Here is a 143,052-nt window from a genome sequence, read left to right on the forward strand (position 1 = left end):
TTTCCCACTGTACTATGGAAGTTCACTGAGGGCCAAGCTAGAAGTGACGAATTACACTTGAATGGCAAGTGAACAGACTCACGTGTAGGGGTCATTTCGTAGAAAAAGAGCTGGAGGAATTCATTAGCCTAACTCATTAGCATATGTCACGCCCCTTGACATCACCGGAAGTGTGTCATTAGCATGAGTGATTTGCATATGCCACACACCCTGACATCACCTATCCTGACTGTTTTGGCCCCAATCCTGACCATTCAGGGCCAAAATTGGGGCCAAAATGGCAAAAAGGGGCCCAAAATGGTCAAGATTGGGGTGCTGCAGAGTGGGAGAATGATCCACCACCCATCAGAGGCCCGATCCGGGCCATTTCAGCCCCAATCCAGGCTGAAATGGGCACAAAATGGCTGAGTCAGGTGGGCAGGGCCACCTGACATGTAACCTCTTTGGGGAACTGCCGGAACTGTGTTCCTGCACATTCCCCCTCGAAATGAGCCCTGCTCACATGTATTCCTCCCTGTTCACGGGCACTCCACTTGCGCTCCACTCAATCACATGGTCGATCGTGATCAAGTGGAGCACAAGTGGAGCACCCGTGAACAGGGAGGAATACACGTGAGTCTGTTCACTTGCCATTCAAGTGTAATTCGTCACTTCTGGCTTGGCCCTTAGTGACCTTAGGTTGGTGCCTCTCTCTCTTAGGCTAACCAGCCTCACAGAGTTATTGTGAAAATAAAAGGGAGGAGAATGATGTTGTCAGCTACTTTGGTGAGAAAAGCAGGGAGTAAATAGCGGGATAAATAAAACAATAAATATTAGCGGTTCCAGTAGCTGTTATACTGCTTCTGAGCCATGTGACTTCTTAATCTCAGGTATACGGTGTGGGGGGGGGCGTTGTCAGGGCTCATCTAGTACAAGGAAGGGGGTTACACCATCACAGCAGGGAACTTTGCACTCTAAAGCCACACTGTTTCAGGGAAAACACTTTTCGCTGACATCTGTTGTCCTCTGTTCCTTTGGGACCAAACCTGACATATGCTATTTATTGAACTGTTTTGTGTAAAACAGCACAGTTTATTCAAGGGGAACAACAATATTCTGTTTTTCCTCCTGAAACATCAAGTAATATGATCATTTCAGGTTTTCTAAACATGCTCCACAGAACTGAGGCTTCCCTCCAGAGACAGTAGAAAAACTGCATCAGCTCTTCAGGTGTCTTCAGTCCACTAAGATCCTGCGAAATAGCAGAAAAACATACCATTGAATGAATGAAAGCTCTTTAAGAGAACCAACAAAAAGAGCAAAAATGGCATTGTGCAGCATGGATAGTGACAGAAACCACTGCATCTACTGGATTTCTGCTTGTTCATAGTCACTGAGGACATTTTTAAAAAGAATTTGAAAAGACTCGCGCGTTAGCATGAGGCTTGGGGCTTTGACATTCATCACTCAATAGAACACTGGCGTAAATACTTCCGGTAGCTACACAGCTGCATTCCACATGTCCACAATGCCATACTACTTATTCAACTAACTTCCTCCAAACCACAAAGTGTTGGACACCAAAAGAACTTGATCCAAAAAGCAATCGTTTTTGAAATCAAAGCGTGATCCAGGGTTTTTTTTCCAGCAGGAACGTGGTGGAACGGAGTTCCGGAGCCTCTTGAAAATGGTCACATGGCTGGTGGCCCCGTCCCCTGATCTCTAGACAGAGGGGAGTTTAGATTGCCCTCCACGCCAAGAGGCGCGGAGGGCAATCTAAACTCCCCTCTGTCTGGAGATCGGGGGCGGGGCCACCAGCCATGTGACCATTTTCTCCAAGGGCAACCCACTGAGTTCCACCACCTCTTTTCCCAGAAAAAAAGCCCTGGCGTGTCATCGTACTTTGACAGAAGGGAAGCCTTTTCTGAGCTCTAGGGACAGGGCTCATCCTCACTGTTTGTTAAAGTCCCCCGGCATTTCAAAAACAGCCCAGAAAAGATTTACCCAAACTATGATCCCCTGCCCCAAGGTGCTCCAGGGCCCTCTTTGACCTTGGAGATGGTTTGTTTTGCCGCCATCTTGAAGACTTTGTGGGTTATATTTCAAAATCAACTGGTTCTTATCAGTCCATGCATTCTTCTCTGTCTCTTTAAGGGTAATAATTACCACAAAGACCCTTCAGAGAGACATTTGGCTGATTGTGCCACTGTTCTAATTGAGGAAGGACACGCTGGGGCATGTTGGGACACCTGGATTATTATGTGACAAACAAAGAAGAAACAAGGCCTGCATGGGGACAGTCAAACAAAGTATCAGGAAGACTTATTTCCTACAGGCCTTCTCATTTGGCCTGCTTAAGAGCTGAGTGAAAGGGCCAATTTAAACAGGACAGTGCTTGGGAAGGATGCAGTTAACTCTTCTCCCATGCCAGTTCCCCAATAAAAATGCCCTCCATCACCAGCTGAATTTGGGGTATCTGTCCCTCACACACTGGGATTGAAAGCTGTGCAAATGAGGATGTGAGCAGAAAGAAGTAAAACGTCCTTTCAAGCTCTGACCCTGATGGAGACACCCCCTTTCCACCCCATGGTGTTTTTAAAGGCCACCATCACTGTAGGCGTAGTCTCTTACGTAGGTATCTCCTTAGGTGGCCCTGAGAGTCAGGAAATAGTTTTGCTTAAGTGCCCACCAGGGGATGTTGGGCAAATCCAAAGCATTTTCTCTGATTAAAAAACATGTCCTAGAAATCAAACATAGCAGCCTGATTTCAAGAGCCACAGAGTTTGTTCGCCCCTATCTTTTGGTCTTTCTTTCTTAAAATCAATACCCCTCCCCCTTATCTACTATCTTACCATCCCACAATACTGCAGAGCTTTTTTGTTTGCAAGACTGAATATTATACCCACAGTGGTTTTACAGGGGAGAGTTTTGAATATGGCTCTATTCTGACAATTCATCCTTGTGGCCTTAATAGGGTTGATACATCCCTTCATGCTAGGGTTCCCAGGTGCCTGCTGGTAGTGAGCAAACTCCCAGGGATTTGTCCCCTCGTCCATCGATCGCCTAGTGATTGGCAGGAGGTAGTAAGCCCCCTGGAGGTTGCCCACCACCAGCAGGCACCCACGGAACACATAACATGCATGCACTCCCTGGGAGCACAGCAACGTCACTTCCGGAAGTGACAGCATCTCACTGGTCATGGGAACATCCCCGCACTTCGTTTGGGGCTGATTTGGGCCCCAAACAGGCTGAATTGGCCCCGTGCAAAGTGCAAGAGTGCTCGCATAGCCAACGCAGTGACATCACTTCCAGAAGTGACATCACCGCATCAGCCCCAGGGGCACACGCATGTGTATGCAAGGACTTTGTGCCCAACATGAGGTAAGTGCCAGGCTCCCTACCCTCTCGGTGGGAGGGGAGTGGGACCTGGCAACCCTAATTCATGCTCTGCTTGAATGTAGGTTCTTCGAAAATATAAGGGATTATTTTATTAAGCCCTTAATTAACCATCCGTCCCCCATCCAGAAACCCTGGCTCTTTTGCTTAGCAATAAGGAGTCCAAATTTACCTTAGCAATTGCAAAATATGTTTCAGTCCTTTTAGCCCTTGCATCCAAAAAGAAATAAGTATTCTCCACTGCTCAAGATTTATGACTCAATGAGCTTCTAGGGGAGTAAAAGGAAAGAGGTTGGGTTTCCATCCTCAAAGTGGGGCCTAGAGTTGTTCTCCCCCACTGATCTCCAGACTATAGAAACCAGTTGCCCTGGAGGAAAATGCAGCTTTAGAGAGTAGACTCCATGGTAAACCATAGATTCTGCCTTCGGAAGCTATGGTTATACCCCAGGGTCTATGAGAAATGTAAGTCCTAGAGTGACGACACATTCTCACTGAGCGCCACCTCCTTCCCAAACTCTGCCTCTCCAGGCACTGCCCCCAGATCTCCAGTAATGTCCCAAGGCGGAGTTCGCAACCTTAGAACGAGGTAAGCTTCCTGCTTATCTAGAAAGAGGGAGCAGATGGATGTCTGTGTGGAAAAAAATGCAGTTCTGATGCCAGACAGAGAGAGAAGGAGACCTAGAAAGCTTCCAGGTGGAGGTGCAAAAATGTGCCCTCTATCATTGCAGCAGAAGCAAGTAGTGTGGGAGCAGGTGGGACTGAGTCCCCTACCACCACCATTTCTCACTCTACTTGTTCCTGCTGCTGCCACCCACCTCCAGCTCCTGCCCCTGCTCCCCATTACAACTGCACAAAAGGACAGATGTGACAGCAATGTTGGCCTGAAAGAACACTCCTTTCCCCTCATTTCCCCTACCAAATAGGGTTGCAGCCCTCTAGGTAGGGTCTTGAGATCTCCTAGAATGACAGCTGAGCTCAGACTACTGTCCCACTGGAGAAAATGGTTCCTTTTGGAGGGGGGAGTTTTGAGGTCCCTCCCCAGGATCTACCTCTGTATCTCCGGAATTTCCCAACTGGAATTAGCAATTTTACTGCCAATAAGGATTGTTAGGACTCCTGCTGCCATCCCCTGCTGCCCACTGCCACGCAGTCAGACTGCAGGAGAAAAATATATTTAAATATCGCCAGTGGTGCAACAGTGTCACATCACTTCTGGAGGAAATGACACCACTCTGCTCTAGGCATCACCAGAAATACTATGGTTGGTTTCCAGCAATTCATGGAGTGGACTGACATCACTTCTGGGTTTCTACTGGAAGTGGCATAATGTCGTTGGACTGATGGTGCTCCCCACATCCCTGCCTCCCCACAGATTCCCACCAGTTGCTGCTGGCTGGCAACCTACCAAGCCATGCTGTAAAGCTACAGTGCGCCTCAGCAAGGAAAAAGAAAAAAGTTCCTTGAATAGCGGAAGGGGTGGTGGTGAGTGGCTGTGTGCCATTTTGAAGGTGGAGCTTAGCTCTGCCGCTCCTCCCTGCAATAGCTATGGGGGCGTGTCCAGATGGATTTTCCACCAACAGCCACCCTTCCATTTCCCCTTTAAACCAAAGAAAATAAATTTATAATATATGTGGGGTAAAGGGGAAAATAGAAGCTAGATGAGTTGTGCAAAGATGGGGCATGATGTCGTTTGGCTGCTCCCCTTAACTGCTGGTCCTTCCTGCTGCTCATGCAGGGAAAAATCACTGTCTGAATCTGTCAGACTCAGAGCGGAACCACAAGTGACAAAAGGCACAGGTCGGACACTTGTCAGCTTCCCTCAAGCTTTGATGGGAAATGTAGGCATCCTGCTCTTGCAGCTTGGCTCTCCGACTGCTGTCCAATGGACTTTTCAACTGTTACTTGTCCAACATTCCGCCAAGCTGCCTACATTTCCCAGCAGAACTTGAGGGAAGCTGACAAGTGTCCAACCTGTGCCTTTTGTCACTTGTAGTTCCGCTCTCAGCTCTGAGTTGCTCCTTGAAGCACCATTGGGAGAGCAGGATCTCTCTCCGTGGGGTAGCAGATCTACTGTTCTGTGGTCTTCCTGCATATTTGTAAATTATGCAAATATTACAAAAATTCCATAGATCTTCACTGTTCTCCCCTTCAAAAGGTTAAAGTGCATCCCCTGAGAATTCTCACTGCTCGGGGACTTGCAGCATCATAAAGAAAAGGACCATGTCATCATCATCATCATCATAAAAATGAGTCCAAATATTGGGAACCCAATCAACTCCCTCACCAACTCTTGGCATTAGTTGCCAGCCACACTCAGGGTACTACGGGGTGTGTGTGTGTGTGTTCTGCATGCACTTACGTGGCACAGCAAAGAAGCAGGATGACCCCCACAGCAACAGGGAAAGCATATAGAGCCCCCCTGGGGAAGGAGAGATGGATGTGAGTCCAAAGATCCTCCATGTAATCTGACAGCCAGGACCGGCGGACACCTGCAGTAGCAACAGGAAGGACGCCTCAGCAATTAAAATAGAACTACATGAATGAAAATAATAGGAAGCAGAAGGAACATTATGCAGCAGCATCTGGATATGTTCCTGGCTTGACTGGTTTCTACAGGGCGATGACCAAACCAGACGAGGCACTGGGAGTTCCATGAATGTTGCTCCCAGGGCTTTATTTTCTTCAAATATCAAGCATGCAGGGACCTGATTCCAACTGGGAGCACAAAGTGAAAGGAAGAGAGGTTTAAGTCTTCCCCACACATGTCTTTTCTAGCCTGAAATAGCCAGTACTTGCTGTATTATAGAAAACATATGGGGACTTGTATGTTTGCAGGGCTAATAGTGGCTACATGGGGGGGACTCCTTAAGATGGGGAAAATGGCATGAGGGGGGATTGTAAAGGGATCTATGTGTTATGTTTGGTATTACATCAGTGGCCTCCAACTGCTTTGACCTTGTGGGCACTCCTGGAATTGTGAGAGGGGTGGTGAGCACAGGGTTCCGATTCACCAGATGTGGGCAGGGGAACTCCTACCCTCTTGCTCCAGGGCTGGAACAGCATTCCCTAATGTGATGTTTTATCATAGAGTTCTGAGTGAGTGCTAGAGCAGCTGATGACACAGAGATGTCATTTCCAGTTACGCAACCTGGCATGTTGTCATGATGTCGGGATGCTGTTCCAGAAATGTCTTCCCCAAAAGTCTCCCAGGGGTTTTCAGCCATAAGTGTACACCACCACAAAATGGCTGCCACAGGACAAAAAGATAAGAGAAAGTGGAACCACACAATACTTAAGGAAAGCCTTACTTAACAATCTTCTTGATTCTCCAGTGGCTGCAGCTATTATTGCAGCCTTTGAAAGCCCACTCTTTTGAATGAGGGCAGCCCATAACAAGCCGGGCCTTATAATGGTCCCACCCACTTTCTAAAAAGTTCAATGGAATCAGTGAGTGCAAGGGGAAGTACCGGTGGGCGCTATGGTGCCCACAGACACTTTGCAGGGGACCCCTGTATTAGAGAGAGAGATGGGAATCAACTATTAGTTTTTAAGTTTTCAACTGGAGGTTGCCATTGACTCTTCTTCCAAGAGGCCTGAGGTGCCACCTAATACTAACTCTGCCCATAGGGTTGCCAAAGCATTTTCAGTAAAGCAATATGAGAATTGGGGTGGGGGGGATGTTAGAGTGTGGCCAACTTATATACGTCCAAGTACGTGAATGTCACGACTCTATAAAACCATCTAATCCATTTCCTCTGAAGGCATGATGTAGACACCAAGTGTTGATTGACATATTCTCCAAAAATACTCGACTAAAAATTGTGTTCTGCTCCTTCTAAGATTTAATCCTTTGTTTAGTTTTTTAACATCTAGCCTGATGAAGAGTTCTGGAGATGTCAAAAGTTTGCACTTTCTTTGTGCTCTTTTGGATGGTCTCATGTTACTTTAGTTATTGGGTGGCTGATGATGTGGCTGTTCTCTTAAATACTCACGGTGAACTTTGTGGCCTGGGTCTTCTTTTCCCTTTTGATCCGCCATCTCCTGCAAAGAGCGAACAGGCTTTGGGGGTCTTTTCAGAACTGCAAGCTGATTGAGCCTGGTGAGGGTGAAGGCTTTAGCCCTTGAAATGCTCTGACAGCAGGATGTCGAAATTGCCAGGTACAGCACCTGGAGATGTACTGTTTCTTGACAGGTCAGACCCATGGCTTTCTTGGGCCTCTGCACTTCCAACAAGCTGAAGTCACACCTGCTCCTTTTCCAGAACTGCCTGCTTGTCTCGGGAAAGTCTGTCTTTGAGGGCCAATGATCCTGAGAAGTACAAACACAAAGGGAGGGGGAACCCACCCAACAGTTGGAGGCTATATTTCTCAAAGCAGCTCTTGTACTGCACGAGCAGAGTGCCTTTTTCAAAGAGAGAATCTGAGCCAAGCTACAAGTGACGCCTGACACAGGTTGGACACTCGTCAGCTTACCTCAAGTTTTGATGAGAAATGTAGGCATCCTGGTTTTACAGCTTGGCTCTCCATTACAGCTGCAAGTCCAGGATGCCTACATTTCCCACCAAAACTTGAGGGAAGCTGACAAGTGTCCAACCTGTGTCAGGCGTCACTTGTAGCTTAGCTCTCTGTCTACACTGACATCTACAAAGGAACTCCACATGCTGCAAAAGATTCTGAGGCTTATTATAAGAGGAAAATGTTCTTTCTACACGTTCAGAGGCCTGTTGCCATGGGGTATCTGGGATCTCCAGCCTTCTCCAGCATTCTGGATTTGTCATTGTCCAATTTTTAGATCTCCAGTTTCAAGGGACCGTTTTCGGTGCATCCAGAGGAAATGACGCCTAATCAGCATTTTGAGTCTCCAGCCTCCCTGTGCAGTCACGCTGCAAAGGCACCGTTTGTCACCACGGAGAGGCAGCCACTTCACAGACCATTAATCCTTCAGTAGCACAGAATGAAAATTTCTCCTCCTGCGGCAGGATATCTGGAGCTTTTGTTCTGGGATCTCAGGAGATGTCCTAGAATAAAGTTGCACACTCTGCCCAGAGATGCTGGGCATAATATATATCATTCTATAAAGATTCTGCCTTTGCACAGCTACAGTTACACATCTTACACAGCCCTGAGCAGTATTCTCTGCTGTAATGGCTGGTGTAACATAACTATTGACTGATCTGGCAGATTCCCAGATCACATATCACCTCTGCCTTAGAGTCACTCTACACAAGTGACATCTGACACGTGAAGAATATGTGTCAGGAGATGCAATGTTAGCCAGGAAGGGGAATTTAAAAAGACAGAGCAGGCAGCAGGGCAAAGGCTTTGCTATACACTGGAGCTGTGTGAAGGGGTTGTGAAATGCCAGAACGGAAACTTCAGCCCATTAGAACCTCTCCAGGTCCAAGCCCAGATCTGGAAGGCAGCTCCAGCCCATTTCCATTTCTCGCTGCCCTCTGGTTGTAATACCACACAGTTTTAGACTGGAGAGGTGAAATTGACAGAGCCTTGAGAGAGAAGGAGATGAAATTAACAAACTATCTGAGGAGTGGTTGCTAGTTCTGTCTTTTTAAACTACACTTCCCAGCTAACATTGCGTCTCCCTACACATGATGACCACGCCCTGAGGCATCTCCTGTAGGAAGCTGAGAAGTCAGCATCTCCTCAAAGTAGAGCGCTAAAGGCATTGGCCTGCCTTTTGGAGCTTTGTAAGGCTAAGAACTCAGAAAATGCTACTTAAATGCTAAGTAAGTAAAGGTATCATTTTTCATTTGCTATAGACTTGGACACAAATCAAATTCCCAATGATCAGAGAGAGCAAGCCCATCTCTGGTCAAAGGCCATGAGAAAATCTATATTCTCAGGGCCAAATCATACCAGTCTGTAAAGATGTCAGTGATAAGGAGCCACACACAAAGAACCTCGACTTGCAAGTGCTTAGTGAGAATTCTGTAACTTCCACATGGATCCAGACTGCTTTTATGATGTCATCATTCTCAATTATGTGGTTACAATTGGAATACCAGCCCTTGATCTTGAAAGGCACTCCTGTGTCTTTAATAGCAGGCTTCCTGGGAGAAGGCCATTACAGAGAAAGTGAAAATGAAAACTGAACCGTATGCTGTAATAGTAATAGTAATAATAGAATTGAATCAAATACCTTTATTGGCATAACAGGACATATAGTAATAATAACAACAAACATTTACACTCTGCCTTTCCATCCAGATGGCTCCATGAAGCATCTTAACCTTAATCATACAAAATGAAAGAACTGAAAAAGAAAATACGCAGACCAAATCAGTAGACAAAAACAGGCTTCTAAGGAACAGGAGCAGATCTCAAAAGCCATTTGAAAAAGAACAGGTTTAAGTTTGTGCCAAAAGACTATCAGTGAGGGTACAAGAGGGACTTCCTTAGGCAGGGAGTTCCAAAGGCTTGGTGTATCCAAGTCATTACGCTGTAAGAAGTTTCCATAATATGATTTTGAGATTGCTTTAATGGGACTGTGTGAATGGGTATCCCTGAAGACAGGGTCTATGGCAAAAGGATACTAACAGTCCTTAAGGGCTGCAGAGTTTTCTGTGAGCTCTAATTGTCTGGAGATGATCTTTTAAGAGGTCTGATTTTGAGTGTCCATATCCTTCATCAGAGGACAGGAAGCAACTTTGTGACCCTGTGCAGAGTGCTCAGGTTAGTGGAGAGTATGCAAGAATTATGCTTTTGAAAGTGTTTTCAAGAAAGGCAGCACGTTCCTTGGGGAAAGCTTGGCATTCAGTTCTTGGCTGGGAAACCACTGATAATTTCTGACACTAGTGAAAGGCTTGGAAGGAATAAAGTTTGCTGTCAGGTCACAACCAACTCATGGCAACCCCGTCAAGTTCTACCTGGTGGGGGGCGGTTAATGCAAGCGATGAGCAGATGTGGTTTCTCATTAGAGATGGGCACGAAATGCGAAAAAATGAAATGAGCATTTCGTGTTTTGTCGCATTCCACGAATCATGAACTTTCACGAAATTTCCCATTTCGCGAAACGATTTGTTAGTTTTGTGATTCATCAGAACCCAGGGCACTTCAATGGCTCCCTTCATACCCAGAGATGCCAAACTCGCAGGGAGACTTCAGCAGGCTCTCCTCCACTCCCTCTCACCCAACAAACCAGCAAGAACACATGCTCTCAATAAGAATATAAGCAAAGAAAATTAAAGGGGAAAAAGGCATGCCTCAGTTAAGCTAGGCCCCAGAGCCAGGCAATGCCCTGAGACTGGGGTTGGGTGAGGTGGAGGAAAGAAGGCACCCTCATCCAACGACCTTCCCAGCAAGGCCAAGAGCTGAAAATAAGAAAGAGGCTTTTCAGTCTCTTTTAAAGCAGCAGCAAATCCCACCAAAAGCCCCCAATTCCACTCTCTCACTCCAAATCCCAGCAACAGGTTCTCCCTCTCCCTCTGTCTACTGGAACTGAAAAGCACGAGGCAGAGAGCTGTGCCTTATATAAGAAATGCTCACATAGAGCTGAACAGGAGGTCTCTGGTTTGGAGGGATAAGATTGGTGTTCCCATGGCTACAGAAGGCCCATCTCCTCAGTTGCCTAGGGGATTAACCCCCCTGCTCCTTGCTGTACAGGGCAGAATGGAAGCTCTCTAGTTGGCAAGGAGAGCTGCCTATCAAGGTTATGTGGGCTAAGATTGGGGTTTCCAATGGCAACAAAAGGTCTGCAGACATTCTGGGCCTATGTTGCCTAGGGAATCAATGGATCAGTGCCAGCCTGTCTGGCATCACAAATCATTCACGAATTGAACAAATGGGCCCCAAAAGTCATGAATTTCATGAAAACCGCAGCACCCACAAAACATGTTTCATAAAACACGAATCGGCCAGATTCGTCATGAAATTTGACTCATATTTCAATTTGTGCCCATTTCTATTTGTCATTGCTTGCCTCTGCATAGCAGCCTCCCAGCTACGGTTGTCATCTCCTAGGTTGGAAAATTCTTGGACATTTGGGGGTCATGTCTGGGGGTGGGGGGTGGAGAGGGGACAGAGCTCAGCAGAGAATGACTCCACAGATTCCACTCTCCAAAGCTGCCATTTTCTTCAGAGGAACTGATCTCTGTAGTCTAAGGATCAGTTGTAATTCTGGGTAAACTCTAGGCCTTATCTGGAGGTTAGAAACCCTAGGCCCAACAATGCTCCCATCAGTTATCAAAACCTGTTCACTTACAGTTTTGGTGCTACAGGAAATAGGAGGGTACGCTGTGTGCAATCTTTCCCATACAGTCTCCATTTTGTGTGAATGAGACAACACACATATTTTCAGCTTTGGTACACACAAACATCCCTACAACAAACTTGGGGTTCTGGTCACACATACTGAAGCTGGTCACAAGTACCGAAATATATAGCACGATCTCGACTTGTACGTGTTTGGATCACCCAAATCGTAACTGAATGGATCTTTAAAGATAATGCAAAAAAGGTATATGATAACTCAGTCTGGCAGCTGCAGATCTGAGTTACAGTTTTGTATCAGGGATGCAACTTTGATTTGTGAAGGCTATGTGGCCTTTAAGAGGCAGAAAACAAGAAGTGAAGATTTCCCAACTCCATTCTGTTGCAAGCTGCACTGACGGTTTCTGACTGCTACATAGCACTTGTATAAATTAAAAAATTGCTTTAACTGCAATCCTATGCTGAACTACTCCATCAAACATTGATTTCACTGGGCTTAGAATGGAGTAACTCTGCATAGAATTGCGTTATTACTGATGGACCTGGTGTATTCTAGCATCAATATCTGCCTCCATGCCTAATTTTGGGCCAAGGGCCGTTTCCACACGTCCTAAAAAGAGCACCCCACTCACCAAACGCTGGCAGCTTTTGCATGGGATTTCTGACATCTCCATGCAGGCAGTTTTTGCGGCACTGTGAAAATGGAAACAAAACTGTCTGCATCCATTTTTGGAAACGGAGGCATCAGAAATCCCGCGCAAAAGTCACCAGTGATTGGTGAGTGGAGCGCTCTTTTTAGGATATGTGGAAATAGCCAAGGTTTCCAAGGACTGGGACTGTTTTACCTGACTGATAAGAAGTCTAGAACAAACAACACTATCATATAGAACAGGGTGCTTGAACATGTGCAGAGAACTTTTCTATCACCACTAAATAATTAAAAGCTGGTTTGAAGGGCAGAGCTTTCAAAATAGAAAACATAATTTTACCTCCTGCAGAAATTAATTACCGCTGATGTTTATGGACTGCAGGCACTGAACCTTCTCTGGTGTTTCCTACTGAGAAACCCATAAATGCATGTAATCAATTTTTAAAGTCCTAATTAGGGTGACCAACTTTTAAACTGATCCCTCTAGCTGCCCCCTTCATCAGTTTGATCAGCAAGCAATTATCAGGCAATGTTATTTCACTTCATGCCATGAAAAACTTCAGCTGCTAATTTCTATGCACTAAACCCCTTTTAAAGGAACAGAGCATTTTTGTCTCCATCCAGTTGGCATCATCTTTTTCCTGAACATTATTGCTAGACAATCAAACCATCAACAACAAACCACAGTTTATCCCCTCTGCAGATTAAGGTCAGCCATTTTAAGGGTTTACAAAATATGCTACACAAATGCTCAGTATTATTATTGAATAAGTTAGGAAACAAAGCTATACACACTGGGCCTGCAAGAAAACAATTTAGAAATCCCCCACATACATGTACCACCCACTCCAAATTCTATACATTTTCAGGTGTTTAAGACCACATTTCCCTGCCTCATGCCCTCTTTAACAGATTCTCAATTGCTCCTCAATTAGGGTTGCCAGCTCCGAGTTGGGAAATTCCTGGAGATCTGAAGAAACCTGGAGAAAGAGGGGTTTGGGGAGGGAAAGGACCTTGGCATGGCATAATTCCAGAGAGTCAACCCCCCAAAGTAGCCATTTTCTCCAGGTGAATTGATCTCTGTGGCCTGGAGACCAGTTGTAATTCTGGGAGATCTCCAGCCACTAACTGGAGGCTGGCAACTCTACCCTCAACAGTGTGTGCCTTCTGGTGCATGCTCAGTCTTCATGATGACACCATTTCCCCCCTTTGATTTATTTATGCTTCTTGCCTCCTCGGCAATTGTGAAGCTGTACCTGGAACTCTAAGAGCTTATGGAAAATAATCATGAGCCAGGAGGAGGCCTCACTTGCTAATTAATTATTATCAGCTATTAATGCTGACTTTGTTCACCACAGGGAAGGTAATGCTGAGGAAGCTCAGGAAATCAGTCAAGGGAAGAAAAACAACAGGAGAAAGTACATACCGTGAGGAGACAAAAGCTCTTTAATTACAAAGCACTTTCCTCTGACTGCAGCACATAGATTTAAATCTGCCAGTAGAGAAAGGCCTAGAAAATGTAATATCCTGAGGGCAGGGGTGGACATATCTTCAGTTGGAGGAATTATTTTGGAAAACAATGGCCGTTTCCACACGGCTCCCCGCTGCACGTAACAACCCGGAATATCACGATAAAAACGCGGAAGATCGCGTCACGTGAAGTTGCGCAAATCTCGCGCGAGAAACCATGATCTTCCACGTTTTTTTCACAATATACCGGGTTGTTACGAGCAGTGGGGAGCCGTGTGGAAACGGCCAAGGTTTAAGATGATGGGATCAGCTGTTACAAGGTCACCGAGAGGAAGAGGGAAGAGTTTTTTTCTTGGCCATTCCGTTCACACATTACAGTTCAAGAGATTTCTCCTTGTTTATCAACTCTGACCCTTTGGATTGATGACATGTCTTCTGCCCTACAACTTAATTTGACACATGTATTCTCCAAATGGAAGCCCCATTGAATTCTTAGGGACTACCAACTAAATAAGATTAAGAGTGCAGCAGAAAAATCAGAGAGCAAGGAAGAAAGATAAGGGCTGATTCCGCACTCGTTGGATAATGCACTTTCAATTCACTTTATCAGTCGTTTGAGGTGGATTTTTTGTTCCGCACACAAAAAAATCCGTTCCAAATGATCTATAAAGAGGATTGGAAGTGCATTATCCAGCGTGTGTGGAATCACTCAAGGAAAGATACAGTATCATTAGACGGCACAGAACTGTGGTCGTAAGAAAATCCAGGCTATAAGAATGTCTGGCAAGTGTGTTGTCGTAGTATTTCTTGGTAATTTTATTTCTCTGAAGTTACAAACACAGTTATCAAAAATTTACACGTTTTGTTTGAATGTCAGCAATTTACAAATGTTGCATTTAGCCCCACTTGGGGGCATTCCCAGTCTTGGGGAACTTCACCATCAAGGCAAAGGCAGGTTCATCCTTGCTAAACCATTTGCTGAGTGTCACAGCCCCAAAATTCTGTCCTCAGTGCAATGTGCTTATTCCAGCGGAGTGGGTGTATTCTTAAATACTTAGCAAAGAGCGGGGGATCCAGGAGATTCACTACTGGGCTGAAGTAATCTTGATTTCCTTGGAAAATCTGAAAGGATTGAGACAGGATTGTTCTTTATTTTAACCTCTAAAGCAGCAGGGGAAGAGAGTTAAAGGCATGCAGGGGCTGGAATATTTCTCAGAATCGAAAGGAGCTACAGAGACAACCAGCGGAAGAGAACAGCACATACTTTGCACATAGAAGTTCATGGGTTCACTTCCTAGCATCTTCGGATTAAAGGGTGTCAGGCAGCTTGGCTCCAGAAAACCCTGCCTGACCTTGGAACACTGGGAATGATTTGAGTAGACAGTGCAGAGCTAGGTGGACTATGGCCCCTTTTTAATGATATAATCACCGGGCAGGATCTATGATTGTTCAAGTATAGGATACAGCCTATCGATTAGCATGTCAGACTAGGACTAGAAGAGTCCTAGGTTCAAATCCCTACGCAGCCATGACCTTACTGGGTGATTAGGAGTTCAGTGCTCACTGACTTCCAAGGTACAGGGGCCCATGATTTAGATTGCAGACTTGTTATAACAGGGGAAAAGGATCTGTAGCTTGGTGTGCTGTTTCCAGCCCCTGTTAATCACATTCCTCTGGGAAGCTCACAAGCTGAACAAGATGTAGCCTTTCCCTGGTCCCCAATATCTGGTGGTATTCAGGGCTTCAGAAGAAGCTTCTCTTGAGCTGTTACGGTTAATCATCCTTGACGGACCTACCTTCTGTTTCATCTTCCAAAACCCACCTACATTATCACTGCATTCCAGCAATGAATTCTATGCACTGATTATGCCTGGTGTAAGATGCACGCATCATGTGTGCACGTGCATTTATATATACATAAAATACAGCTTGCTAACTTCAGTCCTTCCCTTACGAAGAATGCACTCCCTGTCTCACCATGCCATCGTAAGCAGAGTTACACTCTTCTAACTCCATGGTGGACTTGGAAGGGCATAACTGTATTTAGGATGGCACTGCTAATCTGTAAATTCTCCCATCTGCTCTGCAGGAAATGGTTGGGGGTGAATGAGGGACTGGCCAGGATCAGACACACGAATTTGGCTTCCCTGCAAAGACACCTGCTTAGAGGTAGATCTCACTGGCCACAGTCAAATCACGAGGTAAGGGGGGTCCTGCAGTGTTTCAAAAGTATAAATCTTTCCCACCAATGGTATTTCACTTGCTCTTTTTCCTTACCTTCTCCTTCCCGCCTTGAAGAACAGGAGTCCAGTTCTTGCCATCCCGGCTGCTTGAGAGAGAAAATTCCCTCACATACATGTAGGTGAAGGCGCTCTTTGCACCTTGAGTCACAATTCCAGTCACTCGCACGGTCTTCTGGAAGTTCACCTGAAGCCATTCCTCTGGGCTATTTGTCTGCGGAAGGGGCAGAAACGCCTTCAACATGAGGCAAGCCTGTCCTGCCTTAAGGACATTTTAAAACTAGTCTCATGTTGTCGTTTAAATGGTTTCTCAAATTTATTTCCATTGCTATGTGGCCCATTGATTGACAGAAAAGTGCATAGATTTCTATGGTTGAACATAGACAAATGAATGGCTGCATTTGGTTTGGGGGGGGGGGACATATGAAGAGCCCAATCAGAGCTTCCCCATTTTTAAGTAAACCTAATATGCATAAAGCTGACAACATTTACAGAATAAAACTATAGCCACAGCTGTGTATATTCTGTGCTATAAGGCTGTATACAAATGTACGTGCAATAGGTGTACCTGGGTTGCCAGCTCTGGGTTGGGAGGTTCCCAGAGAGCCTGGGGAAGGACCTCAGCATTGTATCATGCCATAGAATCTATTTTCCAAAACAGCCATTTCCTCCAGGGTAACTGATCCCTGTGATCTGGGGATCAATTATAATTCCAGGAGAGTTCCTGGAAGCTGGTAACCCTGGCTCTTTCTACTTCCTCCAGCTGTGAGTCCAAAAAGGTTACACACAGTGTCCAAACTGAATCCCCCTACCCATGTTTTGCCCTGACCTGGATAGCCCAGGCAAACCCGTTTTCACCAGATCTCAGCTGCTAAGCAGGGTCAGCCTGTTAGAAATTGAATGGGAGACCAGCAGGGAAGACCAGGGAGGTTATGCAGAGGCAGGCAATGGCAAACCACCTCTGTTAATCTCTTTCCTCTAAAACCCCAGCAGGGATCGCCATAAGTCAGCTATGACTAGACGGTACTTTCCACCACCATGCTTTAGGGCAGGCTGCCCACTTTGCTTTGTTCCCACAGATGCCTCCTCAAAACCTTGCACATTTATCTGATCAAATATTTCTCTCATGCTTTATCTTTAAAAAGTGTTTTAGACTTGAAAAATTGCTCCAAGAAGAAAGCAAAGTAGCTTCATGGTTGACGCAAGAGCATACCAACCAGTGTTGCATGCAGCCAAGCTGGCTGCAAACCAGTGGACCAAATTGCTCCTGGTCTTGATATGGGTGGTGGCAGTTAGGAGGAAGAACAGCTTGGCAGCCATTTGCCTGCCTGCACCCTCTCTCTGTTTGGCTGCTGCTGCTTTTAGTAGCTATCACTGCTTGCTTGCTGACCAAGTGAACAGCAGTGATGCCACCGAACAGCCATAGATGCTGCCACCTTCTTACTGCCTCTGTATGAATGAGGAAAGCGATAGCAACAGCAACACGCAGAGCATGAGGTTTGGAGGATATCTTGCCCAGGATTCCCTCAAACCTGGAGGTGGCTTTGCCAGTATTATTTGAATTGTCATTCTCTATGATATACACAGGCATGCATAGAAATCCCACACTGATTCCATGGAATGGAAAGCCAACCACATTTTTCTCTCCTTCTCACACACGCAGGAGTTACCTTAGGCCTCCAGGCATTATTTCTCCCCTGCATGTTAAGTCGAGCCAGAAAAGGAGGCCAAGAAGAAACCACGTTATCGATGTAGGAGGATGCAGAGATCTGCTGGTTGAAGATAGCTTTGCTTTCCATTCCCAGTGGCATGGAGCAACCTAGGGAAGAGAAGAGAGACAGAGAAGTGACCTTCTGAAGTGAATTCTGGGCTAGTGGTCATCAGTTCGTAATACTTTTCATGCAATGTCGTTTTATGCTCCTTTGGCATTTGTATGTTCTCAGGGCAGCCTTTTTTTTGTATTTGCTTAATGGAGGATTTTTCCAAGAACTTCTCTTCCTGCCTAGAGCTCAAGTGGTTTAGGATTTACCCATTTTGGAAGGAAAGGGGGCAGGGATCTGTGATTCAGCCATAACAACACATCATGACTTCTCATTATGAAAATGAGTTTTGGAAATCTTCATGCTTTTGTACTGCCTGCCTACCCCTCCTCTTCTTTGGGAATTAAAGACTTCCTGGTCTGCAACAACCTATAGTTCGTTGTTGTGCCTGAACCCCACAAATTCTGGTTTAAACCACAGTTTAACCCTAGTTTAAAAAGGTAAAGGTAGTCCCCTGTGCAAGCACTGAGTCATTACTGACCCATGGGTGGATGTCACATCACGACTTTTTCTTGGCAGACATTTAAAGGGGTGGTTTGCCATTGCCTTCCCCATAAACCCTGGTTTATAGGAAAGAAATAATAGTTTGTGGTTCTGATATTAATTAAAAAAACTGTTTCAAACCAGGAAATCCAACTGGAAGCCCAACATGAGGAAAGGGTGCAAGTCCAAGCACTTGCATTCATTCTTGTAAGAGCCAGTTGATGGAGTGGTTAAGAGCGGCAGGACTCTAATCTGGGCCATTTTCACATGCACCTGTAAGCATCCAGAAGATCGCATGAAACTCACAGCATGAAGTGTTTTCCTAGTGCGATTTCCTGGCACGATCCCCTTTAATGGCACGATAATGTCAGAAATCGCGCCATTAAACGGGATTGTGCTGCTTCATGCCGTGAGTTTCGCGTGATCTTCCGGAGGCATTGGGCATGTGAAAACACCCCTGGAGAACCAGGTTTGATTCCCCACTCCTCCAGTTGAAGCCAGCTGGCAACCTTGAGTCAGTCACAGCTCTTTCAGAGCCCTCTCAGCCCCATCCACCTCACAGGGTGATTGTCGTGCATATAATAATAACATACTTTGTAAACCACTCTGAGGGGGTGTTAAGTTGCCCTGAAGGGCAGTGTATAAATCGAATGTTGTTATCATTATTATGGCAAACCATTATGAAAATGGTTTGTTATTGGGCCTGAATGCAGCATTGAAGAGTTGTGAAAATTCTTTGAGCGGGTATTCTCTGCTCTGAAAACATGCCTCAGAACTCAGGGTAGACAGACCCTTGTCACGACCCTGTACAATGTCAGCATGTCTTTGTTCACGCAGTCACGGTATAATGTTCACCACTGATGGGAGAGGATTAGCTTTCGGAAGATGCTGCTTTAAATAGCCAACCTCACGGTAGCTCTGAAGACTAGAAGGGACAAACACTCCAGTTATAGTGAGATCCATCTGAACATCACACTGGAGGGGCTTTCCAACCAGCTCTGTTCTCCTTGTGGCTGGTTACAGTGAAGCGGGAAGATGAAAGACATTGTTGCCTTACCAGGGCTTTTTTTCTGGGAAAAGAGGTGGTGGAACTCAGGACCGCACAATGATGTCACTTTGGGTCAGCTGGAACAAGGGGGGAGTTTTAAAAAGTTTAAATCGCCCTCCTCGAAAATGGTCACATGGCCAGTGGCCCCGCCCCCTGATCTCCAGACAGAGGGGAGTTTAGATTGCCCTCCGCACCGCTGGTGTGGAAGGCGATCTAAACTCCCCTCTGTCTGGAGATCAGGGGGCGGGGCCACCGGCCATGTGACCACTTTCAAGAGGTGCCGGAACTCCGTTCCACCGCATTCCAGCTGAAAAAAATGCCCTGTGCCTTACTGTTCAGGTCACATCCGATGAGCTCCATGCGCAACATAACACGGATGCTGTAGTGCGTTGGGTGGAGGCGGACATAGCGGGCTACGATGGGTGGGTCGAAGAGGTTGTGTTTCACACTTGCTGCATCCACATTCCCAAAGAATACCTGCAGGCAGAAAGAGAAATAGCCCCTTTACTCTCACGCATGGGTAGAGAAAAGGATGATCGGGGAAAGGCAAACCCTGTACAGAATCCATGCTGTAGCAGAGAACATACTCCGAAAATGGTCCCAGAAACTTCCTTTGGTCCAAACGGCAGCAGCCAAGCTATTGTCAGGGGTTGGGTGCAGGGATTGTATCACGCCTCTGCTAAAAGATCTGCCAGCTGGCGGCCCATTGATTTTTGAGCACAGTTCAAAGTTCTGGTTCTTATCTTGGTTTTAATATCAATAATTCATAAGGTTTTTAATGATTCTGTTTTTGCTTTGCAAACTTCCTTGAGCAGGTCTTTGGAGAGGTGGCATATCAGTTTTCTGAATGAAGACAGTTTTAAAAAGTCCTTGACTTTAAGAAGTTTAAAAGCAAACATAAGACTTCTTGCCCTGGCTACAAAGGAAAATGTTCAGGAACCAGAATAGGGAAATAAAGCTTATTGAGTAACTCCAGGTTTCTCGTTATTCCTGGCCAACTTCACAGGGCTGTTGTAACGGAGGGAGAGAAATGCCATGTATGCTGTTCTGCGCTCCTTGCAGGAGCAGCAGGAGGCAAATAAATACATCAGAATTATATGCCCGGGTAACCTACATTATGTGCCAAAAATCCTGAATGCCAGCAGAAGGGTCCGAGCTAAGCAAAAAGGGTAAGTTTGGTAGAAACTCTTATTTCTTATGAAAGGCAAAGAGCTCAGAAGGGCACTGAAGACCAGCCTGGGATCACAGGAAGTCCTGCTCTTCCACTTCATCATGCCCACCCCAGCTTTTTGCATTTCAGTCGTTGTCTGGACGCTTTGAATACCACGTCCTCATCATCCTTAGGTACTAAAACCTTGGTGGAGATTTTTGCTTTAGTCAAAACTGCAATTCTCAGGATGCTGAATTCTGCACCCACTACAGTCTTTGAATGCCCGCCCCCCCAGTACAAATCTGCTTTCATGAAATACACATAGTCCTGAATTTATTGTTGATTGTATAAACTCCCGAACAGAAGTGGAAAACCACCCGGGAATGGTAAGGCAAAGAACAATACTCCAAGTTTTTACAGTGTCAATGCTCAAAAATCTTGTGCATTTATCATAAAGTAAATATTGAATGTTTCAAATATATAGCTTAACAATATTCCTATTGCAGCCGGCTTGGGCTATTTTTGTTGGAGAATCTCTGATTGGAATCACCTGTGGACATAAAAAGAAGAAAAAGACATGTGAACTGTTATATGACAGCAAGGATTGAACATTGGACTTACCTGATTTACTGATTCGGAGAGTATATATCCTGTTACCTTTGAATGTACGGAATGGGAGAGAGTTGTCCTTTGTAATAGGAATATTGTTAAGCTATATATTTGAAACATTCAATATTTACTTTATGATAAATGCACAAGATTTTTGAGCATTGACACGGTAAAAACTTGGAGTATTGTTGTATTGTCGAAGGCTTTCACGGCCGGAGAACAATGGTTGTTGTGGGTTTTCCGGGCTGTATTGCCGTGGTCTTGGCATTGTAGTTCCTGACGTTTCGCCAGCAGCTGTGGCTGGCATCTTCAGAGGTGTAGCACCAAAAGACAGAGATCTCTCAGTGTCCGGGCAATACAGCCCGGAAAACCCACAACAACCACTGGAGTATTGTTCTTTGCCTTATCATTCCCGGGTGGTTTTCCACTTCTGTTCGGTTGTATGTTACCGGGAATTGCTCCATTTGTCTATCATTGATCGTATATACTCCAGCGGAGACCAGTTGCATGGCATTACAAAACTGACGACTGTTTAACATTCTAACATTCATTTTCTGCAAAACAAGAGACAGATGATGACGATACTTAAGAACTGTTTTGGTGTTTAGGACTGGTTCGTACATCTCCATCCTTTGACAACTACGATATCAAGTGATGACATCAATGGATCATCATAGACATAGTCTGTAGCTAGAACTTCCATAACTTTTCGTACCTCTGTGCATGTTTCTTTGCAACAGCCAGTTCTCCCATTCATCTCTCAACAGGCTGAGTAATTAGGTAGGGAAATCTAGGGATGTGTGTGATGTGTGTGAACCTGTCTGAGTTTCAGCAGCTGACCTGTGTCATGAACAGTCACACCTTTCCTTGACATGCATTGGTTGGATTTTCCAAGCTTCTTCTTTTCACCTAGTTCTTCCTTACAAATCCTTGATGGGTACTTTCTGAGGGGCTGTGGCTCAGTGGTAGAGCATCTGCTTCACATGCAGAAGGGCCCGGGGTTCAATCCCCAGCATCTCCAGTAAAATTATCTGTCAGTAGGTGATGTGAAAGACCTCTGCCTGAGATCCTAAAGAGCCACTGCCAGTCATAGTAGTCAATAGTGACCTTGATAGAACTGACTCAGCATAAGGCACCTTTTCGTATTCTATTGTCCCCTCTCAACTCTACCCAATACTTCAGTCCAAAATATGTATGTGCAATACCATTTGTAACATGACTGAAAGCGTATTTTTAAAAATAATCTATTTTCCTTGGTGCCACCTTCCTTTCCCTTCCTCCTCTGGTTAAAGAAAGACAACTCACCATTTTGGAGTTGGTGGAATTGCCCTTGTATATTCTCCATTTCTGTCCATCTAGGCTGTGGAAGATGACAAACTGAGAGACGTAGAGGGTAGAGAGCTTTTGCCGGGCTCCTTGCGTCTTTATCCCATGGAGGATCTTTGGCTGTAGGAGGTCCACCTGGTCAACAGCGCAGGAGATGGAGAACTATAATATGGTGATTGCAGAGACTGCTCTTTAACTTGTGTTAAAATCTGTTCCCAGGATATCACATGCAGAGGGCCCAGTGGCAAGGCACCTGCTTTGCATGTAGGAAGTCCCATGCTCAAAGCATCTCAGAAGAGCCAGTTCGGTGTAGTGGTTAAGAGCAGCAGGACTGTAATCTAGAGAGCCAGATTTGATTCCCCACTCTTCCGCTTGAAGCCAGCTGGGTGACCTTGGGTCTGACACAGCTCTCTCAGAGCTCTCTCAGCCCCACCCACCTCACAAGGTGATTGTTGTGAGGATAATAATAACACACTTTGTAAACCGCTCCGAGTGGGCATTAAGTTGTCCCAAAGGGCAGTATATAAGATGAAAGTTATTATTATGTTACTAGTAACAATGCCCGTTATGGGGAAAAAATACAACAGGCTCTAGAAAGGGCAGGGGGACCAGGCATTGCTCCCGCAGCCCCCTGTGCTGCCTTTTGCCTGCCCTGCAGCGGCAGGCGAATGCCACGGGAAGCCGCACTGCCTTTTGCAAGCCGGCCGCCCTCTGTCCTGCGGGGCAGGCAAAAGGCATCACGGGAGGCCGCGAGGCTGCCCGCGCACTCCCAGCAGCTGGCAGCTGCTCCCGGCGCCCCCTCCCTGGTGGCGCCGGGGGCAGACTACCTCCCCCTGCCTCCCCCTCGATCCGGCCCTGCACACTGGTGAGTTTGTTGAGGGCAACGGCCAGGCACCCTTGCTGGGGTGGGCACCACCCAGGCACCCTGGCCTGGCTCTGCAGGCCTTGCTGGGGGGGGCACAGTGCCAGGCACCCGGGCAGGCTCATGAACCCGGCAGCAGCCTGTTCCGGGCAGGAGCACGGGTGTGCCTCCCAGCCCTTCACAGCAGCCAAGGGCTTGGAGGTGCGCTCGCCTGTCTTGCTGGCTGCCCTCTGTGCTCCAAGAACGGAGACTTGACAGGTGCAGAGGCCCTTCCCTTCGGCAGTGGATCCCTGCAGCAAAGGGAAGGGAGGCTCACTTGCCAGTGGACTCTGGTGGTGAAGGGAACATCTCATCGTTTATCCCCTAGAGGTGCGCTACCACACCTGCACCCTGGGATAACCTGTGAGTAGTCTCAAATACACTTACTCAATTTTTTATATCTATATCTATATCTATATCTATATCTATATCTATATCTATATCTATATCTATATCTATATCTATATCTATATCTATATCTATATCTATATCTATATCTATATCTATATCTATATCTATCTATTCCTGTCTGAGAACTAAGAATTACTGCCAGTCATAATGGACCGTCCTGAGTGGATCTGACATCCCAAGTAACAGAATGTGAGAGTTTGCTTTTACTGGACTATTGAGGGACAGCAAGCAATGCTCACCCATAGCAGGCTTCAAATCCCCTCAGTTTTTGCAGCCTGAAAGATAATTCTTATGTTATGAAGTCCGTGTGGCCAAGGGCTTTGGATCAGACATGTGTCTGAAGTTCTGTGCTGGGAATTCAATTCTCAGGTTCACATAATTGCTATCAATACTTGTAAGCTTCCCCAGTGGGCAAAGAATGATTCCCTGAGGACATTTCTGGCTAGGGAAAATGGTACAGGGAAGAGATGCTGAATCCCTTTTTCCTCACGCTCCACAGTCCTCATCTGACTGTCGATGCACACCTGGAAACTGAGTTCCCAGAGCGGATCTGTATGGCCCACATGGAAGACTTGAGGACTTTATAGCATATGAATTGATCTCTTGGCAGATGTGTAAAAGACACACAGCCAGTGGTTTATCCTGCTTAGGGGTGTGTGTGTGTGTGTGTGTGTGTGTGTGTGTGTGTGTGTGTGTGAGTGAGTGTGTGTGTGTGTGTGTGTCAAAGAACCTATTTGCCCTAGGAAGAGGGATGGTTTGGTTATGGGAATCCAGATTTTTAGCGTTGTACAAATGAAATCTATCCAGCACATCTTATCCCACCGTTCCTCCATGGAATTTTGGATGGCATATATGGGGTACTGTCCTGTAGATCTGTCCTGGTAATGGTGATGCTTCCCCTGATGCTGGGAGCCTTCCTTTCATGTAAGAGCTTCTTATGAGAGGAGAAATTCCTTTTTACGAGAGGAGATTTGCAGGATCCAGCCCACGGCTTTTCCTCTCCTCTAGTTTTTCCTCATAACAGCCCTGCTTGGTAGGTTCATCTGAAAGAGAGTGCTGGTCGGAGGCCTTCCCCCTGAGCTTCATGGCAGAGAGAGAATTTGAACCTATGTCTCCCTAGTCCTTAAACGACTTCTCACACACAATCATGAATCTGCCAGCAGAGTCACCAGCACAAGTACCAGGCCCTGCAACAGACCCAGATGCCAGCTCTGCCCTTATATCTACCCAGGGAATACAATTACAGGACCCAATGGCATCAACTACACTGTCTCTGTCTCTTACAGCTGCTCATCCTCCAATCTGATATATGCCCTCATGTGCCAACAATGTCCTTCTGCTCTGTACATTGGACAAACCAGCCAACCTCTACGCAAAAGAATAAATGGACACAAATCTGACATTAGAAATGGAAACGTCCAAAAACCAGTGGGAGAACACTTCAATCTACCAGGACATTCCACCAAAGACTTAAAGGTCGCTGTGGTTCAACAGAAACCTTTCAAAAACAAAATCCAACGGGAGGCTGCTGAATTGGAATTCATATGCAAATTTGACGCTGTCAAGCTGGGACTGAATAGAGACTATGAATGGTTATCACATTATCACAGGTAACAGATTTCCTTTACAGCAGCGTGGTCTGGGGGAGCCCAGTGACGCCTGGTGTGGGCTTTCGGGGACCACAGTTCTCTTTGTCAGATGCATCTGGCAGGGAGAGCTGTGGTTATCGAGGGCTTATACTACATAGAAATTGGATGCTTTTACTGCTGCAAACTAACACGGCAAACTGACTACACACCAAAAGGAGATGTTTACATTTACTAGCAAAGGAATGTTTTGGTTGCCTCCCCCCTAATTGCATCTTGTCCCTCCTCTCCTTCTCTCCCCTCTCCCCCCTCCTCTTCTGTATTTGACCAGTTTGTACCATGCATCTGACAAAGAGAACTTGATTCTCGAAAGCTTATGCTGCAATAAAATTGGTTGGTCTTAAAGGTGCTACTGGACTCGTTTTGATTTTAGTCCTGCTTTGGAACCACTACACATAATGGCTTGTCCAGCATAGAAACACTCAAGAAACTGACAGACACGAGGCTTCTTGGAGAGCTCCAAGTTCATTATGCCAAGCCCCCAGACAAGGCCTGCATGCCTCCCTGCATTTTAGCCAAGTCAGAGCAATTTTTGGCTGTTCTCTGTATCCTTATTGTCCCCCTCAGGCCAGCACAGAACCTCAGCCGTTTGCCTGGCTGGCTTCCCCATAAGAACATAAGAAGAACCCTGCTAGATCTGAGCGGTGGTCCATATAGTCCAGCATCTAGTCCAGCATTCCAGTTCACTCAGTGAGCAATCTAGAGGGCCAGTGAACAGGGCCTAGAGGCCAAGGCCTACCCCTGATGCCATCTCCCGGCTTTGATATTCAGAGATTTGCAGCCTCTGTAGATGAAGGCTCTGTTTACTCGTCACGGCTAGTAGTCTCTGACGGGCCTCCTCTTCATGAATCTGTCTTGCACCCTTTTAAAGCCATCTATATGCAGAGTCTCTCTACACGAGACATTTTACACGAGGACACTCAAGTGCAGGGAGATGTAATGTTAGCCGGGAAGCTTAGTTTAAAAAGACAGAGGCAAAGTTTCTGTCAATTTCCCCTCTCTACAGATTCGCAAAGATTGCTGCTCAGAGGGTGGCCATGGAACATCGTGCAAAGTTCCCGGAACGACAGCATCTTCTTGTAGCGATTTTGTGCGAGAACCGGAATTATGATGGGAACTTGCAGCAGGAAGACACTGTTGTTCTGGGAGCTTTGCACGATGCTCTGCGGCCAGTAAGAAGTGTGAAAACGGCCAGAGAGAAAACATTCCCTCTATCCACTTTTGCCATCCCATGCATAATTTTCTAAGCCCCCATCATGTCCCCCCACCCTTAGCCATCTTTTTTCTAGACTGAAAAGTCCCAACTCTTCAGCTTTTCCTCCTACAAAAGGTGCTTTTAGTCCTTAACCATCTTGGTTGCCTTCTTCAGTTACTTTTTCTGCTGTGTTCACTTCCTGAATGAACCTACCTGGATCCAGGAATTGCCCCGGTCAGTGCTCCAGGCATTGATTGACCCTGATTTATCCAGCCTGGCCAGACTGGGGACCCAGAGACCTTAGAGAGAAGAATAGGAAGAGTGAGACTGGAAAGGGGTATCATCGGAGAGGACAGCTAATGTCTCTCTTTCTTTGACTTCCACCCAAGAAGTATTGAGAAATGAGACTGCTCAGACCTCCTTCAAAAAACACAGCCATCCTGCCCCCTGACCACTAGAGGATTGATCTTTTCGATCAGGTTCTAAGGGCCAGCCTGCACAATTAGGCATTGTTTTACACAGCGCATCGGCCATTTGCTTCCCATCTGCCAAATAAGCAGATGATTCAGCTCTTTGACAGGTCTACGTGACGCAATGGTGCAGCGGCACAGAAGAATCTGATCAAGAAGGAAGCACCATCCCTGCTTCGACTTCAGTGGGCCGTGAGCCGTTCAAGAACATAAAGTCTCTGGGCTATTTCAAAGGCAACACAAACTGGAACAGCAGCAGGCCATGTGACAAATTGAATGCAACCACTGGAAAAAACACATTAGCGTTGTGTACACCAAAACAGGCATGCTTCTTATGCCCATGTGGAGTGAGGTTGGCTTCCCTTCCCCTTTGCTCTTCAAACAACACACATTTAACTGACTCTAAACAAACACTGATTTCTTTGACAGTTTGGTCCCATGATCCTGGTGGCCCAGCTAGCCTTAAAAAAAATTACATTTAAACAATCATTCAGAGCCTTTTTTTTTTTTACAACCTAGTCATTACTTTGTAAACTGAAAAACAGCACCAGACATGGTAGTGCTTTGTGACTGATCAGTGCTCTTCGAGGCCCCTTCTGGGTCAAACTGGCAGAACCTGTTCCCCCAAAGCTGGATCTTCAAGAAAATTTTTTTGAGTGTGACCCAAATGTGCCAAGTGGCTCCTGTTTTTATGTGCCTTTCGCCTCTCACTAAGTGCTCCATGTACTATTGCTTTTGTACTGCACATGATGGGAGAGAGATGGGGATGGGACAAAACAAGAAGTGACACATGACTACTGCCTGGGGGAAATGAGTGTGCATAGTATGAATAATGAGTAACAGCATCAAAACTAGTGCCAATAATCTGAAATAAGAACTCAGCTGGAATATGTCAGATGCTGAAATGCCCTTGTGGAAACTGCCTATCACACTTTTTTTTTTGAGAAAGCGATGAGAGAAAGAAATCTTAAAAGGGGTCTTGGTTTTTTGGGATCTTTTGCAAATGGTCAGATTCTGTGACATTTTGCAGTGGGTTCTGCCCATTCTTAGAGCATCAGACACCACGGCCCTTTTTGAAATAGGGACTTCAAGTGTTTTCTACTGAGATACGATAAAAACATCTGTCTTACTAAATAAGCATCAGCTACAAACTGCAGCAGAGACCCGGTTTCCACCTTGCCTGAGCCTTACCGTAGTGATCTGAGGCTGTGATCTGAGAGTCAGCAATGGTCCCAGATGCTAGGCCCAGAGGAATTTGACACCCTGAAAGCAAAAGTTGCAGAAATACACATTTTACTGGGGAGGTAAGGAGGTGGGTTTTCAAAGGTTCACTGCACTTCAGGCATTAGTGGAGAAGCCTGCCACAGACTATGCAGTGTGTTCTGAATTCACCATTAGCACTTGGGGTGTCTGATGCAGCTCCAACTGGTTACCTTTCTAGGCCGATGGCAGAGAATAATTTCTCTGGGGGGAAATGAATGCTAGCTTATTGACCCACTTGGAATTTCTTCTCAGACATCACCCTGCTCTTAGTTCCCAGCTCTTCTGGGCTTCCAGACTGTCAAACGGAGATCAGTCCTAGCAACTTCAGGATTCAGAACCTTGAACTTGAGCCTCCCCCAAACACTTAAGTGGCTGGTACTGTCAAGGAATGTTCCATACCAGCATGTTCTGGGAGCAGGGCCACTATTTATATCCAGCTTAGGATCCTCCTGATCACTTTGGATCAATCTGTCTTATCTGATGAAGACCACCTGCTTTTCTGTAAGGGGATAAATAGCTCCTTCCTGAGACTGTTTCTGTTTGGGAAGACCAAAGCTCCTTCTGCCTACACCATGGTTGGATCCAGAGCAAGAACACCACTAGCAGGAAGACAGAACATGCAAATCAGATACGACTATGACTGAGCTTGCAGATAAGGCCCACGATACCCAGCCATGAACTCCATATTGTGGAAATTGGTCCTAAGTTTCCGTTGCTCTCTCATCCATAGGAAGCTAGTGCAGCCTCCAGAACTTCTCCTAGGGACAACATCACAGCTTTATTGTCACCTTTTTTTTTATAGCCAGCTGTGTCTTTATAAGTCGTTTCCCATGTGTAAATCAACAAGCATATCTTCCTGTGTCTGAAGTGCCCCAAAGGAGAAGCTTCACCTGTTTATTTCTGCCAGCTAGGCTCCTGTTAGAGGCACATGGAGCCTCTCTCTAGGAAAAGGCCTCAACCTTTGAAGAATGGCACACCAAGCTACTCACTCTGGTCATAGACCAGGAAGAGGGCGCTCATCCCAGCCTGCTCATGTTCTCCAACCTCACATTCTACCCGCCAAATCCCAGTGTGGGACGGGCGCATTTCCACAGTTGCGAAAGCACCTGCAGCAGGGAACAAAAGAGAGACTGTCCTTAGGGTTGCTGGCAGAGGGGACAAGACAACATTCCTGGAGTTCTGATTAGACATGGGCATGAACTGCATTACGAACTTCAAAAACCCACGAAATTGGCGATTGCGATCCGGCAGTTCGTGATTGTCCACGGCAAACGAACCAGTGTTTGGAAGAAGCCTGGTTCGGTGCGTTTGGCTGCGGTTCGGGAAGCCAGACAGTCAGGCGCCATCAATCAACTCCCCTGGAAACGGAGCAGGGGGAATGCCTGAACTCTGTCTGTACTCCTTCTGTCGCCCTGGAAACCCGAATTGAAGCCCAGCTTACCTTGCTCAGCAGGTCTTCCTTCCAACCATAGAGCTGTAAAGTAGTTACAAGTTGGGAGAAGACACCCGGGGGGAGGGAGGTGGAGGGGGTGTTCTGTAGCCACGGGCACTCCAATCTCATCTCTGCAAACCCTGATAGGCAGCTCTGACAGCCAAACACAGACCTCCTGCATTGCTCTATGGGACCTCAGCTTATAAAAAGCACTGTGCTCCTAGGCTGGCTTTCACTTTCAGCGAGCAGTGGAGTATGAGAGCTGTTGCTTGCTACTTGCTAGCCTTTGGGGAGAGCCAGAGAGAGTATAATTGAGCTTGGATTTTTGTGGGAGTTTCCTGGGGGCCTCAGATTGGAGAGGGTATAACTCCAAGATCCCTATTGCAATCTTGACCAAACCTGGGTGCTGGCTGGAGGAGAGCCTGCTACACACTCCCTGTGAATATGGGCTCTCTAAGTGTTACCAGAACTGCTCTTTATTATAATGGGGAATTAGCTGTAGCAGTCTGTAACTATTAATATTAAGCGAGGATCATAACCTATGTTTACGGAGGTCCCGATCCCAGACACTCTAGTGAAAAAGAGGCAGACAAGGAGTAAGGTCCAAACACGTGTATTGAGTGTAGCGTAAGCCTAGCTTGCACAATCATACAAAGAACATACAAGGTCTAAGAAATACAGAGTAGGAAATACAGAGACGTTCGCATTAGCTGGTTCCCAACGATGATAGGGGGAATACTCACTTATCCTGGAGCGAAGCAGAGACGCAGCAGCGAGGGTGGCCCAATGCCAGCACTGGGACCACAGACGGACAGCAAGGAAGTCTGGATAGGGAATGGCCTGAGCACCGAGTGGTCTGGGAGACCAGCTTAAATACCCCAAAACGTACCCTGGGGCTGGTGCTGTACTTGGTGGTTCTCACAGTTTAAAACAAAGGGTCTAATGGGCTACTGAATGGCTTGGATGGGCCACTTTGGTAATCAGATTGTGATAAGTGACACCTCAGGAAGAGGGGACAAAAGAGGGAGGGGGAAATCCAAGTGGGCTGAATGGATGTTCCAGCGGACAGGGCTTGTCCTGATGTCATCAGCTTTGGAATGCGGAGGTTTCTTTGAGATGCATTCTTTAAGTGCCTGGGATGGTCGGCACTTAGTTCCTTCTCTGGGGCGGCTCCTAAGATATGCAGAGCGGGGCGAGGGGCTCTCGCTGCGGACGTGGTGTGCCCGCTTCGCCGAAATGGCTTCTCAAAGCAGTCTTCTTCCCAGGGTCTTCTGGCTGCCTGAGAACATGGATGCCGGCTGGGCATAGCTGGGGCTGGATAGCAGGCTGCCCGGTAGCGAGGGCAAGCTCGGGGACCGGCCCGTGGGAGGCTCCAGGCGGGAACTGACCAGGGAGCGCCTAGCCAGGCTCGCTGGAGGTTTCCCCAGCAGGCGCCCGGCTGCTAGCAGCGGCTTGGGCCCATATGAGGCAGGCTTCCATGGAGGCAGGGGGAACAACACTTTAAAACACAGTCCAAGGCAGGGAACAGGCACGGTCCGTGGCAGATGGCAATGCAGGCACGGGGCACACTTGTAACAGAGTCCAAACACACACTGGGAATTCCAGATACAGGTCAGGGCAGGGCTGCCCAGAAAGAGAGTCCTTGGTGCAGTTATCCAAACATGGAGTCAGTAAACTACACAGTCTATTACAGCAGCAAGGTAATTGACACGCAGGCAGGAAACTGACACGTGTATCAGAACACACACGTGCAAAGCAGTCTTTGGTGCAGCAGTAAAACAGCAATGCAGGAAACTTTAGCACAGTTCATGGCAGGCTTCAAAGCAGGGGAGGGGGCCTACTTGGCAACATAAGTGCAACGGGGCCATTCTGAGCACCACAAACTGTGAACCGGTTCGGCAATGGGAAATGTCCGTTGCAGTTCGCGACTTCGGGATTGTCATCAGCAGCAGCACTGAACCACGAACCACGGATTCGTTAAATTTTTGTGGTTTGTGCCCATGTCTAGTTCTGATCACCCAGGGTCCCCAATAGCCAGGCAAATCATATGATGCTTGGATTGGATCTGGGTGATACATAGAAGGTCCCAGAGAGAATCTTGTTACCGGGGGGAGGAGGCATGTTAAGTCTTGGTAGCCTTGAGTCTTTCATTTTGAGTCATTTATAAGTTCTAGCATTGAGGTCAGGCATTGGGGGGTAGGGAGACTGAATGGCTCAGCCCACAAAAAGAGCCTGGTTCATATCTCCCATCAGCTGTGAAGATGGTTTTAGGCAAGTCCCTATTCTCTCTGCCTTCCATCTGTAAGAAGTAATAATATTAGCAGAGATCTGCCCATTTGTTTCCATTTCCATTTTTGTGTCAAAACTGTCATTCATTTCTATTATAATTTGCTTTCATTATTACATTCCTTTCAGTGGGAAAGCTGAGGCATCAGTTTCATATCTCTTGTTCTTTTCCTGACTTTGTCTTCCTGCATCTGATCTATTTGAACTCTCTTCACTAGACAGCTATGGATGGAATGGAAGGGGATGCAATTCATTCATTCATATTCCCGTTTGTTTTTGTTACTGTAATAAATATAGTGAATAGGGTTTCTCCAGGTTTTTGTCCCTGATAGGAAACAAATGCATATCTCTTAAGACCAGCCCACCTTACAAGACTGTTTTAAGAATTACTAAGACAAGAGGATATGGGAGTATTCAGGAAAAAGAACTGTATCAGCGATCCTTGATATATGTAGTATTTACTCATGTACAAGATTAATTTTCCCCCAGTATGCCATAAAAAGGGGGGGTCATCTTACATTCACAGACAAGTTACATTTACACCCTATAATAAATTTGTGTGTGTATCTATAACACTTTTAAGGGGGTCATCTTACATTCAGGGTCCTTTTCTTTTCAAGTAAATACAGTAAATGTATGATGTGGTCATAACGGGTTGCTCTTATAGACAGGACTGAGTCCTCAGAAATCATATCTATGGTAATAAAGGATTCTGGTGGTTATTGGCTTCCTTGGATCTGCATTGCATTGACGTGCTTTTCTCCGGCTTCCTAGCTCTCCTGGAGTGGCTTCTTATTAATTTATAAACTGAGATCAGCCCTTGGGTTTTCAGAGAGTTATTATTAGCAAAGTCCTCCTGGTAAACACCTGGCTCAAATTACATTGAGTTTGGATGGCTTCTTCTGGACCTCTTTATGTGTTGTGACTCAGTGGTGTACAGCACATGCTTTGCATGCACAAGGACTTCGCTTCAGTCCCTGGCATCTCAGTGAAACAAGAGTTGCAAATGGCATGAAAGTCCTTCCTATTTCTGAGTCCTTGGAGATCCAATACCTGTCAAAGGAGACAATACGGGGCCAACACTCTGACTTGCATTGCTTCTGCCTGGAAATTCTGCTCAGACTTAGCATCCAAACTAGAGTGTTTTGGTTTTTTTAGCATTCACATGTCATCGTTCTTTAGTTGTTCGCTTTGCATGTCGCCCCCTACTTTGCAGCGATCCTTCCCATATCTGGTTTAATATGATCTTTTTGGAAAGATAAGTGCCTTTGGATGCTGTGGGCATGGGAAGGTGTGCATTTTTAAGATCCTGCCCACAGAAGTTCCATTTTCCTTAAATAACAACAACATTCAATTTATATACTGCCCTTCAGAACAACTTAATGCCACACTCAGAGCAGTTTACAATGTATGTTATTATTATCCCCACCCTGAGAGGTGGGTGGGGTTGAGAGAGCTCTGAGAGAGCTGTGACTGACCCAAGGTAACCCAGCTGGCTTCAAGCGGAGGAATGGGGCATCAAACCCGGTTCTCTAGATTAGAGTCCCGTCACTCTTTCTGTGGGGCTCAGGCAAGGAAAGTGCAGGAGAAATATCTGCATGGGTGCTCCGTTGCCTCTGAAATGCCTCCTGCAAACTGCATGGAGAAACTACACAGGGTCAAATCTACATGGATAAATCATCACTCTGTGGAAGCACTGAAGCAGCCATGGTCTAAGAAAGCTAAGCATGTTCTTCACTCCTATGGAAGGGACAGTGAGTACCTACAGTTTGAAGACATCAAAGGGACAGCAAGAAGGGGCGTGTGTAGCCATCCATTTCCTGCCTTACCAGGATAGAGGTTGTAGACTCCTTGGCGGTACTCCTTGTCCATTCTGACGGTGAAGACCTGCCCCTGGAAGTGGACTGAGTGGATGTCCTCAACCCCGCCCACATTCATTAGATGCCACCGGACCCTCTGGTGCTGACCCATCACCAGCCCTGGCAGAGTATCTCTCACATAGCCATTGATAGCTGGTAAAAAAAAGAAAGAAAAAGGATGCAGAAAGAACACTGGTATATTGAACTACTTGGATTTGGATTTCATTTACGGTCTCCGCTCTGGATATACCATCAAAGCCCTGTTGTGGGTCTCATCAGTAGTGGACGCTCGGCTGCTTTCATAAAGGAGCAGAGCATTCTCTGTGATGGTCCCTCTTGGCACCCTCTTCCTTTGGAGTTTCAGCAATCACTATTTGCTTTTTTGCAGCAGCAGTAGCAGAATGAAAACTTACTTTCAGAGTTATCCTTACTTTCATTTTGCTTTTATAACATTTTTGACTGGCCTGCTGTCGCTGCCATTTGGTTAGATGTGGCATCTCTTAGTTTGCAAATTTGTTTTGTTTTTGGCTCAAATTGTTTAAATTGTTTTTTGTCCTATACCAGCTTGGGAGCTGAAATCCAAACACAGCAGTAGAGACTAAAGTAAAGCATTGCAAACCAGCAAACAAGCTTTCAAGCTCCACAGAACTGTTTTTGCAAGCTAGACATTAAGCAAAACAAAGCACAACAAGCGGGAGAGGGAGAAAAGACACTAAGCACAAGCCAGGCAAACTCAAAGAGTCTTAAGAAGCAGTAGAGGAAGCATCAACCAGACTTACAGTTCAATCCTAAACAGAGTTAACACCCTTCTAAGCCCTGGAATCAGGGCTTTTTTTCAGCTGGAACGCGGTGGAATGGAGTTCCGGCACCCCTTGAAAATGGTCACATGGCCGGTGGCCCCATCCCCTGAGAGGGGAGTTTAGATCACCCTCCACACCGTGGTGAGGAGGGCAATCTAAACGCCCCTCTGTCTGGAGATCAGGGGGCGGGGCCACCGGCCATGTGACCATTTTCACTGAGGGCAACTTAGACTTTAAAAAACTCCCCCCCCTTGTTCCGGCTGACCCAAAGTGATGTCATTGCACAGTTCTGGAAGCATGTGCGCAATTTGCGTGCACGCATGCAGTACCAGGGGCACCACCTCCCGCCAGGAATTGCCCGCTGTGCTGGCAACCCACTGAGTTCCACCACCTCTTTCCCAGAAAAAAAGCCCTGCCAGGAATATAACTGTTTTGGATACCACTGTTAACTAGAATAATCCATGTAATGTGTTGTCAAGTTGCAGCTGACTTATGGCGACTCCATATGGTTTTCAAGGCAAGAGACAAACAGAGATGGTTTGCCATTGCCTGCTTCTTTATAGCAATCCTGGATATCCTTGGTGGCCTCCCATCCAAGAACTAACCAGGGCTGACCCTGCTTAGCTTCCGGGATCTGATGCGATCAGGTTAGTCCGGGTCATTCAAGTCAGGATGTGCAAGTTGCAAAAAAGACTTCAGGTTACACTGGACAGAAGCACAATAGCAATATTTTTGTGTGACTGCTGTCCTGAGTACTGTGCTCAGGTTGATCAAGAGGGATTGATGGGTTTGCCTAAAGTTGCACATGACAGGAACATTTAAATGTTCATGTCCTTTAATGGAGTTTCTTGAATGGGAACTAAATGTTAGGAGAGGCTCTCCTTCAAAAACAGAGCTTCTAGGAGATGACTCTTCTCAGGGCTTTTTTTCTGGGAAAAGAGGTGGTGGAACTCAGTGGTGGAACTCAGGACCGCACAATGATGTCACTTTGGGTCAGCTGGAACAAGGGGGGAGTTTTTTAAAGTTTAAATTGCCCTCGGCAAAAATGGTCACATGGCCAGTGGCCCCGCCCCCTGATCTCCAGACAGAGGGGAGTTTAGATTGCCCTCCCTGCCGCCAAGCGGCACGGAGGGCAATCTAAACTCCCCTCTGTCTGGAGATCAGGGGGCGGGGCCACAGGCCATGTGACCATTTTCAAGAGGTGTTGGCACTCCATTCCACCGTGTTCCAGCTGAAAAAAAGCCCTGACTCTTCTTAAGGGAGGGGGAAGGCAAAGGTGAAGCACTTTGGGTGCAGGATTACTTTCTCTGGGGATCTGAGGTGGGGCTGTGGATCTAGCACTCTGTTTGTAAACACAGCAAATAACTGTGAGGGCATCCTAAGACTGCAGGGTTCCAAAACTACTCCTGGAACTTTACAGCTCTGGGGAATAAGCCAGCAGAAATTCAGATCAGGCACTTGCATAAATATAGCAAACAAACAACCTACAACCTGAAGGGGGTAGCAAGGCCTGCCCTCTAAGTCTGTATCGCAGAAAATAAAAAATCAATCCCCAGGTATTACAATCCCCCAAATCACTTCAATAAAAGCAGTCAATTGAGAAAACAGCAAAAAAAATTGCAAGCTTGGGCAAACAAAATGATTTTCACTTGGCACTGCCAAGTGAAATGCAATGACTGCATCTGGGGAGGGAGTTTCAGGGTTAAAGAACCGCCACAGAAAAGACCCCATCCTTTGTAAATACTCATCTCACTTCTGCAGCTGTGAGCATCTGGAACAAGCTTTTCTGAAAATCACAGGCCTAAATAGGGCAAAATGGGCCACCTCAGGCAGCAGAATTGGAGGTAATAATTTAAGAGGCTGCAAATCACTAATTATTGAGTTTATTCATATTTCTGCCTTGGGCATCAAAATGCCACAGACTGTGTCTGGTCTGAAAACAAAGCCATTGCTCTGTGAGGTGCAGCTTGGTGTTCTCTTCTTCATACCTGCACCAGTCTTTTAGCAGCACGGGAAGAAAAGTTGCTAGAGGTGGAAAGGAAATTCTCACCATAGAAAGAATTGCTTATTTTAAAAGCAGGGTCGTCCATCTGGATGTGGCAGGGGGGTGGACAACTCCTCTCGAGGTTCTCTGCAAAATACCAGCTCTTTGTCTCATCAAAGATGGTGAAGAGTAGAGAGAATTCCTGGATGTTCAGCTGCCTTCCATGTGCAGTGCTCAGTACTCCGGGCTTGCAAATAATCAGAGGCCCGATAAGACCCGAGTGCAGGTCTTTCTCCTGGACAGGGAGAGGCAAGATCAGTCAGAAGAGAGGTGTTCATTCTGGATGCCTTATGCATACTTATTTATACCTTTGCTAGTATAAATACTACCAAGGGATAAGTGTTGCCCCCCCCATGCTGTTGTCATCTGGTAGCTGGCCACCCTGCCCCCCAGATCTGTTTTAATGTTTGGTGGATGTGCAATATGGGTGTGAGTGTCTTATATAGATTTTTATCAAACTGACTGATGTTTTAATTTATGCGACTTTGTTTTTATTGTATTTATTACCGTCTGTGATCTGCTCTGAGCCCGCTTGTAGGGAAAGCAGAATATAAATTGAATAAAATAAATAAATAAAATAAATAGTTCTGAGGAAGAGCATGGTCTTTGCACACAAGTCGCCCCAGGACCAAGCCCTGGCATCTCAAATTGGGAAAGGCAAATCTGCAAACCTCCGCAATCTGACATTAAAAAATCCCAGTGTTTTCAAAAATGAGTGGGAGAACCTTGCAGTCTCCCTTGATACTCTGCTTCTGCCCTGGAAGTCACACCGTCCTTCAATAAAAGATCTTCAAAGCAAAACTATAGTGTGAAATGGTAGGAGTGGGATTTGTTAAAAAGATTTGACGCTGCCATCCCCTGTGCTGAGTCAGGATTTAGGATGTGCACCTAACCCTAACCTTAACAAAACTGGTGGCTCCCTACCCATTACAAGTATTTATCGTAACTGGTGAATGATCTTTGTATTTTCCTTAATCGGATTTGAATTTAACATAATTTGATTTCACTCTGTACTTCCTGCATTTCATGACCCCTGGATCCTTTGTTTTCTTGCTTGCACAAGATAAATGCAAAGTGAACCCACTCATAACATCTGAAGAATCAGGGCTCCAGTCCATTAAAACTTCTGCTGGCATGAAATGTTGTTAGTCTTTAAGGTGCCACAGGACTCCTGTTTCTGGAGGCCTCTAAACAGCAGGGAGTAGTCATAGCAGATAATGCCACGCTAAAGGGACTGGTGCTCTGACCTGCTGTGTGGTAGCATCATAACTTCAAGGTGCCTATTCTCCATTTAAGAGTCTGCCACCCAGGGCTTTTTTTCAGCTGGAATGCGGTGGAACGGAGTTCCGGAACCTCTTGAAAATGGTCACATGGCTGGTGGCCCCGCCCCCTGATCTCCAGACAGAGGGCAGTTTAGATTGCCCTCCGCGCTGCTGGAGCACTGCAGAGGGCATTCTAAACTCCCCTCTGTCTGGAGATCAGGGGGCGGGGCCACCAGCCATGTGACCATTTTTGCCGAGGGCAATTTAAACTTTTAAAAACTCCCCTCTTATTCCAGCTGACCCAAAGTGACATCATTGATCCTGGGAGCATGTGCACACTTTGCTCACTTTGTGTGCGCGCATGTGGTATCAGGGGCACCCCCTCCCGCCAAGAGCTGCCCCCTGTGCTGGCAGTTCACTGAGTTCCATCACCTCTTTTCCCAGAAAAAAAGCCCTGCTGCCACCCCTCTGTAACCTGTAAAGTGGCCCAGTGCAGGCAAACCCATCAAAAGGTAAAGCTTTCCTTGAACTTTGTCATCTTAGGTTCTTGCAAAGTGGTGGCATGTTTTAATGTTCTCTAATAAAAAAAGAAACCTCCAGTACAAAGAAAAATCAAATGCCAGGGAGACGGCCAGGCTGGACCCTTTTCCCTGACAAGCTGGATTTCTGTGTGAAAAGAACTCTCCACAAGGGAGCGCCCAAACACGCACCTATGCAACTGCAATGGCCAGAGGTAGAATTCAAATAGAGTCACTTGATTCTGCTGCTTCTTTAAAATGGGTCACAGGCAGGGCCGGATCTACAGTTGCTGGCGCCTGGGGCCACCGAAGACCGGCCACTCACGCACACGCACAGTGCACGCACGCTCCCAGCACTGCGTGATGACATCACTTCCGTGACATCATCACGCAGGGCAGTGCATGCTGCCCTGTGGCAAGCCGGCTGTCCCGGCGCACCACAGAGCTGGCGGTGGCAGTGCGAGTGGCTGGGAGTGGCCTGCATCATTCGCCTGCCCCGCAGGACAGGGGGCGGCCGGCTTGCCGTGCGCCCGCTGTCCAGCAGAGCAGGCGAATGGTGCAAGCGGCCTCCAAGCCACCCGTGATGCCTTTCACCTGCCCTGCAGAGCAGGGGGTGCGCAGCAAGCATGCCCCCTGTCCTGCTGCGCATGTGCTCTCGGGGCTGGCAGCTGCACCAGGTGCCCCCTCTTTGGCGGTACCAGGGCAGACTACCCCCCCCCCATCGATCCGGCCCTGGTCACAGGCAGCAGCCATCGACCATTATACCTACCAGGCTAATGCTGGAGAAATACAACCAGGCTTTGCAGTCGAACTCATCATCTGTAGGAGCCATTTGCCGCTGCACTTTCAAAGTGTACTTCTGGAGTTGGTTGGGCTGCACTTCTGCCGGGCGGAGCTGTTCCTCTTCATCTCTTTTTCCATTGTATGGCAGCAGGTTGGAATGGAAGTTGTAAGGCCGGGATGCTAAATTTTTAAAAGTCACCTGGACGAGGGGAGGAAGATGCGCAAGGAGGAGAATTGGCATTTGGGGAGGGGAATAAGGCACACACGAAGAGAGATTATCTTTCCACTTTTCCTAAGGCTGCCACCTTTCAACCTGGAAGATTAGGGACAGTGCAACCATTCAACATTGAGGCAGTGCCATGCAGTGATATTTGGGTTCTTTGGGCAGTGAACTGGTCCCTGGATAATAACTGTTTATGGAACTTGTACCCTGGTCCATGTTGTTTCCCTCTTGAGAATGCTTTAAAATATTAATAATAGCAAGAACATTCGATTTATATACTGCCCTTCAGGACAACTTAATGCCCACTCAGAGATGTTTACAAAGCATGTTATTATCCCCACAACAATTACTCTGTGAGGTGGGTGGAGCTGAAAGAGCTCTGAGAAGCTGTGACTGACCCAAGGTCACCCAGCTGGCTTCAAGCAGAGGAGTGGGGAATCGAACCCGGTTCTCCTCATTAGAGTCCTGCTGCTCTTGACCACTACACCAAACTGGCTCTCATGTGTGTTGCTCTGTCTCTTCAGATTTCAGTCCCTTTCTCTACACCTCAAGCATTTAATCTAGACAGGGGTTTTTTTCTGGGAAAAGAGGTGGCGGAACTCTCAAGAGGAAAATGAGGAAGAAACACATGGGATTCTTTGAAATCATATTATTTTCAAGCACTATTGCCAAGTATTTTCAAGAGGTGCCGGAACTCCGTTCCCCAACGTCCCCCCTGAAAAAAAGCCCTGAATCTAGAGCACAAGGTCAGGTTGATGAACTTCAGATGGGACCATTACAACTGACCTCCAGACTAGAGAGATCAGTTCCCTTGGAAAAAATGGCAGCTTTGGAGGGTGAACTGTATGACATCACCCACACCTTGAACTTCCTCTTCTCCCCAGATTCTGCCCTTCCCACTTTTATATCCTGTTTTTTCTCCACTGGGAATCCAAAACGGCTTACAACATCATTTTTCTCTTCTGCATGTTATCTTCATAACAACACACTATGAGGTAGGTTAGACTGAGATCAAGTGACTGGCCCTAAGTCACCCAGCAGACTTCCATGGTAGAGTGGAGATTCATACCCGAGATCCCAAATCCTAGTACAACACTCTAGCCATTACAAAATGTTGCAGGGGCTTGATAATTTTCCATGTTGGGCCAAATGGTTTCTGAAGTTATCCTCGGACATGGGAAGACTTCTTTAGAACTGATTTTGGCGGTCCTTCTACATTGGCTATTATCGATTGATCAGTGCTCATATTTTAATAAAGTTACTCGGTTCTGATAATTTGATGGTAGCTGTATCAGGAGTTTTATGAGTAAGAGGCGAAAAAGAAATTTCTCAAACAAATAAATAAAAACAACGGTGATTTCAAATGGCAAGATACATTTTTAGCCATCCCCTTTTATAAAAAGGCCTTCCTGCATTGTGCATTACAGTCTCACCATGATAACATCATCAGCCTGAGCCCGGATGTACGGTCCCAAGATGCCCAAGTGCTCATCCAACTCTCCACGGACCAGCGGCTGAGTGAAAAAGCTGTCAAGATACTCTCGGAAAACCACTTTCTTGTACTGCCTGAAAGGCTTTGAGCTGTTCTTTGGATTCCTGCAATAAACAAGAGATTCTCGTGTGGGGCAGCCTTCAATAAACAACTCAAAACAATTACACAGGCCAGAATCAGGCTTGATTGGAACTAAGGGCCAAATTACAAATTTATATTGTTAACTAGTAACAGAGCCTGTTGTAAAAATAAATACAATGCTCTAGCAGTGGGGCTTTGGGAGGGCCGTGCCAGCACAACCCTCCCAAGACCCTGCAGCTAGTGCAGCTGTTGGGAAGGCCGTGCGGGGAGGGAGCCGCCCCCACACTGCGCCTTCCTGCTGGCTCCAAAGGCAGGCCTCTCAAGGGCTGCAGAGCCGGCAGGGAAGCACAACGTAGCCCCGCAGCTGCTGCGGAGGCAGCAGAAAGGCCGTGGGGGGACTCCCCCGCACCATGCCTCTCCACGGACCCTCAGAGGCCTGCCACCACCTCCTCAATTCTTATTCTGGTGCAGTGCACCTGTGCCAGGATAAGAAGTGAGTCGTCGGGAACATGCCTCGGCGGATGAGTTGAGTCTGGGTTCCCCGGACCCAGCTCATGTTCCCTGGATCTACACAGCAGCTGCAGGAAAGCAGGGGGAAAGCAGGGGGAAAGCAGGAACCCTACCTCCCCCTGCAGTGGCATTCCAAGTAGGGTTGCCAGCTCTGAATTGGAAAATTCCTGGAGATTTGGGGGTACAGCCTGGGGAGGCGACGTTTGGGAAAGGGAGGGAGCTCAGCAGGGATTGTGATGGCATAGATTCCACTCTCCAAAGCAGCCATTTCTCCAGGGGAACTGATCTCTGTAGTCTGGAGATCAGTTGCAATTCCAGGAGTATGCAAGCTCCCACCTGGAGGTTGGCAAGCCTAGTTCCAAGCTTATATGGGCTCTCTTTTTTTTAAAGAGGCCATTCCCTGCAGCTGCTCTGTGGCTGCAGGGAACACAAGTTGGGTCTGGGGAACTCGTCCCAACTCATTAAAAAACACAAATCTGTAGTTTCACCTTAAGTGGGCTGCATTGTGAAAGCATCACATCACCAGGCCTTGACGTATGAGTTTCAGGGGTTGGGATGCTGGGTATTTGGCAATATTTGGGTCCCAAATGGATTATATGAAGATCACCATCTCGTTCTGTAGATAAAATTATAATTGCAGGACCCTGTGGGCATGCGCAGCCTTAATTTGCCACCAAGTTGTGCAGAGAACCACCTCCATTCTACCTCCATTCAGTTTCACTGTTTGAACCCCAGGTCCCTGTTTTGTGGTTAGCATTTTAAAGTCCCATCTCTTGGGGCACCACTTTATTGGTACCCAGCTGAGTAATGCTAAGCTGGCCCCTGCTCAGAGCTGCAACCAGTCTGGGGCACGGAGCCTAGCAGTACCTGCTAAGTCACCAATGCTAACCTGACCTTTTTCATCTACTCATAAGATCAAGATGGACTATTTGGCCACATCATGAAACAAAATGTACCCATGATACATGCAGAAATAGGCTTGCCAATCTCCAGGTGGTGGCTGGAGATCTCCTGGAATTACAGCTGATCTCCAATCCACAGAGTATAGTTCCTGTGGACAAAATGGCTGCTTTGGAGGGTGGCGTTATACCCTGTTGAAGCCCCTCCCCTCCCCAGAACCCACCCTTTCCTGACTCCACCTCCCACATCTTCAGGAATTTCCCGACCCGTAGCACTGTGTTAATATCAAACCAAGAAACCACCATTGTACATATCTGTCTACATCAGACTCTAAAGCAGCAGATATTAGGAGGGAAGTCTCTCATTCAAATGTTACTCCAGCCATGAACTTACTGGATGAGTTCACCCACCCATGAATTTAGTCAAGGTACTATCCTGTAGCCTGTAAATGAGGAATAATAATTTTTGGCATATCTTTCAGGGCTATTGCTAGGATTTCTGGGTGCCCAGCAAGATGCTGGAGGATCCATGACTGTCCCTTCCCATCATTTTAAAGTCAGAGAGCAGCGGGGTGGACCCTAAATTTGGATCAGGGTTGTGGCAGGTGGTGGGAAAGCGTTTAACCTTTTCACTCCTGGACAGTGTTGCCAAGTCAGCAGCCCTCACCCCTGGGCTGAAAAGCCCTGGATAGGTTTCTTTTAAAAGTCAGGCGCCTTCTCTTTGCCTTTTTTTCTTTTCCAGGGCTAATATGTGGGAGAGTCTCAACTATTTCTATTGGCAAACTGAGTGTATTGGGGCCTTGCCAAGGCACCAATCCACTTTGGAGCTGTGTATGGCTGCTCATGCTGTCTGATTTTTTAAAAAGTGCTAGGAAGAGCAATTCATGGATCTCCCAACATCTTCTATAGTTATGAGATAATGTATAAGAAATGCTTTGAATACTTCCAAAGCGATCAATATTATTGCGAGAAATGGGTATTGCTTAGAACGTTGTAAGATGCTGTCCACCAATCCCATTCCTTCCTCTCTCACTCAGTGCCCTTTGACCTTATGGAAAGATTTGGAGGTAGATATCACTAGCATCTCATGTATGTGCCCTAGGGTTGCCAATTCTGGGTTGTGACATTCCTGGAGTTTTGAGGGTAGATCCTTGAGAAAGGGAAGGATATTAACTAGTTATAATGCCATAGAGGCCACCCTCCAAAGCAGCCATTTTCTTCAGGGGAACTGATTTCTTTAGTCTGAAGATTAATTGTAATTCCAGGAGATACCAGGTCCCACCTGAAGGTTGACATAACTAAGGTGCCCCAATCTAAAAAAGCTGCCAGCAAAGTGGTTGAATTTGCCAGCTATCCTCAGCCAAAGGTCTAGGTCGGACTTAAAAGTAAAGGTACCTTTAAGTCCAACCTAGACCTTTGGCTGAGGATAGCTGGCAAATCCTCAGCCATCCTCAGCCAAAAGTCTAGGTTGGACTTACTTGTCTTTTAAATACGGAGAAGAGATCTGGCTCCCATAATCCCACATCACCTCCTCAGCAGCAATGTAATATTGTCGTACTTTCCCAGCAAAAGTACGTGGATCCTGATCAACTTCCTCGTAGATATCAAATTCCTGTTTCTCCTCAGCCACGCTGTAGTCATCATACTCAGGAAGCCTCAAGGATTCTGTGGCCTCTGATTTGTTAAAGCTAGAGGGTTTCGTAGAGGCCTCCACATGAATGAGGCCTGGGACCCTGCTTTCACCTCTGAGGAATTTCTGCATTGGGGTTCTCGCTGCTTCCTCCTTTTCCTTCCACTTAAATGTTTGCATTTGACTATCTGAGGGAGCAAAGTCGCCTTCACTATCAGACGCCTCAGCCTGCTGCTGCTGCTTTCCTTGAAGGGTCCGATTGATGGTCAGGTTATTGTGAGGGGACAGAGAGTTTTCTGCCGAGGCCTGGTTGGCCTCCATCTCTGATTCCTTCAGCTGCAACTGCAAATGGGTTTCTGGGTCAGCGTGCCTCATAGATGGAGCTTCTGGTGTTTCAGGAACCCCAGCCTCATTCATCTGGCTGGCAGTCTCCTCTGGGATAGAGTCGACTTTTGTGATCTGTCCTCCCACAAAAGTAGTTGGAGGAAGTACTACTTCGGTTTCTGTATCATTGTCCCCAAAGCTTGTATTCGTTTTGGAATAACCAGGAGTAGTGATAGTGTTCCCTACATCCTCCATTTCCTGAGATGTGCTGCCTCGCCTCTGAGCGCTTCCACTCTGAGGGACCCTTTCTGCTTGAGAATCAGGGCTGCTCAAGGAATGCGGAGCTAGGCTGTACCAGACTGAGCTTGATAAAAGAGAAGATGATGTTGGTGGTGGTGAAGCTTCGCCGGGGCTGGTTGCTCCAAGATTTCCTGCAGTCTCATCTCTCGAAGGAGTCTTTGGCACAGAGACCTTGCTTAGCTTGAACAAAGAACCACTGAGCAAAGCTTGAGCCCGCCCTTCCATTTTGCCCATTTCTTTTGCCCCCCCTGCTGTTACACCATGCCCCTCTTCTGATGTGGCTCGACGCAATTTCAGGGACCTCTTTTCCAAGTTGGATTCCTTCTCTAGCTTTACATGCTCTTGAGAGCCAGTATCATTTCCTGAATTAACTCCCTGGGATGGAGGCAAACCCCTATAATGAAAAACTTCATTATTTTCTGATAAGTTAACTTCCGTAGTATCTTTTATCGACCTGTCTTGTACAACATTTTGTTCCCCGTATATATTTAGCACTCCATAGGAATTTGGAATATTCCTCCTGTTGTGTGGGATATCAAATCTGGCCAAAACTCCATTCCCTCTCCCTGGCAGCTCCTTGCCTTCTGGAAAACTTCCTTTGACTATTAAGCTGTCAGTTTCTTGGGCGGTATGGACGGGATACATAGGTAAAATATCATTACTGTCCAGAACATCACTAGTATATACAGCCTTATTTGAAACTCTTGGATTGTCCGACAAACTATTTGCCACATCATTCTGTGCAAACAAGGAACTATATTCATTTAAAACAGCTGGGCTTCTAGTGACTGGGTCCTGTCTGAGTTGCTCAACTGTCTTGTGACTCTGAAAACTCTTTCCTGGAGGCCTTGAGCTACTGTCTTGGTTATGGGAGACCGTGTGAGCAACACGGTTGACAAGGAAGTCTTCAGAAGTCTTTTGATTTCCCATAATTGTGGATTTCTCTCCTTGTGATGCAGTGGCTGTATTTTCTGTCTGCAATCCTTCTCTGCTTATAGACGGTACATTTTCTTGAAGAGTGGCCTTATGGGATGAGTAATGAGAGGTTGCCTTGTATCTTGGCAATGCAAGGTCTTCAGCCCCAGGGCTAGCTTTTAATGTGGATAATTTGGTGCTTTGCATCTCCAGTAACTCATCATGAATAATTGGCTTGCGCATTGAATCTTCTAATGGTGCCGAAGTTGCACTCCTGTTCAGAGAAGTGCTTCCATCCACATACGGCCTCATTTCTGACACAGCTACACCTTCTGGTGTCAATGTTGTCATATTCCATTTCTGAGTGGTGTATAACGATGCCTTTTCAGGAAATCTGGAATCCAGATCCACTGTATGTAGACCGGATAAACTATAGTCAGTTTTAAGAGGGAATTTTTCTCTATTTAGGTTCAGCTGTTCTGCAAAGCCTGTCCCATCAACCTGCATCTTTGGTTGAGCAGTTGTAATGTGGGGTTCAAGTAACTGCTCCATCTTTTCCAGTGGACTGATGTCCTTTGCTTCTTCCTGTGGTGCTGGCTTTGCTCGATCTATTCCAACTTCTTGCGTTGGCTTAGACATTTTGAGGACAGCAGGCTCAGCATCCAGATTAGCCACGGTCTCTATTGAACTCTCATTATGGTGTGCCTTTTCATGGACAAATGAGGTTCCTGAAAGAGAAGCACCTTGGAAACGTTGCAGGGCTGACAGTCCTTCTGTTGGAAGGGCATCACTGGGCAAAGCCTTAAAGAGGGGATCTTGGGGAGGAGGTGAATAAATGTTATCTAAGGACAGGGGTTCTTCTGGAGTCAATATGGGTCTGGTAGAATTCTCTCTGCTGTGCAACATGAGAAGTTGGGAGGGTTCACATGGAGGCCAGTTGTGGTTGGTCTCCTGCGTTTCATTTTCCAAAGAGAAGGTGGTGTTGTTGTCTTGATGCTTCTTTATGCACGGTTTGGGTCGCCTTTTTTTCTTGGAGAAGCCTCTGGGCTGCAGTTCATTGTATTCAACTGTGTTGTAATCGTCTGTCGCATCGTACTCATTGTAATAGTCTCCATGAATATCCATCTCCTCGATGCACTTGGAAATGGTGAATTTTGCTCTCATTCCTCTTTTTCTAAATTCAGGGTTCAGGCATCCCAACATCCAGACACCTGTCAAAGCAGAGAACAAGATAAAAGACTGTACCAGGTGCGCTTTATATGTTTGGGCGCTGCACCCTCTGGTGGAAAGACAGAAAACAAAAACTTGGCTGTCAAATTTCAGCCCATCTGTAACTTTAACTTCAACTGGGACCACGTGTATTAACATCATCACAGCAGAAAACCACTGTCTACAGGACAACCTTAAACAAGTTTAATACTCAGTATTTAATCCTCTTTTCCAACAAAACCCTGGAAATTCATTTTGGTGGAGGATAAGAATCTGCAAAGAATTGATAGTATTCTCATTGAACTACAGGAACCTAAGAACTATCAAACTGGCATAAAACCTGGCGTGTTAGTAGTGTAGATCTGCCTTTGATGTTCATGAGTACCTACCCTCCCTATTCAGAAAGAGAATCATATTTAGTGAAATCATGCAAGGAGAGGTTTACTGACTTTCCTTTCCATGCCCCAAACAGGCTTCATGTGTCTTTAACTGCTACTGCTGAGAGAAATTGAACAGCTGTGTCTTTCCCCTATTACTATGTATTTATATTTGTTGTAGGAACAGCTGCATCTATTTAGCATTTGTCTGATGAACAGCTATTCAAGGCACAGGAGCTTTCTAACGTAAGGGCAACCTACTGTGCTAGACAGACAGGAAGTAATCCTCTTTTTAAAGGATAATTGCATTTTAGGTTGTACTTCTGCTAGGCAGACAGGAAGTACTCTTACTCCTGCTAGACAGTCAGGTAGTACTCAGGAAAGGTTTATACTGTGGCCCTACTTTGGTACTGTATGAATCTGGAGTAAGAATAGCAACAGTTCTTTTAAAAGGAACCCATATGCCTACTTCCTCCCTATAGTACTTCTGCTAAGAAAAACCCAACACAGACATTCAAGTGTCTTAAAGGTTCATGATGCTGAAACCCAGATTCGTGTCAGTTAGAGAAAGTTACAGTGACTGAATTAACGAACCTGGATTCTCCATGACCATGAAGACCGTCTCCCCGGAGTGTGGAAAGAGCGTGAGCGTCTCCTCAAAGACCGTGTTGTACTTAAAAATATTCCCAGAGAAGAAAACAGACAGGAACTCTGTTTGAGCCCCCACGCTCAGCACATACCAATATACCACTTTATTCAAGCAAAGCTCCAGATGGAGGTTATCAAAGACGTAGCCATTAATACCTGAAAGATCCAAGAGATGGGAGAAGTTGTGTCAGTATTCCGGTCAATTCATGTATGGTGGCCCAAACCAGAAAGTCAGGAGGTTCAAAAGAGGTAAAACCAGGAACCTTCTGGCTCAGATACCTGTTCCCTATTACTTTTGCTGATTAGAGGATGGAACTGAAGGTAAATTATGCTGGGACAGAAACACCGCAGACCAGTTTCCTTTTGGTCCTGAGCAATGTTCCTTCTAAGCTTTGCAGTGCTGCAAGCTAAAAATCTACTTTGTGAGCCAAAACAACTTTCATTAAAGTTTTGAGTGCGCCTCCTTTTAAAAAAAAATTACAATCAAATTGTTTTGATTACAAAAACAATTTCACAATAAAAGCCGTTAGGTGAAAAGGCCACAAAAATCAGAGTATACTTCTATATAAAAATGGGTATGTCCATGCTGATTACCAAGAGGTAGTTGTATTAGTTTGTTGCTGCAAAATAAAGCAGACACACAATGGCACCTTAAAGACTAGCACGTTTATTTCAAGATGAGCTTTTGTGTGTCAGTGCTTACTTCTTCAGCCTCCTTCTGTTCCAAGGCCAAGTTAAATGACGCCTTCACCATGGTGGCGGCTGAGGCGCTACCTCCTCTCCTCCACTCTCTGGGGCTGAGGGGATTCAGGCTGCATGTGTCAGGCCAGACCTGATCACTCAGCTCTGCTCTGTTCCCCAGCTAGAGAGCCAGCAGTGGCTGGAGGCACTCTCTGGTACCACCCTGGGGGCCAAACCAGCCACAGCCAGGAAGGGAGGAGAGAAGTGGGATGAGGCTCCATCCCTGCTCCATCCCTATAGGGCCCACCTGCAGATGCTGGCTGAGTGGGAGGGTGGGGCTGCCTGAGGGTTAGTATCTGTGAGCTACATCTGAGAAGCTGTGAGCGGAGGAGTCAGAATCTATGAGTGATTGCTCACGTGCTCACATTAGCGGGAACACTGGGACTCCTGAGAAACCAGTGAGCTCCAAATACCGATCCCATATCCTTGCCTGCAATATAGCTCCAAGATCTGCCGCATTCCCTCAGTCTGGGGCAACTTTGGAGGGAAGCCTGGAACAGTATGAGAGAGTGGCACAAATGGACAGCTATGGGAATCCCAGGCGGGCCCACTGCAGATCTCAGACTGATGGGATACGAGGCCCCAGAACGTCCGCGACTGATACTGGGGTGGGGCATTGTACCAACCCTCTGAAACAGCTGGAGCCAGCCTTAGTCAGCACCCCTGCCTGCCCAGTTGCAGACCCCCACTGCATCAGGTGGTACTTCCTGACTCTCCAGCTGTTCAAGATTAGCTCTTGCACGCCCTTGGTCCCAGGTATACGGTAAATTAGTACTTTTTAAACTAGGGGCCTGAATTTCAAGGGTGCCAAATGGAGCTGGTATAAGAAAAGCAAAAGTTAGGACAAAGTTGAGTTTAAGTGTATGCAGTCTAGTATTACTTGTGGGAATTTGCTTGCTGAATTTATAATCTCCTAAATGGATTCCCCTACCCCCCACCTTCCCAAATGTTCTTAGTTCCAAGTGTTATCGGATTTATGGGTTTTTAAATAGTTGCCTTTTCTATCCTCAGAAAACTAGATTTTTCTTTTTAAGTTCTGGGATTTTAACCAGGCAAATTATGGGTTCTGAAATGATGCCAAATGCTGTGTGGGTGTCCCCACCAAAATAAATTGTGTTGGGTTTGTGGAGAGTTGGTTCACATGACAAAAATTGGCTTTGGCTGCATAGTAACTTTAGTTCCAGCAGCTGTTGGTTGTGTGCTACGGCCGACAACTAGACAAACACTGATGACAAAAATAGAAGGAAAAAATTGTAAATGGGTTTTGCACAATGCTGTCTTATCTGGCCTGTGCCATGTTGGTTGACCCTTCCTTTCCCTGTTCTGCAGTTTAGGTTAGCAGATCTTAGCTAATTCAGACACCTGTGTGATATTGCTGAAACGGACATAATTCTCATTCGAATGGCAAACTAGGGGCTGTATCATTTCATACTGGAGATATGCGGTCTGTGTGATTAAATCCTCATCTATACAAAAAAATTCCCTGCACGTGGAAAACTAGCATGTCAGAGAGAAAATATTGTGTCCTGTCTGTCTGTCTATTTATTTATAGACCGCCTTTCTCACTGAGACTCGAGGCAGATTGCAAAGTGTGAGATTAGCACAATCAGTAACAAAGACATTTCCATACAGTGTCAAGGACATTTCCATAGACAATATCATAGGATAAATAAATACAGTTTACAAAGACACAGCATTAGCAAGGATCCAATACAGAGTTGAAGAATTGCTGAAACAAAGCATAATCAGTTCTAGGACTGACATTAGACAACATGAAGCACAGGTAGTATATAGGAATACAAACTTAAAGCAACGGATAATATGTAAGGCAACATAGTGGTGAAGTCTAAGGTCCCTAACTCATTAGCGAAACATCTGAGACCCCCTTCCTACAATACAGCCCTATCTGAGTAAAAAGCCTTTTTGAATAATTTGGGTTTGCATTAGGGTTGCCAGCTCCAAGTTGGGAAATTCCTGGAGATCTGGGGGGTGAAACCTGGAGGAACCTGGAGAAAGTGGGGTTTGGGGAGGGAAAGGACCTTGGCATGGCATAATTCCATAGAGCCCACCCCTCAAAGTAGCCATTTTCTCCAGGTGAACTGATCTCTGTGGCCTGGAGACCAGTTGTAATTCCGGGAGATCTCCAGCCACTATCTGAAGGCTGGCAAACCTAGTTTGCATCATTTGCAGAAAGCCTGGAGACTGGAAGCTCTCCTGACTTCCTCAGGCAGGCTGTTCCACAGGGTAGGGGCCACCACAGAGAAAGCCCATGTATGGGCTGCTGTTGATTTTGCCTATGTGCAGGCTGGCACCTGCAAGAGATCCTGTTCAGATAAGCAAAGCTGCTGTGGAAGAACGTAGGGAGGGAGGCAGTCCCGTAAGTATGCCGACCCAAGGCCATGAAGAGCTTTGTATGTAATAACCAATACCTTGAATTGAGCACTATAACGGATAGGTAGCCAAAGGAGTGACTGCAGGATAGGGGTGATGCTCCTGCTCCTGCTCACTCCTGCTAACAGTCAAGCTGCAGCATTTTGGACTAATTGGAGCCTTCTAGTTAACTTAGATGGGAGACCTATGTATAGTGCATTACAATAGTCAAGTTTTGATGTTACCATAGCATGGATCCAGGTGGCCAGGTTGGCTATGTCGAGGTAAGAAGCCATCTTCCAGGCTAGAGTGAGATTGTAGTAAGGCAGCTAGGCCTGCACTTGTCATCCTCACAAAAAAAAATCATCCATCTAGAAATGCAAGCCTTGTCATTATGGGAAGAAAGGCAATTTTTTTTTATCTAATCTGGACCAATTTTGGTTGTGTGATTTAATCTTCCAAATGGCCTTAAATCTAAAACTTTTGCTTATCACTACCTGTACAGGCAAGGCTTATCTGAAATATAAATGTCCCTATCTTTCCTTCATTCATATACTTATCTTTCCTTCTTCTGGGCAGGGTCAGTCTTAACTATGGGGCAGCCCAGACCCCACACTAAGGAGAGACCAATGGCCAGTGGGGATGATAGAAAATGGTGGTGGAAAATAAGGTAAAGCCAAAATGCAAGCTGGTGCTTTTTTGAAGGGACAAGTATTGTGAAAATTGAGTTCTTTATTCTTGTTCAGAGTGAGTTAGGTGGGAAGAAAGGGGGTACTGAGGGCCAATTCTTGACTTTTGCCCAGGACCCCAAAATCACAAACGGCGAAACTGCTTGGGGTTTACTCACTGTGCATGACGTTGGAAGCATAGAACTCTGGATCCTTCAGGTTGATATTGGCGGCATCAGTACAGAACTCATTGATATTCTTCTTCAAGTACCAGCTCCGGTTTTCGTCAAAGACCGAAAAGAGCACAAATTTTGCTTCATCTAACATTATCTGGGGAGGGGATCACAAAGATGGGATTTGGGAATGAGTCTGTGCTGGAACGGATCAGCTTCTCCAGGCACTTGAGAAACACAGGTATGTGAGAAGAACGCTCATGCTGCAGGCTGCCCCCTTCGTTATGGCATGGCTCTAGCTTTGGGGTTAACTTCTCTTAAGTTCTCACCCAGTTTTAACTTCTCAAATCTGGCAGCTGCCTCCTGACTGTTCACAACAAAGCTGAGCCGACTATAAATCTCTCAAATAGCCTCCAGTTTTAACTTCTATTTTCTTTTGATGAACCCCTCAGAGTTATGCTGGGACCAGTGTTTCTTTCCCGGGAAATGCCATTTTCCTGGATGACTGATAAACACAAGATACAAAGGCATTTTTAGCCTAACCTGTCTCATGGGGTTGTTGTGAGGATAAAATGGAGGAGAGGGGAATTATGTACACCACCTTCCGTCGCTGGTGGGGAGAAAGATGGGTATAAAAAAGTAAAAAAATTAAAATACCCTACCCTTATTCATTCAGTCTCAGAAAAAAGCACCAAGCAGAATCAAGACCTTTTTTCCAAGGGTAATTTGTCACTTCTAGCTTGGCCCCAAGACAGCCCAGAAAACATTTTGAGAGAGACATAGTGTGTGGCCACTGTGGTGCATGCTTATGAGTACTGATCTGGGAGACTTGGGTGTGAATTCCTCCTCTACCATGAAGCTTGCTGTCTCTCTCATAGTGTTATTATGAGGAAAAAGAAGATGCCCTCTGAGCATCTGGAAGGAAGACTAAGATAAAAATAGTGGAGAATTAAGTAGCACCTTTAAGACTAACCAACTTTATTGTAGCATCAGCTTTTAAGAACCACAGCTCTCTTCATCAGATGCATCTGCCGAAGAGAGCTGTGGTTCTCGAAAGCTTATGCTACAATAAAGTTGGTTAGTCTTAAAGGTTCTACTGAACTCTATTATTTTGCAACTACAGATTAACGTGGCTAAATCCTCTGGACCTGGGATAAAAATGTGTTCTTGTATAATGGTCAGAATACTGGAATAGGAGCTGGGAGGCCCCAGTTCAAATCTCTACTATGCCATGAAGCTCACTGGGTGATGTTGGCCACTTGCCCTCTCTCAGCCTAACATATCTCATAAAGTTGTTGTGAGGATAAAATGGAAGAGAGGAGAATTATGTACATCAGTCTAATCTCCTTGCAGAATAAAAATGTAATAAAATAAATAAACGGTGTAGACAGAATTGTCATAAACGCATGCCTTTTGTGACTGTTTTTCCAAAAGCACACAAAGTTCAAAATACAGGCTGTGGATGTGTCAGTACCTGAGTTTTCTGCTCAATAAACTGTATATGATTTTGTAATTTGGTGACTCTAACTTCTAAATGTGTTAACTGGATTTAAAAAGCAGCCATGTAGGACCCAATATGGGTCACAGCACCAGGGCAGAGGAAAGCAAGATTAACTTTCCTGCCCCATATGGTTTTTCTGGGGGATGGTGAAGGCGCCAGGATTCATATGTGTGCAGTTATCTCCTTGCATTATTAGAAGAACATGTCAAAACTTTCTCCGAAGATGAGTGATGAGCCCACCTGATTTCCCCGTTGGTCCATGGTTTCTTTGGAACAGATCAGCAGGGGTCCAATAAGTCCAGAGGCTAAGTCCCGCGCAGGCTTGAGGGAGCTATAATAGAAACGAGTTAGGCAGCGGGCATCAGATTTGGTTGGGCCGTCTTCAGGCATTATATTCCACCGGTACTCGATCTGCTGGCCAGGTTGAATGGCCAAGCGTTTCATATCTGTAGCTGGTAAGAAATAATCCACAAGACCATCTTGTTACTACATCTGCTTTCAGTCTTTGAAAGTCTTCCCCTTAAAGTGGAAGTCCCACCCCATCACATTCCTGACTTAGGCTCCTCCCCATAGACCAGGAGTCCCCACCCACTTGACTTTCACCACCTTCATAAACATCCTGGAAAATACCCGCTTCTGCCAATTAAGCAGAATGAAATGAGAGGGAGTGACTTGATTTCCAGAATAGAAGGGGACCCTTTCATGAGGACTAGAGTCGACACTGAGGAGTATTCTGAGACTGATCCCCCCTCTCTGTAAAAATTACCGTCAGCATTTTTTTCTATTTCTGTTGAAGCAGAATAATTTCACAGCAACCTTTTAAGTGTGCATGGTAGATAAGGATTGTGGTCTGTAGGCGAATGTGGCATTAGGTATAGCAGATGGGCAGCCCAATCCTAAGAGGGGCGGGGAAAGTGAATAGGAACCGAACTAAGGCTTGCGACAACGTATCTGGGCTTTAAGCTCGCGTAAGTCGCCCTCCACCCGCGCTGGGACGCGGTGCTGGCCCGCCGGCGGGCCGGCACCGGCGCAAGCCACAGGCGCCCGGGCGGCGGCGGAGGAGTGGCATAGAGCCCCACGCCGGCGCAGGGGGGGTGGGGAACAGGGCGAGGGCGGAGTTAGTCTGCTCCCTAAGCCCCTCCAGAAGCGGGAACGCCCACAGCGGCGCAAAAAAGCTATGCCACGGAAAAAGAAGGCGTAGCCCATAGGCGCCCATGGAACGGCGAAAAACCGGCCCCCTCTCCGAGCGCCCAGCCCCACCTCCATGGCCCAAAGGAGCATAGGATGAGAACTATCCCGGGGACCAATCAGTGTGCGCGCCCGGCGTGGACGAGCCCCCCTCTCCGCACCCAATCACCTGCGACCGCGCCCTACAAAACATCCGGCCAGCGCTGGCCAAAACCCTCAGGTAAGTGAGCACGTCGCCGGAGGCTCTGTCCCTCTGTCCATGTGCTGCGTGGCGTTGCCCCTTTGAACACCGAATGGGGGTGAGGGCATTCACGGTGGCAGGCACGGAATGCACTCGGGGGACTTTGTGAAAAAGTGGGGGGACTTCCTGTAAAAGGGAAGAAGTGCAAATGTCTAGCTAACCCCCTTTTTACCCTGACAGGAAGAACAACTCAACATCTAACTGGACTCATGCAAGCTAGTTGCTTCTAACTAAGCACAAACAAATTAACCCTTCCGTGAGAGAAGGGAGTGACACTTGGCGAACTTACAGCAGCCTCTCCCGTTTCCTTGCAGGTACCCTGACTCCGGTATGCCCGCCTGGTGATGACTGACGGAGCGCTGACAGGTGAGGAGGAGGTAGGGGAGGGGGGACCCATTCCGCAGATTAGTGCAAACCACCCATTCACCTGACCCCACCCGCTCACTTGCCGCTTTGGGTGAGGCCCAGCAGGGGTGGGGGGCAACCATGGCTGCCCCTGGCTGCCTCAGAGGCAGGCGCCCCGAAAACCACATGCGACCAGGTGTTTGTTATGACCAGCTCATTCCCTCCTGTAAAGGTAAAGGCTTGCCAAGGCCGAGTGCATCCTCGCAAGACCGTCATGCATCAGCTGGTCGCTGCTGCGCTCGACTATGTGCATCCTCCCGGATGGCGGAGTGTGGGGCTTGCCTCGCCAGTGGAACGAGGCAAAGCCCACATGTGTCTTTTTCCCCCACAGGCACGTCCAGGGCATGGCTGCTCCCCTGCGTCCCGCCCTCCCCAAACATCTCTGACGGACGGTTGGCTGCAGCCCAGGAAGCACTTTCGCGCCGCGGCCTGCATCTCAGCCCCGCCCCGACGAGTGGGAAGGAGGGCTGTGAAGAATTCCCTGGCTCCCTTGCTAGCCTAAAAACAAGCCCACTTGTTCCAGTGCAATAAAACGAGTTGTAAAACAACTACCTTCTGTGTCTGCGAGCCTGACTTCGTCCTCTGCTCCTCCCCCAACACTCCTGTCACATATCTCCACCTGCACATCGCCACAAATGTATGACAGACCCCGTTCTGCCTCCCCGCCCCCCCCCCGCCCCTCACAGTAACGTCAGGTAGAGGGTTGGGGCAGGGCATGTCAGCGGGGAGGGGGGAGCCACCAAGGGCGCTCGATCCCTGGTAGGGCGAGCAGCTGGCACCCGATAAGCCAGGGAGAGGGTGGCTGGGGGTGCTGCTGCAAGAGGGCGGGAGATGGCAGGGGAAACGGTCCACTCACTGGAACCCTAGCCCCATCAGTGAAGAAACTAGGGTAGTGGCAGACGGATGCCGTATCCCAGGCAGGAGGTCTCGCGCGCCTGGGGAGGGTCGCTCCCGTTGCAGCTGCAGCCACAGCAACAAAGTCCCATGAGCGGCCGCCTCCCAAAGTGGGTCCAGCCCCTCGGGTGTCTGCGGCAGCCCCATTGGTCATTCCAACACCCTCCACCCCGCGGCGTCCCGCCTCGCATCCATCCTGCGGGGCAGTTGCAAGGCTCCCGCGCCAACATGGCGCGGTTGTTGGGAGGGGTGGGGTGTGTCTGAGGCTGCGCGTGTCTCCGCCCTGCCCAGCGGCTTCCCCTGACACTGGCCGCAATGTGGGCAGCAATCGAGAAGGAGCGGCTAGAGGTGCATGCCGCATGGGAGGAGGCGAACAACCGCGGCTGGGAGTTCATGGCCGCGGTACTGGAGGTGGGAGAGGGGCTCCATGCCTCTCAAGCCCGTGCCGAAGACCTGCTCGGGCGGCTCGTCGCCATCCTCGACCCGTCGGCCCCACCCGCTGCAGCAGCTCCACCTGCCCCAGAGGCACCCCTCCCTCGGGCCCAGTTGCGTGTGAGAGGCTGGGCCCGTGGACGGCCAAGGGAGTCCGGCCGCCGGCCTCGCCGGTGAGCCCCACTGCTGCCTTGCGGGGTGGGGTGGGGCGTTCTTCTGGACAGGGGGGGCCACGGCCCAGGGTGTTATACAGCTGCTGGAGGCAATGGGGCCGGGTCTAGGGGGGCCAGGGGCAGCGGAGCAGGGCTTGGCCACGTTACCTGGTTGCTGCAGCCGGGAAGGCTGGGTGGAGGGGCAGCTGCTTCTGACCATGCACTCGCACAGGCGCCGGACGGCGCAGGGGGCGAGCATGGAGGGGGCTGGCGAGGCAGCGCCCAGGCTATCGACAGGCCCCTGGCTGCCTGTCCTTCCAAATGGGCTCTCCCCAGCCCTGCCTCCCCATGGTCCCTCAACACCCTACCTCTCCTACACGCCTCCCCTTCCTCACATCTGCTGGGGGAGGTGGGATGGTATAATAATAAAGGCTGATTTCTGTGCAACGGGTGTCTGTGGTCTTTGCCTTGGGATGGGGACGGGGTTGGGCCCGCTGTGTCTGCCTCTTGGTGGCGGCCTCAGGCCAACCCTCCCCTTCGGCGCCACTTGGTGGCTGTTCCCTGCTGCCAGAGACTGGCTGCTGCCCTGGATTCCTCATGGCAGGGCGCCTGCCAGTCCCATGCCAACCTCTCTGGACGCAGCCGCCACGGACTTGGCGCTGCATTGGGCAAACGGGGGAGAGATCCTCAGACCACACCCACCCCTCCCCTTCCTGACTGCGAGCCCCACACAATGCACGAGCCGAGGCGGTCTGCTGGCATGGGTGCAGTTTGCCTGCTGCTCTGGGGCCTGGCCGGGATCACGTGCTGCCCATTGGCTGGCCCCTCCCCCTGCTGCTTGTGGGGAACAGCGCCCTTTGGCTGCACCCAGCGGTGGCCGCGCATCAGGCCCGCCCACAACACTTTCTGGTTCTCCCAATTTGCATCTCTGCGCTGCTGCCAGGGCTGGTGCCACTGCACTTTGCTGGCACTGGATACGGCCTGGCGGCACCACTGCTCCGTCTGTGCAGGCACGCCGGCGTTGGGGCTGGCCATAGGATTGCGCAGTAAGAGTCTCTCTACACAATACTTCTTACACAAGGATGCTCAAGTGAAGGGAGACTCAATGTTAGCCAGGTGGCATACTTGAAAACCCAAAGGCTCTGTCAACTTCCCCTCTGCACAGGAGGGTAGTTCGAAAAGACAGAGCCTGATGGCTCCTCAAAGGGTTTGTTAATTTTATCTAATTAACAAACCCTCTGAGGAGCATCTCTGCTGTTTCTTTTAAACTACCCTTCTGTAGAGAGGGGAAGTGGTTCTGATCCAAGATAAATGGAAAGGCAAAGCTTATGTATAATTATAGAGAGAGAATTCAGCAGGCACAGCTTGTCAAGCAGGAGTGGAAAAAATATACATTTGCCCAAAATTTCCTCTTCTGCATAGTTTTTATTATTTTTCCCTCCTGTTCCTGGATATTTAGGATTAGTTTGCAGGAAAGCACAGCATTTGTTGAGATTATTTCTCATAATAAATATAACCGGAGAGCTCTTAAAAGGGGTTTATGCGTATGTAAATGTTTATTCCCCCTACTCCCTCCAATCAGTTCAGCATGATATTCATAGGACCTCATCTCCCTATTTCATTTGTGCAACAACCCTACCGAGTAGGTCAGGCTGAGAGAAAGTGGCTGACTGAAGAACACCCAGTGAGCTTCGTGGCCAAGCGCTCTTGCTGGACAAAGTTCAGTACTCTGACCGCTAGACAACACTATACTAGTTCTTTACATCTGCTTTGCTTAAGCAGTTTGCAGAACTAGTGAGCTGTCAAAGACCTTGTTGTGAGCAATCGTCACACGTAACCTTCCCTTGCTCTGTTCCCTGGAAGTAGCCAAGACTCTTTCTTGACAGAAGGGGGCAGCATTGGCTTTTCTTTGAAAGGCCAATTGACAGCAACCTAGAGGAAACCAGGAAACAGGAAGATATTACATGGTAAGCTCAGCTGGGGCAGAGGGTGGGAAGCTCTGCCCTCAATAAAGATGCTCAAAAACAATGTGATTATCATGTAAACCCCATGTGTGTGTGTGAAAGAATGTATACTTGAGAGATGTTCCTTTATCTTTAACAGCGTCAAGAAATTGGTTAATTCGTAGCCTTGTCCTAAGATCACACGCCTTTAGCTTGCTCTAGAGCAATGTAAGTTTCAGAACCTATGAGACAAGAAGTTTTAGTTGCTCTTCATATTGAAGTTGTTTTTAGACATTCCTCATTGTGGTAGTTTTTACTCCCAATAGGCCAAAACTAGACACTTCTCTCCCATCCCAAATCTGAGACAGCACAGCCAAGTGACATGCCCGGGGGGTGGGGCAAAGTTCTCATTTTGCCAGTGCCTGGTTTGGCTTGGGACTGCACTGCAGGGCAGGAGGGGCTTCATCCTTCTCTCCTACCATTTTCTGGAGATGAAGAGAGGGGGCTCTTTTTGTTTGCCGGTTACCCACTACATGCAATATCTCAAACCTCCTTTTGTAAGCAAAACACACCTTTTACAACCTCACTGTAGCCTGGAAGATGGCTCCTTACCGCGACATGGCCGATCTGGCCACCTGGATCCATGCTATGGTAACATCAAGACTTGACTATTATAATGCACTATACATAGGTCTCCCATCCAGATTAACTAGGAGACTCCAATTGGTGCAAAACGCTGCAGCGCGAATGCTTGCAGAAGCTAGCAGGAGCAGGAGCATCACCCCCATTCTGCAGTCGCTCCATTGGTTACCTATCAGCTACCATGCTCAGTTCAAGGTATTGGTTATCACATACAAAGCATGGCCTTGGCCTGGCATACTTACTGGACCGCCTCCCTCCCTATGTTCCTCCATGGCAGTTTCGCTCATCTGAACAGGGTCTCCTGCAGGTGCTACCCTGCACGTGGGCAAAATCAACAGCAGCCCGTTCATTGGCTTTCTCTGTGGTGGCCCCCACCCTGTGGAACGGCCTGCCTGCGGAGGTCAGGACAGCCCCCACTCTCCTAGCTTTCTGCAAACGATGCAAAACTGAGTTATTCAAAGAGGCTTTTGTATTGTAGGGAGGGGCTCTCAGATGCTTTGCTAATGAGTTAAGGACCATAGACGTCACCATTATATTGCCTTATGTACTACCTGTTGTCTTAAATACGTGCTCCTATGAGCTACTTGCGCTTTATGTGGTCTAATGTCAGCCCTAAAATTGCTTATGATGTTTCCAGCGTTTCTTTAACTCTGTATTGGATTCTTGCTAATGCTCTGTCTTTGTAAAATTGTGTTTATTTACCTTATGGCATTGATTATGGAAATGTCCTTGAAACTGACTGTACTAATCTCATACTGTGTAATCTGCCTTGAGTTTCAGTGAGAAAGGTGGACTGTAAATGACATAAATAAAATAAAATAATATTAATCTACAGGGACAGCACAGACACTGGTGTTGAATAAGGCTATGCTTATTCTACAATGCTGCTGTTTCTTTTTAGACAGAATTCAGGACTTTTATTTTCATTAAAATAAAATCTAGCCCTCATGACTGCAAAGTAGGGTTGCTAATTCTGTGTTCCACTTTGATAGAGTTTGAGCTTCTTTGGCTCGGAATTCAGATTTTCTTTTTAAAATCTCAGTGTATATACAGAGTCTTGCTCATATCCATCTAGCTCTGCTAGTCCTGTCCCAAGACAACTTCCTACATCAGCCTTACATTTGGTTTTTTGGGAGGAAGAGACACTGGAGAGGCCATGGGGGTAAATGTTGTATATCCGACTGGCTAGATTCTTGAACACGATCTGAAACGACAGTTTGCACATTGCAGTCAGGGTGGGTACAAACTGGCAGAGCCCATAAAACTCACAAAATAACATCTTTAATTAGGAACAAAGCATAGTGCATACTTGCCAACCTCCTCCCCCGCCCAAAGGTATCTCATTGTGCATAAATGCTCACAGCTAAAAAAACCGGATGGATTGTATTAGTCTCTTTTCCAGCCAACAGCAATTAAAGTGCTTATTAAACTACTGCCAGGGTTGAAAGTTTTTCAGCAAGGTCTAGGACAGATCCAGGCACGGTGAAAATGCTTCATTATTGGCTCCTGTCCTGTAATGGCCACAAAATTAGCAGTTGTTCTCTGCGGTGGTTGAATTCCTACACTGCTATGAAGCTCGCTGTCTCTCTCAGTGGTTGATTGACAGCAATGGGAATCTTTTGCACAACCCACTCAGCTTGTGACAACTTAAGTGAAAGTGAGCAAGAGGTTGCCATGAACTGAAACAATTGGGTGAAGGAGCCCTGAGATCCAGTTTGGTGTAGTGGTTAAGAGCGCGGGACTCTAATCTGGAGAACTGGGTTTGATTCCCCACTCCTCCACTTGAAGCCAGCTGGGTGACCTTGGGCTAGTCACAGCTCTCTCAGAGCTCTCTCAGTCCCACCCGCCTCACAGGGTAGTTGGTATGGGGATAATAATGACATAATTTGTAAACCGCTCTGAGTGGGCATTAAGTTGTCCTGAAGGGAGGTATATAAATTGAATGTTGTTGTTGTTGTTGTTGTTATCTTTAGGATCATGTGGCAGGTATCCAGGCTTGGAAGCATGGCCCAAACAAGTAGGAAGTAGAGGGGAGAGGAAGGGCTTGCAGCTTAGCAAGAGTGCATAAACTTTATGTGGAGAAGGACCCAGATCCACTTGTCACATGTAGCCTTTTGGAGGGGGCACAGAAATAAAGGTGACCCCCAGGGCTTTTTTTCTTGGAAAAGAGGTGGTGGGATTCAGTGGGTTGCCCTTGGAGAAAATGGTCACATGCCCGGTGGCCCTGCCCCCTGATCTCCAGACAGAGGGGAGTTTAGATTACCCTCTGCGCTGCCGAGCAGTGCGGAGGTCCATCTAAACTCCCCTCTGTTTGGAGATCAGGGGGCGGGGCCACTGGCCATGTGACCATTTTCAAGAGGTTCTGGAGCTCTGTTCCCCCGCATTCCTGCTGAAAAAAAGCCCTGGTGACCCCCTTCTCTGTCTCCTTCTGACTGGATGGCTGAAGTGGAACAGGAGAGGGAAGGGCACAGATTTTAAAACAGGGAACCCAATGCCATTTTTTCCATTGGCTCAGACTAGAGTAACTCTGCTTAAGATTGCAGTGTAAATGTGCTTCCTTTGATCCCAGATTTTATTTATGTCAGATCAAGCATTCATGACTGAACTGTTCTAGAAGCAGGGTTAGAAGACACTACTTAGATTGCATCCACAAATCACTGGGTATTGCACAATCGTTGTATCAAATTAATTCACAACTGGATTTTCTTGGGCAGATAAGACAATCCAGTTGGCAATTATTCCTCTGGCACAACAATAGTACAATATCTAATATAGTGTGGGTGCAGCTTTAAGTAATTAGATTCTTTCCCAATGAAGCCCTTGGCTGTTTCCACACTACTCACCTTCATCCGGAACAGGGCGCAACATCGCGAAAAAACCGCGGAAAATAGCATCTTCTTGTGCAAGTTTTGTGCGACATTGCACAAAACTCGCGCGAGAAGACGCTATCTTCTGCGTTTTTTTCGTGACGTTGCGCCCCGTTCCGGATGAAGGTGAGTAGTGTGGAAACAGCCCTAGTTTATGGCAGTCTGCGCACCCCAGCAGAACATACTGCCAGGCACGCTGAATGATACTGATCCAGTGCTCTGACTTGGTATAAAGCAGCTTCATAGACCCTCCATTTCCAAGATGAAACCTTTCTTACCTTAAGTTCATCTCCAACTTCTCCCTTGAGGACAGGCCCCAGAATCCCCATCTGAGGATCTCGGGGCGTCTTCCGCTTCTTGAAATGTTGATCCTCATATTCCACATACATCACTTTCTTATACCTGGAGCCGATCCTCTGTGGGCCTCGTTCCAGGAGCTGCCTGCTGTAAGTGCTGTGGAGGGGAAAGGGAAGGAGGGCGAAGTGGTTCCAGGACAAAGGCCATTCCTCCGACCCGCAAGGCCTTTGGTTAACTGTGTGGTACAGTTTGGTGGCCTTCCATTTTATTGGCTGCCCTAATGGGTTTTGCTGCTTTGCTTCAAATCTGTTGCTGCTTTTAAAATTCTGCTCCTCTGATAGTTGTTTATCTTACTTCTACGTGAAATTTTGGAAGCGCTGGCTTGGGTCTTAACTTCCCTTTCCATTTGTGCCACTTGCAGAAAGGGAGGAAGAGGAAAATTTGTGCCAATTCCCCCCTCTCACTCCGGCCTCCAACTTTGACCCATATGGTTTTCCTGAGGGTCCACTGATCCTCAAGAGCACAGTTTCAGGGATCCTAAAAGACGGTAGCAGGAGGCAGGAAAGTTGCCGTTTACACTGCACAGTGCCACTTGGGCTGCATAGATTCTTTACCACTGTTTTTAAGGCTGTGAGCATGTTTTCTCTAAAGACTGCTAATAAATATTTTACCTAGTAAATGTTTGTCCTTCCCTTCCTCAAAGGAGCCGAGGCAGCAGGCATGGTTCTTCCTTCCCCATTTCATCTTCACACAACCTTGTGAGGTAGTTAGGCTAAGAGTCAAGCTACAAGTGACGCCTTACACAGGTTGGACACTTGTCAGCTTCCCTCAAGTTTTGATGGGAAATGTAGCCGTCCTAGTTTTACAGCTTGACTCTCCATTACAGCTGCAAGACCAGGATGCCTACATTTCCCATCAAAACTTGAGGGAAGCTGACAAGTGTCCAACCTGTGTCAGGTGTCACTTGTAGCTTGGCTCTCAGAGTACATGACTGATCACCCAGCAAACTTCACGGCAAAGCGGGGATTTGAATCCAGGTATCGCAGATCCTAGCTTAACACTTTAACCACCAGGGCTTTTTTTCAGCGGGAACATTCCGGAACCTCTTCAAAATGGTCACATGGCTGGTGGCCCTGCCCCATGATCTCCAGGCAGAGGGGGTTTAGATTGCCTTCAGCGCCGCTCGGCGATCTCAACTCCCCTCTGCTTGGAGATCAGGGGGTGGGGCCACCAGCCATGTGACTATTTTCTCCAAGGGCAACCCACTGAGTTCCGCCACCTCTTTTCCCAGAAAAAAGCCCTGTTAACCACTATATTATTCTAGCTGTCATTTTAAATACAAACACATAAATAACTGCTTCTGAAACATCTATCCTGCCTCATGAGAGAGAGAAGCCTTTTTCCAACTTGTTGCCCAAGTTCATTCAACAAGAAATGCCAAGGACAGAATCTATAACATTTCCATTAAAATTTGGGGGTTTCTCTATACATGCTGAAGGTGGCAGTGCTGGACAAATTCTCCCAAAGGATAGAGCATTATTTTTGGGCATCACTCATTATGAGTTTATTTTTGCAAGGGAAAAGAAGACAGGAGTGATAGAATCATGCACCATGGAGGAAGAAAAATCAGATTTCAGCAACAGAGAAACCCCCCATGTCAGAGGAGAAACACATATTTTTCATACTATATCAGTCTTGTTATGGATTTTGCAACATTTTTTAGAAAACTGAAGGTGAGAACGTGCATTCTATAAAAGGGGGCGCTCGTTAAAATCAAGTCTACCATCACTGGTATTTCATAAAAAGAAGGGGAATACCAAATAGTTTGGGGACGATTACCTGTTCAGGTACGTGGGCTGGACCGGGGCATAGTCCCACTCGATCTCCTCGGCTGCAATGAAATGCGTCCAGGTGACAGGCCGCTGCTTGGCAAAGCTCCGGATATTGATCCTGGGGGCAGAATCCTCCACGTCCATGCTGATGACGACACTTTCCGTATCTTCCTCATCATCATAGCTATCATAAACCTCACGGGCAGCATGTTCTGCCAGCCGCATCTTCTTCGCAAGCTCCTCTGGGCAGAATTCCACCTTGACATAAGTCTCCATGCCAGCTGGAATCAAAAGATCTGCACAGTAATATCCAAAAACCAGCAGCGGAGGGGCAACGACAGTGGGTTTGGGTAGCAGAAGAGATGTAACATTTCTACAGATTTTGAAGCAGTGGGAGAGGGGAAGGGGACCGACCTTGCCGTCTGAGAGGTAGGACAAAAATAACAATTGAAAATAGAAAACAACTTCTGTAGTAAACAAATAAAGATTGATTTCCCAGAAGGGGTAGGACTAGCTGCATATTTGGATATCTAGTTCAACACTGAAAACGCCGGACTCGTCAATAGCATATTATCATTGAATAAATTATAGCATACTTATAGGCAGTGCTTTTTTTCTTAAAAAATGTTTAGGTGTACTCTCAGTTTGACTCAAGAAAATCACCATTTTATAGTTCAAATAGGAAAAACAGAAAAATTGCACAAAATGTACACAAATACACAAATTGGTCGCTGCCATCGGGGGTAGCAACAAGACTGACCAATCACCGTGCTAGATTCCAACTACCAGAGCTCCAAGTGGCTTAGAGAAGACTTGTTTGTATTTGTCTGCACCCTAACGATCACCGATTATGCCAGCGATCTCGGTGGTGTGTTCGATGCTCAAAGACATTCCATTTTTTGTAAGACGAACAGCGCTCCTAGTGAGTTTAAATATAACTAAACATCTTTGTTGCCAACGTACGCTACATAAAACTTAACAAATCACATAAATATCCATAATACGTTTGGAGTTGGTTTAGTGGGAATTCCAACATTTTAAAATTTTTACTTTCTCCTGTTAGATTCACAAAATGTTTAGGGGTACGTGTATCCCTGCATCCCCCCCAGAAAAAAAGCACTGCTTATAGGTCTGGAACAGCAGCAGGAAGCGTCAAGGTTAAGGGGTGCATTCCCTGCCTAGAAAACTATCATTCCTTTAAGGGAGCCATGTGGCTCTGAATTTGATTGAAGTAGTGCCACTGGCATAGTGGGTTTCCATCAGAGCCATTTTACCTGTCCAAAGCACTGTTCTTCAGTTGCTATTAATCCCGCAGCAGGAAAAGAGAAGTCCGGTCCCCACTCTGCAGCAAGGTTAATAGTAGTGTCAAAGGAAGCATTTATATGGGGAAAATGGCTTGGGAAGAAACAGCTCCTTCTCGTAGCACTGCTGTTTGATCCGTTGGTAGGGGGCACCCACAGCAGTTGCTTTAAACTAAAATAAAAATTGAGGTGATCCGGCTGTGGATTTCCCAAATCTCATTGGGTTTGACCGAGAGAATTCGGCTGTAGATGCCTGCAGAATGCGGATCATTATTGGTCACCTTGGATCATAGTGTTAGAAGGACTATTTCCCGCTGTTCTTGTGCTCTATTCTATGAAGACAGATCAAGATGGGTAGCTGCGTTATTCTGTCTGTAGCAGTAGCAAGAGTCCAGTAGCACCTATAAGACTGACAAAATTTGTGGTTGCTTTTGTGAATCACAGCTCATTTTTTCAGATACAAGAAGCAGGTAACAACGTTCCAAGTTCACCTGTCTTCCTGTTCTCCCAGCTGCTACTTGTTGATGTGGTTGGACTCACATTCTAACAGTACCCTACTACAAATTCTGTTAGTCTTATAGGTGCTACTGGTCTCCTCTGTTCTATGAAAAACAGCAGAATTCAGAATATCAGGCAGAAGTCATCCCTGCAACACCAGAGTTCAGGATTTGTTTATTTACTTCCAGGGGTGGCACAAGGGTTTACATTGCTCGCGGCCGGCCGGCCGGGCACCCCCACGCGTGCACGAGCGCGCGCATGCGCGCGCACCGGCCTGTGTGATGATGTCACATGTGACATCATCACGGGAGCGCACGCGCCACTGCCTGCCCGATTGCTGCGGTGGGCGGCCTCCGAGCTCTCCCGCTCGGTTGCCTGCGCCGCCCCAGATGCCTGCCCGCGGTGGCTGCGCCTGGCCGGGGGCTTGTGTTGGCGGCGGCAGTGGCGCGGGGTGGGAGGGATAGGAGGCTGGTCCTTTGTGGCACGCACTCCTGCCCACCGCGCCTCCTCCAGCGCTCCCTCCGGCACCCCGCGCCTGTGACCACCGCCTACCTGGCCTCAATAGGCACGCAGGCCCTGTTTACTTCATTTATACCCCACCTTTCTCCCCTTTGAGAACACAAAGTGGCTTATGTTGCTCCCCTTTCCTTCATTTTATCATCTCAACAACCCTGTGAGGTAGGTTAGGCTGAGAGTGTGTGGTGGGCCCAATGTCACCCAGACATCTTCCATGGCAGAGTGGGAATTCGAACCTGGTAGTCTGATGCTCAAGTAGAACACAGGAGGCTTATGCCTGTGTGAGGATGAACCCGTAGAATGCTTAATATTAAACATCTCTGGCAGGAACATGTGGTTCTGAAGGGGGAAAGGACAACTATTACGACAATCTACTTTGGAACTGCTTCTGTGGGCCAAGCTAGAAGTGACGAATTACACTTGAATGGCAAGTGAACAGACTCACATGTATTCTTCCCTGTTCACTTACACTCCACTTGCACTTGATTGAGTGGAGTGCAAGTGGAGTGCAAGTGAACAGGGAGGAATACACATGAGTCTGTTCACTTGCCATTCAAGTGTAATTCATCACTTCTAGCTTAGCCCTGTGACACAACTGTGTTATAACATTGTTTTTATATGAATGTCTGTGACACAACTGTGTTGTAACAGTGTTTTTATATGAATGTTGTTTTCATTTTCTTGTGATGATCATCTTGAGTTCCCTTCATAAAAAAAATGTTAATACAGAGTTAAGTCACCATTACCTTGCTGGTGAGATGGTATCTGACAGAACATTCGAAACGTGCCATTGGTGCTGGGCATCGTCTCTGCAGTGAAGAGAGTGAATGGAGAGATATCCAGAGTGTCGTGTCGGTGATGCCTTACCAAGAAAGTGTGGCTCTCAAAGAAAATGGAGTGGACTTCTGGGCTGGTACCTAGGCCTATGACGTGCCAGAAGACTGGTTTCTTCTGGCATACTTTTAGATCTGCAGAGGAAGAAAGATGATGCTCTAGTGAGAAAATGGCTCAATGACGTTCAGGACTGAGGATGACCGCTGGATAACTTGTATTCTAAATCTGTCCCCCTCAGCAATCGCACCCATTTTTATGTATTTATTTTGGTATCACGTTTTAACAAAAGTATTCCCAAGGTGATTTCCATCTAATTTGATAAATACATCTAAGAATGACAAGACATTTTATAGAATGATCCAGGGGATGTAAAGCAACAATAAAAGAGCATTTCCAGTTTAATCCCAAATGTCCAACAGAACAGAAACATTTTCACTCAGGTCCAAAATAAGGAGGACACAGGAGGGCCTCTTGAGGAAATGTTCTGCAGGCATCTGGAGCCACAAACCACGAGACTTTGCTCTTGGAAATATGGCAGTTGGAACAGAACTTCATTAACTAATCTTAAGACCTTGCTGCGCTCGCCCGAGCAAACTAAAAGTGTACTTAACTAATCTGGTATGATTAAATAAACCCCCAAAGTACATACTCATTTCACTTTTTTAAAAAATCTGTAAAAACAGCAAACTAAAGTAAAACAGCATAAGAACACAGTATAAAACCATTCTGCAAAAGCAGCCAGTACAAAAGTTAAACTATGACAGAATGCACAAGTAACTTCAAAAGCTAAGCACTAGGAAAACTCTGTAAGGTGGATCACAGTTCTCTTCGGCCAAATCCACACTCACCTATTTTCTGTTTTTTTAACGGAAAAAATCCTTGTGTTTCCAACCTGCAAATTTCACCTGTCTGTTCACATTCATGCTGAAACTGCGTATTCCTTGCGTGATCTACTGTTCACATATCTGTTGGCAAAGCCGTCTTAGTGGGCAGGGATCAATCTTCCCGCCCAATTTTTTAAAAAATTTTTAAAACAGATTTCCATTATTTCAAAATCACCATATACTGAAACATCAGCAAAGTGATATATCACGTGCCACTTTTTGTAGTGATTGGTTCACATTTCTGGCGGAGTACTTAAAAATCCTATAAAAAGGATTTTTATAGGATTTTTTATAGGTGCAGCAGCTCCTCAATGCACCTAACTTTCAAGATTGCGTCCGAAAACCAAATTGGGATCTATGCAAAAAGATATCCCATTTAAAATTTCAGTAATTATGAAAATATTTAGGAAGTGGCAGTGGCCGCAGAAAAAAGGGAATCTTTAGTGCCTATGTGTTCCGTTATATTCTGAATTGTGCAAGAATATTTAGCTGAATTTCGATATTACATTAATCAGATTTTTAAAAAAAATTAAAAAGGAAAAAAACGTGTGGTGGTCCGCATCGCGCCACTGAAGATTGAATTCTCCAGACCGCTTTCCCCAGCAACGAGATTTTATTCTGGCAACATCAAAATAATGTTTTCAATAGAACAAAGTAAGCTATGAAATCCCAGCGTTCATGGAGTACGGAGCATTTGTGGGGATAATAAGCCAATCGACGCGTTAGGAACGGGTTTCCTATTCAGGGTAGAGAAACGGAAGTGGGAGTGGTTTCAAGAAAAGGCGCTTGAAAACCGCTTCTGGGCTTTCACGTCCACCGTGCAACTCCCGCAATAGACCAGTAACTGGCGATGAAAACCAAACCGAAAGAGAAGCGAGAGAACTGTGGAATGGAAAACAGGTAGTGTGAACAGCACTGAGATTTGTGCAAAAAAAAGTTTTAAAACTTCGGGAAAATTTATGTAGTGTGGATTCGGCCTTCGTCAGATGCAACCAACTTCATAAGTTGGTTAGTCTTAAAGGTGCTACTGGACTCTTTTTGATTTTGCTACTACAGACTAACACGGCTAACTCCTCTGCATCTGTAAGGAGGGTATTTCACAGCCAGAGTGCCACCACAAGAAAGGACCCTCTCTGGTTGCCACCTTTTAATTACAGAGCACTTTACTTGTGTTTCATCTTTATCATGAAGCCTGGCTGCTGGGGAGCAATTTGGTAGTATGGCAAAATCACTTCTGGCCTACAGACCATTGAATGGAGAACACAGCAGGCCCCAGCAGTTCTTCCATGTTAGAAACTCATGACAGTTCTGTGTTTTCAGGAGCTCAATTGCAGATAGTCAGATTATAGAGTCAAACCATTTTTCTCTTGAGGCTCATAGCTAACTCCATCACCTTCTGTTTACCATGTGTTACCATTTTCCTCCCTCTCTTGAAGGGAAGGAAAATGGTGGCACTCAGGACTTTTTTTCAGTTGGAATGCAGTGGAATGGAGTTCCGGAACCTCTTGAAAATGGTCACATGGCCGGTGGCCCCGCCCCCTGATCTCCAGACAGAGGGGAGTTGAGATTGCCCTCCGCACCGCTAAACTCCCCTCTGTCTGGTGATCAGGGGGCGGGGCCACCAGCCATGTGACCATTTTTGCCGAGGGTGATTTAAACTTTAAAAAGCTCCCCCCATGTTCCAGCTGACCCAAAGTAATGCCATTGTGTAGGCCTGAGTTCCACCACCTCTTTTCCCAGAAAAAAAGCCCTGGTGGCACTTACCAGGCAAGGAGGAATTTATGTATCCGTTGATAGTGTGTAACTGAGTCCGGTTAGTTCTCAGGATGTTGGCTTCAGAGTACCAACTTTTACCTAAGAGGGAAAAAAATATTTTTCAGAAAGAGATCATCGTGACATTATTTTTTCAGAAAGAGAGATCATCAGAAAGAGAGATCATCACTGTGTGGATCCAATCCTTGAAAACTGTATTTTGGGGGGGGGGGAACAGGCCTCCAAATACTGTTTTTATTTTAATGTGGTAACTACTGACTGATATTACTCATGCTTATGTATATCAGAAAGTTTAATTGAATACATACATTAGGTAATTCTCATATTATTTTTGACACATGTACAGCTGAACATGGGGTTTAAACCCTATATTTTCCCAGGCACTGGTTCCTGGCGAACATGTATTGGCTCTTTATTATAAACAGATGCAGGAGGTACATAGATTTATTGTCACCTGTGAACCTGGCTACACTTTTGGCTGGACGTGAGGAGGTTAGGGACGGAGTGAGCCGGTGCAATCCTGCCCCCCCCCCACAAGCATTCATATATGCTGATAGGTTGTGTGAATAACAGGCCTTCTGGTTTCGTACAACAGAGTCTTGCTCTAGTTTGTATGGGTCAGTATCCTGGGTTGATTCAAGATATTCTGTTGCTCCAAACAAGGTCAACCCATTGCCTTTCTCACCTGGCTAAGACCACCAGGCAGTGGTCCTGGTGAAGGAGGCAATGTCCGGCCTCTCATGCTGCTTGATGACCAGAGGCAAGCTAAGTTTTTGCAGTACACAGGCAATCTCTTTGGGTGGCTTGGCTGGAGAATCAGCCTGGCCAGAGTTAGTTATAGGCCTGTGTTGATGCATGAGCAAGAGAGTCGATGGTTTCTCTTTAGCTTCACCGCGTTCGCACTAAATTTTCTCTTTTGCCATACCCAGCCCCCCATCCCATCCCATCCTATTTCACATACATACTTGTAGAAACACCCTCTTTAGTCTTTAGCTGTCTCTCTAAAATGTTTCAGTGGCCCTTATGCTAGCTCTGTTAGGGAAAGAATGATGCCCACTCATTGCCTTAAGTGCAAAATGGGGCAGCGTTTGGTGTCCAGGGGAAGACCTAAGGAGTAATTAAATGTTCTTGGCCTCTTTCTCTCCTGTCCTAGATGCTGCTATGGCTTTTTTAAAAGCAGCATCGATGAGGACTAGAATCTTTTAAGAAAAAATTTAATTGAATTCCTTTGATTATGGATATACTGGATAGCATATGGGAAGCCAAACGCTGGGATCCACAATGTGGTTTAGGCCGTGCAGAAAACTAAGTGGGAGCAAATGAGAAGCAAGTACAAGGGGAGATTTGAAAGGCTAGGGAATGATACCAAAATCAGGGCTTTTTTTCAGCAGGAACGCAGTGGAACGGAGTTCCGGAACATCTTGAAAATGGTCACGTGGTTGGTGGCCCCGCCCCCTGATCTCCAGACAGAGGGGAGTTTAGATTGCTCTCCGTGCCACTCGGTGGCGCAGAGGGCAATCTAAACTCCCCTCTGTCTGGAGATCAGGGGGCGGGGCCACCAACCATGTGACCATTTTCTCCGAGGGCAACCCACTGAGTTCCACCACCTCTTTTCCTGGAAAAAAAGCCCTGCCAATGGTGTTCACATATGCAGAAGATAGGCAACCCTCATATTATCCCCCCCCCCTCCAATGCCTTTACCTTCGTCGAAGACTGAGAAAAGCAGCACAAATTGTTGCAACCGGCTCTGGGTTCCTTCATTCGTCAGGGTCCCTACAGGAAAGACATCAGAACCATTGGAAGAACTTTTGCATATTCCCGGTGTGGTGTAATGATTACAGCATCGATCTGGAAGACCTGGGTTCAAATCTCCACTGTGCCATTAAGCTTGCTGGGTGACCTTGGGCCAGCCTCTCTCTTGGCCTAATCTGCTTCATGGGGTTGTTGTCACAATACGGGGGAGGGGGGGGCTATGCGCAACACCACCATACCTTGGGGAAAGGGTGGGATAAAAGGAAATGCAGTAAATAAGTACTAAATTCCGTCCACCACCACCTGCACAGCTGGCCAATGAAAACAAGCACGTGTCTTGCATTAATCAGAGGAGTAGCTTCCAACAAATTTAGACGAATGCTAGTGTTGGCACACCCATCCATTACCCAGTCACATGTTGCCCGCTGACTGCCTATTCCAAGAAGCAGCTTTCGAGAACCACAGCTCTCTTCATCATGCATCTGATGAAGACAGCTGTGGTTCTTGAAAGCTTATGCTACAATAAAAGTGGTCAGTTTTAAAGGTGCTGCTGGACTTGTTACTGTTTTGCAACTACAGACTAACACAGCTTATTCCTCTGGATCTATTCCAAGAATGTCTGTGTATGTATGGGGGGGGGGGCGGTGAACTTCCATTTTTTGGTATCGTTTGTTTGTAAGGGCAGGACTGACAGTTACTTGCTTCCTAGCTTTGCAGTAGACATGATCAAACCTAGCACCAGAGCAAAGCTTTTTCTACCAGCCCTCAGAGGCCAAATCAAGGCTTAGGACCACTCGTGTTATATTCTAAATTCATTACTATGCTTTTAAAAAGTAAATTTGATTCTTTCTTGCAAGAGTGAATCAATTTCTTTTTTTATATTTGAGGCCGATTCACATATTAGAAAGTCTATATGGCACGCACGTGGTCACAATGAGGACTTAGGATCAGACATACCCCTGCAGTTCCATGCTGGGAATTGAACTCCAACATTCACAGGGACACAATTTGGATCAGAGATCCAGAGGACTTAGCTGTGTTAGTTTTCAGTAGCAAAATAGCAAAGAGTCCAGTAGCACCTTTAAGACTAACCAACTTTATTGTAGCATGAGCTTTTGAGAGCCACAGCTCTTTCCATCAGATGCATCTGACGAAGAGAGCTGTGGCTCTTGAAAGCTTATGCTACAATAAAGTTGGTTAGTCTTAAGGTGCTACTGGACTCTTTGTTAATTTGGATCAGAACTGTGGCAAATGAAGAGAGGGGGTATAAGCGACTCCCCCATCACATTACTGATTGGAAACGGCTCCAAGGAGCTGCTATTTGCTCCACTGGAGACACTTGCATGTAGTCAGTAGCTCCCTGGAGCCATTTCGGGCCCCAAGAATTCCAGGGGAGCACCTTCTCTCTGCATGCTGCGGTCTCAGTCCAAACCTGGGTCTCCATGAACCTGGAGATTAAGTTCCCAATGGAGAACTCCCAGAAAATGTCTATCAAGAGCCCCTATGGGGGACTTGGACTTTGTATTGTGTGAATTTATCCTTAGTGTAAATATCAAACCTGTTGATGATTAAAGTATCTGACAAAGGGAGCTCTGACTCTCAAAAGCTCATACCCTGGAAATCTAGTTGGTTTTTATGGTGCTACTGGACCCAAATCTTGCTCTTCTACTACAGACCAACATGGCTGCCTACCTGAAACTAAAGTATCTTTATTGTCGTTTCAACCAGTTTATGCTTTTAAAAAAAGACTTGACTTGACTTGACTCTCTCTCTCTCTCTCTCTCATAAATTACTTGGGCAGGGCAAATTTTAATCAATAAGCAGAAATAACTGGCCAGGATTACTAATAGGCTGATGGACATTTGCAGAGATCTGAACGTGTGTGGACCTGAAAGTCAGCTCCTTTATGTGGAAGTCCCACCCCCAGCCTTACCTGGCTGGCAAACTAGCAGCGCCCCAATGAGGCCAGAGTTGGTGTCCTTAATGCTGTTGACACGGGAAGAATACGCATAGGTCAAACACTGGGGGTCACTGTCGGTCGGACCATCAGCTTCAAAGATTTCCCACACGTAAGTGTGGGTCTGGCCGGAGCCTACTGCATCATCTTCTTTCTCCATTGAGCTGGTCTGATCATCATAACCTGCCCCTGAAACCCAAGAAGAACTCCTTCATTGTCAGCCATGTTGCTCCCCTTCAGTCCTCGGAAAAGGCCAGCTTTCTCTTCCCTTCCTTTAGAGTTGCCCTTTATTAAGATGTTATTTCCATGTTGCAATTTTTTGCACAGACAAGTCCACAAGGTTAGAGCACAGTGTCAGAATGAGGGAAACCCAGTTTTGAATTCCTGTTCTGATCTCAACTCTCTGCCAGCAGCCTGAGCCAGCTTACCATAAGAAAACTACAAGCTTTGGCAGTGTGTGGGTCAGGCTGCAGCCTGCGTACCTAGAAACCTGGGGGTGGGGGCAGTGAGGGCAGTCTGGCGTGAGTGTTGAATTCTTCTCCCATCCACATTTTCTCTCTTGAAACTGCTTATCCTCAGCTGGTTTTCTCCAAATGAGGGTTACTTCTCAGGGCTGCCAAGAAGGGCGAGGCACAAGAGGACAAAATTCGGAGGGGTTCTGGTCACCAGCAGAGCTCATGGAGCTGGTCAAGTCTTGAGATTTGTTTTTGATGTTTGGGCTGACAGCCAAACTACAAGTGACGCCTGACACTAGTAGGACTCTTGTCAGCTTCCCTCAAGTTTTGATGGGAAATGTAGGCAGCTTGGCAGAATGTTGGACAAGTGACAGTTGAAAAGTCCATTGGACAGCAGTTGGAGAGCCAAGCTGCAAGACCAGGATGCCTACATTTCCCATCAAAACTTGAGGGAAGCTGACAAGTGTCCAACTAGTGCCAGGTGTCACTTGTAGTTTGGCCCTGAGACCCAGAGGGAATCTTGGGGAGGGGCATGGTTGAGAGACAGCAGCCACATAGGAAAGAGTGAAGCCCTCTCTCCAGATGCTTCTCCACCAAGTAGCTGCTAGGGTTGCCAACCTCCAGGTGAGGCCTGGAAATCTCTCAGAATTACAACTGAACTACAGACTACAGATATCAGTTCCCCTGAAGATAATGGCTGCTTTGGAGGGTGGACTCTATGGCTTTGTACCCCACTGTGGCCCCTCCACTCCCCAAACTCCATCCCCATGCTCTGCCCTCATATCACCAGGAATTTTCCAGTCCAGGCTTGCCAGCCCTACCCAGCTGCTTTTCTTCTCTTGAAGAGTTTCAAACAAGCGTTTGTCCTCAGGAATCCTTGGGTGAAGCTTTGCCAGTGATTCTAGCTGCATCCAGATCTCTTCCAGCATCAACTTTTGATTATTCTTTTTGTTAGATCTGTTTTTAAACCAGTCTCTCTTTTTAACGTCTACAACCACCCCCTGGCCACCCCACCCCATACACCTTTCTGTTGGGAATACAAACACATCAGCTTAGTGGACATACTCTCCAATGCATCTGATGAAGAGAACCAGTCATGACAGGTTACGCTGGAATAAACTTGATTAGTCTTTAAAGTGCCACTGGACTCCTGTGTAATTATCTAATAGAAGCATCTCTGTAACCGTCTGCTTCAAGGCCAAACTCACCCTCTGAAGATTTCCAGTAGGACACGCCAATAGCATGAATGCTGAAAGGGTGGGAAGCCAGGTTTTTAAAAGTGACAACTACTGTGTCATGAACTTCTGCTTGGATGGTGGGGCCCAAAAGACCTGCGGGAGAGAGAGAAAGAAACGGGTGGAATACCTCTTCAGAGCAGGAACTTCTCAAAACTAAAAACTGCCGATTTTCCATGTGGCCCCATGCCCTGCTAAGAATGTTGTAGACACCACTCTTCCTTTTATCCTGACAGTTTGGACTCCTGGTCAAGGATGGAGGCTGCTACTTTTTTCTTGACAGAGGCTCTGTGGCTTTTGTTGGAAATACAATGGCCATTTTCACACGTCTTAACCGTCGCGCAAAATTGTGCAAAATTCACGGAATGACAGTATCTTCATGGTGCGATTTTCCATCATCTTGATTCCATTTCATGACATGATTTCTGATGTCATTGCGCCACAAAACAGAATCATGATGGGAAATCGTGCCATAAAGACGCCGTTGTTCTGTGAGTTTCGCGCGATTTTGCATGATGGGTGTAAAAATGGACATAGTCTTGAGTACAAAAGGGCAGAAGACACAGAATACCTGCAGGGGGGCAGCAAATCTGGCAGATAGATAGCAAAATAAGATCCTTCTTTCTGCCTCTGTGATCTATGGAACCCTCCACTCAACTTTTGCCTCTACCATGAACTCACTAGATTGTTTTGGCATATCTGTCAGCCTACAAACTGCAATATGGGTATACTAAACCTAGCCTTCCTTCTCAGGGTTGTGGTAAGGATTACTATTAGATATGCAACATACCTTGAACTCTGAAAGCACTATATAAATGCAAAGTGTTCACAGGATCTGATATTCAAAGGCTAAACTGAAGTTTAACATGTCAAAAGGTACAAGAATTCTGAAGTTTGTATCCATGTTATAATGAACCACCCCACAGCCATTTTGTCATATATATAAATCTAAAACCTTCTTACCCATCCAGGCAGGCTTGGGCTTTGCTTGTGTGAACGTCGAATCTGCATATTCCATAAATATGACCTTCTTGTACCGAGTACTGGTGCTAGAGGAGGGCACCCTGGGGGGAAAATAATTATGAAGGTATTGTGGGTCAAGATTTACATCCTCTGCTTTTGTTCTGAGACCAGTCGGTCAGTGGCATATGCCCTCTATGGTTCAACAACCCCTCAGATATGGAAGTAATGTATGGCGTAGATCTCTAAAGCACACAATAGATTCGAGGGCTGCCCGTGGGGGGGAGGTGCTCCCAGATCTCGTCTATCAAACGTTCATTGGGAGCTCTAAGTTGAATCTTAGATTATGAGGCATGTGGGGGTCAATTCAGATCAGTAACAACAACAACAACATTCGATTTATATACCGCCTTTCAGGATAACTTAACACCCACTCGGAGCGGTGGGGCTCTCCTAGAAGGTGTGACTGACCCAAGGTCACCCAACTGGCTTCAAGTAGAGGAGTGGGGAATCCTGATTAGAGTCCTGCGCTCTTAACCACTATACCAAACTAGCTCATGGGCCTAGGGTTGCCAGCCTCCATGTGGTGGCTGGAGATCTGATCTCCAGGCCGCAGAGATCTGTTCCCCTGGAGAAAATGGCTGCTTTGGAGGGTAGACTCTATGGCATTATGCCCGATTGAGGCCCCTCCCCTCCCCAAACTCCATTCTTTCCAGGCTCTACCTCCAAAATCTCCAGGAATTTCCCAACCTTGACCTGGCAACCCTTCGATGGGCCACAGAGAAAAGAGAATTGAGCCTTCCTCCTTGCATCACTTTCTTGACCTGAAATGGCCCTGAGGAGATGCTCTTTGGCCCATGTTGGGCCCCGTGTGTACCAATGGTTTGGGGCTACACATAAGTTTCCCCCCTGGGGCAAAAAGCAGTTCCCTGGATAGTTTCAGATTGGTAAAATGGCTTCAAACAGTCCCGTGTCTGGCACCTGAAAGCCGCACAGACAAGGTAGGGGCCTCAGACAGGAACTCCCCCTCATGTGCAGGAAAAAAACTTTGTCCATTAACCCAAAAAGGGGGGAGGGGGCTTTTAAAATGGTCTGATGAGGATTGAAAAGACTCCTGAGAAGTGGAATGTGGAGAGAAACCAAATAACGGATAAAAAGGGAAGAGGAGTAGAAATGACTTTGCTCAAGGTCCTGAGAGCTTAAAGAATCCAAGAGAGATTTCTAAACATTGGTGCCCTCCACTGTAATTCTTTGTAGGCATCAGCTTACTCCCTGATGAGCCCACTCGACCACTGCAGTCACCTTCAAAGGCCCTTTTTTGGGTGCCTCAATTTCTGAGACTGGGCGGGTGGCAACCCAGAAGAGGGCCTTCTCAATATGGGCACCAAGACTCTGGCACTCTTATCTCCAGGGAGATTTGCCTGCCCCCTCCTGTTACTGTCTTCCACCAGTGGGTGAAGACTTTTTTCTTTCGCTTGACGTTCCCTCAGCAATCTTTTCTCTCTCCCCAATGTTTTAAACTGTTGTTTTTATCTTTTGTATTTAATTTTTAAAAAATTTAATGATGCATTTATGTGTTGGTTTTAATGGCTTTTAAGATAAGGCTTTAATTTGTGTGTTTTAATTTCTTAGCCACCTTGGTGGCCCTGTAAGGGATAAAAAGGTTGTTAATATATAAACAAATTTCAGGAGGCTTTTAGGGCAGCAGCAGGAGGGGGAAGTTGAGGAATTCTCTGTCTCTCCCTTCTATCCATGTAGATTTACCACAGGATCCGGGGCTTGGTTATGAAAACTCTGCTTAGGATTGCACTGCTGTTTGTTTACTTTTTTTAAAAAAGAGAGGTTTTTTAAAACAATGACACAGGATCGAAGTTAATATTTAGCCTGCGTATCTAATAAGAGAGAAACATTTTCAATAGCATTCATATACATTATCTTGTTGTAAGGTTGGACAGTATTGCTGTAGTGGTTAAGAGCACAGGACTCTAATCTGGAGAACCGGGTTTGATTCCCCACTCCTCCACTTGAAGCCAGCTGCGTGACCTTGGGTCAGTCACAGCTCTCTGGAGCTCTCTCAGCCTTACCCACCTCACAGGATGATTGTTGTGGAGATAAAAACTCACACTTTGTAAACTGCTGAGTCGGCATTAAGACGTCCTCCTGAAGAGAGGTATATAAAATGAATGTTATTGTTGTTGTTATCCCTGGGAGACTGACTAGGGCCACTGAGTGAGTCTATGGGAGAGAGAAGCTTTGAGCCGGAGACTTCCCAGAACACTGCTCACTCCATCAGCCACTGTGCTACTCCAAGTATATGGGAAGAAACTTAGGAAAAGTGGCACACAGCAGAGTGGACATATACTGCCTTATCTCTGCTGGCATGTGGGATCTTTTGGAGAGCGCTGAGCATACAACCGAGGGCATGAATTTTCCACCTTCCATGAATTGATTTGACAGGTGAGATATTAAGGCGCTCTAATCATTTTCCTTTAGCATGACTCGGACTGCCCAAGGAAATCCGGTTACAGATGGAAAAACAAGCAAGCAGAGCTTGATTCTAATTTTGCGTATCTGTGAATCAGCATGCATGCGGTAGTGGTAGCTCCAGGCTGAGAACTTGGCCTTTAAACTGTGGCAAAAGAGCAGGAAATCAAAGATTCCTAGAATACTTAAATGGTTGTTCTGCGGCTGGCTGCCTTCGTCCCATACAGCACTGCAAAGAGAGTGATGTGAGCTTTGGATCCAATGCCCAGGGAAGGTTCGGAGGGAGGAAGGCACATCCCAAAAGTATTGTTAGGAGTACTTTCAGCCTGCCAGAATCAGTGTGAGGGTTCCACCCAAAAAGCCAAGGCAAAAAGATAACATTACAGAAGCCTGGAACATTCTTGTCAAGAGTCATTAGGCACCCTTGCTTGCAAGCTTTTATAGAGAAAGCCAAAGAAAACAGGCCTTGCCATTGTGTTCAAGTTCCTAAACACCCTCTGGCTTCCACTTGGCAAGGAAGCAGAGTTATAACTTGAGGACAGAGCTGCTGCTACTACCCCATCAAAAACTGGGCAACTTTGTTGTGTACGAGGCTTTTGGTCAGCACTAGAATAATGTCATTATTTCAGTAAGAATACTTAGCACTCCTGAAGGGCTTGAGAGTATTCAAAGTATTGTCATTTTCACAAGAACCCTACAAGGTAGGTAAGAATTATTATCTTCCGTATAGCAAATGGATAGCTGAGAAAGGGAAAAGGCCTCCTCCTAGTGAATACACGGCAGAGGAACCAGAGACTTTCTACATCCATACTTCAGTTTCTTAACTATTCCAGTTACAGAGAAGGCTGTACTTTTTTTCAAAAAACCCAAAATTCTGTCATAAGAATGTCAGAATTCTGAGACCTGAATAAATTATGCACATTAAGCCCATGTGCAGTTATTGGTTGGTTTTGTATGGTAGCCTAGAGACCAATCAACAAAGCAGGAAAGCCCCAGTGCAAATTTTACTCTGTTATGAAATCACTAGGTATTCAAGGCTTCAAAATTGCATTCCCCTTTCCTCTGGAAATCTTCCTTTTCTCCTGCTGAAACTTGACCAGCTGTTGCTTCTTTGCCTCTCTTGAGAGCTCAAACTTGCCTTTTAAAAAAATAACTGGGGAGCTCTTCAGAATTCTCATATCTGCTCTTCAGGCCAAATTCCACAATGGGAAAAGGGAATATCCAGCCTTATAGGAGCAGTGAGTTGAACTTGAATCATATAGCAGAACTCTATGTCATTCTCATCCATGGTCCATAGAGGTTGCCAATCTAGATGGCTATGAAGAGACCATTCTTCTGGGGCATCCCTTACTAAATTATAGGATTTGGGTAAGGACTCCTGTAGGGTTTCCATACTACATTTATTTGTACTAGCCTTCCTGCTGTGCCTTTAAAAGGAGCCTTGCAAAGCATTTTCTGACATTGAAATAAATTAAATAACCCTCACCCTTGCCTGTTTAAAATTGTGTGCAAGCCTGATGTTAAAGGCATAAGGGCAGGGCCAGTAAAAAAAAAGTTGGCAATCCCAGATTACTAAAATAATGATGATTGCCTTGACGTAGTGTGTACATCCTAAGCACCATCATTATTATTAATCCGCAGTCAAATGGCCTGAGCGTATACCTAGGTCCTGTTTCATAACAGATTTGTCACAAATCTGCATTTCTGTCTATACAGTGAAATCCTAAGCAGAGTTAACTGGAGTAACTCTGCTTAGGATTTCATTATTAGTCTGGTACAAGACCATGAGAATCCTACCTATTGCAGAGCATGCTCCATTCCTGCAAACATCCCGTACGCTCAAATGGGGACATTCTTGAATGCCAATCTTGAGAGCCAGTGGTCTGTAGTGGTGAAAGTGTCAAGCTAATATCTGAAAGATCCAGATTCAAATTCCCACTCTGTCATAGATCTAGTTAGCCATGTTAGTCTGTAGTTGCAAAATAGTAAAGAGTCCAGTAGCACCTTTAAGACTAACCAACTTTATTGTAGCATAAGCTTTCGAGAACCACAGCTCTCTTCATCAGATGCATCATGCATCTGACAAAAAGAACTGTGGTTCTCAAAAGCTTGTGCTACAATAAAATTGGTTAGTCTTAAAGGTGCTACTGGACTCTTCACTGCTTTGTCATGGAAGCTTGCTGGGTTACCTTGGGCCAGTTGCATACTCTCAGCCTGACCTACCTCACAGGGTTGTTGTAAGAATAAACTGGAGGAGAGGGAAAGGATGTAAGCCACTTTGAGGGCCCACTGGAGAGAAAGGCGGGGTATAAATGAAGTAAATGACTGTCTGAATGATGTATTTTTGTTCCAAGGGTCACTACCGGGGCAGTTCCCATTCCAGGCCTGTAGCCTGGATAGCACCAGCGAGTATATCCCAGCCCCTGCAATGCAGTGATGAATTCCTCCAGCATTTGTGTGTATATGAGTGTGTGTGTTTAAAGCAGTGGTTTTAATTAGTGATGTCGCAGCTTCCATTTACAGATACAGCATTTGTTTCTGGAAACTTGAAAAATGCCTTTTGGGACAACTGTCTTGACCACAGTAGGATGATAGAAGTTTATTTGGATCATTTATAGAATGGGTTAGTTAAAGAAGTTATTTATTTAAGGAAGGAGTTTGGTAGGTGAAAATAAGTTCTTAGTCATTGTAAACGTTCTTGTAGGCACTCATATGGAGGCAGTTGGACTTGGCAACAGGATTATAGAATTTCCTGTTGCTAACAAGAATGACTCCTTTTCTGTTAATTTCTTTGAAGCCCCACCTGGAAATGTGGCAGCCCCAGGGAGCCTGGTTGCTTTCCTGCCCCATATTGCTAGGGACGCTCTCTCACATTCATGCATATCCATTTATAATTGTATTCCGAGTGCGTTTACAAACAAAGAGAGTATTTGTTCTTTTGGTTAAAGGCAGACTGAGAGAATAAGCCTAGGGGAAAAGGTTTATTTTATTTATTTAAACCATTTATTAGCTGCCTTTCTACCTCACTGGAACTCAGGGCGGCTTTCAATATAAATAAAAACCATCATAAAATGAATAAAAATAATAAAATGAATAACACTAATGTGTTTAAAAGCACAATTTAAGACTGCCAGTAACATAAAAGCAAAATAAATTAACAGCAGTCATAAATGAAAATGTCTTCAGCTGCACCCTGAAGAGTGATAGAGAAGGGGCCATGTGTACTTCCCTGGGCATGCTGTTCCATAATTGCGGGGCTGCCACTGAAAAGTCCCTCTCTTGTGTTCCCACTAGGTGATCTTGTGTAGCTGATGGGACAGTCAAAAAGGACTTTCCCTGTGATCTTAATTTTGGGGCAGGAACATAGGGGAGAAGAGATTCTTCAGATATCCCGTTCCCAAGCCATGTAGGTCTTTAGAGGCCAAAACCAACACTTTGAATTGTACTTGTGAGCAGATTGGTAGCCAATGGAATTGCTGTAATATCAAGGTCACATTGTCTCGACAGCTGGACCCAACCAGAAGTCTAGCCACAGCATTCTGCACTAGTTGAAGCTTCTGACCGTTCTTCAAGGGTAGCTCAATGTAGTAAAATCCCATGTAATCAAGGGTGATCCCATGTTATCATGTAATAAAGAATGCAAAATGAGTATCAGAAGCTACATTGTGGGCTTTAGCGGGCTGCGTTTCAAATGAAGGAGACAAGAGATCAGGTATCCAGTTTGGTCCATGAAATTTTGATCTATAAAATGTAACTTGCATGTTTGAGCAGCCCCAGTTTGCTAAGGATCATGGAATAGAGAAGGGGTTCAACCTCTGCTTGGTTCTGCTAATCGAAACTGAGCTCCCCATTTTGTTATTGCTGTTTTTAAAGGGGGTGGGAGATATGTTTTGAAAAAGACTACATTTTCTCCTTTAAAATGCTAGTAGTAAAACATGGAGCTCTGTTTCCAAGAGTGAAACCAAGTAGACATTGAAGGGTTAAATTCCGCTTCCGTTCCTAGCATGACATGAAGCAAATTGAGGCTACCTCAGCCTGCAATGGGCATTTTATGGATGGAACAAGATGTGTAATCATTGTCTCAGCTGTTTGTGTATACTTATATGCCCATGTACATTTGAGTCCATATGCATCAGATGCATCTGACGAAGAGAACTCTCGAAAGCTTATGCCTCAATAAAGTTGGTTAGTCTTAAAGGTCCTAAAGACCTAGAGAGAGATCTGAAAGAACAGCAGCTTGAGAGTATGCAGATGTGAGACCTTTAGCACCTCTAAAAGATAAAACAGGTATGAAATAGAGATAATGATTTTTCAGGGATGCATGCACCAAATCAAGTAAACCTGCAACTGGATTCTGGATCTGTCAGGAATCCCAGAGGTCATCTAGCCTCCCACAACTTGAGTGGTCCAGAGTAAAACACCTTTGTTCGGCTCTGAAGTGACTAGCATTTCCAATTCCATCACTGCTTACTTCCCATAAGCTAGTTTTCCTGGACAAACCAGTAAAAGAATGGCACCATGGGCAAACCTAGACACAAATCCCCCCTACCAAAGCAGCAAAGCCTCTGTGAGTGACAAGCGACCTTCCTTACCCCTTCTGGTTGCCAGCAGCGTAATCCCAGTCTGTCTCCACTGCTCCAATGTAGTACCTCCTGATGATGCCATGGCTCTCTTCCAGGAGCCAGCAAAGAATGAAGCTGCAGAAGAACACCCTCCTCATGGTCCCCCGTAAGTGGAAGAAGCCCGAGAAGCAGATGGCAGCTCTGATAGCAAAAGAAGAAGCCAAGTGAAGACTGCTGGACCTATTCAGCCATCGGTAATAGTAACTACAGGTTTGAGCAAAGTACTGACATGCTTTCGATATGTCACTCGACAGGGAATCATGGTCATGTTATCGGTGAGCTGGGATGTGTGAGTGAGCAACTGGGCGGAGAGCAACAGGATGGAGAGGGGAAAGGGGAAAGGAAGAGAGGCCGAGTTAAGGTTTAACCTCTTCTGTGCTGCCATTCCAAGATTAGGTTAAGAATGTAAGAATTGCTGGATCAGACTAAGAGTCATCTAAGCCAGTATTCTGTCTCCTACAGTTCACAAGCAGGCAGGACGTGATGGCGATGGCCACCTGTTATTGTTTTTTTTAATCCCCTTTCACTGCCTGGAACTTAAGGCACACTGCCTTTGTACAAGGAGGCTCCATTTAGTTATTGGACCAATGTCTTATATATCCTCCAGGATTTCAGTCAACTCTTTCCAAATAAGAACATAAGAATCAAATAAACAGATTTCCCAAAGATATGTATTCTGAGAGGTCCGCACAATCTGTGAGATGAAATGGAGAAAAGTACTGGGGGAGATGAGGTGTCCCAAGCTCCCCTGCTCTGAGAAAGGAGCAAAGAGTACTATTCATAACAAAAGTTTATAATCCGTCTCTTTTGTATTAAAAATAAGATGCCTTGCCACCAGTTCATTCTCTGTCACAGTAAAACGACAACACAAAAACTCCCAAAGAAGCAAATGGAAAGAAATTTTTCTGAATGTATCCAGTTGACAAGATTTAGCTATCCCAGGAGAGGATCTGACTTACCCTGATGCAGATTTCTGATCTGATTAATTGATTGATTGATTTTTTCAAACAGCACTTGCACGGCTTTGATCTATTCTGTACACTAAATCAATAGTCCTCAACACTTCCGGACCCACCTTTCACCCCAAACTATAGCACGGGACCTACTTCCACCTCATCGCTCCATCTCTCCCTGTTTTGCTCCTCCTCTGTTTAGATTAGCCACACGCCAAAGTTCTACCTTTCTAATAGCTGTAGTCAAAAAATAGAATTTGGGCTGGTGCAGGTTCTCGCGCAAGGATGTAAATGCTATGCCTCTTCTTCGAAACCACAGTGAAGCAACCGCATCCACCTTTGCACGTGGCCACTCTCTTCTTTATGATTCTCCCATTCTCTTTAAAATAGAACCCAAACACACACAAAAGGAAACCGGGGTGGTGCCTTTTGTGCAAATCACCTTCGGTGTGGGTGCAGACCATAAGAGCAGAGGAAGGAGCAAAGGAGTCCATGCAGTCCAGCATCCTGTTACCTAGAGTGACTAAACAGGGGGCTTCTCAGAAGCCCCTCAAAAGAGCATAAAAAAAATAACCATCACCCACTTTTCATCTTTATAGCAGCAGGTATTCTGAGACATCCTGCCTCCGGGCATGGGCCTTCTGTTCTTAAGTGACCAATCACTGTTTCTATACAGGTGCATTTCAATCCACACATCACCTGTGGATATTGCACTATTGCACTGGATTGTTTGCAACCAGATTGTTTTGTCTGTACAGCTACAAATGACTGCCATAGCACAATGAAGGCTCAATAGATAATGAATGGATGCAGCTTCATAGTTTATAAGAGCAAAAGAGCTGCCTGGCGGGTTTAGATCTAAAGTCGGTCTAATCCAGCATCTTGTATCCTCACTGGCCAGAGGCTCCCAGAAAACTCATATGCAAGGCATGCAGCCAGCAGCATTTGTCCTCAGCCATTGGCTCAAAGTACAGGATGGGTGGGCAGGGCTTCAGACCCCAACAAAATTTCTAGGCAGGGGGTTATGCCCACTGGGTCACCAGGCAGCACAGGATATATCCTGAAGTTTGGTCTATCTCTGCTTCCTTCTGTGAGCACCACAGGTCTCCCCCGGCCCATGCAGTCACCCCCTCCTGGAATTCTTTTGCAGAGAGAATCATGATTGGTCCTGGATGGCTACCAGTTCCTACCTTCATTCTTGAGCTGTCACGATGGATGGATGGGTTGACTTGGTGACTTAGACCAGCCACAGGCCTATGGCCGTTTCTCTGCTCTATGATATAATCTCTGCAAACTGACCTGTGCTATGAAATGGTGAGTAGTACACACAGTGTGGCAAAATCCACCTTGCGTCCCAGTATCTCTCTACACAAGACATCTTAGATGGGGACGCTCAGGTGAATTACTTTCTGTGTGGTCTTATATTCAAGTGTAATCTGTCTCCCTAGTGGGGTATGTATATCCACAATGGGAGAACAAGTGTAAAATCTTTCACTTGATCCTACTCGTGTAAGATGTCGTGTGTAGAGAGACTCTAAGTGAGAAAGGTGGACTATATTTATATTTATATTTCAATTTATATACCGCCCATCCCCAGGGGCAACTATAAATGACACAGACAGACAAGACAAGACAGACAGACAGATAATAAAAATGCACAGTAGCCCAGTTTTCCATTAATATTATGGGGAATGAGGGAATCAAAGTACCATTTGCTCTTCCTCAGTTCTGACTTATTGAACCAATGGTATATTCCTTAATCAAACTACCAAAATATCTATCATTATCACAAGGGAAGAATGACATTTAGTGGGGGTTCAAGGTCCCCACCCACATAACTTTAAGCTAGAAAGAACAGCCGTTACAAAAAATTACAGTATTCAGACCTCTGACTCTCTTCTTCATCCTTCTTGGAACCAGATTCTAATTTGTCTATATCAGTGCTGTTGCCTCTAGCCTCTGTTGTTTTTAATTAACATGAATTTTTAATTGTATTTTAATTGTATTTTTAATGTGTTGTTATCCGCCCTGAGCCCGCTTGCTGGGAGGGCGGAATACAAATTTGAAATAAATAAATAAATAGCACTGATATTCAGAAGTTTTCTGCTCCTAGATGTGGAGGTTCTCTGTAGTCATCGTGGCTAGTAGCCATGGATGGACTTACTGTCTATGAGTTCTTGATGGATTAAAATTGGCTTCTATTAATTACTGCATTGTTTTGAAGGTGTGTACAGACCAACCACTTAACACGGTAATCTGTTACAGTATTTTCACTGACCCGTCTGTAGCTTCCTGGATCCTCCTTTCACCCTTTTGAAGATCAGGACAATGTTTGCACATCTCTGGTCTTGCGGCAGTTCCTTTAGTACCCAAGAATGGAATTAATTCAGCCCAGAAGACCTGAACTCATTTCAGGTACCTAGCTCATTTCAGGTACCTTGATCAACTCTTTGTCAATCTTGAGCTGCCGTCCTGCCCCCTTACTCTTTTTCTAGGTTACACACAGTTCCACTATCAGGAGAAGACTGAGGCAAAATAGGAGTGAAGCAATTCCGCCTTCTCTGTGTCACCCGTTAACATTTCACCATCCTCTGTGTAGTGAGTCTGTTGTTTCCTTCCTCTTCCTTCAGCCATACCTGACATCCCTGCCAGTCTCAGATGATTTTGTACTTTAGCTATCCTGACACTTCCTCTACATGTTCAGGGTATTTGTCACTCAGCTTTTACTGAGATTTTTTGTGATTGTGTCTTTAACAACACATCTTAGGAATTCTTTAAGTAATAAAGATCTGCTATTCTAGATTATTTTTGAGCTTTGTTGACTCTTAGCCTTTGGTCAAAGGTATGTCCCTGGTTCCTTCTCAGATTTGGCTACACACCTGGGAAGATGCCAAGTCTACCCTCCAAGCAGCTGGTATTCAGAGGCAGGGCTTTTTTTCAGGGGGAACACGGGGGAACGGAGTTCCGGCTCTTCTTGAAAATGGTCACATGGCTGGTGGCCCCGCCCCCCTGATCTCCAGACAGAGGGGAGTTGAGATTGCCCTTTGCGCCGCGGAGAGAGTCTGGAGATCAGGGGGCAGGGCCACCAGCCATGTGATCATTTTCTCCAAGGGCGACCCACTGAGTTCCACCACCTCTTTTCCGAGAAAAAAGGCCCTGTTCAGAGGTATACTACCTCTGAACTTAGAGGTTCTGTTTAGCAGTCATGGCTAACAACCACACATAACTTTATCCTCTGTGAATGGTCTAATTGCAGTTTAAAGTCATCTAAGCCAGTTGTCATCATTGTATCTTGTGGCCTTGAATTCTATTGACTAATTACGTATTATATGAAGAACTACGCCAACTTTGGGATCCTGGGTTATCCGTTTGTTAGTTAGTTTACTTGTTTACTTCATTTATACCCCCCCATTCTCTCCCAGTAGGAGCCCAAAGCAGCTTACATTCTTTTCGTTACCCTCATTTTATCCTCACAACAACCCTGTGAGGTAGGTTGGTCTGGGAGTGTGTGAATGGCCCAAGGTCACCCAGCAAGCTTCCATGGCACAGTGGAAATTTGAACCTGGGTCCTAGTCTTACAACCTAACCACCAGATCACACTGGCCCTTATTAACCACTTGGCCAAAAAAAGAGGCCAAAGTGGTGTCCAGCAAACGATTATAAAAATTAAAATACATTAAAATAATGAACAAGCTTCAATAAAATCATTGCATTAAAGACAACAAATGAAAAAGTAACCTAGTAAAAGATCACCGAAACCAACACTAATTTGAATAAACGAGACTTCAAAGTCCTTTCCAGGAGAAAAATGGGATAAAAGAATTTTAAATAAATACATAAATTACATTAGAGCAACTTAGCAGCGTTAAAAAAAACACCCATTCAAACAAAGTCAGTAGCCATCAATATACCTATCCAAAGGCATAAAGCAAAAACACCATGACACTACCAGCTCAACAGAATCAATCAAAAAGTTGTTCAGATAGAAAAAATGCTCACATGGCACCTAAAACTTAAATGACCAGATGCCAGGTGAACTGCCAAGGGCATTGGCAAGCCAATATCCTAAATGAGCCCCTTCATTTCCTACCAATCTAACATGAGCTGCCTTTTAGTATAGAACCACAGCGGGGAGCTTGGAATTAACAGTCTCTGACTCAAGCTATTGACAGAAAAGAAGAGACCTTAGGAATTTCCCCCACAAGGTCTATTCACTTTTTTCATGGTCAAAACAAGTTTTCTTCCTCCCTCTGGCTCTATAAAGTGCTGATGAGAGATGATTCACCCAAATGTTTCATGCAAATCCCTCTTATATTTTTGTTCAGATATTAAAATGTAAAAAAAAAAAATCCTTGTGTCAAAGTACTTTCTCCGGGGTATTATTAACTTTGCCTGCTTCTGCAAAACAGGGGGCATAACTTTCACTACTTTATATCTTCAAAGGTGTTTTTGGTCTTATTAGCCTGATCATATTCCCAATTTACAGATGGGAAAAGGAAAAGATAGAGTTTAGGTAGCTCTTTTTCACTCCTATACCTTTGGCAGCTCTGGGACAGGCAGAAATCTAGCAGATAATAGAGGTGCAATATACATCTTTACAGACATGGGCATAAGCCTCTACAACCATGGGAGATGATTTGTTTGACTTTAATGAGGACTTTGAGAGGGAAGGCAGCATGGTATAGCTTGATCTCATCAGATCTCAGAAGCTATGCAGAGAGTTTCTATTTGGATGGGGGACCGTAAAGGAAGAGTCTGCAGAGGAAGGCAATGGCGAACCACCTGTGTTTCTCACTTGCCTATAAAATCCCATGCTGGGGTCACCATAAATTGGTTGCAACTTGATGGCATATACATATGTAATGAAGATTTTGATTATTACATACACAATGGTGGTGCAAAGGATTTATCATTTACTGTTCAGTATAAGGGTTCCCAAAATAAGGAACAATAAATAAAATCAGTAAAAAATAATTTTATGAAAATGAATAAAATCAGCACAAAAAGATAAGCCAAACAAAAGGCTGAGCCAAAAGCTAGGACATATACATTCTCTAAATAAAAACCCTAGTTATATGAATTAGGTGTCAGTTATGTAAATTCCCAGATTATTTCTGGATCCCATTTTAAATTCCGGTGTTACACTAGCTATCCTACACCACTTTTATAATGAAGGCATATTTTAACATTCTCACATTTTTTAAAAAATCAACAATTGCAGACTAAGGGCCTCTTGAATTCTCAGGTATACAAACATCCCGATGTGGTCATGTGATCATTTTTAATTTGGCAGTTAGCCATAACTCGTTATCTTATTACCTCTATGTAACTTAGTTCTTCGGGTACCTTCCCCAAGAAAAAGTGCTGCAGCAGATACAGGTTTCTGTCCAGAATCTTCCTCTGAGAATTCATTCCGCTTCTCTGAAATCCCCTTATCCTATTTCAGTAATCTTTCTGTTCACACTTATGTTCTAACAATCTCACTGCCCCCTCTGGCTGATTTCCTGCTGCTTATATTTTAAAAGAAATTTTTAATTATTTGCCTTAGCAATACGCTCCTTCAATTCTTTTAGTTTTGCATTACGTAGCATCATTTGCATTCGTTCTACCAGGACTGGAGCCGCTTTTTATTGTTTCATTGTTCTCGCCCCTGCCAGTCTTTTACTTCTTAAAAGAAACCTTTCTGCCTTTTATAGTTTCCTTCACTTTGCTCAGTAACCACAATGGCATCCTTTGGGACTTATTTTTTACCTTTTAAAATCTTTGGTGTTCCGTATGTCAGTTTTAGAACTGCTTATACCCTCTTTCAGAGTTTCTTCTATTCTTTACTGAACTTCTTTGATTCTTTAAATCTTTGTACATTCGCATTTATGAACTCTACTACATTGTTTATTGAAGTGTCTTTGGAATGAACTGTACTGACTCACACTGCATTAATCCACCTTGAGTCTCAGTGAGAAAGGTGGGCTATAAATAATGTACATAAAATAAAATAAAAATTAGCTTCTATTAAGGTGGTTTCAATAATCTCAAAGCATCCTGGCCCTTCTAACTCTCTTGCAACTTCCTTTGATTGCATCCTCTGATGTTTTGGAAGTTTCCCCTTCGGAAATGAAATGCAACTGAGTCGGACTTTCTGGATAACTGTTCATTGTTCCTGACCAGTTCTGCAACATTTGCATTGGTTTTTAAATTAATCTGAAGCCCCCTTGGAGATTGTCTTGTTGCTAGTCATCCAGGCTCAATCAGGTTGATTTAAATGTGAGGCTCCCTAGAGGAAAACAATTTCCTCATATCAGGGGTCATTTCGTAGAAAAAGAGCTGGAGGAACTCATTAGCATGACTCATTACCATATGCCATGCCTCTTGACATCACCGGAAGTGTGTCGTTAGCATGCCTGCTTTGCATGTGCCACACCCCCTGGCATCACCTATCCTGGCTGTTTTGGACCCAATCCTGGCCATTCAGGACCAAAATTGGGCCCAAAATGGCAAAAAGGGGCTGAAAATGGCTGAAAAGGGGCCCAAAATGGTCAGGATCGAGCTGCTGCTGAGTGGGAAAGTGATCCACCACCCATCAGAGGCCTGATCCAGGCTGTTTTGGCCCCAATCCAGGCTGAAACGGGCTCAAAATGGCCGAGAGTCAGGTGGGCGGGGCCACCTGACATGGGACCTCTTTGGGAAACTGCCAGAACTGCGTTGCTGTGAGTTCCCCCTCGAAATGAGCCCTGCCCCATATGACTCTATGCACACACCATTTCTCAATACATCTAGGCTGGAAGGAAGCTACATACGCTATGGCTTGTTTAGTATCAGGACAGGAGATAACAGGCAGAGTGTAAACATTATGTCTATTCTGCAGCTGCTGTATTGGTTATTGATTAGTTTGGGGGGTCAGTTCAAGGAGCTGATTATCACCTCCAGAGCCCAGGACCAATTTATACCCTGGATGAACTTTCTCACTTGCTCCAAAGAGACAGCCTCACTCATCTGAGCAAGGGTGTCCGAAAGTGCCATCCTGCAAAGGGGTGAAAACAACAGCCGCACATATTTGAGTATTCTGTTTCGGGCCTTCACCTGGGAAATGAGGCCAGGAAGGGTCCAAAACTTTGAGCATTTCACAGAATGTGTGAAATAGAACACTTATGGAGGGTATTATTATAAAGGGAATAGTTGTGGGGAAACAGAATTCTTCAGGAAGGGTACTTTCCAACAAGATAATAGAGTTCTATTTATTTATTCATTTACTTTATTTATAGTCTGTCTTTCTCAGTAAGACTCAAAGCAGTTTATAAGGTGTAAATCAATGCAGTCAAATAGCACGAGACATCCAATAAGCGATGCAATAGGACTAGGATTGCAGAAATTAGAAACAATGTATTTTATTTTAGTTTTTTAGATTTATAGCCCACTCTCTCCACAAGCGGGCTCAGAGTGGATAAAAACATATATAAATATAAAATCATATTAATAAGCATAAAGACAGCCACAATGTCAAGTTCAGTAAAGAAGTAATGCAAAGAAGTAATAAACATTAAGATGTTAAGCAGTTTTCCTTTCTTCGCCCTTCACTCTGCATTATTTATTGGATGTATTATACTTTTGTTATTTCATGGTTCCAGTTGTAAAATCCAGTTTACTGGATCATTGTTCCCTAACTGTGAAATATAGTTTAAGGGAGGTGTTGTGTTGCTTTTATTTCATTGTTCTTTAAATTTGCGATCTAGTTTTAGTGCATTGTTCTTTGTATGTATTATACTGGTCTTCACTACATTGCTTTTATAACTCTGCAATCCACCTTGAGTCTCAACGAGAAAGGCAAGCAATAAATGGAACAAATAAAGGAATAACTAGCATGCCAGAGTACAGTTGAGTATCACGCCGGAGTGCTAACTAAGCAGGTATAGCTGCTTTGCTCAGGTAGTAGCCCGGTTTAAATAAGTAACTGCAAAGTCCCACAGGTGAATTCTTTTGCTTGGTCAGCATGAGGCTTCAGAATTCAGGGTACTAAAACTTGGGAGCTGTCCAGCAATGATGGCAAAGCTGAGAAAGGGTCAGTTGCCTAGAGAGGTCAACTGGAAGTGCTGGTTGGAAAGAGAGCTGTCCAGGTAGTTGCAAATTAGGCAGCTGGAGCTGGTCCCTGTTGCACCCACAACTTGATGGGAATAATGGGGGGGGGAGGTTTACAATCAGCAGGGTTGATTCACCTTTTCTAGAGCATTGGTGGGGTCCTAATCCTGACAAAGAGAAAAGCTTTTTATTTCTGAGTAGGCATGCTTGCTGGCTGTACATTGCATATTCTGGACCAGGTTTCAGTTTGGGCTCATTGCTGTCTCTGTTTCTGAAATCCCAGGATTGATAGTTTGGGGTCTCGAGGTAGATGTTCCAGTTGGGGTTTCCCCAGTTCCCTGATTACACAGGCTCCCTGGGTGGAGTTTTCCTTCTGGGTAGTGGTCCTAGGATGTCCCTTTCAATGTTGTGACTCTGTAAGGTATGTGGTGGGATAAGGGGGCTTCATCCCACTCTGGTATTGGACATAGGCAGGGCTCAACACATCCTTTGGGATAACAAGGGTGGGATATAGGCAATTGAACTGAACAAATTGTACAAAATTGTTCATCACATCCTTGACACGACTCAGAATAAAGTCAAGAGGCATTTTCCTGCCAGTCAGCTCCATGACTAACAATTCTACGAAACAGTCATTTATCATATCTAGAAATGTTGTCTCTTTGTCTTGACTTGAATGTGCATTTACCCAGCATGAGGGGGAAGCTGAAGTCACCCGCCCCCTTTTTTTCTTTGGTTGTCCCCCCACCCCTCTTTCTTTCTCCATCTCAAAATCACCCTCAGAGTTTTGGCTAGGTGGGGAAGAGGAATATTGTATTTCCTCCCATTCTATATTACATTTTGGGCCCGGTATTTCCATTCACACTGATTCTCTAACTTTGTTCCTTTTACATGTTCTAGTTTTCTAGACGCTATGTCCTTTGACATATAGAGCAACCCATTTACTCTTTCCTATCTTTGGACAGATTTTTTAAAAAATCTACAGATAACGGTCAGTACCATCTTAAGCACCATCGGCTTAGAATAGTATAATTCAACTTAGGAGGACACTGAATATCTCATGGATTCTCACAGTTCCAGCGGGATGCTGATAAATGTATTACTCCCATGTTCCCTTTTAGTATGAAGCATTCCAGTTCCTCAAATGTGGCTTGGAGGCTTTTGACATTTGTACGTAATCGCTCTTCCTTTATGTCCCTTGCCAACAGTGCTGTCCTGTGAAGAGTGGCTCTCACTCACTAAATACCTGTGCAGTTTTTGCCAGGGCTCTTTGGTCTTGCTAATTTAAATAGCTGTCACTTGTTGGCTGTCATTGGCCATGTTCTGCCTCGTCCCCACTCTGAAGACTTGAGACATTCATACCTTCATTCCTAAGGGAGGAGTTGTCCTAGATACTCCCCTAGCTCCCCTCTGCAGAGGCCTAGCAGGTATCCCAGCCTGTTCTGCAGCAAGGATGGAGCCAGGACATCACACAAATGCTGTAGTCCAGATCAACTGCAGTGAATAAACTGACTTCAGACAATGGTTTCAGATCCTGGTTTGATGGACTGTAACTAATCATAGTTCGGAGAGTGGTCCACATTCCAAAAATCACACCCATAAGGACATCAGAAGAGCCCAGCTGGATCAGACCAGCGGTCCATCTAGTCCAGCTCTCTCCCTCACACAGTGGCTAACCAGCGGCAGTGGAAGGGCAATGACAGGGCATAAAGGCTGAGGTTGACTGCCTCTGAATGTGGAGGTTCCTTTTAGTCACCATGGCTAGTAACCCCTGACAGGCCTATCCTCCAGGAAATCATAATTAGTTAAATTAAGCCAATACATTCATGTGGCGTCATCTTCTCCCCCCACATTTTGTTTCGTTGGCCCACCAACATCTTCACAGGCAGACACTGCCGTTTTGGGCACATGGTCCAATAAAGTTTGCCTACCCGATTTAATGAGTTGTGTGCTATTTCCTCCTGTGAAACACTGGAGAGTATGCTTTTTGTCTGATATTTATTTCATCCTTCCTCCAGGGAGATGAGTGCCAGCATGGTGGTTAAAGTGTTGAACTAGGAGCTGGGAGATCCAAGTTCAAATTCCCACTCTGCCATGAAGCTCAGTCTATCAGTCTATCAGCCTAACCCAGCTCACAGGGTGGTTGTGAGGAGAAAATGGGGACAACCACCCTGTGAGATAAGTTAGGTTCAGAGAGTTTGTATTCAGATGTTCTATTTATTTATTTATTTACTTCATTTATACCTTACCTTTCTCCCCACTGAGAACCCAAAGCAGCTTACATCCTTATCCTCTTCGCTGTATCCTCACAACAACTCTGTGAGGTAGGTTAGACTGAGTGTAACTGGCCCAAGGTCACCCAGCAAGCTTTGGGGGATTCGAGCGGGGAATCAAACTTGGGATTTTCTGTTCATAACCTAATACTCCAACCACTATTTCACATTGCCTCTATGCTGCGTAGCTTGTCTTTGCTAAACCCAGGTAAGTTACGAAGTTACATGATACATTGTATGATGGGGAAGATGAGGCAGTAACTGTCTGGACGTGACTGGATGTTGCTTGGAAGCCATGGTGGGAATTGCCTGAGGCACTGAGCTCATCTTACGGGGTTCCCAAAAAAAGGGGCAATTTTTTTCTAGGGACTCTCCCATCTGAGTAATCAGAAACCCCAAATCTCTCAGGCCACCTACTCCTTCCTTCTTGTTATCTGGGGAAATGACACTAGTGCCAGTTGTTGGTGACGCGGACTCAGAGAGAGAAGGCTCACATAATGCTATCTCGTCCTGAATGTGACACAAGGACCGGATGAATAAACATGGTGTTTCCTGACAACCTTGTCAAAGAAAAAAAACCTCTTTCCACTCACGCTTTAGGAGATTTAGTTTTTTTTCTTTAAACTGCTTGCAGGAACTCATCAAGATTCGGCAAAGGGGACGTGTTCGCAGGCAACGTAAGGGTAACTTGGAAGTGATGCCAAGGGCCAGAAGATCACCCTTGTTCTTAGCAGATGGCAATGTTTCTATTTCCATATTTTTAAAGGCTTAGTGATATGCAAAATGTGGCAGCCTGCCGACTGACCAGGATTAGCCATTAAGTGCATATTACGCCTATATTAAAACAGCCGACCTGGCTTCTCTTTTGCTTCTGTGCCTGGTTCATGCTTTGGGACACCCCCCCAAAACCTTGCATGGCCTGCTGGCTCCCATTTGTCGGAAGAACCAGCTCTCTCTCCTAATGCGCCTCCGGTGCACCATCTTGGTTCAGCTCAGCAAAACCTTCCCCCATTACATCTGGCTCACTTACATAGCATTCACTCAAGAGTCTTTTCTGTTGCCCCCATCCTATTGGCTAAACTCCTGGAGACAGTGAAGAGCATACCTTCCCCCTCAGCTTTTAGAAAGGCGTGCTGATCAGATCCGTCATTGTTCATTCGGTAGCTCTCAGACCATGGAGGGCTTTATAGGTAATAACCAGCACTTGAATAGAACTGAGAAAATGAAATGGGCAGCTGGTGGAGTGCTTTCAGAGCAAGGGGTATGTGTACATTGTAGTTCACTCCGGACAATAAACAAGCTTCGGGTTTTCACCACCAGCTGAAGCTTCCAAATCGTCTTAGAGGGCAGTCCCATGGAAAGTGCATTGCGGTAGTCCAGCCTCGAGGCAATTGTGATGTAAGTCACTATGGCCAGATTGCCTGAGCCAAGGAAGTGAGCCAACTTGTGTGCTAGATGAAGATGGAAGAAAGCATTCTAGCTGAGCAGAGCTCCGAAAAGTGGCATTTCCCCTGAACATGAGTATGCAGTGAGGGGGGCAGGAGGATTGAGACTTGGAGCCCAGAGTGTGGGAAATAGGAGGCATCACAGCCCAAGCATGGAGCTGAGGGAAAGCCAGGTGTTCTTTCTTTCATGATTCATGAGATTGTATGTATGAAATGGGATCAGGAAGGGGGGGGTCCATATTACAAGTCTGTACCAGACTGGGAGGAATTATCTTTAGACTCTGCTCAGCAGCCCCGATACTTCTAGGAAAGAGCTTCCAGATGTTGTACTCCTGGGAAGAAATCTACAGAAGCCTTCATAAAAATCCTCAGATCATTCTTTTGCTGGGAAAGGATGGCTCCTTGGCAGAAGATGGCCATTCTACTTGTTTCAGAAATGTTACCCATGACTCACTGACAACATACCCAGAGAGGAGTTTAGCTGAGTCTTGTGAATTGACTCACTTCTGCCTTGACACCAGTCTGAGCTGTGGGGAAATGATCTGGCTCAGAGCATACCTCCAGGGATCCTAGCCCCCATCTTGCTGTTGTTTCTGCTCTCTGACAGACAGACGGTGACTCTCTGTACCACTTTTCCAGATGGAACGGAAACCATGACTGCATTTGATTCTATGCCAGGACAAGCTTGAATTCAGCAACAGGGGTGTCATACTCCCGTGTATTATGGGGTAGCTATGCTACAAGTGTCAGGAGGAGGAATAACTGGTTGACCACTTTAAGGGGTAACCAGAGGCAGCTCTACCACAAGTAGGGTGGCCAGCCTCCAAACAGAGTCTGGAATTCTTTCAGAATTACTAATCTCCAGACTTCCGAGATCACTTCCCCAGGAGAAATGGCAGCTCCTGATGGAGGACTCTATGGTAGGGGTCCCCAACCTTTTTGAGCCTACAGTAGGGTTGCCAGGTCGCTATACCCTCCCAGTGGGAGGGGGGACCTGGCACTTACCTCATGCTGATTGCATGCTCTCCATTCGCATGCACATGCTCCAGCACTCTGCATGGGGCTGATTCGGCCCATTTGGGGCCAAAATCAGCCCCAAACAAAGCACGGGAGTGACGTTGTCGTGCTCCCTGGGATCCTGTAATACTCGCCCTTAATTCCTAATTCATGCTCTTAATTCCTAATTCTGAAACAGATGTGAAGGAACACTCTCAGGGAAAACATCCTTGTATCAGATTTTTTGCACAAAGTCAATTTTATATACTCTAGTAATGTTCTTCTTACCCTGACCTAGATAGCCCAGGCAAGCCCAATCTTTCTGGATCTTGGAAGCTAAGCAAGGTCAACCTTTGTTAGTAATTAGATGGGAGATCTCCAAGGAAGACTAGGGTTTCTAAGCAGTGAATGGCAGGCAATGGCAAACTACCTCTGTTAGTCTCTTGCTTTGAAAACCCCAGCAGTGGTCGTCATAAGTTGGCTACAACTTGATGCCCCTTTCCATCACCAATTTTGTTAGTAAATGGATTTAAGATGTTTTTAGCTTTCTCATTGAGACTTGAGGTAGGTTACAAAGTAAAGGCAGGGATGTAATCATACAACATAAGGCATTCAATGAACAATGCAATAGAACTAAGACTACAAAAATCTGTTTAAAAAACAGATATAAATACAAAAACACTGTTTAAAAACAGTGTAATCTTGTTGAATTTGGTAACCTGATATGTAAAATAATGAGGATTTAACCAAAGTCAAAATTTGGAGCTCCAGTTGTGAAATGTTTATGTTCATAAGGGCATTTTATAATCAAAACAGAACCATATTAAGGTGGAAGAGTCCAGACGGACATCTTCATATGGAAACAGATCTGCAATGCACTGCAAATATAATTGTTGGTATAATCTATTGTTGTAGGTATCATCTGGCTTCTACTGTACTCTCTTATACCCTGTAATCACACATTCTACTTTGCTCATGCAATACTTTGCCTTAAGCAGTTTGTTTTTCTCATTGTTGCTTACATTGTCTTTGGATTTTTGTATTCTTCATTCTATTGCATTGTTCATTGGATGCCTTATGTTGTATGATTACATCCCTGCCTTTACTTTGTAACCTACCTCCAGTCTCAATGAGAAAGCTAAATAAATAAATACAATTTTGAATCCCTCCCACAATTTAATTTCTGCTTCTGTGGTATGGTACTTCAGCATTTGATCCAAAAAGCCACTGTGCATGGCTGACTCCACGACAGAAGGAGCAGATGTTGGTGTAGAAATTCAACATATGCTAATATATTTGAGTCAATACAAGGCTTGAAACATCAGAGATGTTGGTGCAATATTTGGGCCCCCTCCTACGTGTTGATTACTTACTTGGCAAGACCAAGTAAGCAAAGGGAAAAGTCTCTAAGCAGCCATTTTGGGTGCGCATCATATGCACTGATTTGGCACAAAGTGCAGGTGAGCAAAGAGAAAAGGCTCTAAATAGGAATTTTTGCACCCCATCCTATGTGCTTATTCGGCAGAAGGTCCAGGTACACAGACAGAAAAGTCTCTATGTAGCACTTGCAATTTCTGCCCAGTGGAAGTCCCTAGGCTATATTTCCAGAAAATGAAAGGAGGGAGGGAAGGGGAGGGGAATTGAACCCAGAGAAGGGAGGAAAACCCCCCAACTGGTTTCTCTTCCTTGGTCTGGTCTGCAAATTTCAATTTCATGTGTCTCAGAAGTGCTCTGCTAGCTGCAGCAAAATAGGGACTGTCCCTCCTGCGGTGACAAGAATAGAAAGGGCCCAACTGAGAAAGGGGAATTCACTAACTGTTGGCGAAGCTACTAATAGGGTGAAAGCAGCATCGAAGTCACAGGGGCCATGTGCCTCCAGAACACTGAGAGGCCAGCCAAGAAGGGATGCATTTCCTTTCGTGGGGTGTCTGCAGAGAGCTCACCTGTGGCTTCTGCTGTGTCCTTTCGGGAAACAACTTAAACCCCTGGGCAAGAACTTAACATGCTCCAAAGATGGCTTTACTTTCTGATTATTTTTTTTCCACCTTCTGGAGACGGAGCACCACTGCTACTGGCAAGAGGTCAGAGAAGAACGTAGGCTGTAACTTTAGCCCATTGTCTGGAAGACTGAAGGCAAACTCGAAGGCACTGTGTAAGCCTTGCTTGATTGCTATACAGCGTCCTAGTTTTCCTCTGTTAGGGGCAGCATTAAAACAGTTGGGGTAGTGTGGCTGCGTGCATATTTTTAGAAAGCCAAACGTTGGCCTCTCTCTTTCCCCAGCAGAAGAAATTCCAGGAAAGTGGTGATCGTACGCCTCTCTCTAGATGCAGCAGGAAGGAAGGCACAACCACACCACTTGAGAGGATCTGCGGCTAGGCATTCGGGCGAACAGGTGCTCCGAAACTTCCGCTCTGCTGTGTCTCTCAGCAGCAGTGCACCAACTGGGGGCTCGGGGCAGAGGGAGCACATGACCTTCAACTGGAAGTTCCTGATGGGGGGTACATCGCAGGACACAGTGCCTTGTACCTTTAGGTGTCCTCTGTGGAGCAGAATAAGAGTAAATGGGATCGTGGCGGAGATAACGGATGGATCTGTCCTGCTGACAGCCGGGACATGGAACTGCAGCATTCAAACTGGCATATTGGGGGAGGCCTGGCTGCATTGCTACAAAAGGCATTCCAGAGCACCTGAGAAATGGTCTCTCTTGCACCTGTCTCTATAAGACAGCTTTCTTAATCGAAGCAGCAGCATGATAAGAGTAGAACAGTTTGAGCAGGGTGAGAATCCAGCACCTGTTTCCTCTTCCCAAGGCAGAATTTCCAGTGCCAGCATAGGTTGCCACTTTTTTTCTGCCATTCATGCAGAAATCTATGTCCTACACACACAGCCCGACGGCAATCAAAATTCAGCTTGAGGAGCTGTTTGCTCCTGTGTGCTACATCTGGGGCTCTGCTTACAATCATAGGGAGATAGATAACTCTTTTCCAAATGCAACCTTTTCTTGTTCTTTTACAAGATGAGGGAATGAGAATCCTATTGATCATGACTTCTCGAAGCCAAGGATGGTTCCTTTACCCTTGAAGAAATGAGAAGAAGCATTCGAGATCTGATGTACATGGGCTGCTCAGTAGTCGGTGTAGGATCTGTCTGACCACACCAACAGCTACATCTGATTACTGGGTCTCCTGTGGCATCACAGCCAGCAGTTCCAGGAGCCGTTTGGACTGAGAAGATTGGAATTGAAGCAGGCCCTACCGGCCGTGACTCTGTACTTATACAGGTGCTGGAACTGGCGATACAGCCAAAAATGATGGGTTCTGGGAGCTTGTTGGAGCCTGAACCTAATGCAAGTTTACTCAGAAGTAAGTCTCCTCTAGTTCAGGTTCCCAAGAACATTGTATATAAGATAACAGCCTTCTGACGTATTTGATAGAGGCAGCTAATTAATACTAATAATTAATATTAATAAATGTTGGTCTACTTGGAGAAGTACTGTATTCATTGCTTTAGCAATATAATTGCAATTCAAGGGAACTAAGCTAAAATAGAGAAGGGAAAGGAGAAACAGCTGGAATATTTTGGGGGACACTTTCCTATTATTTGCAGGGCAAAAGGGATCAGTTTCCTGAGACCGTGGCAAACATGTTTTGTTTTTAAAAATGGAATCTGCCTTCAATCTTTGATAATGGGGGGCAGGGTGTATGCAAATATGAATGAATGAATGAATGAATGAATGAATGAATGAATGGAGCAAGCAGTGAAGCTCCATATGCTGCAGTCTGCTCTGAGAGCAATCTTGTCTGACAAGGAGTGGGCTGTATATGAAACCTAGACATGGACTCAAATCTTGCATGTAATGGAATTGGCTTCATTTTTCTAGCAGGGCTCTTATGCCTTTAACCTCTGTTCAATGTGTAGTATTTTCAAATTCAGGGGGACAAAGCTCTTCCCAGCCTGGAAATGAAGTGATTCAGAAAGCTTTTCCAACTCAATTTCAGCATGGCATGCAGCTACTAAGGGCACAAAGATCCTTCTAGGGAAAAGGTGGTAATATTAAAACATAAAATAGTATTTCAGGGTTCATTTTTGCACCAAAGACTCATACCTAAAAAGGTGTTGTTGGTAATCGTTTTTATGATTTATTGACTGATGTTATTTATAGCCTGCCTTTTATCACTGAAATTACAGAGTGTTGGTTTGAAACCATGTGTGTGCGAGTCCATGTGCAGGTATGCTTCAATGGACTCATAAGTCTAACATAGTAGCCATCAGGTTGTTCCCTAATGGCAATGGGGCTCCCAGATCAATGGCTTTCCCTGCATTTACCCTGCCCACACTGTTGGGGGGGGAGGTTTTTTCTGAGGTTTTTTTAATAGTGGTAATTGACATACTGATATACCATTACAGTGATATGCCAATTGCCAATTTTTCAAATCCCTCAAAAAAGAGCCCCCCTCCAAAAAAAGAGGGGAGATGGTTGCTGCACAACAGGGGTAGGGAAAACGGCTGCTGTGCGAGTGGAACAAGGAAAATTCAGACCTTCAAATGCACATGGCAGCCAGCTCAGCTTTGCTGTAATCCCTCCCAAAACATCACAGCATAGCAGATTTTGGGAAGATTGCAGAAAAATCGAGAGAAATCTATGTTATTCATAGAAGCATCATGGTGCTCTGGGGAAGCAGGAAAAAATCCTGCTCCTCAAAAGCATAGAATCTCAGGAAAAATCACTAGAATGTAACGTGTCACCTGCCCTAGCTATCTGGGCTGTTTCTTAAAACTGTCCAGATTTATCTTCCTAGCTGTTGTCTAGAACAGAAAAATAGTATTCTGATATACTACAGTACAGTACTCCTAGAATGTGAGCAGTAGTTTGGCAGAGCACAGACAGATTAAAAAACTTGAATAATCAGTCCAGAATATTTTTAAAAAATGGCTCTTCTCTAACTGGCCTTTCCATGGCTCTAAGCAAATTTCTTAATTATGTTAGCTCTTCCTCTGTCCTATATTCTTCCTCTGTCCTATATAGAGACCAATTCCCTTAAGAAAGGAAACTTTCCTTTCAGCAAACTGTTCAGGACTCTTCAGCCTTAAGTTAAACTTATTTTAATTCTCTGCTCAGAGGCATTGTGTCTTTGTGGTTTTTAAAACTCTACACATGTTCAGGATGGAATGCTACATCCTTGAGTTTTTAAAACAACACTGCACATGGTCAGAGACACTGTGGTCTTAGAATTTATTTTAAGTGCTGCACTAGAGACATTGTATCTTTTATGATTTTTAATACTCTGTGCTTATGCAATGTCACTGTGATTTAGGGTTCATTTTAAAACTGCTCAAGCTGTGACCATAGCACTTTCAAAACTCTGCACATATTGCTGGTTATATGCTGTAATACTGTCATATTTCCCAACTGACATGGATAGGTCAGGCAAGCCTGATCTTATCTGATCTTGGAAGATAAGCAGGATTGACCTTAACTGGATGGGAGACCTCCAGTGAACACCAGGGTTGTAGAGGCAGGCAATGGCAAACTACCTCTCTTAGACTCTTTCTATGAAAACCCCACCAGGAGGTGCCATGTCAGCTATGACTTGATGGCATTCTCCATCACTATTCTGCCATATATACCAAGCATTTTCCAGATACACAGATTTATTTATTTGCATTATTTATAGGCTGCCTTTCTCACTGAGACTCATGGTGGATTAGTGAGTTAGTACAGTCAATTTCAAGGATATTTCAATCTCTGCAGAGAAGATTAGCACATCAAACACCAATCCATATGCAAAAGAACCTCCTCAGGATACAGTGAAGCCTCCCTCCATTAGCATTCCACACCCTGGGAAACTCCTGCAGGATGACTCAGCTCAGTCCCACCCCTCCTGAGTAGATATAAATGACCTGCCACATCTTTTCCACACTGTGACACTGAGAGATCTCTATCTTTTGGTGCTACACCTCTGAAGATGCCAGCCACAGCTGCTGGCGAAATGTCAGGAACTACAATGCCAAGACCACGGCAATACAGCCCGGAAAACCCACAACAACCATCGTTCTCCGGCCGTGAAAGCCTTCGACAATACATCGATATTTCAATACTCAATTTAAATGAAAATTTGCGAAGATTTAAAACCTGCAGAAATCCAACACAAAGCTGAAGAAATGCTGAAACAGAGCATAAGCAATTCTAAAACTGACCTATGAAAAAACATAGAACTACCCAGTAAGATCATACTTAAACCAACAGATAGTAGTTATAAAATCTATGGTCCTTATCTCTTTACTGATGCATCTCTTTGAGATAATACCATTAAATATTAAAACCTGTTGCTGTTGGACTATACATTCAAACAAATCGACTCAAACCGTGTTTCATGTTTAGAAGTGCTGATTCTTAAAGAGTTTTAACTCGGTGCATGGTCAGAGGCTCTGTGCTCTTAAGAGTTTTGAATTCTAGTCACGTTCAGAGGCTCTGTGCTCTTAGGAGTGTAACACACGGCGCATATTCTGAGCAACCGCATTCGAAGGGGTGTTAAACTCTGATCAGGATCACCACGACCTTTTGGTTTTTTAAACCTTGGTACATGCTCAGAGACACTTTTTCGCCTAGGCCCCGGCTCAACGTCCGCTTCATCAGACTACTACCCGTATGACAACTTTAGTCTTTCAAAGAGCCGCACAGAATCCAGATGACTCATTTCTTGCGCTGGTATTAATAGACTCCCGTCTCGGGGCCTTTCCGCGCCATCCTCCCCCTCAGACGGGGCGGGGATCAGAGCGACCTCTTTCCCCTTCCCACTCGGCCGTTTCCAAGGCAACCAACAATCAAGCGCCGCCGCGCCCTTTGCGTCACGTGGCATCGGGGGCGGGGCTCCGGGCGCCTCGTGCGGCACTTGGCGGGGCGGCGGAGGAGGCGGCTCCCTCCCATCCCCCTCCCTACACCTCTTGGAACACGCATGCACACAGCGGCGAGGGCGGGCTGCTAGCTCCATGGAGGAGGAGCCGCGCGTGCTCGAGGCTCATTCGTGCACCTCCCTCATCCGCCTGGAGCAAGAGGCCAAGCGCGAGCGTCGCGCGCGGGTGCAACAGAAGCAGCGCAAGAGCGACGCCATGCCAGGTGAGGGGCGCGATTCTTTCCCCAAAGGGGGCGGGGCATGAGCCCGCAGGCGGATGACGTCGCCGAGTTCCCTGCGGTGGGCTGGCAGGTGGCCCCGCCCCGAGGCCTGACTCTGTCTCCCCCCTCCACATATTAAAAAGGCCCAATTAGTTGACAGCAGTTTGGTCCATAGTCCTTGCCTACTCGAAAGTAAGCCCCACGGAGGTCACTCGCGATGACTTCCATGCCTAGGAATGTCCCTTTAACCCCATACCCGGGAAGAAAGCCCTATTCAGTGTAATGGGACTTTCTCCTGAGTAGGAAGGAAGGAAGGCTTTCCGTTGACAGTCAACACTATTTTCTTTAAAAAAATCATTAATTTTTCCTTCTTATTGTGAGTGACAGGGCAAGTTATTTACATGCTGAAAATATGAATGTGTGTGTATATATATAAAGAATATCATTGGGTATATAAATGCAAATTTGCAAAGCTTTAAAATGAGCAGGAATCTAATACAGAGTTGAAGAAATGCTAAAACAGACCATAAGCAATTCTAAGACTGACATATTAAACAACATATAAACTATCCTCTAGGATCATACTTATGTCATTACAACAGGTCTTCAAGGTGTCATATGGATATTTTCACTATTTTATTTCTTTATTTACGTTATTTAGAGTCCCAACTTGCTCAATGAGACTCAAGACGGATTATGTAGTATAAGTCAATATGAAGCATGGCTGAAACATCCCATAACCAATGCAGTAGGTGATGCAGGCAGTGAAATCCGAAGCAGAGTTACTCTAGTCTAAGCCCATTGAAATCAGTGGGCTTAGACTGGAGTAACTCTGTTTATGATTTCACTGACAGTAGTATAGGCTGCAGTCCCTGTCTCAAAATATCTCTCTCAACCACTTCAATACAATATAGCCCTCTACCTGCATTTTAAAAAAAGAATTCAGTTTTGCATAGTTTGTGGAAGACCAGGTGAGTGGGAGCCTTCATAATCACATCAGGCAAGCTATTCCATATGGTGGGTGCCACAACAGAGAATGCACACGTATGGGCAGTTGTTGGTTTTGTCCATTTGTCCATATGCAGAAAGCCCAGTTCAGATGAGCAAAGCTGATGTGGTGGAGCATAGGGAGAGAGGCAGACCTGCAGATATGAGAGACTAAGGCCATGAAGGGCTTCATATGTGATAAGTGTTAGGGAATTTTTGGGATACTCTATTGCTTTCTATATGTCTCGTCTAAATTTACTAAAGAACTCTTCTCCCTATGTGCTTATCACCCCTCATTCCATTCTGTATTTTGGTTGTAATAACATGAAGGCCTTGCTGTATAGTCTGCACTCTGAAAACAAATGAAGGCTATCTATGTCTCCTTCCTGCCCTATTCTCAGCCTCTCCCTTAGCAATGTAGAGATAACCACGGAGTCTTTCTGATAGTTTATGTTACATGACCTGAAAGGAAACATAATCTCAACCTGTCAATCTATCATGTTCCGAACATCATGAGACATTCATTTGATTTTTATATATTCTTGTAATAATCCTCTGAACTGTAAGCCATTTTTATTTATTTGCATCATGCCTATGAGATGGTATGTAGGTGCAGCTTGTTTTTTGACATGCACCCAGCTGTAATAGTGTGTGCATCAGGCTTATTTGAGAACTTCTCATAATAAACCTTTTCTGCTTCTAAGCTGACCAAGTTTGAAGCCTTGATTTATTATTCAGACAAGAAGAGAATGGGGACCTTGTAATGGGGAAACAAAAATAATAAAAGTTTCCCCCAACAGATAGCCAAAAGCTTGAACTGAACCTGATTACTGATGGGTAGCCAATGAAGTGACTGCAGAATGGGAGTAATATGCATGATTTGCCTAGCTCCTGATAGTAACCTATCTGCAGCGTTCTGCACCAGCTAGAGTTGACTTGAGGGGAGACTTGTATAGTATGCAGGGCTTTTTTTCAGCGGGAACGCAGTGGAACAGAGTTCCGACACCTCTTAAAAATGGTCACATGGTCGGTGGCCCCACCCCCCCTGATCTCCAGACAGAAGGGAGTTTATGTGGCCATGTGGCCATTTTCGCCGAGGGCAATTTAAACTTTAAGAAACTCCCCCCTTGTTCCAGCTGAACCAAAGTGACGTCATTGTGCAGTCTTGAGTTCCACTACCTTTTTCCCAGAAAAAAAGCCCTGGTAGTATTCATTACAATAGTCTCGTCTTGATGTTAGTGTGTCTTGGATTCAGGTGGCCAGATTGTCTAGGTCAAGATAGGGAGGCACCATCTTCCAGGCTAGACTGAATTGATAGAAGGCCTTTTTTTTGCAGCTGAATTGACTTGCCTTTCTAGCAGCACTGCCAGATCCAGTGTAACCCTATGCTCTTGACCAAGTCAGTGAGGGTCAGTAAGGGAGAACAGTGACTTTCAAGATTTCCATCTTCCCAACTAGCATCGCTTCCATCTTGTCTGGGTTCAGTTTCAGTTTGTTCGTTTTCAGCCATTTGACCTCAGCTCTCAGGCAGCGACTCAGGACTTCTGTTGCATCACCGAGGAATCTGAATAGTTTGATACTGAGCTGGGCATCATCCGCATATTGATGACATTCAGTTCCAAGGCTACAGAAGCACCAAATAAATAACCTGCCCTGAAGGCTTGCTTATGGTTATTCTTATTTCTTTAAGTATCTTGTTTTTCTTCTCTGCTGGCAGCTCAAAGCATCTTACAAAGAAAGAAAAATTATATAATTTGGACCAAAAAAATTCAATTATAATACTGTATAATAAAAGCCAAAGGATAATCCCTAGAACAGGGGCCAGCTGCTAGCAGCCTCTGAGTCAAGCCTGCCTGCTCCATCTCTACAACATTGCTAACATGGCCTTTCATAACAAGGTGAAGCTGAAAGAGGCAGTATGAGGTAGTGGAAAGGATGCTTTGCTGCCAGGCTGGGGGTGGGTGGGTAGATGGGTTGTGCCATAGACCTGCTATCCATCACATCCTTAGCCTGCCTTTCCTGTAAGGAACTCAGGGCTGCCATATGTAATTCTCCCCTATTTATTTTTTCATGTAGATGCAACCTTTTTCCTCAGTGGGGATCGAAAACTGCTTACCTCATCCTCCTCAGTTTTATCCTCACAAAAGCCCTTTGAAATAGCTTAGGTCACCCAGCAAGCTTCCATGGCAGCATGGCGATTCGAATTTGGGTCTCCAGATCCTAGTCTGACACTCTAACCACTACACCACACTGGCGGTTTGTTTTCTTCTCTTCCGTTTTATCTTCAGCAACCACACTGTGATGTACATTAGACTGAGACTATGTGGAGAGAATTGAATCCTCAATCTTAGTCCGGCTCTCCAACCGTTCTTCCCCCCCGAGTACTCTTGTCAAATATTTGTGGTTCACATACATTAGCTTGAGCTGCTTCAGAAAACTTTTTATTGAAAAAGCACAAGATAGAAATAACTTAAACAAATTGGCAGTAAATTTTGGAATTCTCTAACAAAAGGTGCAGTGCTGGCCAATGTCTTGGAAAGCTCACAGAGGATCAGTCTGTCATTGGCCCTGGAAAGCTAAATGGAACTTCTCGGTTTACCGGCAGTGTAACTTGGAATACCAGTTGCTGGTGGGAAAGAGAACACGAGATGAGGGCTATTGTCCTCATGCCCTGCCTGTGGCCTATTTAAAAGGCTCTGGTTAGCATTTGTGGAAAACAGGATGTTGGACTAGATAGTCACTAGGGCTGATCTGGGGGAGAAACTCTTATCTTCTTAACAAGCCCTGTGTGGTAGGTCAATATTATCCCACATCGTTGGGAGTGGCTGACTTGCTTAAGAGCCAATGTGTTATAATGATTAGAGTGTCAAACTAGAATCTGGGAGACCTAGTTTCGAATTGCTACTCTGCCCTGCAATCTCGCTGGCTGACCGTGGGCCAGTCACACTCTCAACCCATATCACATCCCCTGATCCAGGCCTTTCTCTTTTTTTTTGTTTTATACCATTTTGCCAATAATATGCCCCTCAGTGTGAAGATTTGTGATCTACCTCATCACCCACACCCTCCTTTTATTTTATTGTACCAGATCCACTGTCAACTTTAAGTGCGTGAGGTAAAGTGGTTTTCTTTGACCACGTGTCTTCTTTCTTTTATCTACTTACAGGATTCCTTAATCCTGTACCAGACAGCACATCAGCCACAAATCAAGATCCCTTTTCTGTGGATCCTACATCGTGTGTGGTGGGTTATATGGGTGAGATAACATGGGAATCATGTATAACAAAGCACAGACATTTCTTTAGGGCTGTTGTGAGAATAAAATGAAGAAAAGAACAGCGTAAGCTGGTTTGGATCCCCATTGGGCAGAAAGGTGGGGTATAAATGAATTAATTAAGGCCACCTGGTGAGACTATGAGCAGAACCACAAGTGACAAAAGGCACAGGTTGGACACTTGTCCCCTTTCCTCAAGTACTGATGGGGAATGTAGGCGTTCTGGTCTTGCAGCTTGGCTCTCCGACTGCTGTCCAATGGACTTTTCAACTGTCTCTTGTCCAACATTCCGCCAAGCTGCCTACATTTCCCATCAAAACTTGAGGGAAGCTGACAAGTGTCCAACCTGTGCCTTTTGTCACTTGTGGTTCTGCTCTATGGCACTGGAGAGTGCCAGACTAGGGATTAAAATACCCACTTTGCTATGAAGCTTGCTGGATGACCTTGGGCCAGTTGCACGGTCAGCCTAACCTACCTCACAAGTATTTAAAGGATAAAATGGGAAGAGAGAACCATGCAGTATGCTAGCTGTCTGTCTGTCTGTCTTTTCAGACAAAGCCACTTGTGTCCCGTTTGCAATGCAGGGTTCAGCCATTTAAAAAACAACAACAATCCTTTTCTCCATTATCAAGTTTTCAATGCAATCCCATTCACTGTGGAGTATTATTTGAAATGTCTGTAGTGCTTCCGAAAACACCACCTTTTATTTTTCTGCTTAATTCCAGCCCGTTCTTTTTTGAACATATAGAGTAGCACTATAGCATTGTAATGGCAAGTATAGCAGGTTCTCTGAATTGCCAGTTGTCATTTTTTTAAAAAGTCTCTAGCCTCTTCCATTGCAGAGACATGTCTTTTTCCTTGTATCTCTACAATGGAAGGGGCTACAGACTTTTTTTAAAAAAAATGAAAGGTGGGAATTCAGGGAACATGTTGTGACAATGTTAAATTGCTATTTTTGAGCCAACGTTTTTAAAAATGCCGAAGTCCTGGTGGCCCAGGGATGGGGGTAGCCACTTTCAGCACCAGAGAAAGCGGTGGTGTTTGAAATGGCCACAGCAATTTACATATTGTTCATGAATGGATGTAAATGGTTTCTGAAACCGCACCCCCCCCACACACACACACACATTACACACAGTCGGGGCAGCGATGGATAACAACTCAGAGCCAAGCTACAAGTGACGCCTGAGACAGGTTGGACAGTTGTCAGCTTCCCTCAAGTTTTGATGGGAAATGTAGGCGTCCTGGTTTTACAGCTTGGCTCTCCATTACAGCTGCAAGACCAGGATGCCTACATTTCCCATCAAAACTTGAGGGAAGCTGACAAGTGTCCAACCTGTGTCAGGCGTCACTTGTAGCTGAAACGAGCCTAAGTCAGTACAATCAACAAGATGGGATATCCAGTAGACAATGCAATACGATTTGGAGTGTAGGAATCTGGAACCAACTAGAAATATAAACAGAACTGAACTAAAGCATAATATGACATGTTAAACAATGCAAAAATTACATGATCCTATTTACCACAGCAGACAGTACAAACTGTACAGTGTAGTATAGACCACAGTCTCTCATTCTTATCCAAGTATCTTTCTGAATCGTTTTGTTACAGTACAGCTATACCATCATCTGTGTAGAAAAGCCCACTTGAGTAATTCTGTTTTGTACAATTTGTGGTAAAGGTGTGCAATCTCGATCCAGGATTCAGGGGGGAAAGCTGGATTTTTGGTGATCGGGTTAAATCCAGCTTTTCTGTTTCATATCAGAGAATCCGGGATCCGATCCAAGAACCTGGACCCAGACCACTGAGTAAATCCAGGAAATGTGGTTTCAGCCTCTGGCTGGCTTTTTCCTGGACTTCTGCTTTTTTTCCAAGAGGGGAGGGGGAGGGATGCAGGGAGAGGGGAGTGGGTGGCCAGTTCATGCAGAAGCTCTCCTTGTCTGTCTGGCTTCTGTGACTAACCCTGGTTCTGTTGAGCTACGTTGCAACAGTGTCCCTTGCCTCAGTTTGATTTGGGTGGACGTCTCTGTTTTAACATGATTTGATGTTTGATGTTGGCCCCTTTGATTCAGTTTGGTTCTGGGGGAATTCCATTCATCCCCTTGCTTCATTTTGGTTCTGTTGGGCTCCTGCTTGCATTTGGGAGTGTGCCTTTGGCCACTGGCAGCCTTGGCCCTGTGTATTTCTGCTTGAGAGCCTGATTGGAAATGTTTCCCCACAGGAAACAATGGAAAGTGACTGGGCAGCTTGTCTAGGGGGCACTTCGGTTTGGGGAAGTCATCAGTTTCACTCTGTTGGGCGTTCTCTGTGTTGAGGTTGCATTTGGGAATGTACCTTGGCCACTGGCCGTCTTGCTGCTGTGTGTTTCTTCCTGAAGCCTGCTTGGAAATGTTTCCTCTATAAGTTAACAATGAAGAGTGGCTGGGGGCACCCTGTTTAGGGGCCCATAGAATTGGACCCCAGAGTCCAATCTTCCTGAAACTTGGTTGGTCCTTAGAGAGCAGTCAAGAGTCGGTTCCCTGCAAACTTGGTGGAGTTTGCTTGAAAAATGCCACCCTCAACTGCCCAGATAGTTTCCCCCTTAGGGAAGTGGCTGGAAACATCTTCGGGGGCCCATAGAATTGTCTCCTGGGGTCCAATCTTCCTGAAACTTGGGGGGGGGGTCTTTAAAGGCCAGTGAGGAGTAAGTTTCCTGCAAAGTTGGTGGAGTTTGCTTGAAAAATTATCCCTCCAGCCCCAGGTAGCCGCCATAGGGAATAATGGCTGAATAAATCTGGGATTCTCTGATCTGTCTTAAACAGATCAAAGAATCTTTCCTGGATGTCAGGAATCTTGGAATTTTTTTTGAGATCCCTGAAACCTGGATCTGAATTTCCTGATACATTTTTTAATGCATACCCCTAATTTGCTGAAAGCCAGGAGAGTGGGAGCTCGCTTGACCTCATCAGGCAGGCCACTCCTTAACAGCGGAGAATGTGCGTGTATGGGCAGCTGCTGATTTTGCCTGTTTGCAGGTTGGCACTTACAAAAGGCCCTGTTCGGATGAGTGAAGCCTTGAAAGAAGGGCAAGGTAAAAAATGTGCTGGATATTTATTGATTTACTTCAAATATCTTTCATTCATTCATTTGGCAGACGGAAGAGAAAACAGGGAATGATTAATGGAGTGAGTGATTAAAGAGCCCTCACAGATCTTGTAACTCATTTTTTGCATGTATTTAAGTCACAAAAGACTCTTTAGGCATGTTGCACAAGGTATAATGCAAAGCAGTTTAAAGATCTAGGCGAAAGTAGAGGTGTTGTATTGGTCCAACAAAGGACAGGCAAAATGCTTAGCCGGCATTTGAGACTGCTGGGGTAGCTACTTTGTTTCCCCCTCCTCGGAACTCCTGCATTGTTGCTGCATAAACTCCAAGTGTCTTCCCATTTGTATGCGGCAGGCAGCAATTAGCACAGGCAGGCTTGTAGTGGATAAGAATTTCGGCAGCATCCAGTGAGCATGGCTCAACTTCCCTGCTTGCCTGTCTTCATGTATTTGCAGGAAAGAAAATCAGTGATGAGGTGCTGGACCTGGCCGAGTATACGAAGAACCAGCCCTGGTGGCGCAAGCTGTGCGGGCCCAGCTCTGGATCCAGCACGGAAAAGTACAACGTAGCAACCCAACTTGCTATTGGAGGCGTCACAGGATGGTGAGCAGCAGTGGTGCACGCTGGCTTGGTTTGTACGAGAGGGCAGGTGGGAAGTCAGCCCGCACCTCCGAGTGCCATTTAGACCCCAGGCACCGAGATGGGGCTTCCTTTGAGAGTGCCTGGGCAGTAAGCATTGTTGGATTTGCAGGTGCACTGGCTTCATCTTTCAGAAGGTTGGAAAACTGGCTGCAACTGCCGTGGGAGGCGGCTTCTTCCTGCTGCAGGTTAGTATTGCCTCCTTGGGGTTTGGGAGTGAACGGCGGTAGCCAGTGTTCCTGGGCTGTCTGATGGCATCTAGATTGTGTGAGCCGTGTTTGTGCTTTCACTGGAGTGAGTTTAAATGCATCGTTGCTAAGTGGTTTGGGCAGTATCTGCAAGCCAGTTCCAGCCTGGGCCTTGTATTTTGGTGGGGTTGGCTATGGAGCAGATTGAAGCCCGAGTGCTTTTTGTGTTTCTGCCCTGCACAGTGTCTTTGGTAAAAGGGTTGTGGCACATAGTTTGCTTGCAAAAGACAGCTGGCTTCTCCACTTGACTGTATTTACTGATGTATTTATTTACTGGTGATTATTTCTTCAGTTACGACATTCACATTCTGCCTCTCTGAGTAATAAGGCAGCTTACGATCTAAAACAATAAAATAACAAAATAGTAACTATATTTTATTATTATTTTTTATTTTAGTTCAATAATATCCCACCTTCCTCCACAGTGAGTATCCAAGGTGACTTATATCAATCTCCTCTCCTTCATTTTATTCCCACAACAACGCTGTGAAGTAGGCTAAGCTGAGTATATGTAACTGGCCCACATTCTCTACCAGTTTCTGCCAGTTCTGTGGCAGAGCAGGGGCACAAGTCTGATTCTCCTAGATCCTAGTCTAACCTTCCCTCCAAGCTGTCTCTACTGTATAAAGCACATTAGATTACAACTAGCTACGGTCTTGCTGGTTTTTACATATGCATGTAGTGTTTTTAAGAAGTTGGTTTTTAATGTCTTTTAAATTGTTCACCACTTTGAGGGGCCTAATTGGGCAGAAAGGCGGCAGACAGGTATTTCAGATAAATATCCTAGAAACAGCATGAACTGATCCTCTAAATGTATAGCCTGAAAACACCAATAGCAGGTCAGGGGTTGTATTGTCGAAGGCTTTCACGGCTGGAGAACGATGGTTGTTGTGGGTTTTCTGGGCTGTATTGCCGTGGTCTTGGCACTGTAGTTCCTGACGTTTCGCCAGCAGCTGTGGCTGGCATCTTCAGAGGTGTAGCACCAAAAGACAGAGATCTCTCAGTGTCACAGTGTCACACAGTGACACTGAGAGATCTCTGTCTTTTGGTGCTACACCTCTGAAGATGCCAGCCACAGCTGCTGGCGAAACGTCAGGAACTACAATGCCAAGACCACGGCAATACAGCCCGGAAAACCCACAACAACCATAGGTCAGGGGTTGCTGCAAACAAAGTCTGAAAGAATAAAAGCATTTTCTGGCAATGCAAACTTAGCCCCTAGAGAGCTATACTGTGTTTGTGATTGTGTGTGAGTGTGAGTGTGTGTGTAAGTGAGTGAGAGAGAGAGAGGAAGTTCTGCAACATGGGTATCACTTCTGAAAACATCTCGCCTCTGAAGGTCATCCACCTTGCAGTAGAACATTGGGGGCTGCTGGTGTGGCTGGTATAGAGAAAGACCGTTGCAATCCTGGAGAGATGTTATCAGCTGTATTAGAAATTTCTGTGATAGGTAGAGTGCTGGTGGCTTCATATGATCGTCCATCTGTGGAAATGGCAGCATCGAGTTAACTGTTTTTATGAGAACGTGTTTCTGCATCTCATCCTCTGTCGCGCTGTCGGCTGTTGGAATGCTACCTTTTTTACAGACGGAGGCTCTGGGCTTTTAAGGGCTGTCTTTTCCATACTGGGCCAAAACATTTTTTACCCAGTTTTTAAATTAGGGATTGATATCTGTAATTGTTTTTTTACAATCTCCTTCTAGCCAGAGGACTGTTACAAGGATCGTTTCGGTAGTTGAGATCCCGTACAGAGATACTCCGTTGTAAGCTTACCGATTGGGCTTCGACTGGAGTAACTCTGCGTAAGGTTATGTTAGAAATGTGGGGGTTTAATGGATATGTTTTTGTGACATTTTATTTTGTGAGCTGCCCTGAGTAGGTTTCTGAAGAGGTGGCATATAAATAAAGGCTGCCGTTGAAGCCTTCTTCCAGCTTTTGGAGCAGCTGCTGTGGGGGAGGATTTATCTGTTGGCCTTTGCCTTGCATAGACCTGTTAAAGGCATCAAACAGTCACACTTGATCTCTTAGAGCAAAACTAACCTTGATGCTTCTCTTTAGTATCCCTCTCACAAGAACAGCTCCCCTGTTTTAGGTTTGGCCCACAGACATGTGCAAAACTCTCTTCCTCTAAAGGCTCACCATCCTGTTTCTCTCTTGGGGCCTTTTAAATGTTCCTTTGTGTATACAAAGAGACAGAAAATGTCTGCAGTGTAGCCAACCCTTGGCCTGGTTCTTGGACTCTCCTGACTCTAAACAGTACCTTGCATTCACTGGCACTCCTGTAACTGTAGCCTTTCCCCCCTCCCCTTTCATTTAGTACATTTTATCCTGCCCTTCCTTCAAGGAGCTCAGACAAACATACATAGTTTTCCTCTAATTTATCTTCCCAAGAACCTTCTGAAGTCGGTTAGGCAGAGGGTGACTGCCCCACAGTCACCCAGTGAGCTTTATAGCTGAACGGGGATTTGAACCTGAGTTTCCCAGATCCTAGTCCAACACTTTAACCATTACACTACCCTGGTTTTGCGGGAAAAGGATCTCTCTCCCGTGCTTTTTGCATGAGCTGCTGTGGAAATAGTCAGGGAGACATGGAGTCTTGCAGGACTTTTCAGCAACTCTTCTTCTGACCCAGATTGCGAACCACACGGGATACATCAAAGTCGACTGGCAGATGGTGGAGAGGGATGTGAGCAAAGCCAAGGAGCAGCTGAAGTTTCACAGCAGCCCCACTAACCAGCTGGCACCGGAAGTTAAGAGCCAAGTGGATGAGGTGAGACCATTAAAATCCTGACCTTTGACTAGGGGAAACCACCTGGTGTGGACAGCGATAGCTATGCAGAATAGGCGCAAAATCTTCCACAGGTGGCAGAAGCAGGTAGGGCAGAGCGAGCTGACTGGCTGGTCCTGCAAAGTGCAGCTCACACAAAATTGTAATGGTGGATCGAAGGGCCGTGGAGCAGGAAGACAATTGGGGGCTCCTCTTGGGCAGCTTCAGCTTGGAGGGAGCCATGAACCTGTCACGTGGCATAAGGGTTTGGGTTAATGGTTTAGAACTGGTCTGTGTGGCTTCAGGTTGTCAAACTGAATGTGGGCCACCACCAGGGACAGTATAGTTTTCCTGTGTTTGTTGTCTGTTTGGGACTGCAAGAACAAGGAAATTGTCAAATCTAAGGAAAGTCATAGAGCATGACTGTGGCTAGTCTTCCCCTGTCAAGAGACCCGCAGCTCTTTCTCACACACATTTTTTGCCTATCCTTTCTCTACCAAGCTCAGGGCAGCATACACAAATGCCCCTATTTTACCCCTGCAACAGCCCTGTGAGGTAGGTTAGTTTGGGAAAGAACTGGCCCACGGCCATCCATTGAACTTTGTGGCTGAGGGAAGATTTGAACTTGGGTCTTGCTGGTTCTAGTTTGACACTCTTAACCACTACACCACATTGGCTTTCTCACTTTTCCTACTCCAGGTAAGGTGCTGCCAGACGCAGAACTTTCTCCAGTAAGGATGTTAATGTGATTTGTAGTCCACCTTCCCTGCATGTCTTTCTTTGCCCCATGGTGGTGGTGGGGATTAGAGATGGTGTTAAACTATCTCTGGGCATCTGCCCCACTTTGCTGGGTGCCAGCACTATCCATATTTGTCTGGTTCGTCCTCACCCAAATTCTCATGCTGGGGATTATATTTATTTATTGAGGTGTTTATACTCTGCTTTTCTCCCCAATGGGGAGCCCAAGCAGCATACAACATGGTTCTTCCTTCCTCCATCATAGGCTCTCAACAATAGCCAAGAGTGACTGGTCCAAAGTTACCCAGCAAGCTTCCATGGTGCAGCACAGATCTGAGCCCCAGCCTTCCACGTCCTAGCCCAACAGCTGCACCATACTGGTTGCAGGCTGCCTTTCAATGTTTGTTCAAAGGGATGCTGAATTTTGTTGTAGTGAATTCTAACTGAAGAAACTGCAGGAGACTGAGTGTTATTGATACCAGCCTCTCTCTTCTCTCTGCCCAGGTGATCTCCTTTCTGAAAAAGAACGTTCTCCTGACTGGTGGGTTTGTAGGAGGGTTTCTGCTCGGCATGGCCTCTTAGGAGACACCTGTAGTACCTGGAAGCTCCTGTGCTGCCGCCGTCTCCTGCTCAGTATCTGCTGGATTGCTCGATCAGCTGACTTGGAACATTGCCCCTCATGACCAGTTTCTCTGCTTTGTATGTGAATCATGGCCTCCAGAAATGCTGCCTCTAACTCCTCCGCTCCTCCTGTTTTTATTCAGTGTGCTGGAGATTGGCTGATAGGAGGTGGGCTTGGTCCAAAAGCTGACCATTGCCAGGCTGAGATCTGTCCCCCGCTTGAGATCTCGGGTTCTGTAGATTCCCCCTCCCCTATTTATTTATTTTTTCAAGGGGATGACCTAGACAAAGGGCCATGCCAGTCCCATTGCCAGGACAGGAGCTCCTCTCTCTCTTGTTTGCACCATCTTGTCTGTTTCATACTCCGCCTTGTGTAGCTGTGGTATGGCCTGTGCTTCCAGCTGGCACCGCATGCAGAGGCTGTGCCAGGACATGTCCCGAAATAACTGATGCCTAGGATTGGCTTGTTCTTCTCCAGGCATGCGTTTTTTTCAAGCACTGACTTTGCTAGGACACTGTATACAAAAACATCCCTCTGGCATCTCCTGGTCTGTTATTTATATGCTTGAGCCACAGAACTGGAACTTTCTCTGGAAACTCCACCAGCTACGTGAGATGCTTTGCCTCCTTCCTCTTCTGAGGATGTCTAAAAAGACTTCAAAGTTTCATTGTTCCAAGGAAATGTCTCTTGCACACTTAACCACCTCCGCCCTGTACTATGAACGGTTCAAGCTAGACTTGACTTTGAGTGGCTGGAACTGGCAAGCTCTTTGAGAGAGTCTGGGTTCTCTTGCTCGGCAGTGGCTGTTGCAGCAATGGGGAATGGAGGTGTGTGCTTTTCTGCTGGGGCCTCCTGTTGTATGGAGCTCCAGGAGCCTGGGAGGGGTGTTGAGAGGGAGTTGTACAGGTTCTGTTGTGGCTTTAGATGACAATGTATTGGGGGAGGAGGGAAGAGGCGTAAATCTTGTTCAAAACTGAAGTCAAAAGAGCGATCTCTGGGCTACACGGAGGGGAGATGGCCTGCCTCTGCCGTAGTTGCCATCCCTGTAGAAAGCTGATGGGCTTTGCTCCTGTGCTTGCCCTTCCATCTGCGTGAGAAGTCCGCTTCTGCAAAAGCATTTGGCTAAGCCCTGGCTCAGCTTAGTATCTAAGAGATTGAGATACAGAGCTCGAAATCCCCACTGTGAATCTGAGGCCAATCCCCCTGCCCCCAAGCTCACCTGGCAATACAGGGAACAGTAATACTGACGTTAACAGGTAAGGACTGTGAGCAAATAATGTCTTTGAAGGCCTTGGAATTTTTAAAAACTGATATGTCAATGCTGAGTATGATTGATTGATTAAAGAGGGCAGAGACGTGGCTGCATCTGTGCCTTCAAACAGAAGTGGAGGGGTATCCTGGAAAACCGAGCCCACCTGAGTTTAAGCTGTCGTTGTTGAAAAGCCGTCCTGCTCCCAACAACACTGGAGGATTGTTTGGTCCCGATGATGAAAGAATTGGTGTATTCTAGGAGAAACATTCATCAGCTCTTTCCCTGCTGTCTTTGCTTCGCTAACCAACAGCTGGTCAGTGGATTTTAGGGGACTCCTTGTGGCATCTGCAAAGCAGTGGGAAAGCACAGCCTTGGCCTAGAAAGCTGTATCAGCCTATTCTCACAACACGGGAGAGGTCTCACTCTCAGAGCCAAGCTACAAGTGACGAATTACACTTGCCTGTCAAGTGAACAGACTCTCCAGTGGAGCGCAAATGAATGGCAAGTGAACAGGGAGGAATACACATGAGTCTGTTCACTTGCCAGGCAAGTGTAATTCGTCACTTGTAGCTTGGCTCATAGTAGACCCTTCTGTGTTGAATGAATATTTGGCTCACACCCATTGACATTGCCCTGTGAATGAGCAGTCAGAGAGCAAGGATGAGAACTTTTTTTTAAAGAGTTGGGTCTGAGTTCCTCACAGCCCCATGGCTCCAGTGGGGAATGGCTATTAAAAAATAAAGCAGAGCATCATCGGGCTTGGAACACTGCCACAGGGGGAGGAAGAGCTCCTGCCCCCTTCTTTTCTGTGCTGAAGCAGTGCTGGGGTGGAGGGAGTTATTTCCCTGTTTTTGCTGCTCAGCAGAGCAGAGCAGCAAAATCAAGGGAGTAACTCCCTTCTCTAACACTGTTTTTGATGCGAAAGATGGCTTGAGGAGGGGCAGAGGCTCCCAAGCAGGCTCTGCTTTATTTTTAATGCCATTCCCCTTAGCTACTGTGCAGCTGTGAGGAACTCGAGTTCCCTGAACCCAGCTCTTTAAAAAAAGCAAACATCTAGTTTGTCCCTGACAACTGCTTAAATTGAGCTGGGAACCTGGTTAGCCTCATTTGTTGTCCTGAGGTAGGGGGGGGGGGCTTACCTAGCATCACTTGTTTAGAATTCTGCTGCTTGGTTTCTTTCTCTGGGATGCAGTGACAGAGGGCACTTCACTGACAGTATGCCAACCCTGACCTCGCCACAGTCAGCATACCTAAAAACAAGGCCTCTAAAAAGGCGAGCCCCCATCAGTTACTGAAGTTGGTTCACCAGCCATTCAGCTGTGCTACCTACATTACGCTTGGTTGCTTCAGACCTGAGGTGGAAGCCATTTTTATTTTTTGGCAGCTGTCACGATTGCTTCATGAAGTGAAGTCACTTTGACAAAAGTTACATGTAATGCTGAACTAACTCTATGAGGCAGTGTCCTGCAGTGATTAAAGTACTGGACAGGAGAAACCCAGATTCAAATCCCAGTTCAGCATGAAATATTCTTGAGTGATCTTTGGCTTTTAACTGCCTTTCTCTCAGCTTACCCTGAGATAACCGGAGGGATAAAAATGGAATAAACAAACATTAGAAAAAATACCCCCCAAAAGTGCGAGAGGGGAGCATCTTTTGAGGCCCACTGAAATGTCACAAAAGAGTTAGTGAGCATCTTCAGGTTGCCTGTTGCACTATGACGTGATAAAGAAGACTGTTTCACGTGGATAGCCGTGTTGGTCTGTAGTAGAAGAGCAAGATTCAGGTCCAGTAGCACCTTAATTAATTGAAGTTCGGCCTCTACTCCGCTGTTAGCATTTTAAAGAGAAAAAGAAATGCTTTTAAAGAACACACCCTCTCTTTCTCAGATGCTAATAGAGTAGGAGAGTTCCTTAACTGAAACAGATGGAAGTAGATGGATTAAACCGCTTGTGTGTTCCCTGCACAGCCCAGGAAATTGCATTTTGTAGACTCAAGGGGGATGGAGATGGATGCAACTCCAGCCCACCTCTGTTTGAGCCTGGAGATCTTTGTATTTTGTTCCTAGCAGGGTGAGTTTAATTGCTGCCTTCACAGCAGAACAGTGTTTCTCTAGTGAGCCAGGTTAATACATCTTTTTCTCTCTCCTATTCCCTTATTATTTTTCCCTTTAGTCATCCAGCCTGATGAATATCCAGTTCACTCAAACATTTGCAATGGTCTGATTTGCTCCTGATGATTATAAAGGAATGCTTTTTACTTTTGGATTTGACCTTGAGGAAAACTGGCCTGCTTGCATTCCTTGTCAGGTCCCAGCGGAACAAAACCAGCCTGTCACTACGCATTTCGGACATCACTTTTACATGCAGTTAAGGAAAAATATGCACAAGCCTGGCTTGCAGTCGAGCTCACATGCCTCCTTATGCTGAAAGAATTGCGTTTGATCATGATTCTTAGCAGTGTGGCAACGAGCAGCGTTCAGGTGTGTTTTTCTTTCACTTTAAATGTGGTCTGTGATAGCAGCCTTGGGTGCAGCAGAAACAGCATCGTAGGGTTTTGCCCAATCCCAAACCTCACAGACAGTAGTAATTAATTTTGAGATAAGCAAAGCATGTTCTCACCGAGTTATTAAACTTCAGGGGTTATTTCTGTCCCCTGAACGAAGTGTCTCCTCAGCGCATTAGCTAACAAGATTTGCCACAGGAGGTGAGCTCTTCCCCACCCCCACTTTGCTGAATAAAAAGCACGCCCCATTTTTTTACATCACAGAAAGGACTGTGTTATATGTGAATTTATGGAGGGGGCAGCAGAATACGCTTTTGCTTTTCTCTTTCGCCAGTGCTCTGACGAGCTGCTTTGGACAGAAAAACAAGCTACTGGGAGTCCTTGGCCCGGGACATGAGGCAGCTGCCATGGGCCCATCCCAGATTCACTAATCTCATTTGCTCAAAAAAAAATCTTTGTCAGGATTTGGTTATATCAGGAGATGCTGAAAATAGCCACCAGGTAAACTGCTGCAAGCAGGAGCTGAAATAAACTTTCTGGGCTCCCCCTTGGAAACCAGGATAGGTACATGAAGATCTTGGCACTGCGCCCAAACCCCCAAGGCTTTGGAAAGCGTGTTCACTGACGGACCTATGAACCTAGAAACGAAGGATGCTGTTGCAGGTGTGTGCGTGCCAGAGCTCAGCCCCCCCCCCCCTCGGCTTAGAAAAGCATTAAGGGTTTTGTCATGTTTTTATATGGTATTTAAATGGTTTGAAGTGCGAGTTTAAAATAAACTGTCTTTGCAGTATTTCTCATCCTATTGATGTTTATTTCCCGTATTCACTACATGAACAGGAGACGATGCCATGCCATAATGCTGGACCAGTGATTAGTGGCGATTATCAGGTCTGGTGGCTTCGGCCTTGTGGGGAAACGCCATTCTGTTGGTGGAGTTAACTTTCTATGGAGGGGCCAGTTCTGGAGTAGAATGTGATTGAAGGGAGAGCGAGTCAGTTGGTGGAGGGGAGTTGGAAGGTGACGGTGGCTGGAGAGTTGAGGAAGAGATGGCTCTGAGGGGAGAGGGAGATCTCGTGTAACCCCAGGACCTCGGGCCCAGGTATCAAAGGATTGGGCCTGCCCTACACAACATCTAATTAGGGCATGAGGGAGATAGTGTAGGGGTTTCGGTTTTAGTATTCCTTCCGTTCACTGTATATTTGCCTGTGTATAGTCAGAAGTTAAATAAATGAGTTTTGGAATTTATGAAGAAAGTTCTTCTGTTCCACATAGTCCCCCAACCGCTTGGGCCCGCTAGCAGAGGAGGGGGGTTAGGAGGCTGTCCCGCCTAACCAGGACCCCATACAAGGACAGGGGTGGCAGCAACTACCCGGAGACAGGAAAAGGAGACAGCCCCTTCAGGTGCCTGGCCAGAGGCGGAAAGGGAGGGGTAGGCAGAGCGGGGTCTACCAGTGGGAGGAAAGGCCCCGTTTTGCCACAGGTCTGTACGTTGTTTTATTTTCCAGTCTGTTTGCCTAAAGAGGTATTGTTTCTTTGTCTCTTTGTGATGCCTGTCCTTCAGTTTGTACATGGGTTTATCCACTTTTGCACCCAGCATAAAATCTTCCTCCTCACTTTCAGCCACTCAAAGCCTTCTCCCCCCCACATCCCCACCAGCTATCTTTCTGACCTCATAACCCAGTACAGCCTAGCCTGGAGTGGCTTTTACTGTTGCTGCCCCACTGCTCGTGGCTGTCTGAAGTTCTCTTTTCAGGTGTCTTTTTGCCTTGGTGTTGCTAATAACCTGGAACAAAAACAGTGGCCTTCAAACTTTCCAGACCAAGGATTGAGAAGCAAATGTGTATTAGGGAGCCAGAAATATGGCGCGCACACACACACACCCCACACACACACACACACACACACACACACTGGTATCGAGGTCAGCTCACCAAGAGGCCTGAGATCAGAAGACACAAAACCGGATGCCAAATGGTTTAGTGTACTGAGGAATAAACCCAAAAGGTTACACCCAGGGAGGAATCCTTTCCATCAATAAATGATCTCATCTCCCCATTCTTTCTACTCCTCTAAGTGTGCACACGGGGAAGGCAAAGCAGGAGCTGTTGTGCCTTTATTTACTTGCTTCATATATATCCCACCATTCTCCACAATGGAGACCCAAAGCAGCTTACATTGTTCTCCTCTCTCCCATTTTATCCTTGCAAGAGCCCTATGAGGTAGGTTAGGCTGAGAGTGGGTGCCCAGCCCAAAGTCACCCAGCAAGCTTCCATGGCACAGTGGGGTTTCAAAACTGGGTCTGCCAGATCTTATTGACACTCAAACTGTTATGCCATGCTGGCTTTCCACTAGCAGTAAATCCTTCCAATAGGCTGCAAAAAAAAGCAGCCATAGTAGGGGGCTTACGACTCAGCAGGTAAAACACTGCAACCCCTGGGTTTCCCAAACCATGGGTGGAAGACCACTGCACTACAAAACCTACAAGACATTGCTCTGGCTTCTTTCAAATCGCAACTTTTCCAAGTTATTTTGTCACAGCCGCCTATGCAGAAACTAAGCTAGCACATGTGCTCTGTTTATCTCAGCCTCCATCTCTCCTTTTTGTCTTGAACTTTATAAACCTCCACACATACTGATTTTAAATAATAATAGGCACAAGGTACGGAAAACACTCCCAAGTGATAAAATTTAATATGGCTGTTTTAAACTTCTCCGCTTTTTGAGACTTTTTCCTAAACGATGTCAGACCATCAAGCTGAGTGTTTGCTCCTCTTTCTGGCAGTGCTTTCCAGGAAGCTGAGCAGAGATCTTTTCCAGCACTGACAGTATGGGTGTTGGGGATCAAATGTGGGTCCTTCTCCGTCTAAACCATGTCTTCATGTCCCAAAGTGATGTGTCTGTTATTGGCAAGATGCAGAGTGCCTGGATCCAGTCCTTTGGGGCTGGATGGTGTTCAGCCTCAATGCTATGAAAAAGCCGTTTCAATTGCCACTGCTCATAGATTTTCTTAATTGATCTCTTAGAACAATGGTTTTCAAATGTCCTGGCCCCCAAGCCCCCCTTCCATCATGTTAATAGTTTGGCTGGAAGCACTCCCGTGCAGGATCCTGGTGTACATTTGAAGAGGGTGTGTTGTCACATTCTTAGGACCATGTGTTGCAAAGGATTTGCCATAGTAGACCAGGTATTTGCCAAGGAAGTTTGTTTTGGGGTGCAGCTTTCCACTTCGGAGCAGTTAGCACAAGAACTGGGCTTTGAGGAAGGACCCATCGTAGGTTCACTTGGAGGACCGAGTCCCCTGCACATGGTGTATGATACGTGTTCCTCCAAACTTTATTTTGGGGTGCAGAGCTTTTCAATTTCCCTCAATATCTGTGTTTGGATTTGCAAATAAGGAACTAAGTACTGTGAATAAAGAACTGATCATCAGCTTCAGATTCGTTTTCCTCCCATTGTTGAGCAAAATAAACTTGTCTGAGGAAGACTGAAAATTACTTTAGCAGGAGCCCCAAGCTGAGCACGAGCAGCAGCTGCAATGCTTTGGGTAACTTGTATTCTCAGACTGCAACGACTGATAAGTGTTTACTGTTAGCAGGGAGGAGGGGAAGCTTCCGGAAAGTATACAGGAATTCTTCCCTGATAGGTTTTGCAATATCCAACTGTATCCCTTGCTCTTGACAAAAATGACAATCTGCTGTTTGCTGGAGGAGAAACAGTGCAGTATATAGATAGCACGTTAACAGTATTCAAAGCACTTCCTAAGTTCTCAATAAGGCTCCTACAGGGTACTGTGGGAAATGTCTGATTTACACCAGGTTCACATCCCTGTTTAAGCACGATGCTTATTCCAAAAGCAAGCCTTGGAAGTCCCCATGGCTCACATATGGCCACAATTGGTTGAAAGGACAAACCAGGAGCTCTTCAATCTATGAGCAGTACGTGAAGGCGGACCTTACCTTGAAGTTTTGGCAGCTAAATTCAGTCAGTCGGCCTAACCTACCCTGCAGGGTTATTAAAAGTTTGAGGTAGACTACTTATAAAGCAAAGTAGCACCTTAAAGACATTTATTTCAATTATTAGCTTTTGTGAGACACAACTTATCACCTTAAGCTGCTGAAAGGTTAAGATAGAAAGGAAATGTGCAGAAAGAGGATAAGGGGGGTGATAGCCAAGCAAAGAATTCATGGCAAAGATGGGGTTTGGACCAGGACCGTCTGTGACCCTTTAGATCTCCATATAAAATAAGCTGTCCCCTTGTCAAGATTAGCTACATGGGGCAGAGCGGCTGTTTGTGCGCCAAATACCAAATGATCACACACACACAATTTAAAAAAATTGTTCAGATCATGTATTTTTGCAGCATGACATTTAAAGAGACTTAACACAGATTTAATCATTCTACCGCCTTTGGTGATGCTTGTCTACGATGCACACAGAACATTGCAGTGGTCTCAAAGTTACATCAACACTGGGAAGTACTAGAATGAACACACAGTAGTAAAGGATGCTCAAAATCCCCTGCAAGTGGCTGGATGGGGAGCTCAGCAGGGTCCCAGTGGGGAAAAGGGGGATGCTACAGCCACATTCAATTCCCTTCATTGAAATGGGGCTTTGCTCACACAAGTTGCAGAGTGTGGACTTTTTTTAAAAAAAATACTTATCACTCTGGCTTTCTGTAAAGTGACTATTGCTTAAAAAAAAAATCACACCATAAGTATCCCTGAAAATTGCTGCTTCCACAACAGCATTCACATACTCAGTATTGTGCAATTGGATTCAAGTGCTAATAAATCTACAGCTTGGAGGGCAGGCGATCTTCCCATTTTAGAGATGAGGAAACTGAGGCACACAGGTAACTAAGGTGTATTGCCCAGCCGAAAGATGATCAGCCTTCACCTCCTGAGGCTTTAAGTTGCCAGCGTATCTTACATCTGCACCGCAAACAGCAGAGGAGGGTTTCCCAACAGGCTGGGAAGTGCTGACTTGATAGGACTAAGAGTTTCTTCGGCAGCTTGAACAAGAGACTTATTTACATATCACGTCTGACAGATTGTCTTAAAAAATTCAATTTCCAGCAAGTTTGTCCTACCAAAAAAAAAAAAGGCTGCTTGGGTTTCACCTTGCAGTGGAATATTGCTACTCTTGACAATAGATTAGGTTACAGTGAACACGGAACACCAAATTAGTCTACTGGGACGTCGTTCATGATAAGGCTACAGAAGTGACACATTTTGACGGCAGAACTGCTAACAGATGGGCTCTTGTTTTCTGGCTTCCTCCAGCTTCTGGGAGAGAAGCTGCCTGGCGCTTTGTTTCTTGGAGTGGTCTCTGATGCAAACAGCACCACTGAGGTATAGCTCTAAAGGGCCGGTGTAGATATTTTGAATTCGGAGGAAAAGGCCTATGGTGCATCAAAGGAGAGTGCTTCCTTAGGCATGTGGGCCATGAGTTCCTCCGGAAGCCGGTTTCTGCTTTTGCCTTTCTTTCTCCTCTAACTCAAACCCAGAACAGCAGATGGATCTGCCTGGGGGATACCGGCGACAGCATCTTCTCATCTCTTGGAGGACGGCTTCACATCTGGACTCCAAGTAATTGTTGGCTAGGAAAAGCAAAAGTGGAAATAGATGAAACCGTGAACAAAATGTAACAGACTGGCAGGTGCAATCGCTCTGGCTCTGGAGACTGCATTTTAAGTTCTATTTCTTTCTCTTTTTAAATTTGTATCATGCTTTTCTCCCCAATTAGGACTCAAAATGGCTTCTGCATTTTAAGATCGATTTTCTTTCTGTTTTTAAATTTATATCGTTTTTCTCCCATCCTCCATTTTATCCTTACAACTACCACCCTCCATGGTAGGTTGGTCTGAGAGGGAGCGGCTAGCCCAAGATCACTCTGTGATCTTCCATGGAAGAGGGAGGATTTGAACCTGGATCTTCCAGATCTTAGTCTGATACTCTAACCACAGCATTAGAACTTCTCTAGGCCGCTCCCTCAGCCTGCTTTGCCAACCACCCTCTCACATTTCACAATTACAGAAGGAGCTATTCAACCCAGCCACAAACACACACTGCCACCCTGTTGCCTGCTACAAGTGTTCATGCAAATGCAAGTGCTACCCTTCTAGCCAAGCAGAAGCAGGCCAAAGAGCTTTTCTCTGCTCTGTCACTTTGGAACAGCCTGGGCATGTCACCTCAGCTTGTTCTCTAACATCACACTCCCTCCCTGTCAGTCTTTCGGCTAAAGGATTGAGAGATCAGTATCACCTGCTAGTTCAAGCTTTCCATGGACAGGAAGAGCAAATGTATGCAGTAGCTTTTCAGGGCTCCCTCTTCCCTATAATTGCAAGTCATTTGCAAGCAAGGAGTCCTGCTAATAAGAATGTTAACTTTCCATTTGACTCATCATGATGCACTCCTACTCGTTGCCTCTTGGCAACCTGGAGCAGAGAGAGCTGGGCTGTCTGGAGGTTTACCGAATGTCAAAGTTCCGTGTAAACACAGCTAAGGCCTTCAGAAATTTCCTCCGCTATTCTCTGCCTGCAGGGTAACTGAGCTGTCATGATGATTCCCCAAAGGGAGGTGACACCGTTGCTGCACGCCATGAAATGGCTGAAGTTACTTTCTCTGCTACATCTGAGTGGATGTGGGTGGGCTCTAGGTGCTTGCAAACAAAGGCAAGCCCACAATCCTAAATTTGGAAATGAGCCCCATTTGTTTCAACAATGTCTTACTTTGAAGTGGACACTTTTTTTTGCAATAATGGTAAAAGAGCAATGTTCACTCTTGCTATTCCAAAGGCCAAAAAAAAAAATCCTTGCCTTTACCACTTGATATAGAGGGGTAAACTAAAATAAAACAAAGCAACAACAGGGCATACCTTGCAAGCATTTCTGGATTTCGCAGGCTTGTTTCTGGCAGGGGTCTTTTTGAGGCATGTTCAGAGAACTGAAAAAAACAGGAAAATATCACTGTGGTAAGAAAACATCACTGTGGTAGGAAAAAATCACTGTGATGAATGGAGAGCAAGCTGGCCTAATTTAAACCTTATTAAGTCACCGAAGTTTTATCCCCCAGATTTGGGCACTGGGATAAAGCCCTCAGTATCTTCATTGCCACTGTCCCAAACATTCCCTTTTAAAACCTCCTGCAGGCATGGAGTCTCCCGGAAAGATGCCTGTTACTTGACAGTAGCCTGTGCGGCATAAATGCCTCTCCTGTCCCCACTCCCACAGTTTAAGTCAATAAAGACAAAACAAGCATAAAACATGTCTGGAAAGGCTGAAATAACTTGCAGGTCTCCTCTTCTTGCTGGGATTTGGCTTAGTGCTTTTCCATTTGGCCAGTCCCCAATTCCAGTCTGCATGCCTCCCCCCCCCCCCACCCATAGTCTCGGAAAGATGCTTAGAATAACACGTCAGTCTATTGGACAGTTTTCACAGTTGAAAAACATCAGTGTGTGCTCTTGCGTCATCAGAAAGCCTAGCACAATGTGTCAAAGAATTTTTATTAGGATGGAGAAAAGTTTTTTTGAGATGTATGAACAGCATCACCTTGGAAACAAATTAGGAAAAAGAATCTAAAGAGGGAGATGATCATGGTAAGCTTTGATATTGGTTGGCAGGAGGAACTGAGAGACAGATTTCTCCCCTCTGAGTAAGAAATCAGTGCTCCAGCATAACTCCTGGAGAAAGTCTACAACAGAGCGATAGGCTAACGAGCCACATTTGCCACATGCTTGGCCATTAAGTTGCCTGGAGCTTTTCAAGGCAATGGCCTCAGCCAGAAGATCGGAATAGCTCTGCTGGATCAGACCAAGAGTCCAGCATTCCACCTCCAACAGCAGCCAAGGCTTCTGAGAACATCGTAAGTGGGAGGTGTTGATGGCTAAACTCTCCTCTGCTCCTGACCCCTCCCCCAGCAACTGGCATCCTGACCACCTTTCCCATTTCAGGGAGGAATTCCATTCTGCCTATGTAAAACTCCCTCTGTAATTTCACTTGGGCCATGGCCCTCTTCTGCTACTGCCTGTCCTAAGTTCTTGGGTGGTACTGCTGCGAGCCATTACAAGAGATGCTTGCCACATTCCACCTCAGAGGCAGCTGCATTTTAATGCTGGGAAGTTACCACATAAAAACATACAGGGACATCATCCTAGAGTCACAGCTCCTGAAAGACAAAAACCAGCATTAAAAGAACCACTGTGAGTGAAAATGGGAGCACAAGAAAAGAGGAAGGGGGAAATAGTGCGACTCACCAGATTTAATCGCTTGGCAGGAGTTTCAAGAGCAGCTCCTCCACTCCCGTGATCTGGAAGAGAGACAGAAAAGCAGTCAGGCACCAGATTTCTGTTGATTTGATCACTAAGGGGAGGATTAGGGTTCACACGCCATCTTACAAGTAAATGGTGTTCGATGTCCCAGATGCGGGAGTTGCTGTCCCTATATTGCTGCCCCTCTGAAAGCTGCCACATGTGGGGCAGCTGGGAGGCTGGGAGGCGGCTGGGACGCACTGCCTCACCCAGGGGGACCTGGACTCTTCTGATCCGGGCTTTCAGCGTGCCTGACTCCTGGCAAAGAAGCCCAAAAGAAAGCAAAGAGCATGAGCGGCTTCTTTAAAAAAAAAAAAGCAAATGCTGTCCAAATAATCAAAATGACAATTGCTAAGAATGTTCTTACTTGCCTCTTCGGATGCCACCAGCCATGTTTTCTGGTTTTCATCACAATAGACACCTGTCCGTCGTACCCAGAGGCGGACAGGTGGGGCTCTGGCATCATCACCTTCCTCTCCTTCTGCCATGCCCCGATATCTTGCTACGATGGCCCTCCCTTGGCTCCCATTCTAAACATGGCCCCCTTTGCCTCTGAACAAAGACACGGAAGGAACTGTTAGTCCTGCAAAGAACTAGTGTTGGCTACAGGTGGTACGCAGTGTTGCCGGGGCTGTGAAAAGCATTTTTAAAAGTGAGATTGAGGAGTGATTTTGTGACGGTTCTCAAACCGAAGCATACTGCACCTGAAAGATACCGGGTAATTTGAGGAATGAAAATTGCTACACATAATGAGCCCTGGTCTGGCGGCCATCTCATGTGCTCGGCAGCAAGAGGCTGCAGGCTTGTGGAACACAACTCCCAGCTTGCCCAGTCACTTGAAGCCAACCAACATCATCGGCTTGCCTGCTTTCCAGCCGCTTCTTCTGTTTTTCAATTCACTTCCTTCGTTCCATTTCCCCAGGCTCAATCTGTGGCCTTTTTCAGGAGGATGGAAAAACTAGAGAAGTCTCAGGGTCAAACTTCACTCTCTTTCACAAATCTGGACATGCATTCCACACACTCCTGTCAGTTGTCCTCTCTACTCTTGCTCAAAAGAGGCCACAAGGACTATATGGAAGTTAGGATTGCAAACACGCTTGGAAGAAGAACAAACTGGCTCACTTCCCAAAACTGGCACTCTATTTGCCATACTTCCCTACACCGTTAGTAAGATGAAAGTGATGTCCGTCTTATTTTGCTTCTCATAACTGCTTGGGAGTTGTGATAATTTGATCCCTCGGAAGAGGGTCGCGTTTTTAATTCAGATCTTTCCAATTCACTGGAAACCGAGGAAATCTAGACCTGGGAAAAAACAGCACCAGGAAAGGCTGACCATAACAGAAAGTTAGAAAAAAGACAAAGCCTTTTGCTGAATTCGGTTCAGGAAAATCATTCTTCTATAGTACAACAGGAGAGGCAAGAAAAGGCGCGGAAGGAAGAGAATGGTTTTAGGGAGCAAGACGTGCAAAGTCCTTCCAATATACACCAAGAACAACATGTCCTTCCCAGAGATAAAGCAAACGATTTTCAAACTGCCAGGACAAAACCAAGTTCACATGCCAACAGCTGAGAATACAAAGATAAGGCAGAGGAAGGGGTGAACATGTGGTTAAGGACTTTGGTGTGAATTTCAGAGATAAAAAGCGTACTTTGCTTCTGTGAAGGCAGAAGCAGCAGGGAAACAGTCACGACTTCTTTAGGAGTAGCCTAGCCAAGAAAAGGAAGTGTTCCTCTAACACACCAAAGGCCTCCCCCTCTGGAATTAAATTGCTAAGCAGCCCTTGTACTGTAGGGGGCCCAAACCAGATGGATCAAGAGTTAGCATACATCGGTGCTAGACAAGCAGCTTCCAAACAGGAAGCAGCGTTCAACTTGTAAGGATGTCATTTCCCTTCCCCGAACTGGAATGAAGTCAGGGTTCCTGCAGAGTATTTAGAAATCTCCAGCTTATTTATGGCCACCAGTGCCCAAACCTTTGCTTCAGTAGCAAACTCTCCTAGTGGCATACAGTACCATAATCTTATGGTGGGCTACATTCAGACAGATTTGCCAACTTTCCCCTTTCCTCAGCCTCACCTCGACATTCTCCTATCACTGGAGGAAGGATCATAGCACAAAACATGTATACTGCAACATCCCCCACACATTCTATTAATATCATCTGCTTTGATGTTAGCAATTTTGTTCCCCAAAGAAGGTGGCTTTAAAAGGTCTGACAGGCTTCCTGTCTGCTCACAGGAAAGAAATTGTGGAGAGTGGGCAGCCCAATTTATAAATGTACTACTGATGTTCTCCAGCTCTGCAGGCTCTCCATTGCTCCTTCTCACTCCAGCAGGAGATCTCTATAACCGAAATGAAGGCTGCCAGTTCTAGAACCGGAAACAGCGGCCCAATTCCCCTGCTCTCCTTCCTGCCTGTCAAACGGTGACTGTAAAGAAAGATGAGCAAATGGAAGCAGGGCATGAGAACTGTTCCCAGGGAATTCCTCGCCACTCGGAAATTAAAGGAATAACCATTGCCCAGGACAGGAAGCATCTTTGTGACCTATGGCGTGGTCAGGTTTCTTGTCTCTGCTGTAGGGCTCAGCTTCTGAAAGCTGAGTTTATTTTTTTCCACTGGTGCAACAGAACCTACGAATGTTTGCTACCCTGCAAAGAAGAATGGCTTTGATAGCATTGGTAAACATTTTAAAAACGAAGCTGCTGAAAATATATTATTACAAGAAAATCAGCAATGCTATACTCCCCAATAACCAGCAACAATATACTCTGCAATATGGGAGTATGAGGAAAGAAAGAGCTCCTTGACCAGCACTGAAAATCCTGAAACTACAAAGTTGTTCATGGCTCTTGTGCAGAGTTTACATATTACAAGACTTCTTGGTACAACTGCTTAATGAAAAGAAGCAACAGTGCAACCTTTGACCCTTTGATTATCCTTCCTATCATCTGGCCTCAAATGAGCAACATGAAAAAGCTAATCATTTCGTCCCTGTATCCTGATTCACTATACTGTAAGAGAACCAGGAGGAGGGTTTTGGGGCTGTTAAATTTCTCTCATGATTTTGGAGACCTGACAGAAAAAGGCCTGTTTGTGAACAGTGGCTTGGAAGGATTGGGGGATCCTCATATCCTTGAAGAATAGGCAAACAGGTTTCCTACTGAGGAAACCTGTTTGCAGGTTTCCACTGAGGTGTAGTATCTGTTAACATAGGAGCTCTGACAGGCAGAACTCCAACAGAGAAATCCTTTCCCATCCCCACAGCTTGATCCTGTAAGAGGCTTCACCTGTTGAGCTTCTACTTGCTATGCAACCGTTAAAGACCATTACAGTTACAGAGCTTTTGCAAGGGAAAAATAATAGCCTGTTTGACCCAGGCACAGAGAGGACATCTTCTCCTGGGTCCCCCTCTCCAATTCTCTGTTCTTCAGGTTGTTCATTCCTATCTCCGTTCATCATTCCCCACCCCCTGAAACTCTGACCCCTGGATAGCAATGTGCCAGGAAGAAATTCAACAGGTGAAATCTTTCCTAACACCGTGAGGGAGAAGCAGCTGTGTCCTGTTGAATTTCTGCCTACCTACCCAGGAAAAGTGAGGAAATCCTCCACCATCACCCCCTTAAGTGCTCTCCAGATATCCCTTGACCCTCTTCCCCCACCCCCCATGCCCATGGGAGAGTCGCCATGGTAACTGACGAGCCCCGTCGTCACTTCGAGGGTTAAGGAGCAGCCCCCATTCCCAGCAGAGGAGGGACCCTTCTCAGCCACGCCCCCTGCCCTGCCACAGCAACAGCCAAGCTCTGCCGGAGCGCAAAGGAAAGGCCTCCCCAGTGGGTCCATCTCCCCCCGCCCTATAGTTGGGCTCTCAGACCTCCTTTCAACCCACCCGCCCCCGGGCGGAACCGACCTGGCCCAGCAGCGCTAGCGGAACCCGAGAACGCTTCAGTAGGGGTTGGCCGGGCACTTCCGGAAACGGACAGGAAGTCGCCGTTGTCCGGGAGACGCAGGCCTAGGCGGAAGGCTGCGGACTCGGAGCCTGCAGAACGCAAAGAAAGTGATTAACTGGCGCGCCTCCCGCCCCCCTGACGGTGAAGCAGGCCGCGATGGCGGTGCAAGCTGCGCACCTGGAGGCGGACGCCTTCTTGGTCTGCCTAAATCACGCGCTTAGTACCGAGAAGGAAGAAGTTATGGGGCTTTGTATTGGAGAGGTAGGAGGAAGGCAAGGCGACGAAGGGAAAAGAGATCTGCTTCTCCTTCTTTGTAGCCCCGTCGCCTGCGGGTGCATGGGGAGTTAAGCCCTGCAGAGTTCAATGGGCCTTGCTCCCAAATAATCGATTGTAGCTTTAGAGGCTTTTTCTCTCTTTTGTACTTATGGGGGTGGAGGGTGAAAGTGGCTCTAGAACCGAGCACTGCTCAGATGTTTGCCTTTTCCTTGCCACAGACGTCTCCTTTTGGCAGCACCACTTCAGCCAGGCTCAGCTCCTTTACTGTGCCTTTCTAGTATATCACAAACAGAAACAGGGACATGTTTGTGACACTTTAATTCTCGCAGTCTAGGTCACTACTTAAGCTTCAATCCAGTCCCCCCATTGTTACATGTTGAAATTTCTATTCTGCTTTCTGTATACGTTTACTCTGCCTTCTAACTGACTGGAAAGCCATGTTCTTTTGCTTAAAGGTATTTCAGGAAAAAAGATGAACTGTTCTTTAATAGAGCAACTCGATTTCCAAGGTATGAGTGTTTGAGAGTTAAAACTCCTTGTATCTTACAAAGGGATGAGTCTTCAGATCTCATACCTTGGAAATCTAGTTGAAGGTGCTACTGGACCCAAATCTTGCTCTTTGATTACAGACCAACACAGCTACCTACCTGATAATAGATTGTCAATGGCTCAAGGTATGCCTAAGCAGGTGCAGTGAATGAAATGGCAGAATGTGCACGGTGACTTATTGGTCATATGCTTGCATTTGTGTGTATTTGCACTACTGGCAGTGAAATGTATGCAATACCCATCCTGATACTGAATTACTAGAAATGGGAGGGGGATACAACGGGCTCTAGAAAGGGCAGGACAGGTGGGCCAGGCATTGCTGCCTCTGCTGCACCCTGCCAGGGTGTCCAGGACTGGCATTGCCTCTTCCCCAGCGCCCCAATTGGGGCGGGGGTGGGGTGGGGCGGCTGGGCTGGACATTGCCTCTTCCCCAGTGCAGGCTGATTGCCGCAGGGAAGGGCTGGGAGGCAGGCCCATCTGTAATGCCACCTCCTCGCCCCATCGGGCTGTGGAGGGTCATCAAGGAGCACGCCTGAGGAAGTGTGTTACCCCACCTCCCTACCATCAGTCTGGCCTGTGAGAGGACAGAGACCAGGTCTACCTGCCTGGCAAATCTATGGAAGGTAGACCTAGGTTTCGTGGGTCAGGAGGCCAGGTCTACTCACCTTGCAATGCCATGGCAAGTAGATCTGGCTTCTGCATGTCCAAAGGCCAGATCTACCTGCCTTGCAAAACTATGGTTAGTAGACCTATGTAGTAGTCTATGGCAGGTAGACCTGGCCTCTGCTGGCAAAGAGGCCAGGTCTACTCACCTAGCAAAGCCATAGTGAGTAGACCTGAGCTCTGTAGCTCAAGCAGGAAAACTGCGCTGCTGCCCCTCCATCCCACCCTGTAAATCGAGGCTTAGAGGGGAAGGCTTGGGGAGGGGGGAGGGAAAGAGCAGAAAAGCCGCACTGCCCTCTCCCCGCGCACACACACCTACCACGTTTCCAGGCTTGGGAGGGGGAAAGGGCAGGAAAGCTACGCTGCCCCCCCCCCCATAGATAGAGGCTTGGGGGGACGGCTTGGGGGCAGAACGCAGGCCCGGTAGGTATGCCCCGTGCCGGCTGGCCCAGTTGGGGCTGGGGAGCGCAGAACTGACCTGCAGGTCTTTCTGAAACACGCAACATACTGGGTGTCAAAATAGACAATAAAGACCAAAAAATCAGTCTATGTGCGGACGACATGGTCCTTTATGTCACTAACCCCCTTACCAGAAATTCAAGACACTATTTCACAATTTAGTAAATTAACAGGTTTGCAAATTCATCTAAAACAGATTTATTTCCAATAATTTTATCTGACAAAACATGTTTAACTCTTAAGCAATTATATCAATACAAATGGGTTCAAACCTCTCAGAGGCACTTAGAGATACATGTCCCTCTCAATTTATCAGATATCAAAAACCTCAACTTTCAAAAGCTTCACCAAGATATTTCTTTAAAACTGAAAGAATAGAACAAGCTGAACCGTCTTGGCCTGACCGTTTACACTAAATTAAAAATTTCATCTTACCAAAATTTTTATTTCTGTTCCAAACTCTGCCTATAATGCTTACAGATAAAGAACTGCAGCAATGGCAGAAAACTTTGAATGACTTTGTGTGGGTGTATTAAAAAACCACAAATTAGAAGTCAGATTTTGTTTTGATTGGCATCCAGAGGAGGTCTGGATGTTCCAAATCTGAAAAACTATTACAAGGCCACAAACTTAACCAGCATAATCACAATGTTAAAGAGAAACCGTTTTGAAAATTGGATACAAATAGAACAAGAAGTGGTCAAACCATGGTCTTTACTGGAAACTATATGGGCTAAACCTTGTCTTCGAGTGACCCAAATAAAAGATAGTCCTTTTTTACACATTTCCCTACAAATTTGGGATGCTAAAAGAAAAATCTTGGCTCCAGTTATTTCAGTTATGCAGGGCCGGATCAACGGGGGGGAGCAGGGGGGGTAGTCTGCCCCTGGTGTTGCCAAAGCGGGCGCCGGGCACAGCTGCCAGCCCTGGGAGTGCTTGGGCAGCAGGACGAAAGGCAGCGTGGGTGGCTGGGAGGCCGCCCGTGCCATTCACCTGCCCCGCAGGACAGGGGGCGCACGGCAAGCTGGCCACCCACTGTCCTGCGGGGCAGACGAATGGCACGGGCGGCCTCCCAGCCACCCGCGCCTCCACTGCCGGCTCCGCGGCACGCTGGGACAGCCGGCTTGCCGCGGGGTGGCATGCACCGCCCTGCGTGATGTCACAGAAGTGACATCATGTAGCGCTGGGAGCACTCGTGCGCTGTGCGCGTGTGCGAGTGGCCAGTCTTTGGTTGCCCTGGGTGCAGGCAACCTTAGATCCGGCCCTGCAGTTATGTCTTCCTTGTACAATCAACCCTGGTTCCCACCAGGGATGGAAATGGAAGATTTTAAAAAATGAAAACAGGCTGGGAGCCAGTTTGGTGTCGCGGTTAAAAGCACGGGACTCTAATTTGGAGAACCAGGTTTGATTCCCCGCTCCTCCACTTAAAGCCAGCTGCATGACCTTGGATCAGTCACAGCTTCTAGGAACTCTCTCAACCCCACCCACCTCACAGGGTGATTGTTTTTGTGGGGATAATAATGACATACTTTGTAAATTGCTCTGGGTGGGCATTAAGTTGTCCTGAGGGACAGTATATAAATCAAATATTATTATTATTGTAATTTATCATATACATGATCTGACATACAATGGTCGTTTACTTGAAAAAGTCTAACTAGAGAGAATAATAAAATGTCAAATTCCTTGGCTTCAATATTTTCAAATAAACCACCTATTTGTAGATTTAAAAAATCAGGAAACTTTAATAGGCAATTGACGGAATTTGAACTCATGCTTAAAGACATTGATGATGATTCTAAGGGTGTCCTCCAAAATTTATAAAATCTTAACCTCACTATATAACACAGCCCTATTGCGATACCAAAATCTATGGCAGAAAGATCTTTAAAAAGAACTCCTGGATGATGCCTGGGAAGAAATCTGGCCTTCACCAAAGAGCAAGTTGAAACATTTCAGTATCAGATTTCCATATTTTAAATTGATGACTAGATTGTACTTTACCCCAATGCAATTACATCAAATAAACAGCTCCAACCCAAATGAATGTTGGAAACAGTGCAGTTTATCTGGAACTTACCTCCATTGTTGGTAGAGTTGTAAAACAATAAATACTTTCTGGAAACAAATTGTGGAACAAATTAGAAAAATTACCGAGTGACACTGCCGTTTATTCCAGAATCAATGCTACTTCATTGCTGGCAAAATTTAAAAATAACAAAACAAAAAAGGAACCTCATTGCTATTCTGCTGGGAGCTGCCCAGTTAACTATTTCTTCTCGGTGGAAATCTAACCACCCGCTAACTTTGGATGGTTGGCATGGGAAAATTTGGGATCAGATCAGATTGTTATGAAAAAAATAAATAATAATCAGACTGTGAAGATTATCAATATGATTTCAAACCCACCTGGCTTCCTGTTTTGAAATATATGGCTGAACAAAATATTATCCCTCTCAATACGATCTATAGGAAATTCTTATATTTATGAATGAACCTCTGACTTTGTAAACACAATTTGAATTGAGATAGATGGACCCTACATTTGTATTTGGTAATTGGACAAGGTCATAGTTCCCTATTATGGGATAATGTATATGGTATTCATTAGGAATGTTATGGTTGTATGTTATATTTTATAACTTTGTTAATATGTATCTCTTTTGGTGAAATAAAATTTATTTTTAAAAAAACAGGGTGAGTCATCTGGAACATGATTACCATTTATGTTGTAAGATGCTAAAAACGGGGGTCAGTCATTCCTCGCCAGCAAAAATAGAGACAGTGGTGAATGGACAGACAACAATAAATAGGAACCACTGTTGCATATATAATTATATACTAGAGTTCTTAGACATAGCATGTGCAAATGAATAAAGATTAGTGTTTCAGAGCAAGTGTTCTCGCCAGATTCCGTGCACTGAAGTACTGAGCTCCTAGGCCGGAAGATCCAGGCAACCTGGAACCCTAGCACTTCTCGGTTAGATGTCGTATGTATTGAGAGGTTGGAATGAATTCCCCAATGAATTTTAGAGCTGTTCTGGGCTTACTGCTTTTTGGAAACAGTCTAAAGCTGTTGGTTTTATTGTGTTCATTTACCATTTCAATTTTTGTTATTCTTTCAGAGAGGCTGTCCAAAGGTCTGGGTAGGTGGGGTATAAATATTTTAAATAAATCAATAATCTACTACTGTAGCATAGTTGTTAGGCAGTAAATCAGCACTCTGCTGATTTGAATCCCAATACTGCTATGAGCTCAGCAGGTGGCCTTGGGTAAGCCACTCCTCTCAGGTCCAGCTCCCCAGTTATACTTTGGGGATAATAACAGCACTGACTTTATTCACTACTTTGAGTAAGGCACTAATCTTTCTAGAACAGTGGTATATAAGCACAGTTACTATCATTACTTGGGTCACAATACCGAAAGTGGGATCTTGTCTTCTGGTACTGTTAAGTTCAAGGAGACATTTCTTCCTCTAGCTTTTGACAGTCAGGTTCAGTGCTCCAGATTATCTCGAATGACTTCTCCCCTGATTTATTCTCAGGTTGATACCAGCCGAATAGTTCATATCCACTCTGTGATCATCTTACGCCGATCAGATAAAAGGAAAGATCGTGTGGAGATTTCTCCTGAGCAACTTTCAGCTGCTTCAACAGAAGCTGAGATATCCTTTGACAGACATTTGGGGGAAGGAAGGGGGCCTGGAAGGGAAACTTTCTATAGATGATTCCCTACTATTTCCCTTTGCTATCTTGGAAGAAGCTTTACAAGAGTAACTTATATGGGTTTGGCTAGTGTGAAAAATTCAGTCCTTGCTTTTTTTCTTTTTTTACGTGTGTGAACAAAGCCATCTTGCAAGGGTCTTCTAAATTTCTGGTGTGATGGGGAAGTACATTTCTTTAGTTCCCTAGCTTTGCCAAGCAAATTCCTTCACTTTCTTTTACCCTTAAAACATCCTAATAGCTCCTGAAACAACATTCCTTTTTCTGCTTACTTTCTTTGGAAGTTTTTCTGTGTCTTGGAGAAGCCTTAACTAAACTCACAGATTGGCAGAATTAACAGGCCGGCCTATGAGAGTTGTAGGCTGGTATCATTCTCATCCTCACATAACAGTCTGGCCATCACATGTAGGTAAGAAGTTGCTCCCTGGACAGGAAGTACATCCTGTTTCTAAGACCATGATCCCAAGCATATATCTGCTTGGAAGTTCTTCCAAAATCTGCAGAAGTTTAGTTGCGGTTGGCGAAGGAACTGACTACCTGTATTCTCTTGACTTGTCATACTTCTTTTGTGGGTTTTAATGTTGCATGCTAATCCTTCAGTTGTTAAATGCCATACTTTAGGTGGCACCCTACTTCTTCAGCAGAAAAGGTAGCTATATAATCTCTCCCTACCTGGATTGAGCATCCGGTGCTGATGATCTTGTGGTTGCTTTTAGAGCCAGGTTCTGTGAAATCTTGATTTTGTTCTTTGCCAATGTTATGTCTTCAGATGTTCGGACTCAAGCTATGTATCAGATGATGGATCAAGGCTTTGTGGGGCTTATCTTCTCCTGTTTTATCGAAGATAAAAACACAAAGGTAAGTAGTTCACCATGAGAATAATAGAACAGAACAGATATGTTTCTATCTGTCCCCTTCGGAGTGTTCCTCTCTGGAATTGTAGAGACCAGAAGTTGTGCATTAAGAACACCAATGTAATGCCTGTTGCTGCTATGATTGACCTCAGCGTAGTCTGAGTACCCAGAGGCACACAGTGCTAGAAATTTGGTAGGATCTGTGTCTCCTCCTCAGCTTTCTTTTGGTGAGATGCCACTGGTCTGATCGGAGACTTTGTTTTCAATGAATACATGACATCACTTACAGTCTGTCTATCTTGCTGAGACTCAAGGTGGATCATGCTATTAAACCAATGCAGTATAAGTAGTTTAATATGCACAAAGATCTATGCAGTAAACTGGAGTACAAATTTAAAGAATACTATAATAAAGTATATGTACAGTCAAACTATAAATTCATAGAGCAACAATACAGTAAAACTGGATTAGAGAACAGTACAATAAAACAGTATGATATGTATACCGTGGATAAAATAGAGAAAACTTCCTAAAATTTCTCATGTGTTAATTAGAAGCCTATTCCCTTAATGATGTGAAAAAGGATGAAGAGGGCAGCTGAGCTCCTAGTACATTATTTGCCAGCTTGGTGCATGATGTCTTGTAGCCTGCATCCCAACATTCAGGTTGTTCAAAACAGATTTCGCAACTTAGTCGTATAGCTCTGTTTTTCATATGCTTTAAAGCTGGGGTGGGTATGAAGAGCGGGATAGTGGAAGAGGTTACAAGGGTGCCTGATGGAGAGGGAATGGTTCAGGAGCTGCTTCTCTTGAAGGCATAAACATACGTTTAGTTTTTGAGCTGAACTTCTGAAGGAACTGAACTCCTGGCTCTTAGGATTAGGCAAACCCAGGAGGTTGGCTTCAAGGGTAAGAAAAGGCAAAGACGTGATGATGATGATGATGATGATGATGATGATGATGATGATGATGATGATAAAACTTCTACAGCATATATTTAACGTGCCATAGGGTTTTGTCCTTTCTTGGGAATTTAACGTGAACTTTAAAATTAAACTGTAGCCGAGAACCAGCTACAGCTATTTCTTCCGTTCTCCCACTCTTCAGGCAGTAGGGCATTTACATGTGGGAGTGTTAATACATGGCACTGTGCTGTGTGATTATTGTTGCTGGGGTCTTTGTATGACTAGAAGTTTTCCTCAAACTAACTTGCCTCTCATGATTGGTTTAGACGGGCCGGATTCTGTACACCTGTTTCCAGTCCATTCAGGCCCAAAAGAGCTCTGAGTAAGTGTCTTAGGCTGCTCTTCTATATTACGATGTCAGCAGATTTTACCTTGCTGTTTGGATGTATTATATGATGGAATTTTTTAAAATTCTGTTTTATACTGCTTTTTGTGTTCTCTTTATAAAAACCTGCTTTTGAATTCATTTACGGTAAGTTTGCTGCCGCACGTAGTGGGTATCTGTTTTAATAATGCAGCACTGTGGTTTTAATTTCATGTATTCTTTGTATAAACCACATTAATGGTTCATTTTGTAGAAAGGTGAGGTATATATTTTATGTACGGGTGCATATATTCCCCAACAATGCTATCCTGTGCTGAGTTGCACCTTTCTAAGCCCACTGCTTAGAGTGGAATTGTAAATAGAGCCCAGCAGAGCAATTATGGCTGAGAAAAAGTTCTCTCTTTCTACTCTTTCTACCTTGTGGATAATTTTAGAAACTTCTATCATGCTCCTGCCCTTAATCATCTCTTTTCTAAACTGAAAAATCCCAGCCTTTCCTCATAGGAAAGGTTCTCTTGCCCCAATCATATTGGTTGCCTTCTTATTTTATTTATTTACTTTGTTTGTACCCCACTTTTCTCCCCAGTGGGGACCCAGAGCAGTTCACATTTTTCTCCTTCATTTTATCATCACAACTGTGCGGTGGATTAGGCGGAGAGGGTGTGCCTGGCCTAAGCTCACCCAGCAAGCTTCCATGGCTGAGTGGGGATTTGAACCTGGGCCTTCCAGATCCCAATCCAACACTTCAGCCGCTATGATGCATTAGGTCTCTGTACATCTGTACTTTTTCCAACTCTGTTTGGTGTAGTGGTTAAGAGCAGCAGGACTCTACTCTGGAGAACCAGGTTTGATCCCGCACTCCTCCGCCTGAAGCTGGGTGACCTTTGGTCAGTCACAGCTTCTCGGAGCTCTCTCAGCCCCACCCACCTCACAGGGTGATTGTTGTGTGGATAATAATAACACACTTCGTAAACTGCACTGAGTAGACATTAAGTTCTTCTGAAGGGCAGTATATAAATTGAATGTTGTTGTTGTTATTAATGTCCTTTTTGAGATATGGTTACCAGAACTGCACACAGTATTTCAGATGAAACCACCATAGAGCTAGACAGGGGTGTGGTGTTTTGCCCCCTTTATGAGACCTATATTATACTGCCTCCCTGCCTTTCTTAGTATTCCCTTACAAATGGACTACCACTAAAAGCTCTCAGCTTAGTTCAATCTCAGTTTGACTAATAGTATAGGAAGGCTTAGTTGGTAGAACGAAAGAATGATCAGCGCATGGGGGTGGCTGTGAGGTAAAAAGGGGATCCTTTGTTCTAGATGAAATAAGCGTTTTACTTAACCCAGAAATAGTTTATTTAAAACTACGCATGTGTACTGGTTTCAGAATAATTAATATGCGTTTCAAAAGAGTTCATAAGTGTAGTGGTTTCAAAATAGGTACAGATCTTCAAATGCTTTTTCAAAGACTCAGTCACAAAGACTGATTTTTTGCACAGTTGCCGCTTAGGCTAAAAATATTCCCAAAAGAGGAGGACGTGGAGTTTTCTGAGTTCCCAGAAGTTCACTGGCCACATAGGCTGATTTCATCCACAAAGTAAAAACCCACATGCTGTTTCACTCACAGAATAACTCTCTCCGCTCACCCATACGAAGGGCTTTCCTGCATGCTCGACTGATTCCTGATTTTCTTAGCAGTTGCTCCGCTAGCATTGATACCGTTTTGGTGAGAGTCTGCCTTCCCTTAGCGTTTTTACAGTTGTGTAAATGGTTTATTTTTTCCCTCATGTGCCTTAAATAATCAGGATGTTCAAGGGTCATGCCATCATTGGCGACATCACAGCATCCCCCTTTTTATTTTTTGCACATGCTTATATTGCTAATCAATTTAAGGGCTGAATTTTTTTAAAAAGATAGAAAATGAACACATTGCCATTCTTTGAACGGAGAAGCCTAAAAGGGGAGCAGCCCCACCATTACAGAGATGTGCCGTTCTGCTTATATCTCTGCAATCCAAGGGGCTAGTAACTTTTTTAAAAAAGGAAAGCTGGGAATTCTGAAAACCTGGTACACATATTGGTATAACATGTTATCAATAGTCTAGAGCTGATTTTAAAAAAAATAGCCCCAGAGAAAGGAGGAGGAAATGGTTGCCGTGAGGATAGGCGAAAGGGGCTTTAACTCGTCAGGCTTTACCTGAAGCTTCTCAAAACTTCAGAGCAATCTAGGTTTGAGATAGGCTGGGAAAAACCCAGGAGGGGCGTGAATGCACCATGATGTAGTGGGGGAGCAGGGGAGGGGGGAACAATTCCCAAAAGCATTGAACTCAGGGCAGGTAACCTGTGTGGAAATGGCACGTGTTTTATAACCCCTGCAGAAAGCTGGGAGTCTCATGGCTGCACTGTATCTTGTGCTGGAAACATCTGCAGTGTTATCTCAGGTGTTCTAGATGCTTGTGTCGTTGCTTAGCATCAGTTAAAGCCCGCATGGTAGGATACCTTTTCAGGGTTGCATTTCCACACAAGCA

The 143,052-nt window shown here is 45.7% G+C and overlaps 4 protein-coding genes and 1 non-coding gene across 5 annotated transcripts in view; 3 read left to right on the forward strand and 2 right to left on the reverse strand.

Annotated features, from left to right (window-relative positions):
- Positions 1-14,030: 14,030 nt before the first annotated feature.
- On the reverse strand, positions 14,031-83,724 carry F8 (coagulation factor VIII). The gene is made up of 26 exons (XM_054997048.1): positions 83,461-83,724; positions 76,388-76,488; positions 75,398-75,520; positions 73,711-73,923; positions 71,727-71,798; positions 70,017-70,106; positions 67,281-67,502; positions 64,227-64,500; positions 62,369-62,543; positions 60,343-60,427; positions 53,567-53,778; positions 51,832-51,982; positions 47,820-48,029; positions 43,949-46,850; positions 40,922-41,084; positions 39,252-39,464; positions 36,709-36,937; positions 33,829-34,011; positions 29,271-29,387; positions 28,210-28,281; positions 26,762-26,847; positions 22,375-22,530; positions 19,643-19,787; positions 17,630-17,778; positions 15,997-16,173; positions 14,031-14,841 (listed from the first exon to the last, which is right to left on the reverse strand). Exons 1-26 carry the CDS (start codon positions 83,586-83,588, stop codon positions 14,686-14,688), a joined length of 6,804 nt encoding a protein of 2,267 aa, XP_054853023.1. The 5' UTR covers positions 83,589-83,724; the 3' UTR covers positions 14,031-14,685.
- On the forward strand, positions 22,018-22,090 carry TRNAV-CAC (transfer RNA valine (anticodon CAC)). The gene has a single exon. It is a non-coding gene; the product is annotated as a tRNA-Val (tRNA).
- A 20,494-nt stretch (positions 83,725-104,218) lies between the features above and the next one.
- Positions 104,219-121,246, forward strand: FUNDC2 (FUN14 domain containing 2). The gene is made up of 6 exons (XM_054995817.1): positions 104,219-104,345; positions 112,144-112,291; positions 112,440-112,515; positions 112,973-112,999; positions 115,207-115,344; positions 116,584-121,246. The coding sequence occupies exons 1-6, from the start codon at positions 104,219-104,221 to the stop codon at positions 116,659-116,661; spliced, it is 594 nt and encodes a 197-aa protein (XP_054851792.1). The 3' UTR covers positions 116,662-121,246.
- Positions 121,247-127,332: 6,086 nt separating this feature from the next.
- On the reverse strand, positions 127,333-132,695 carry MTCP1 (mature T cell proliferation 1). The gene is made up of 5 exons (XM_054996531.1): positions 132,671-132,695; positions 129,135-129,315; positions 128,851-129,021; positions 128,710-128,762; positions 127,333-127,400 (listed from the first exon to the last, which is right to left on the reverse strand). The coding sequence occupies exons 2-4, from the start codon at positions 129,249-129,251 to the stop codon at positions 128,715-128,717; spliced, it is 336 nt and encodes a 111-aa protein (XP_054852506.1). The 5' UTR covers positions 129,252-129,315; positions 132,671-132,695; the 3' UTR covers positions 127,333-127,400; positions 128,710-128,714.
- Positions 132,696-132,765: 70 nt separating this feature from the next.
- BRCC3 (BRCA1/BRCA2-containing complex subunit 3) overlaps positions 132,766-143,052 on the forward strand; it is a 15,158-nt gene continuing 4,871 nt past the window's right edge. Inside the window, exons 1-5 of the mRNA XM_054997093.1 lie at positions 132,766-132,971; positions 138,202-138,321; positions 138,701-138,788; positions 139,149-139,237; positions 140,464-140,519. Coding sequence (XP_054853068.1) covers positions 132,867-132,971; positions 138,202-138,321; positions 138,701-138,788; positions 139,149-139,237; positions 140,464-140,519 — 458 coding nt within the window. The 5' untranslated portion in view covers positions 132,766-132,866. The remainder of the gene's footprint in view (positions 132,972-138,201; positions 138,322-138,700; positions 138,789-139,148; positions 139,238-140,463; positions 140,520-143,052) is intronic.

This window comes from Eublepharis macularius, chromosome 13, assembly GCF_028583425.1.
Source record: "Eublepharis macularius isolate TG4126 chromosome 13, MPM_Emac_v1.0, whole genome shotgun sequence".
NCBI classification, from domain to species: domain Eukaryota; kingdom Metazoa; phylum Chordata; class Lepidosauria; order Squamata; family Eublepharidae; genus Eublepharis; species Eublepharis macularius.

What these genes read in the sequence shown, in the direction of transcription:
- FUNDC2 (XM_054995817.1), top strand. Translation starts at nt 104,219, where the DNA reads ATGGAGGAGGAGCCGCGCGTGCTCGAGGCTCATTCGTGCACCTCCCTC. An exon ending in ATTGGAGGCGTCACAGGATG is followed by an intron (nt 112,292 to 112,439) that starts GTGAGCAGCAGT and finishes TTGGATTTGCAG; the next exon opens with GTGCACTGGCTTCATCTTTC. An exon ending in GCGGCTTCTTCCTGCTGCAG is followed by an intron (nt 112,516 to 112,972) that starts GTTAGTATTGCC and finishes TTTTTATTTTAG; the next exon opens with TTCAATAATATCCCACCTTC.
- MTCP1 (XM_054996531.1), bottom strand. Translation starts at nt 129,251, where the DNA reads ATGGCAGAAGGAGAGGAAGGTGATGATGCCAGAGCCCCACCTGTCCGC. An exon ending in GGCTGGTGGCATCCGAAGAG is followed by an intron (nt 129,022 to 129,134) that starts GCAAGTAAGAAC and finishes CTTCTTTGCCAG; the next exon opens with GAGTCAGGCACGCTGAAAGC. An exon ending in ACATCGAACACCATTTACTT is followed by an intron (nt 128,763 to 128,850) that starts GTAAGATGGCGT and finishes TCTCTCTTCCAG; the next exon opens with ATCACGGGAGTGGAGGAGCT.
- F8 (XM_054997048.1), bottom strand. Translation starts at nt 83,588, where the DNA reads ATGAGGAGGGTGTTCTTCTGCAGCTTCATTCTTTGCTGGCTCCTGGAA. An exon ending in GGGGCAATTCCTGGATCCAG is followed by an intron (nt 22,531 to 26,761) that starts GTAGGTTCATTC and finishes GCTGTTGACCAG; the next exon opens with GTGGACCTCCTACAGCCAAA. An exon ending in ATAATGCCTGGAGGCCTAAG is followed by an intron (nt 16,174 to 17,629) that starts GTAACTCCTGCG and finishes CCCCTTCCGCAG; the next exon opens with ACAAATAGCCCAGAGGAATG.